General features: G+C 59.8%; 2 protein-coding genes across 6 annotated transcripts; one reads left to right on the plus strand and one right to left on the minus strand.

Moving 5' to 3' along the window:
- The first annotated feature begins 9,959 nt into the window (after window positions 1–9,959).
- On the plus strand, window positions 9,960–34,713 carry MESD (mesoderm development LRP chaperone). Of its 5 annotated transcripts, XR_007454181.1 has the most exons (6): window positions 9,960–10,232; window positions 16,079–16,311; window positions 29,564–29,729; window positions 32,931–32,976; window positions 33,193–33,489; window positions 33,617–33,703. XR_007454181.1 is itself a non-coding variant. In XM_049614350.1 (5 exons), the coding sequence occupies exons 1-5, from the start codon at window positions 10,038–10,040 to the stop codon at window positions 33,294–33,296; spliced, it is 744 nt and encodes a 247-aa protein (XP_049470307.1). In that variant the 5' UTR covers window positions 9,960–10,037; the 3' UTR covers window positions 33,297–33,582. The 5 variants fall into 5 exon arrangements, 4 of the variants coding, with proteins under 4 accessions (XP_049470307.1, XP_049470309.1, XP_049470308.1 ...); XM_049614350.1 differs by lacking the exon at window positions 33,617–33,703 and having other exon boundaries at window positions 33,193–33,582; XM_049614352.1 differs by lacking the exon at window positions 33,193–33,489 and having other exon boundaries at window positions 9,961–10,232; window positions 33,617–34,713.
- A 957-nt stretch (window positions 34,714–35,670) lies between these two features.
- On the minus strand, window positions 35,671–88,332 carry CEMIP (cell migration inducing hyaluronidase 1). Its single transcript, XM_049614181.1, has 28 exons — window positions 88,254–88,332; window positions 84,344–84,490; window positions 83,711–83,849; window positions 82,815–83,051; window positions 80,207–80,386; window positions 77,723–77,793; window positions 76,568–76,663; window positions 76,054–76,175; window positions 73,942–74,074; window positions 73,010–73,201; window positions 66,399–66,574; window positions 64,607–64,816; window positions 56,475–56,680; window positions 55,813–55,882; window positions 54,907–55,035; window positions 52,474–52,559; window positions 51,445–51,576; window positions 50,480–50,515; window positions 50,243–50,398; window positions 47,204–47,384; window positions 45,957–46,172; window positions 43,637–43,848; window positions 42,809–42,994; window positions 40,671–40,875; window positions 40,416–40,502; window positions 39,670–39,827; window positions 37,399–37,499; window positions 35,671–35,798 (listed from the first exon to the last, which is right to left on the minus strand). Exons 1-28 carry the CDS (start codon window positions 88,330–88,332, stop codon window positions 35,671–35,673), a joined length of 4,071 nt encoding a protein of 1,356 aa, XP_049470138.1.
- Window positions 88,333–119,077: the final 30,745 nt, after the last annotated feature.

Raw genomic sequence — 119,077 nt, forward strand, 5'->3', positions numbered from 1 at the left:
GCGGGGGTGGGTCGTCCGGGCGCACGGCCCGGGCGGGGACGCGGGGCGCGGCCGCCGGCGGCCTGACGGGCGCCCTGGGCCGGCCCCGGGGCTGCACGCTTCCCGCCCGCCGAGTGGGCGAGTCTCGAAGGGGACTGTTTGGGCGCCGCAGGGAGGAGGGCGTCCCCTGGAGACGCGCCGGGGGCCTGGCTGCGCGCTCCGCGGGACCCGGGCCGGCTGGGCCAGACGTCGCCCTGCCCTTTGTTGTGCCGAGGGCGCCGGCCGGGGAGTCGGAGAGGAGCCGGGGTGGGGGTGGGGGGTTGGCTGTGTGGTTGGATCGCGGTCTTTGCGCCGGACTTCCTACGGGGCACTCTCTCTCGGGCCGTGTAGGAGTTGTGTGACCCAGTGCGAGCTCTCCCCGCAAGTGGCCGTGGTCTCGTCTCGAGATCAGATGGCGTGCACCGACTGCTGGAGGGCCTGGCTCGCCAGCCGTAGAGGCTAGACCCTCTCCTAACGAGGACGCCTTCCGCTCCGTGATGGGGTCGTAGTGGCCCCTGTGAAGGAAGACGAACAGCCTTTCGGGGGGAACGTTGCCGTCCCGTTTTACAGATAAGGAACCGATGGTCTGATGGCTCAAGAGCCTCCCTAAGGACAGGAGGACAGCCAGTGGCCGGGCGAGGAGCCCACCCCAACCTGTTTTCATCTTACCCAGACCTGGCTGGTCAGGAAGCGGTTCAGGCACCTGGGCTCCCTCCCAGCCCAGGGCCCCCCAGATGCCCAGCCCCTCGCAAGCTGGGTGTGTCCGCCAACGGAAATGTTTGTTCCTCTGTCCCTTCCTGGGACCTCGGGGTCACCTTTTTTTTTTTTTTTTTCAGCCAGCCAGTTAAGGTTACTTATAACTAAGATGACCTTGCAACTTATCCAAACTGAGGCTTCTCTGAGAGTGAATTGTGAAATACATTACTTTAAAAATTAACCAAGAACAACGGATACGAACCTGAATGGGTATAGTCACCCTACTTATAACACAAAGTGTCCTTAGATATCTTCTAGAATCTAGCCAGACCCACTTGTTTTGCAAACCAAGGCCAACGAAACTGGTGATTTTCTAAACGCGGGGCAAATCTATAGGGTTAAAATCCCTTTTGTTTTTCTCTGAGCAAAAACCAGTTGGACGAATCGAGCTCTTTCCCTGGCAATCCAGGAAAGTACCCTGTTCTTCCGTAGCTCTGGAAACTTACTAGAAGTCAAACCCTTCCCGCCATTCCTGGTTTATTCGTGAAACTTGCTCTAGGATCGGGCTTTTCTCCCAAAGCTCCTTGGCTCTTCGGGGTGATGTTTTCCTTCTACGTATGCACTCTCTTGGTTTTGCTGGAAGCCTGCTGCCTCTTCCATGAGCTCTCTTACACATAGAATGTCCCGCCATATTTGCTCTAGCTTTAAAAGCAGATCGGATTATCTTCTTGGCCTTCCTGCTTCATTTCTCAGGTACGGCAGCTCCTACACTGACCCTTCCCCATGCTATCTGCGCCTGCCTTTTGGGTCACCTTACCCTCTGCCATCATTCATTCACCCCACGAACACTGGACACCCAGCACGTGCCAGGACCCATGCCGGGCACGAAAGTCACATAATAAGTAACGGAAGGGCTCCACCTTCGGAGGAGCAGAGCCCAGAGAGGGCAACAAAGTGACACAAGGGAGTCGTCATCGGAATGGTGACAGCACGGAGGACAGAGAGTATCAGGGATACTGCTGCTCACCGGCGTTCAGTTGCAATTAGGCGGGGACGTGAGCAGGACAGACACCAGTGTCAAGCCCGGTGCTGTAGCCTATTGTAGCCTAACTTGAACCGTAGAAGGCGGGCTGTATGTGCCCCTCGGAGTCACTGGAGTAAGGACTTTCTCTTGAGAAAACTCCACTCATTGGGGCGCCTGGCGGACCCCGACTTCGGTTCAGGTCACGATCTCACAGTTTGTGAGTTTGAGGCCCACACTGGGCTCACTGCTATCTGCGCAGAGCCCGCTTCGGGTTCTCTGTCCCCTTCTCTCTGCCCAGCTTGCGCTCTCCCAACGTAAATAAATATTAAAAAAAAAAAAAAAAAACACCTCCGCTCATCATCCCTTCGAATCCTCTCTTGAAATATAATAATGAACCAAAGGCACTATGCAAAGCATTTTCCACTAAAATGGAAATTGGGTCAGAGAAGAAAGCTGCAAATACACGGGCCGAAGGGTTGGCCGGGGGAAGGTGAGTGGAGCCCTCAAGGGGAAGCTGGGGCCGGGTGGAAAATAGCACGGCCCCTGGAGAACGTGTTGTCAGTGCCTGGCTCAAGGCCGACACTTCGTGGGCATTTAATAAATACATGAATGAGCAAGATGCGAGTAGAGAGCTGCCTGAGGGTTTGGGGAGGCGAGGTGGAGCTGATTGGGATCGGACCAGGCAGGACTGGGGAGACGTGCTTTCTCTCCTTCCTCGCCTATTCTAGAAGGGGTGTCGGCCACCTGGACTTTGGGCAGGGATGACACCTTCGACAGTATGAACACTCTGTTTGGGTTGATTTTGATGTTTTTTTCTTTTTGAGAGAGCGTGGAGGAGGGCCAGAGAGAGAGAGAGAGAATCCCAAATAGACTCCCCTCGGTCAGCACAGAGCCCGACGCGGGGCTCGAACTCACCCACCGTGACATCACGACCTGAGCTGAAATCAAGAGTGGGAGGCTTAACCGACTGAGCCACCCAGGTGCCCCGGGTTTTTTGGGTTCTTTTCAATTGTAGCCAAACATTCACAACATAAAACTTTCCGTGTAGCCGTTTCTGTGAACTTGGCCGCAGTTCAGTGGCGTTACGCACGTTCGCGGTGTGGTGCAACTGCCAGCACCACCTGCCTTCGGATACCTCTCGTCTTCCCAAACGGAAGTTCTGTTCCACTCACCGTTCACGCCTCAGGTCCCTCCCCCCAGCCCCTGCCACCCACTGTTCCGTTTTCTGCCTCTATAGATTTGTCTGCTCTGCGTTCCTTATGTAAGTGGAACCACACATACCCTAGTTTTCCTTCTGTGTCTGGCTTATTTCACCTAGAATATCGTCTCCGTGGGTCACGGGTATTGTAGCAGGTGTCCGAATTTCCTTCCCTTTGAAGACTGAATAACATTCCATTGCAGGGGTCTAGGCTGGGTTTTGATGCCCAAGGGTCAGGCGCTCTCCGGGGCTTGAAGACCGACAACCGAGCTGTGTCTGGTCTGCTATGCCACCTGGTGGTCAGTGAGGGGCGTTCTCTGCCCTGATGCATCTTTCCCTTGAAGCAGCTCTCCCTTGGTCTTGTTTTGGCTCCCAGATGAGCCCCTTCCGACTCAGGCGGTCTTTTCTTACATGTAGCCAAACACCACTCTGCATCATCTTCCTTTTCGATCCTCCTCTACAGGACGGGAATTTATATCTGGAAACTTACCCCTACCCCCTCCTTTTCCCTGATTCACTCAGCCCCACTGGTGATGAACGAGTGTGTGACAGCCCTAGGGCTGTGGTTCATCAGGGACAGAATCACGTTGTGACAGGTCCACCCCCCCCACCCCCCCCAGCATGCCGTCTTGCGCTCTGGTGTATCTTGTTCCCAGCTCTTGAGAACTCCTGGGGAGGATCACATGCATTACTCCCACATCCTCCCCATCCTCCCTCCCGCCCCCCCCCCGCCTCCTCCCTCCCTCTGTGCCCTCTCTCTGTTCATCTGAAGCTGAACGGGGGAGGGAGGCGGTGTGCAGGGCCGGTTTTACCACGGCAGGCACACGTGAGCACTCAGGTCCCAAGAGCTGGGAGATCTGGAATTCTCTCCAGTCTGGTTTCCAGAAAGCCCTGCATAGAGGTGAAGATTGCTTTCACGGGTAAATTCTCTACCCCATTTCCCGACTGGTGAATCATCTTGGGGGTTATTTTCCATTTTCCAGAACTCTGTAGGGGAGGAAAGATAAATGCCAAGATCCAGGTTCCCTGAATTCCCAACACCAGTCCTGCCGAACCATTTTTGATATCTCTCATGGTGCCTAGCACATAATAAGTCAGTAACCGCAGACTGACTAGCTTTATGGCCTTCAGGTGGAGCCTCTCCGACCCCCCTCCACAGACCAGGGCATCTCTGCCCCCCGAGCATCCATTGTGCACAGCTACAATGCGGCCGTGAGCACAGTGTATTTGTAGCTGTTGGGGACAACCCTGTCACGTCTTTAAGCGCAAGGACTTGATGTGTTCCTCTCTTCCCCCACACCTATTTGCAATTCTCTGCAAGGAAGGCGTCCTTTCACTGAGCCAAAATCCTGCTGGCCACAGCTCTTACTTAGCCGTGAAAGTCCTGGACATTCACAAACCCACAGCAGGGGCATGGCCTATGTGTGGTCATGACGTATGGCTCCTGGCTCCGGGGTTGAAGCAGAGGCCAGAGGCCTATTTGCTTAGCAAGAGCGTGCACCCCATTTTTTCTTACAGCTTCTTGTAGACAGTCCAGGGGGGCGATTCTTTGGAATCAGAGACTGTGGGTTCACTAGACGTATCCGTGCTGCAGAGCACAGCTGATGTTTCAGGCGACACCGATAAAAGTCGTCCCTTCTCCTCTTAGAAGATTCAGATCTGATCCTCGAATTTTCAAGGCAGTTGCAGTACCATGGATAATTCGGATTAAGTGTATTATTCTGGGAATTTCAGTCAAAATTAGACTTTTTTCCCTTATATGCTGGTAGAGAGAACAGTATTAATCAATATTTTAGGGGCATCAGTGTGTTTATGTGTGTCTCACCCCTTTTAGAATACAACTGACTTGACATCCCACTGCTCAGAGATAACCATTATCCACAGATTTATAGCTATTTTCCTATGCATTCATAGATACATATGATTTTAATACCACTTTATAACATTTTATTTAATAAATAAGATGACCGGTTTTAATATCAACAAATATACATCTAGGAATCATACGTGATGATTGTAATGTTCCCCATTGGACAAGTGGACGACAGTTTTGCCTCCCCCGCTGATGCTCTGTCTCTCTCTGTCTCTCAAAAAAGAAACGTTAAAAAATTAAAAAAAAAAAAAGAAAAGAGTTACATAGCATTATTACAACAGGTACATGAAGAAATACACGTAAAGCACTCGAGAGAATTGCTGCCATATGGTAAGTGCTCTGTGTTATGATCACCTCTAGTGTTTTCATTGTCTGTTTCCTCGGAGTCGGTTCTTGGAAGCAGAATTGCTAAGCAGAGATCACGTACATTTTTGTAGGGTTTTGATAGCTTTCGCCTAATTTTCTTGTAGAAAAACTGCCCCCCCCCCCCGTAAGCAAATGAGACTGCTTATGTCATAAGCATTGTCAACAGGGTACACAATAGTTTTATCCTGGCCCATAGGATAGGTAAAAAATCATATCTTGTATGTATCCTGGTGAGATTCAGCACTTTTTGTGCGTGTATAAATTGGCCATTTATTGATTCTGAGTAGAGAACAGCATTGCTCATGTCCTTTCCCATTTTTCAGTTGGGGTGTTCGTCTTTTTTCTTACTGAGTTGGAAGATATTTTTGTCCATGCTGTGTTGGAGTCTAATTTACTTTTTGCCTTTGAACTTATTTTCCTGGGGCTTGGCAAACACACGTTATAACTGTTCTACTTAGATGGGAGTCCCCCTCTCCTGTTCACCCAGAGTGGTGGTGGCCAGGAATGAACTCTCACCCTAGCCTGGGCCAATCACGTTCTCCTCTGGAAATCTGGGAGTGCTACCAAAAGAGAATCAAGTAGTTGCTGTCTGTGAATAAATTTAGGGGCAGGTAAAGCCCGTGAGAGATGTTTTGCCTTTTCTTGCATTGGGCTAGGAAGTGGCAAAAGCAAGGAATGGTAAATAACCATCGTTCCCCATCTCCAACTTAGCCCCACCCCCAGGACCCTCTTCCCTTACCTCCCCATGATTCAGTCTTTAAAGGGTTAACGTTTGGCACACCAGAGCCTCCCAAACCACCCAAGCCACAGGTACCTTTCAGGTTACAGGCCTCAGTTCTGTTAGTCAGTATTCTATTTCAGTTTTTCAACATTCTGAACATCACTAACCCCTTCCCCCTGCCCGGATGCCCGCCCCGATTCCCAACACTGCCAGAAACTCTTGTCGCAGCCTCCGGTTGAGGCATCCCTCCTCTGCTGTTGAGGACACAAGCCAGGATAAACCCAGATGAGGACACCGGTTAGATCTGAGACTCGATTGTACAATCTGCAGTCACTGAACCGCTGAAAGGAGAGGTGGGTATGAAACCCGAAAGCGACGAGAAGTTCGTGGCTTCACTTAGCCCCTAACCATGCAAATCTCTTTCACTTCTGTTCCCTCCTCTCCTGCCCCACGGCACTGCTTCAGACCTGGTCAGACTCCTATCTCACCCCATCTGAGCATTCCTGCCTCCAGACTCCTCTTCAGTGGCTCTTACCCATGGCTCCCCGTTTAACTATGTGAGCGTCTCAGTGATTAACCCAGTTGGTGCTACCTGGAAGGCAGACACACCCTGTCACTCAATACACCTGTGACCTCAGACAAATTATGTAAGTCCAAAATCATATCATCCCTTTGGGCCGTGACCCCCGGTAATGTGCATTATACTGACTGTGTATTGTTTATCTCCTCTGCTAGATGGCCAACTCTTTAGCGCAGGGATCTTGCCATCAATGCCTCATCTGGTTTTTGGTTGACAGTAGGCCCTTAGAAAATAAATGCTCGCAGAGTTGAACTGACTCAAGTTCCAAACACCAAAACGGTGACAGCAGTCAATCCAGATGTTTTCACAAAAGCCAGTGGATTATAAACTGAATTGATTTGTGCCTTCGATGAAAGTCAGTAGCCCTGGAATTTTTCACACAATCCCACTACTATCTGTGAAACAGTAAATGACTTTTTTTTTTTTTCTTCCTGTATAACCAGACACCGTGGACCAGGAATCTCAGCACTTTCGCACCTTAGCTTGGCAGCTGGCAAAATAAATTAGCAGGGTGACCCCTCCCAGCGGAGCACATGATCGACCACAGCTGTTCATGTTTTTTAGCATGACTGCACCGGGACAGGGCTGTGAGCCACTGGGTGGAGCCCTGGGGAGAAAGCTTATGACATTTCCCCTATGATTTCAGAGAAGAAAAGGAAAAAAACCCTCTTTTTCTTGTGAGTTTCTGCTCCATGTCAACGGAAAATGTCATAGACCGTATACACATGGATGCACGCATGCGTGCCTCTGCTGGGGGAGAGAATTTACACAACAACGGTCCTGGGAGAGAAGGTGCTGCCTGCATTGTTAGGTAGCTGTCTACTCAGCAGCCACTTCCTCTCGTCCCTTGATAACAGAATCCCGCTTTTATTTGGGGTGACAACGTATACGGCTAGAAGACAGTCTCCCAGCGTCCTTCGGGGGGCTAGGTTCCAGCCAATGAGATGTGAGCAGACACGTGTGGCTATCCACGCAGGCTGCTTAAAGGAAGCTAGCTCCCTAGAAAAGTGTGCCCCTTTGACCCTCCTTCCTTCCCCCGTCCCCTGGATGAAAGTCATCCTAACGCGGGTGCTCCAGGGGCCATCCCAGCACTTGCCGTGAACTTGAGGGTAGAAACCAGCAGCCAGTATGACGGAGCAGGGTAAGAAAGAGGCTGGGTGCCCGATGACCGAGGTACACCACCAGCCCTAGACGCTTACGTTTCTAACCGCTTCTGCGAAAGAAAAATGAAACAGTTAACAACAAAGCCCTCTGTCTTGTTTCAGCCACTTTACGAGAAACTCAGTTTTCTGTTGTATGCAGCCTACCACGGATCCAATCCTATCCAAGTGGGATATGCTAGTTTGCCAGGGCCGCTGTACCAGAGTAGAGCGGATCGGGTGGTTTAAACAACAGGACTTTATTTTCTCACTGCTCTGGAGGCCAGAAGTCCCCGGTGGAGGTGTTGGCAGGATTGGTTTCTTCTGAGACCTCTCTCCTTGGCTTGTAGAGCGCCACCCTCTTCCTGTGTCTTCACATGATCTCTACCCCGTAGGATTATGATCAAATTTCCTTTCTTTTTTTTCCAATTTTTTTAATGTTTGTTTATTTTTGAGAAAAAGAAACACAGAGTGTGAGTAGGGGAGGAGAGAGAGGGAGACAGAATCTGAAGCAGGCTCCAGGCTCTGAACTCTCAGCACAGAGCCCCACAAGGGGATCACGAGATCACGGACCACGAGATCATGACCTGGGCCGAAGGGAGACACTTAACCGACTGAGCCACCCAGACGACCCCCAAATTTCCTCTTCTTAAAAAAGACGGCATACTGGGACCAATCTTTGCAACCTCTTGTTAACTTAATTACCTCGGTAGCACCCCTATCTCCAAATACAGTCACATTTTGAGGTACTGGGATTAGGATTTCAACATCTGAAATCTGGGGGAGATACAATTCAGCCCATAACATAAGGCATGAATAAAGAGGTTTATTGTGGCTATTTTTTTTCTTTTGGTAATAGAAAAATTGGTAAGAAGTGTCCATCAGTAGGGTAATAGAGAAATAAACTCGCAAATATGCTATGCCGAAGCATAAAGAAAGTTCGTGTTATATTGCTAAGTGAAAACACTTAAGGAGCCAAAATGTTTACCAATATGTACACTCTGTTGCCACAGACATACATATAACAAGATTTATATGAAACACATTTCAAGAGACATTTTCGTTTAAAAATGTACAGAAAAATGTATACAATATGTGACAAACGGCTTGATTGGAGTACAGTTGTGGGGTGGAGCAGAATGTTTGGAACGTTGTATGACGTGTGACTATCTTACAAGTACAGTGTCTTTTTTCATGTTTTTACATAATTAACAATTTAAAAGAAACATCAGCAGGTCGGGCCATTTAAAACTCGTGTGATTCGAAAGCATCTCTGTCCACGCTCTTTTTAAGTAAGAAACAAACAAACAAAAAGATCCAGCTTTAAAATGCATTAGTCAGAGCCTACAGTATTAGGTTAAAATCAGACAAAATACTGAAGCTGTCTTAAAAATGAAAAGCGATGCGTTTAAGTCTTATTCGCGTTCCAGAGATGACAGGGATCCTGAAAGCTGGTGGCGCTGAATCCTCTGTGCCCAAGAGCAGAGCAGCGGGGCCCGTCCATCCGTGACCTGAAAAGGCAGAGCCACCTGCCACTCACTACTTGGTAAGCGGCTGCAGGAAGGGAGAAGAAGTGCCCGACAGGCTACGACAGTTTTCCCGGAGCCCAGGCAGCTCCCAGAACTTCCCCTCCAGTTCCTTTCGCAGGCCAGAAACGGAGGCCCCTCGAGGAGCTGTCTGGGGGCTCCTGGAGGCCCTGAGGGGACTTGTGGACGAGGCTTCCCGCCAGCAAACCAGCGGGCGCGGCGGCGGCGACGGCGACCAGGCCAGGGGGGCCGAGAGCCTTATCTGGACCGCGGGAGGGGGCGGGGCGGAGCCAAGATGGCGCAGGGGCGGGGCCTCTGGAGGAGAGTACGAGGTGGGGCCTGGTAGGCCGGCGCGGGCCAGGAGGCGGACCCAGGGGCGGGGCCTGTGGCGGAGCCGACGCGGGCCGGGAGGCGGATACGAGGCGGGACCTGGTAGGTCGGCGCGGGGCAGGAGCGGGGCCGAAAGGAGAGCCCGGGGGCGGGGCGTGGTAAACTGGCGCGGGTCGGGAGGCGGGCCAAGGGGTGTGGCCTATGGCCGGGCCGACGCGAGCCCGGAAGCGGGTACGAGGCGGGGACTGGTAGGTCTGCGTGACGCGGGGGCGGGGCAGGGGGGGGGGGGGGCCGAACGATAGCCCGGGGGCGGGGCGTGGTAAGGCCGTGAGGGCGGCGGGGGCGGGCCCAGGGGCGGGGTCTACTGTGGGGCTGACGCGAGCCCGGAGGCGGGCACGAGGCGGGGCGTGGCGGGCCGGCGCGGTCCAGGAGGCGGGGCCGGGGGGGGTTGGGGCTGGAGCGGGGCGTGGTAGGTCGGCGCGGGCCGGGAGGCGGGGTCGGAAGGAGAACCCGGGGGCGGGGTCCGCGGCGCGCGCAAGCGTGATCTCCGCGGTGGCGCGGCGAAGATGGCGGCCTCCGGTTGGGTGCGCGCGGCCCTGGTCCTTCTCTGCGCCTCTGACCTGCTGCTGCCGCCGAGGGCCTGCGCTGCCGAGGGCGCGGCCGGGACGTCCGGGGAGGCCAGCCCGCCTCCGCGGAAGAAGAAGAAGGATATTCGCGACTACAACGATGCGGACATGGCGCGTCTGCTGGAGCAGTGGGAGGTCCGCGCGCGCGCACCCGCCGGCTGCTCTCGGTCCCGGGCCCCGGGCCCGCTGACCTCCGGCCCCTCTGCACGGGCGCCCTCCACACCCCTTCTCGGTGTCGCCCTCTCTGCCAAGGCCGGGCGGCCTTGCTGCCCCGCCCCAGCCTCACCCCAGTGCCCCGTTGCGCCCTTCCGGGGCCTCGCCCTACTTTCTCGGCGCCCCGGTGGTCAGTGAGCCCGGCGCGTGGGGAGGGGGACCTTTTGCACGCTGCTCCTCGAGGCTGGGCTGAGCGGGCGGGTGAGGGGTACACAGCGAGGGTCGTCTCCCCTTTACTGGTTCTCCCGTCTTCTGGACCAGAAGCGTCCAGACTCCTCGTTCCAGTATATTTCTTGCTGAGGGTTTTGTAATTTGGGGAGTGGGGGTGGGGGAGGTCAAAAGCTGGTGCTCACATTTCGTTTAAAGGAGCAAAGACTTGTTTTTGTGAGAGTAGGTTTTTTGGTTTGTTACCTGAGTGCTCTGGAGTGTGTGATAAGGTTTTTAGATGAGGTTCACTGGAGGAAAACTCGTGCCTTTTTTCCCTTGCAAAAGTGGTTGAATGGTCCTGGCTCATTTGCAGAGCTGGTGGAGTGGAGTCCGAAACTTGGGTTCTTTTTTAAAGTTTATGTATTTTGAGAGAGAGAAAAGAGAGCATGAGTGGGTTAGGAGCAGAAAGAGGGGGAGAGAGAATTCCCAGCAGTGCAGAGCGTGAGGCGGGGCTGGAACTCAAGGAGCCCTGAGATGGTGACCTCAGCGGAGTTCAAGAGTCAGCCGCTTAACCGACTAAGCCACCCAGGCGCCCCGAGAAACTTGGGTTCTGCTGGCTGTGTAACCTTGGGCAATTCCCGTTTCCGCTCTGGGCTTGAGGTTCCTTATCTGCAAAATGAGGTTTTACCCGATGATGCCTTCCCAGGCTGATGTCTTCTTACTTTGTGGTTATCTCCGTGTGCATGCCTCATTTGATAGAGACTTTCAGACGTGAGTTTAAAAAATACCATCTGATGAATTTGACTAGGAGAAAGCAGACTTGTACTTCCATGCGTATCCGCAGCTGATGGCAAGATGGGGGTAGCTATGAGTGTGCACGGGGTAGATATGAGTGTGCACACTGCTAACGAAGAGGGAACGTCTCGCAGCAGCTCCTTCCCTGTTTACTGTCTCCCTTGTAATCGCCCATCTGTTTATGGTCTAGCTACTGAAGTGTCTGATTCCCTAAAGTAAGAGCGCTGTCTCTTGAGGAAATAATACCTTGAAGTACTAAGTTAGACAGAAACGGAGATGAACAAGGGATCCGACCATCAGGAACAGCAGTGACGGTACAAACAACCATAAAACAAAGTAGGAATTGTGGAGTACTGTGGGAATAAGGTGCGGTGGGACTTTCAGAGGGTTCCAGGGAGCACAGGGCATCTGGCTAGAGGCAGGGGCGATGTGGAGAAGGGCAGCGGGAGCTGGGTCGGGGGGTGGGGGGTGTGCAGATAATAGAGGCCAGGCTTGGCAGCTGGACTGGCTGGGTTCACACCACTTGTGACTTTGATGGTGAAAGTCTCCTCACCCACAAAACAGAGGCGTTCGCAATGCCCACCTCAGAGGAGTTTGAGGATTAGCCAAGGAAACCTGGGAAGAACCTGGGCTAGCGCCACTCTGATGGCCAGCCGTGCTGGTAGGAATAGTTCGGTTAGCTGGAGAAGGCTGCGTTTGAAGCAAGGTAGTGAGCGGTCCGGGTGGAAAGGCCGGTGCGAACCAGGCTGCGCTGGGCCTCCAGTGTTCCGGGGTCTTCGCTTAATTTAGAAGACAATACACGGGCCCTGATGAGTTTGAAAAGCGGTGTGACCCAAATACTGCCATAATGGAACGCTTCTGTGTGATCGTTCGTACCTTGGGACTGACACGCGTGTTCCCTCGCTCGTGTCCCCTCCGCATGCAGATGGTTTTTACAGCTCAGAGCCTGGCATCGGGGTCATTTCCCGCTGTTGGTTTTCTCATTAGACATATTAAGCATTTCCCCGGGTTACTGCACGGCCTTCATAACGCTTTGAGAGGGTTCAGAGTGTGCCCCGGAGTGAGGTTCCAGCGGTGGCGGGGGTTCTTGAATCGTGGGCTCTCATGATTAGAAAAATTGGTCAGCAAAGTTTAGGATGGGTGGGCAGAGACTCCGAAGGCAGAAACAACTTCATAGTTAATACTTACTGAGTTTTTGTTAGCTAACAGGACTGCCCTGGGCATGCGCACTCCTTTAATGCGCTCACCCTGCTTTCTAGATGATGACTTTTGAAGCCCAGAGAGGTTGAGTAACTTGCCCCACGTCCTACAGCATATAAGCTGAATTCCGAATTTCGTCGTTTGACTCTCAAGCCTATTCTTTTCACCATTTTACTGCCTGGCCGCGCACCCTGGTGAGCCGAAGTACAAGTGCAAGGTGATGGGAGGGCCTGCATGAGCTGGAGTCTCCTGGATCAGAGTGGAGGGGGGAATGTGAGAGAGTGTGCTCAACTTGGTAGCTGGCGGTTGTGTGACCAGGCAGGAGACAGCATGATGTGCTGAAGGCACAGGGGTTTTGAACCCGGCCTTACTGCTTGTAAGTGTGACCCTCATTTTCCTTAACCGTGAAGCCGGACAACCTTCCCCTTGGCAGGGTGCCGTGCAGACCAGGTGAGCTAACTTTTGCACACCGTCCACAAATGTGAGTGCCCTTCCCCGGTAGCAGAGATTTTTCTGTGGGAGAGCTTTTGTGAGAAACAGTACTTCCTCCCCCAGGGGGCGATCCCTAAATCCCCCCGCCCTACCTCCTTCCCACTGGTGTGAGAATCATTCTTCCATTGAGATGCCTGCCTCCCGGGTCAAGTGGGGCAGAACGGGAACCCTTTCCTCTGTGTTAGGTTTAATGCTGAGTCCCAGGTGGTGTAGGAAAACCGAAGGCAGTTCTTTCATTCTACAGCAAGGGGCAGGTGGGGGGGCGGATCCCAGAGCCAGAAATGTGGGTTCGCTCTCCAGTGTCGGTGTCCCCCCTGCTAGCATGTGACCTCGAGTAAGTTATTTTCTTCTCCGAGGCTCGTCCCCCTCATCATTTCAGTGGGGGCCTCGCAGGGCTGTCCTGAAGGTTGGGCGCATGGCAGCCAGTGTTAGCATCAAGGAGCAAGGGAGGGAGGAAGAAAAGGGTCTGCAGAAAGTGGACTTCAGCTTTGTAACTATTGAATGTGACCAGCAGCAGAGGAGAAGCAGGGAAGAAGCAGGGAAGCCGGTTGAAAATGCCTGGAGGCAGGGTCGGGCTGTGTCTGGGGAATGCCTGACCTGTGACAGTCCCACCCCTGCCCAGGGTTAGAGGCTTGATTGCTGCAGGAGTAGAGAAAATGATAAGAACATATCAGATGGCCCAGCGGAGAAGCCGAGGGGCATGGGAGGAAGTAAGTAGAACCCGACAGTCAGCCACATGGGGTACTGTTCCTCCCCCTCCCCTCCCCCCTTTTTGGTAACTGATACACACACAAAAACCTAGAAGGTGGAATTCAAGTTGTTGGAAACAATCCTTACCCTTGCTGTTTGCACTCGACTTCTGATCAATTATGTTTTCATTGAAAAGAGATGCTATGTGTGACGTACGGAGTTAACTTCGTGACCATTAGTGAAGTCAGTGTGAAAAATACAAATATTCTAGGTTACTGAGCCAACTCGAAGTCTGAAGGTGTTTTAAGAAGCGATAGCACATGTTAGGGAGGAATAAAACGGAGATGGAGACAGCCTGTGAATTCGGCCACCGGGAGGTCCTACGTCATCTCCACAGCTGGTTGCGGGTCTGATCATTGGGTGTTTATGGCCTGCCTTTATGTCACTGAACCCCCCAAACCCTAGGAGGGAGATGCTGTCCCCCCCCCCAACCCCGTTATAGGTGGTTTTCCAACCTGCCCAAGACCCTCTGACTGCACAGCACGTGCCTCTGTGTGCCGGTCGCCACGGACTCTTAAAGAAAAACGAGGAAGAAACGGAGCGGTAGAGAGAGTGGCGGAGATGAGAAGCTCTATGCATCGTGTGTAGTCACTGTTGGGGCCGTGGGGCCAGCTGGTTCTGCTTTTCTGTTTAAAGATGAGGAAACAGGCCCAGGGGAGGAGGGAGTCCCGGCCGCGGTCGGCCGGCTAGTTAGGTGGGGCTCACGCGAGGTCCCAGGTCTGATGCAAACGTGGGGCACCTTCAGGCACCGCCGTACGAGTTCCTGTGCTCGCCTTTCATTAGGGGCATTTTAACAGACTGTCGACGTCCTCGCCAGTTTGTCAAGAGGACCGAGTAAGAGAGAGATACGGGCTCTTCGTGTCATTTTAGGTTAGTCGTTTATCGGGTGTTCGATACCCGCTTTATTGAGAGAATTCACACGCCCGACAGTTCACCCATTCAGAGTGTACGTTTCCGTGGTGTTTTCAGAGGGGCGTGCCGCCGTCACCACTATCAATTTTAGAACATGTTCGTCACCCCAGAAAGAGACTCTCGTCTCGGTCGCCCTCCCCCACTTCCCCTGACCCTCCAGCCTGTGGCCGGCAGCCACGAATCTCTGTTCTGTTCTGGACGCTTCATGCCAGCCGTCTCGCACAGCGTGGTCTTCTGCGTGCGGCTTCTTTCACTTAGCATAGTGTCTCCAAGGACCACCCGTTTGGTGACTTCTTTCGGTACGTCGTTTCCTTTTGTGGCTGGAATTATTAGGCTTTTCTCCGAGGAACTCTGATGCTTAAATATTTTTATTTATCGCTCTGTCTGCCTGCCTACCTATGAAGAATCACGTGGTCCTTCGGCCACCACAGGGCGTCGTCTTCCTCCTGTAGTTCTGCCCCTAAGTGAAGAACCGGGTGTCATTGTCCCTAACGTATTTCCTCCTTGGCTCCAGCCTGGAAGTTACAGATGGTAGCGTCAGAATTGCTTGTTCACACGACTGCAGAAAACGAAGCCTGCTAACTAGAGTTGAGTGAGTAGAGTAGTTCAGGGTTTTTTATTAAAAATTATTTTTAATGTCTATTTTTGAGAGAGCGAGAGAGACCGAGCACGGGCAGGGGAGGAGCAGAGAGAGAGGGAGACACAGAATCCAAAGCAGGCTCCAGTCTCAGCCGTCGGCACAGGGCCCGACGCGGGGCCCGAACCCACGAGCCGTGAGATCCTGACCCGAGCTGAAGCCGGAGGCTTAACCGACTGAGCCACCTGGGCGCCCCAGACAGTTCTTATTTTTTAGTTGACGTTGATACACATGAAATGCAGATTTTAAGTATAGTGTGCAGGAGTTTGACCGGTGAGTATCTGTGTTGTCCTGTCAAAGTAGAGACCATTTCTGTCATCTCAGAAGTTCCCTTGGGCCCCGTCCTAGTCAAACCCACCTCATCCCCCACCCAGAGGCCACCGCTGTTCCTAATTTCTTAATTGTGTCTCATCTCGAACTTAAATAAGTTTATAGTGTTTCTGATTTTGTGCCTGGCTTCTGTCACTCACTATTGTCCTTTTGAGGTTTGGGGCACACCATCAGTGTTTTTTTCTTCTTCGTTGCTGTGTTGTGGTTCATTGTGGGACCAAACCAGAATGTGGTCATATTTACAGGCCACCGTATCGGGTAGATTCTTTGAAGCCATCACACAGGGGCCTCAGGTATCGGTGACCCGGAATGACGACGGGTGGGAAGTCCTGCCTGAGACTCGGGCTTCACCTGAAGGTCAGGTAGAGGAGGACAGCTCCCGGGTCTCCTTTTCCTGTGCTAACGTGGGTCACCGCTCCTGCGGGCACGCGCCGCCCTTCTCGCCTGCCCCGCTTGACAAGCACATTTCTGATGATGCGTGACGCTGTGTTTTGTGTCCTAATAGAAGGATGACGACATCGAAGAGGGGGACCTCCCGGAGCACAAAAGACCCTCGGCCCCTATCGACTTCTCCCAGATAGACCCGGGCAGGCCCGAGAGCATCCTGAAGATGACGAGGAAGGGGAAGACGCTCATGATGTTCGTCACTGTGTCCGGAAACCCCACTGAGAAGGAGACGGAGGAGATCACCAGCCTCTGGCAGGGCAGCCTTTTCAACGCCAACTACGACGTGCAGAGGTGAGGCGGCGGGCCGCTGAGAAAACCGTAGGCGGTGCGGGGACTTTTCCCCAGTCTGGAGCGGGCGCCCTTTCTGGCGGTGCCTCCCTCGGGCCCAGGACCTTTCCTGCCTCGGGTTTCCTCTTTGACGCTTCTGTTTATCCCTGCCTTTGTTTTCTTTTTAAAGAAAAAACGTTTATTATTGGTCAAGGCCCGTAAGTTTTTTTGCCTTTTTTTTTTTTTACTATCTCATTTGATCGTAAAATTTTATATATCTTTATACCTTCAGCTGTTTTTTTTCTGAGTGCAGCTGACAAACGGTCTATTAGTTTTGGGCGAACAACGTAGGGTTTGTCAGCTCCGTGTGCCCTGCTCCTTACACCTGTCACCCCCCCCCCACCCCCCTGTCCCCACACAACACTAGTACAGTGTCAGTGACCTTATCTCCTGTGCCGGGCTGCATAACTTCTGTTTCATCTGAGGAAGACTGGACAGGTGGTTGGCCTCTGGGGGCAGACTAGTCACAGCAGGACAGGGTGCCCCCCCCCCCCCCCCGCCCAGAGGGTTCTCACGCCGGAGATCCTTCCGTGTGTGGCCGTGTTCACACACGCTCGGACCAGACTGCTGACAGGTAACTGATCCGAGGTCGGGGGTCCGGTTTTCATAGCTCAGTACGATCCTGAGATGCAGTTTTCGGGAAGTTTCTTGTTCCTCCTCAATTCAGGGTCTTCACGCGTCTTAGTTTAGGAAATAGCAGTGACAGACAGACACGAAGGGGTACCGAGCACGACGCTCGGTGCTGTCGTGGGCCTGCGCACACGCCGAGGGGACCGGTCCGTGTGCCCCTGACTCCCCGTCCAGAGCCACCGCCCCTCTCTGCGGGGTGGGCTGGGCGCGGCCCCCCAGGAGCGGAAGCTCCGTGCCCGCCGGCCACGCCGGTGCTCCAGCCCGGGGCTCATCCCCTGCTTTGCCCCTTGGGGCCTGTTGAGTGTTGACACGCTGAGGCGGATCCAGATCGTTCCCCGGGGCTCTGCCTCCGAGACTGGAGCCGAGGGGTTGCGTGGTTCGCTCAGCTCAGCTCGGGTCGTGCTCGTCACCGTCAGCTACCGGGGGCCTCGAGGAGCGTAGCGTTTTGTTGTGTCGAGGTTGAGAGGAGTCGCTCCTCTTGGCCACGTGGCACAGGGCGGCTGTGCCCGTTAGCGCTTCACCGCGTGTCCTGACCGCGTGTTTCTGTCGAGGTTCATCGTGGGGTCCGACCGTGCCATCTTCATGCTTCGGGACGGAAGCTACGCCTGGGAGATCAAGGACTTCTTGGTCAGTCAGGACAGGTGCGCCGATGTGACGCTGGAGGGGCAGGTGTACCCCGGCCGGGGAGGCGGCGGGGAGAAGAATAAAACGAAGCGGGACAAGGGCAAGACGAAGAAGGAGGGGGAGCCCAAATCTCGGGCCGCCGAGGCCGCGAAGGAAGACAACCGCGCCGGGAGTAAGAGGGCGGAGCTGTAAGGGGGCCTCCCCGGCCGCCTCGGGGCGCCCCGGGCTCGGGCAGGGGCGGGAGCCACTCCCCGGAGAATCCTGCGCCCGCGACCGGTTGGCCGTCCACACCAGAGTTACCGTTTAAGAGGCTTCGAGCGAGAAGACGGCGGCCTCGGCGTTAACGTTGGACTCGGACGCGTTCGAGGTTCCTGTAAAATCACTGTAAATGGAAACGGTGGCCCTTCGTGTCCGGGGGCGGCACTGGCTCCTGAGGCGCCCCTCCCCCTCACTGCCCTGGCTCTGCCCCCCCTCGTTTCCGCCAACCGGACGGCTGCCAGGTCCCAGCCAGCCGGACAGACGCCGTCCGTGGGACCGGGCCCCCCGCGGGCCGCAGACCCCGCCTCCGTGGCCGCGAACTCCCGCCCTGGCGCGGGGCTCGGTGCTCGTCCGCGCCGCACGGTCAGGACGCGGGATGCGGAACCCCGCACGTGCGCGGTCACGTGGACACGCAAAGTCCCGACTTTGAATTTGACTGGAGCCCCCGCCGCCAGTCGGGGACACCTCCCGGCGGCCGTCGGGTTTCGCGTGGTCCGTAAAGGCCAGGAGTTGTGCCTGTGTCCTGCTCGGGGCGGCCGTGCGGGCGGCGAGGGCTCAAACGTGCCATTTAATGTGACGACCGTCGGGGTGTGAATCGGGAGCCGGCGGCGTGTGACAGAAGACTCCGTAACCTCATCGTTTCTAAACGGTTTTTTTTGACAAAGTGCCTAAATCTGTGGTGTTTTGTATGGTACTAACCGCCCTGCAATGTTCGTGCGTCAGACCTCCCCTGCGTACGAGTTACAGAATTTATATGCAGGTGTCATTTTTAAGGACTCACATTGTTTGTACAGAACTTCCCTCACAATTTTAACAGATTGAAAAGGGCACACGGACGTGGTTAGGAAACGTCACCGCTGCAGGAGGGTCCAGAGTGAAAAGTGTGTGCCTACCCCTGCCACGGCCTTGTCTCGGTGCAACCTCCTGTTAATTTGTTTCCAAAAAAAAAAAGTTCACTTCCCGGCCTGCAGCCGTGTGTTTGTTGTGGCCTCACCCCGTCCACGAAGTGCACCCCCTCCTGTGTGGCTGGAGCTTAGCCCCTGCCCTGTCCCGGGGAGGGCCGTCTGAGCCCCGTCTGAGCCCCTGCCCTGTCCCGGGGAGGGCCGTCTACACCCTTGCACGCAGCCACGGTGGGGCAAGCGCTGTCCCTTGGCACTCTCAGCGTGTCCCTTGAGCATGTCGGCTCTCTGTCCTCTCTAGTCAGGATGGAGCAGGTGTCCTGATGGGACGGGCATGGCGCCCTTCACATGGTCCCGGGCCTTGTGTTTCCAGTTAGCAGCCTTCCGCGTGGGGAAGTCCTAATCCCACCGCTTCCTGCGCAGGGTGCAGCCACGTCCCCCAGTGCTCGGAGCGTCTCTTACATGCGAGGCATTGCTGGGAGCCGGGGACGGCCCGGACCTGGGCCCAGGCGTCCTGAAACTTCGGGACCTGGTGGGAGAAGACAAATACGCATCATGCACAAAGTGGCAACTGTTGGAAGACCTACACGGGCCTCGAGGTGGGGTGGAGGTGGGGGGAGCCTGGGGATGTCGGCGAGGCCGTCTCTGGGGCAGGAGCAGAGGAACGGTCTGTGTCGGGGCCCTGTGGTTAGAAGGAGCAGAGGGGGGCTGGGGGCACAGTGCAGCACCCGCCTGAAGAGGGAAGGAGGTGCGTGGGGTCTTGCGGGAATTTGGGGTGCCCTGAGGGATTTTAAGCTGTGGTGGTCTGAGTGTGGGACACGATCCAGTTTGGACCAGGCTGCGCTGAAAAACTGATGGCGAGGGTTCCCCAGTGGGTGCGCGGGGCCGGCTGGGAGGGTGTTTTGGTCGCGGGCCACGGCTGCGGGTGGCCCAGATTAGCAGGGTGGGGGTGACCTCCGCCCCGCAGCTGACCCGCGCCGTGCCTCCCGGTAGACCCTTGAGTTTGCAGTTTTCGGCGTTTCGTTCCGACATACGGCTGCCCAGATATTTTGGTCAACTTTTGTTTATATCTGAAGGGCAGGTTCCCGGCAGTGGACTCGCCAGAACAAACGCAAGGTGACGTCTTGGTACATATTGCCGACCTGCTGTCCCAGGTGGTTCCGTTACCTTGTCCCTCTGCCAACAGTAGATCTCAGATCCTCGCTGGTACCGGGCGTTGCGTTTGGCCGGTTCACTAGATGCAAAAGCCGGTAGCTTTGTCGGCTACCCCGAGGCCACCGCGCCGGAGAGGCCCCGTGGAGACAGAGATGCCGGTGGCGGGTGGGGTCCGCACCTGCCCAGCCCCCGCCGTGTCCAGCCCACGTGCACGTGTGTGAGCTTGGGCGCCTTCAAATGCTTCCCGCCGCAGCCTCCAAGGCCTCCTGGAGACGGCTGTCACCACCTGGCCCGCCAGCCTGCAGATTCACGAGCAAGAGAAGTGTGTTTAAGGGATGTGGGGGGAGTGTATCCACACACACCCACCTACGTACGCAAGTTTACCTGTGCTCGTTCACGTCGCTTTTAATGTCCTGATCCAGTACATCCGCGTGGTAGCTTTAACGATCAGCTACGAAACACCAGCACGTCATTAGGGGGACATCCTTGCCCCCTTGGTCCTCATGCCCTCTGGTTTTTGACGGTCACGCTGTTTTTAGTGCTGCTGGTGGTTTCCTTTATATACAGTGGTAACCCTCTTTCTTATTTTTCTTGTTTTGTTTTGAGAGAGAGAATTCAAAGCAGGCTCCGTGCTGCCGTCGCAGAGCCCGCCTCGGGGCTTGAACACACGAACCTCGAGATCATGCCCTGAGCCGAGATCGAGTTGCGTAACCGACTGAGCCGCCCAGGCGCCCCTGTTTTTTTAATTAAACCACCTTCACCAGCATGCGTTAACCCATAACCAAGGCGGGGAATTCACAGACTTTCTCCTCTCTCCCTGATTCTCATCAGTGTCTTACTTCTAGTGGTCCAAGGCCAACTGTCTTTCTCCTTAATAATGATTTTTTTTTAATGATTTCTTTTTTTTTTTAATTTTTTTAACGTTTTATTTATTTTTGAGACAGCGAGAGACAGCATGAACAGGGGAGAGGCAGAAAGAGAGGGAGACACAGAATTGGAAGCAGGCTCCAGGCTCCGAGCCATCAGCCCAGAGCCCGACGCGGGGCTCGGACTCACAGACCACGAGATGGTGACCTGAGCTGAAGTCAGACACTTAACCGACTGAGTCACCCAGGTGCCCCAATAATGATTTTTTTCTATCAGATTCCTGGAGATCCTTCCTGCTAATGTTCAGTAATTTTGCTAAGAAGTTTTATGGATTTTCCTTCCTTCCTCTTTCTTTCTTTCTTTCTTTCTTTCTTTCTTTCTTTTTTTAATTCTAATAGAACATGGTGTGTTATTTTCAGTTGCAGATTCAGGGATTTTTTTTTTTTTTCTTACCATTTTGGAAACATTTACCTTTGTGTTGGGTTTTGGGCACCCAGTTTTTTTCTTAGTTCTGAAATGAGATTTTTTTCTTTAAAATCATTCTGGTTTTAATCTCAGTGAGTTGGTTTTATTAAAATTCAAGGTTTTATTAAATTTTATGAACTCAGAAAGTCCAAATGGAGAATCCCCACCTTGGGTTCTTTTTTTTTTTCCCCCCCAGAATAGAATATTTATCTGTATTTGTAAGTATATTTTTCTGTTGTTTTTTTATTGCAAAATGTTTGGCTGCCACATCGTTGTTTTTCCCCTCCTGTTCATGCTCAGCAGACAGCTTTTCCCAGGCCTTGGCCTACAGCATCTATTTTAGGTGCATTCTGAGTTTCCTCCATCCTTGTCTGAGCATTGTTTTATCCGTTGGAGCTGGGACCCAGGGGCCGGCTGTCCCCCAGCTTTCCTATAGCTGAGCAGGGAGGCCAGGGGCCCGGGCAGGGCCGTGCGGTCTGGCTCGACAGGCGGGATCTGCCCCGCTGTGGGTTTACCCGTGCCCTGGACCGGGGCTCTCCTCGCACGGTGGCAGCGGGAGGGGTCACCACTGCTCCTGGGAGGCCACTTGTCAGGTCTCCGGAGAGTTTCTCAAATTAGCCGTGGACCTTGGGCTGTTGGCTCCTCTCAGAGAGGGAGGGTCAGGCTGGGGCGTCCTTTTCTGCTCCACTCTGAAAACCATGTTGCCTCCCGTGTCCGCAGGAGGAGGAAGGGCCACAGGGAAGCTGCTGTTGGCCAGGGCGGGCCTAGGGCACCGGGGGAGTTGGGGGGGGGGGGGGCTTGTTGCAAGCACATGAGGTACAGGTGTCACAAGGCGCAGCAACCAATGCAAATACTGTTTTCACACTGTATTTAAGAAATTAAGTAAATGCGAAAAAGCTGACAAAAGTTGACAGCGTTAAAGGCAGAATCGGAGAGTGGGGATCAGAGTGAACAGTGAGGCCACGCCACACCAGCGCGGGGTCTGGCAGACGTCCGTCAGCACGTCCTCTGTTTTAAAAGGTCATATTTTCCCTGACTTCCTGGGTTCTTGCTCCCAGACCAAGAACTGAAATCCTTGTTTTTACTGAGGTGATATGACGGCGACGTTAAGAGATCCCTATAAAAGGAAGAACTGAGCTACCCACACGCCACCCAGCTCTTGAAGCTATTTTCATTCGACCACGCTTCCTTCCAGAACATTATCTGTGCACTTTGTGTTCACACGGCTGTCGTCACAGCGGGAAGAGAATTTTGTTTTCAGCCTTTCCCACTTGGCGTCATACTGTAATAAAGTTTCCGTGGTGGCTCACTGACTCCGTGTTTGACATTTAGTGGCTGCGCGACGTCCCATGCTTCTGCTGTGCCTTAAGCCGACTTTACAGACTGCCGGCGTGGAGCGAGTCGGGCCAGACCGTGGTGCTTTGTCTCACTGTCCGCATCCCCTTCGGGGACCGTCTGCTTCTACCCAAGCCCACCGTGCTCGCACGAGTGACCCTACCCTGTTCCCACCCCGGCGTGGCCACGGCCATCCGCGCCAGAGGTGGGCCCCACGCGCCAGGGTGGCGAGTCGGATCCTCTCTCAGCTGGACGCTGAACGATTTGGTAGCGGTATTCATCAATGCATTTATTTGTTCAAAAAATACTCAACTGATGACCTACATGCCAGCCAGAGTTCAACAGAGAGAAAACAGTAATTTAATTTGTATGCCTCTGATTACTAAGGAGTTTTTGTGTTCTCTGCACTTACTAAAAGTCACTCCCTCCTGTGAAAATGTTTAAAAAAATTTTTTTTAATGTTTGTTTATTTTTGAGAGAGAGAGAGACCGAGTGCAAGCGAGGGAGGGGCAGAGAGAGAGGGAGACGCAGAATCCGAAGCAGGCTTCAGGCTCTGAGCTGTCAGCACAGAGCCCAACACGGGGCTCGAGCTCATGGGGCTCGAACTCATGGACCGTGAGATCACGACCTGAGCCGAAGTCGGATGCTCAACTGACTGAGCCAGGGGCCCCCAAAATGATTTTTTTTTTTAAAATAGGGATTACTTTATTTTTAGTTTGAGAGAGGGGTGGGGGGGGAATCCCAAGCAGGCTGTACTCAGCACAGAGCCCGATGCCGGGCTCGATCCCATGACACTGGGATCGTGACCTGAGCCGAAATCAAGAGCCGGTGCTCAACTGCCTGAGCCCCCCCCGCCCCGCCCCAGGCACCCCAGAATTGATTTGTTATCTTTCACCTCTTCATCTACTGGTGGATTCTGTTAAAAGTCATGTGCTGACCGGGGCTGAGTGAGGGGTTGCTGGATGGGAAAAATTGGAGAGGAGCCTGATGGGGGACCGGGTGTTCTTCCTAAACTGGATTCTGGCCGAAGGCAGGCCCAGTGGACTCGGATGTCAGGGCTCCCAAGAAGCTGCTGGACCCGCTTAGCTGGGTCCTCCGCTAACACTGGGCGCCGAGGGCCCGTTTGAGATGAAGCCTCTGGAGGAGTCTGGCTCCAGGGAGGTCAAGGACAGGGGTCTGCCGTCTCTGACGTGGGTAATGTGTGTGTCCTTTGCTGAAGGTGGCAGTAACCCTTTGGCCTCGAAACCCGGTGAAGGAGTGTCTGCCCGTGGTGAGGCCAGCGCCCGGCGCCCTGGGGCCTCTGGGGTGGGCACAGGTCAGGCTTTTCCCGGGGTGGGGGGGGGGGGGCGGGGACTGCGGGTCTGCAGGGAGAGGCCCCGAAGAGGGCAGTCGCTGAGTGGGACGCTCAAGTTCATTCGGGGCCTGGGGGCCGAGGAGGAGGGTGATGACGGCGACCGGAACTACGGCTGGGACTTCCCTTCCCCGCCTCCGGGGAGCCTCGCCCCTGCCTTGCCCTGGAGCCCGCTGTGGCAGGGCCAGCGGAGAGGGGCGCCGCTGCCTTCACAGGACCCCGTCGGTGAGGTGGGACGGCTGCACCCCGCGCCCCTAGAGCCAGGACCCCGCTCCTGCAGTCACGTGGCCGGGCCGCCTAAAGCCACGAGGGCCTTTAACAGTTAGGGGCGTGTCCACTAGGGGGCGGCAGAGACCGGCGTCCGCCCGCGCTCTGACCCCGCCCCTCCGGTTCTAAAGAGCGGCTCCCGGCGTCCGCACCTGCCGAGCCGGGCCCCGCAGCGCCTGAACGCGCCTCCGCCCCGACTGGCTCCCGGACCCCGACGGGCTCCCCGCCGTGCCGTGGAACGTGCACGAGCGCACTTCGTCCCCACGGCGACCCCGGGCGGCCGGGGCTGTGTTACCGCCCCCGTTTTACACGCAAGGAAACCGAGGCCCAGAGATGGTAAGTATTTCTCCCAAGGGCACACCGCGAGGGGTTGCCAGAGACGGGAAGAGGTGCTCGGCGGGGTCCCCCGCTTTCGGAGACCCCGCCGCAGGCGGGCTCTTCGCGCCCTCGATCTCACTCGTGCCCCAGCGCCCCGTGCTCGGTTCGCTCGCGGGGCCCGCGGGGCCCGTAGCGCCGCCTTCTGCACGTGCAAACCATTCCCACCGCCGAAGCACGATGGCCTTGCCCCCGGGGCCTCCCCTGGACGCCGGGCTCCTTTCCGCTGTAGCACAGCCCCCCTGTGGGGAAGGGGGGGATGGGAGACCGCCTGGGCCACAGAAACTGTTTTGGAAGGAGTGCAGACATCCGCCCAGCACGCTGCACCCAGGAGCGCAGCGGTCTGCGTCCGTTTTGGCTTTCCCGCGGCGGGAGCGGCCACTCTCCCGCCAACTTGGTGTAGCGCTCCCAGATCTTCGTGGGGCCCCGGGGCCTCCGGCAGGGGCCCCACCCTGAAAAGGGGGACGGACCCGGGCCACAGCTGCCTGGGTCCTGGGTGGGCCGCAGATCCAGGGTTTGCTGGACCAGGGGACTTCCCGTGGGCCGATTTCGGGAGGTCCAACCAAGTGTCACAGGCCTTCTCCACTTGGTCCAGCGTCTGGGGACCCGTGAGCTGCAGCCAAGGCCACTTGGTGAGCTCCCCGCAGGCGTCGTTGAACTGACCCCTGTCCACGCGCAAGCCTGCCGCTCTGGACCTGAGCAGCCAGCCTGCACCGGGTTCCAGTCTTGGAGCGCCGTGCCCGGCCAACCCAGGCCAACTATTTTTCCTCCAGAGAGGTCGGCCGGAGTCTCCAAGATGCAGCGTCCGAGCCCACGAGTCCAGAGTCCAGAGCACTCCGGGCCAGGAGGGCTGCCGTCCGGAATGTCGGGAATTTCAGGGGACGTCTGCTCGGCTGTGCACCTGCTTTTCCCGGCCAGCCGGCAGGCACTCCTCCTCTGGGGGGGCGGCTTCGGTGCGGGCTTGGAGACACGGGGCCTCTTTGGTCCCTGCCTCCCGCCTCAGCCCCGACGTGGTGGCCCTGAGTGCCCCCGTATCTGACGTCCCTCACACTCACCCCTTCTCTAGACAGAGGTGAGGACTTCGGCCTGGCCTCAGATTTACATCCCAGGGTCTGGAGAAAGCAGGACAAGAGGGACTCATTTCCAGTGCAAAGCAAGTCCCTAGACCCCTAAGGCAGAACCTTTCTCACATACTCCTGAGGCCTTCGCTCCTCCATTGGAACCTCTTGAGGGGGAGGGTGGTGTTTTCTGCCTTTGGGCGCCCACTTCTAATTTTTAATCAGTGCATGTGGTGGGCCAGAAGGTACCCGTCACTTCTCTGCAGCACACTTGGGCCAGAACAGCCCCCTGGGGAGGAGTTTGCCTTTTTGTTTTTGGGCTTTGCCAGATTGTTCTTTGGCCTTTTGAGATGCAGAACCAGGAGGGAGGGAAGAGGTAAGGGAGGAGGATATGCAAAGGCCCAGGGGCATGAGGGGGCAGGGCCAGGATGGAGACAGAGGCTGTGGCTGTGGGAGTGTGGCCCCGGGTAAGGGGGGGAGGAGATCCAGAGGGCGCACGTGCATGTGCGTGTGTGTGCATGTGTATGTGACTACATGTGTGTGTGAGCGTGTGTGCAAGAGAGGGTGTGTGCGCGCACACGTGTGAATGTGTGTGTGTGTGTGAGTGCGTGTGTGCATCTGTGCATGTGTGTCTGTGCGTGAGTGTGTGAGTGTGTGCGTGGGTATGTGTGCCTGCGTGTGCATGTGAGTGTGAACACGTCAAATGTGGGGAAAGTCGGCCAGTTGAGCTCTCAGCTCTTCGGCCTGTAATACTGCGTGACTTCCAGAACCCACGGGGATTCTGCAGCTGACTCTGCCGGTGAGCGGGGTGTCCTCACACACTATGGAAGTAGTTTCTCCACGAGGACTAGTAGTTCATCATGAGGCTGTAATGGGTGTAGCCATTCCCAGCCGAACGTTGAGGCTCTGACCCTGTCGGGTGACTAGACTACAAAGAATGCCGTAATTAACGTCATTACACTGAAACTCTGTTGGCTTAGGGTAAGTTCCCCACAAGTAATTAGTGGGTCACAGACAAGGACTGTTTCTAAGGGTCTTGATGCACGATGCTAAATACTTCCTAAACCCGTTACTTCTTAAAAAAAAAAAAAAAGTGTTTTTAGCGTTTATTTATTTTTGAGAGAGAGCGTGAGCAGGGGAGGGGCAGAGAGAGAGGGAGACGCAGAATCCGAAGCAGGCTCCAGGCTCCCAGCTGTCGGCACAGAGCCCGACGCGGGGCTCGAACCCACGCACCGTGAGCTCATGACCTGAGCCGAAGTCCGATGCTTAACTGACTGAGCCCCCCCCCCAGTGCCCCCTTCAACAGTCACTTTTAATCTTTGCTTTGGGAAAGGGAACCTCAGTTTAGCCAATTTCTGATTACTGACTCTATAATTGTTTCAGAGTTTCTTTATTATTGTGCAAAACGCGGCAGCGAATGTCCTTGTCACAGATCCTCGTGCACCCCAGTAGCCCTTTCTTAGGATAGAGTTTTGGAGCCCAACTTTGCACACATCGTCAGACCACCTTTACATAACGGTAAATTATGTCACCATCGAAGAGTGTCCATTTCTTCTGGCCCTTTTTTCATATTTTCAGTTTGATGGGTGATTAGTAGCATCTCACTGTTGTTTGAGTTTGCATCTTACAATTGCCAGTGAGGTTGAATTTTTAAATGTGTTCGTGCGCCATGTGTCTGTTTTCCTTTGGGAGTGGCCCCTTCCTGTTTTTCTCCTGGTATTTTCCTTTTCTCCCCACTTAGACTTCGGAAGGGCATCTCGTATATAAAGTTATCAGTGGAGTCCAGCGGGAAGCCTTAGTAAGGGTCACTTCACGAAGGGGCCACTTGCAAGTCACGTGAATAAAGTTTAGGGCCCCAGCAAGGAGCGGGTCAGCAGCCCTGGGCCTGGGGGTGCCGGGAGGGAGGAAGGCGGTTACTGGGCTTCAGCCAGACGGTGGTAAAGTGTGCTGACCCAAGCCCCGTGTTCCTTAGGAGGATAGCACCCGCCCGCAGGGCCCCGGCAGAGAGGGAAGCAGTGACATTAATTCCCGAGCCTCCCTCCCATCTCCTGAGGGTGCCTCCAGCCGGCCCAACCCGCTGGAAGTCAGCGGGGCAGGAGATGACCTGGTACCTTCCGGGGGAGTCTAATCCTTGTCTTCCGCCTTCCTCTCTGTGATTGATGTGCTGAAGGGCCCGGACTGGCGGGGACTTTCCTGTTTCTCTCCGCGCTGCCTTCAAGGCGCCCTGCCGACTCGGCCTTCTGCCTCGGTGAGCCGAGCCAGCTAGTATCGGCTTGTGAGAACCAGTGCTCAGGCCGGCGGGGACCCGGGGATCCGCAGCTTGGCATCGGCCACGTTGGCCGCGTCGGGACATTCACACCATGGGCTTCAGCAAATGCTACAAACCGGGGATTTCTCCTCTTGCCCCCAGAGCCAGGCCACCTGCACCCCGCCGCTGTCCCCCGCCTCCGCCTTCTCTTTGAGCCCCTGCAGGAGGGAATGGGGGCCATCGGCTCTCCCTCTTGTCTCCCTGCTCCGCGTCCTGAGCCCTCCCCGTCCCCGCTGGCTCCTGCAGGGTGGGGCCCAGAGTGGGGGGTCGGAGGAGGGGGGGCCACAAGGCTTCCCCACCCTGTGTCATTGCACACTGTCCTTGGGCGCCCTCCCTCACGGTCTTTGGCTTGAGACGTGTTCCGGATTATTCCCAGATACTGTCCTCTCGACTTTGATCTGAGCAGTGCATTTTCCAGTCGAATACTGGTGAGACCACTTTCTCCTTCAGCTCCCGCCTCCGGGGGCGGCCCATCACCTCTTCCTGGAAAGATCCCGCCATCTGAGCAGGTGGCCCTTTGGGCCGGGGTCCCTTCGAGCTAGCTCACGACGCTGCGGGTAACGTCCGTGGCGTGTGCGTGGCTCACGGGAAGCCTCGTGCGTCCTTCCCGGCTCAGAGGTAGAAGTGAATGCGTGTATCCAGAGGCAGCCCTCTGTTCCCCCCGGGAACGGCGGCCTCACTGCGTCCACCTCCAGATACCCCAGTGAGGGGACAGGCATCTTCAGCCTCTGCCTTCCCGAGTGATGGGGAACCAGGACAGCCGTCCAGAGGACACTCTTCTCGCTCCGCCCCAGCCGGGTGGCCGGTCAGCTTGGGGCTCAGCGAGCGTGCAGCTGAGAAGGGAAATGCCGGTCTTGTCTTTCCCGCAAATATCCCCGCCTCCCCACGAGGGGTTCTCTTGGCACCCCTCCCCTGGCTCGGGGGGTGCACCCCTTGAGAGAGGAGAAAGTGCCCAGCACCGTCCACTCTCGGGATATCCACCAGGGAACCCCGCCCCGGCAGCGTCTCTTGCCTTCTGTCCCCCGGTCTGGAGGGAGGTGACGGGGCCTCTCTCGCGCGAGCCCTTCTGCAGAGCGTGGGTAACTGTCTGTCACCTGTTTCCCCCGACAGGCCCCGCCCCGCAGACTGGTCCTCGGAAGAGACCCCTGTGCCTACCATTCCGTCATGATGACTCATTTTCTATTTTAGATGGCTGCTCTGCCATATTCCCAAGCCCTCAGCAAAATTCTGCTACAAGTGACCTCCCTGTGCCCATGTAATTTGGGGAGATCCAGAAAGAAAGAGGCCGTGTTCCCCACTGAGGTCATCGCATAGTGGAGAAAGGGGACGGCTCTGTCAGGGGAGACAGGGAGGTCCAAAGCGGAGGCCAGCCGGGCACGGGAGCAGTGGAGGCTCGTGGGTGTGTGTGCGCAGGACTTGGCAGTGAGGGGCGTCACTGAGTTTCTCCCAATGAGGGGACCTTCAGCAGGTTCATGTAACTACTAAGAGAAGAGGTGACCCCCAAACACTGAGGACACCTGGGCCGCCGACGTTAATGATGTAAACCCGTGGTCCGCAAATTATTTTATTTTGTTTTCTTTAATTTCTAAAACTTTTTTTTATGGTTTATTTATTTTTGAGAAAGACAGAACGTGAGCAGAGGAGGAACAGAGGGAGAAGGAGACACAGAACCCGAAGCAGGCTCCAGGGTCCGAGCCGTCAGCACAGAGCCCGACGCGGGGCCCGAACCCACGAACCGCGAGATCGTGACCTGGGCCGAAGTCGGACGCTCAACCTACGGAAGCACCCAGGTGACCCTAATTTCATTTTTTTTTTTTCCCTAATTTCATTTTCTTAATGGGCCCTGGAGGTCTTCGATTCTTAGCACTGTTACCGGCCCGTTTTGTCGCACTTCAGAGATACTGCACATTTTCACAAACGGAAGGTTTGCGGTGACCCGGGGTTGAGCAAGTCCGTGGCTCCACTGTCTCAACAGCCGTGGCTCACGTCGTGCGTCTGCGTCACGTGTGGGTGGTTGTCGCAATATTTCAGACTGGCTCACCATTACTGTCCGTGTTGTGGTGATCTGTGATCGGTGCTTACGACTCCCTGAAACCCTGAACGATCGCCAGCATTTTTTAGCTGTAAAGTAGTTTAAAGTTAGGGTGTGTGCAGTTGACCTTTTTAGACACAATGCTATTGCGTGATAATAGACTACGGTCCGGTATAAATATAACATTAGTCTGCGCTGGAAATCAAAGCTCATTTGATGCGCCCTGCTGACGTCCTCTGTGTGGGTGGCCGCACATCTCTGAGGCGAGCCCCTGTGCTTGCCCTTCCCGGGGGGTCGTCCTCCCCCCTCACTTCCCACTCCTTTCCTGCCCCTGGGGCAGGGGAGCTCAGAGCGGGGTCGGAGGGCAGCTGGGTCCTGGCCCCCTGGACAGAGGGAGGAGAGGGGTCTGCCCGTGCCATCATTCGACCTTCAATGATGCGGTTATAAAACATTTTTTTTGGTTAAAGGTTATTTATTTTTGAGAGAGAGAAAGAGAGAGCGAGCGAGCAGGGGAGGGGCAGAGAGAGAGGGAGAGAGAATCCCAAGCGGGCTCCATGCTGTCAGCCCAGAGCCCGACGTGGGGCTAGAATTCATGAACCGGGAGATCGCGACCTGAGCCGAAAGCAAGAGTCGGATGCTCAACCGACTGAGCCACTCAGGCGCCCCTAATTTTTTTTTTTTTTTTTTTTTTTTTTTTTTTGAGAGAGCAAGAGTGTGAGCAGGGGAGGGGGGTGGACAGAGAGAATCACAGGCAGGTTCCATACTCCGTGCAGGGCCCCACCTGGGGCTCGATCTCACAAATGTGAGATCATGACCTGAGCCAAAACCAAGAGTCAGATGCTCAACCAACTGAGCCCCCAGGCGCCCCTCGATGAAACGTTTATAGAGCACAACTCTGCCCCACGTGGGAAGTCAGATGGCCCGCCCTGAGGGAGGCTGGCAGAAGGGGCGAGTGGCCTCGGGTGGCAGGGTGTGGGCTGTGGTGGCTCGGGGCCCTGGGTCCCGGGGGAGGAAGGAGGAAGGTCCACGGGGCCAGGGGTGGGTCAGAGACGCCTTCGCGTGGAACTCAGCCTTGGAGAGAGTAGGGCAGGCACACGGCGAGTGGAGGAGGAGGAGGGAAGGGTGTGTGCCTGGTACAGGGAACGGGTCACATGTCACACTGCGGGGACACTAAGTGCTTTGGGTGGGCGAGACGTGATGAGATTCCTGTGTGCCTGGGGCCCGGGAAGCAGCAGTGGGTGACGGGGACCCCGGGTGGGGGTCAGCCTGCACACCCAGCCGCGTCTGTCACGTGGATACAGGGACTGTTGCTTCAGACTCCACGCCCCTGCCTTTGGAGCAGATGCTATGAACTCTGACCCGTCGAGGCCGCCACTGGGTATCTCTGCGTGGACACCCGTCCCTTCTTCCCTCCAGTCTGTGGAACGGCCCGCCCCCACCACTTCCTACGGTGTCTCCTCTGCCCGGCCCCGCAAGCACTGTTCCCTCATCAGGACCGCCCTCCTGCCCTTCCGCGTTACTTCCCGCTCCTTCCGCAGAAGCCCCTCCCGCCTCTCCCCTCCAGGCTGGCCTGTCAGCAGGCACGGGGCTTGGGGCCCAAGCTCTCTTATGGGGACTTCCCTGTGGGCATCAGTGACTGTTGAGGGGTCCCCGAGTCCTTACTCCCGCTCCTTAGCCGCCCGGGGTCTCCGTCCCAGCCCTCCCCCTGGGGCCGTTCCCGCGTCGCCGAAGCAGCATGTGTGCGGGCGTCTGAGTGGTGAACCGGCTGCCCGACGTTGCCCCCCACACGCTGTTCCATTCTGAAGCCCGCACCTCTGCTCACTTCCCTTGTGCCGGGCCGTGCCTCGCCCGCCCCTGACTTCCGGGCGCCTCCAGCCCCTACTGATCCCCGACCGCCGCAGGTGAGGACGGTTCGTCCCTGTCCCCGGAGCCCTGACACCTGTCCTCCATGGGGGTCTTTTGTGTCCCCTGTGTGCCGTGCCTGGCACCCAGCAGGTGCTCAGACATTTACTGGATGAATGTTCAAATGTGATGCCTCCAGGCGATGTCCCTCCAGGGTGGGGTGTCAGATTTGTCCCTGGCCCACCGACACGGGTGTCCGAGCCGGTCCGCCGGACTTGTTCCTTGGCACCTCGATACCACAGCCTGATGCCAACCCCTTTCGGTGGACTGAGCACGCACGCACAGGCACGCACACGCACACACTGAGCCCTGGGAGCCCTCTAGAAACCACCAAGAGAAGAGTTCTCTGTGGTGATGGAAATGTTTTATTTATTTTTTACGTTTTAATTTATTTTGAGAGACACAGAGGACAAATGGGGAGGGGCAGAGAGGGGGAGAGAGGATCCCAAGCAGGCTCCATGCTGTATCGCGGAGTTCAACGCGGGGCTCGAACCCGCGACCCGTGAGATCGTGACCTGAGCTGAAATCACGAGTCAAGAGTCGGGCGCTCACCGCCTGAGCCGCCAGGCGCCCGCTGATGGGAGCGTGTGCTAGACCTGCCCCATCCGGGACGGCCACCACTAGCCACGTGGGCTGGAGGAACTGAACTTTTGATTGTATTTAACTTGTAATTAACTCAAATTTAGCCACGCGTGGCTAGCGGCTGCCAGCCGGGCAGTGCAGTTCTAGAACACTCCCCGTTCTAGGCTCTGCGTCTCACCTTCTCCCCCCCTGATCCTGTGGGCCCCTCCCAGTGTGGCCGAGGGGACCGCTCTGGCCTGCCTCTGCCACTCTTGCCTGACAGCTTGGTTTGGACCTACCTCCCCACCCCCACTCCTACGCTGTTCTCAGACACTGTGCGTGGCCTCCAGAAGGAGACAGTCCTGCTTCCAGCCAAGGCCCTGTTGGCCCGTCCTGGCTTTCCCCCGGGGGACAGTGCTGCCCTGAGGGCTTACTGATGGCTTGGGAGTGAGGGGGGCAGGGCGAGTCACATGAACGAATGCCTCTTCTCCCACAGGACCAGCTGCACCAGCTCTTGTGGGCGCCCCGGAGAGCGGGACAAGGTAGGACATTAACATATGAATAATTCTTGGAAGTGACAGAGAGGCAGACTGGGGGGGCGGTGGGATTTCATCGGTCTCATTTTTGCTTAGATATCTGGCTTAAAATGAGGCCCCCTTTAATGGAAAACAAAAGCAGCAGGCGGGAGGTTGAGATCCTTTGTATGTTTACTATGGTACAAGGTTTTCCAAACCACAGCCAGTGCCCTCTGCCACCAGCAGAAGGTTCCGGGTACGTGGTCCAAAGGACATCCCCGAACGTGACATTTAGGACGATCCATTTCTCCAACGACGACTTCCCCAAGTGCATACATAATAAATAAATAGAAAACACATCTTTGTTCGTGGCAACACCTATGAGAAATGTTTACGAACAAAACATCTAATTCCCGAAAAAGGACCAGCCGTTTCGGCAACAGGAAAGAGACCAGCATTTCAGGGGAGGGTGGCTCGCCCCAGAGGGCCTAACTCATTTGGATGCCGACAGACAGAACCGTGGGAGCGATTTTCCAGGCGGTGAGAAAACATGTGCCACCAAGAGCACGCCGGGCCCCTGGCTCTTGCTGGCCGGCGTCGGAGGGAGAGTGCGCGCACGGACCCTGAGCTGCTGGGCGTGTGTATAACTCTGAGCATTTTCAAACAGATACACTCTCTGAAACCAACCGAACCAAAGACTGTCCACACTCCCGGCCACCGGAAGCGACCCCACCCTAGCTGGTTCACAGTGTGAGACCCTCGCGTCGACAGAGTTTGAAAAACTCAACAGAACTGCAGACGGGGACATGAGGTCACGACTCCCCTCCCCACCCATCGCCGGGAATCTGCGTGGAAGAGGTTTCTCCCGGGAGCACGGCCCCTGCCGTGTCCCACCTTCGCCTCCCAGCAGCTGGACGGACCGTGCTCCGGGAAACCGCTCTGGCAGTCGGCTCAGCCTGGGGAGGGGACCCCTCCCGAGGGCCGCGGCTGCAGAGGGGGCAGAGAAGGCAGAGGTGCCAAGAGTGTGTGGTTGGCACAGGAAAGGGGGACATGCAGCTCGGCGTGACCCTGGGGCCCCCCGGGAGAGTGTGAACCCCAGAAGGGGTCCCCTCCCTCAGGAGCTCTCTGAGCTCCCTGCAGGGCGGAGGGTGGGCGAGGCAGACAGCTCAGAGGGGTCAGCGGTAGCTGTGAGCCCCCGACCCCGGCAGCCGAGCCGCCTCACCCAAAGCGTTGACGCAAGCCCGCTACTGTGCCCTGGGCCGCACCTGTGCACCTGCACTCGGGTAGCACCAGCGGGACGGCCGTGGCCACCAGGACAAGCGGGGGCCGCAGGGCCGCCCCAACCTGCGGGGCGGGCAGTGGGCCTGGAGGGAAACAGCCATCCGCCAATTCTCTCTATTCTTATGACTTTTTCAGGGGACTCGTCCCCGTTCGGGGAGCTCCGGTGGGAGCGCCAGGGGCCGGTTGTTGAGGCAATGTGGTGTGGCGGCAGGTGCTGGGCGGGGGCCTCTCGGCCCGGCCCCGGCCTGGCCGCGTGGTTCTTCCCCATCTCGGGGTCTCACACGCCCCCTCTGTGAAAGGAGGGTCTTGGACTGGACGTACCCTAAGGTCCTCTCCGACTCTGAAACCTCGGGCTCCTGAGGTGAGAGCACGCTCCCAGGTCTCGGGATAAAGAACAAATGAGGCCCCAGGTAGGAGCTCACTTCCCTCGACTTGGTCCAGCCCGCCCTGGGGCCAGGAGGTGCTCAGTGCTCTGGGCACCTCGGCTCGGCCCGGCCCGGCCCCCCCGCCCCGGCACATGCGGCCTCGCTGGGTGGGCCAGCAAGCTGCAGGCACAGGGTGACCCAGCGGTCAGCAGCTTCAGCAGGTGGGAGCACCTCCGAGCTACTGGGGGGGGGGGGGCTGCCCGAGCCCGCCCTGCAAGGTACCCACCCCCTTCCTCCTCCTGCAGGCCGAGTCCTGACCCACCCGAGCACGCGGGATCCTGGCCCTGTCTTCTTCTGACCCCGCCCATCCTGTAGCCTGGGAGCCCGGACCCCAGGCCGGACCTCCCGCAGCTCTGCCCTCGCGGCCCAGGGCGCCCAGCCACACGGCACCCTCGCGTCTGCCGCTGGCTTCCGCCTGCAGTGTGGTCTCAGAACGCAGAGGGCCTCTAAAAGTCACCTCGTCCCCCCCCCCCCCCCCCCCCCCCCCCCCCCCCCCCCCATTCCAGGACCCGAGGCCTCCTGAACGGTCGGGTGAACCCTCCAGAGGCAGGGCTCGCCCGTCCCCCGAGGGGAGCTGGTCCCGTCCTGGCCGGCTCCATCTACACACCGGCTCCTGACCCCTCGAAGGTTGGTGTCTGCTCACGGCTCCCTCTCCCCCGAATCGACCAGCCTGCTGTGCGCGCCGGAGAGCGCGGGGTCTGTGAACGGCTGGGTCGGGGCTCCTGCCGCCAGTGCAGCTCGGGTCTCCTTGCGTGGCCCCCGCGCCCCCCCCACTGAAGAGGCACGGGTAGGAGAGAAGCACCCAAGAGGCTGCAGGAAGGAAGGTTTCCAGCACGGTCGGCTGCCCCCCCGGGGGCCTTCGGGAGACGCTGCAGTGGGGGCGGGTGGCCGCGCCAGGGTCTCTGACACCCTGCCCCCCGGCCCTTCCCAGGGGGAGCCAGCCGTCCCGCCTGGCCCGCGGCCAAGAGTCCACCGTCCGAGTCCACTGTGGAGCGACACGAGGTGGCTGGCGTCCTCACAGTTTCTTCTTCCTCACCACGGGGATGGGCACCACTTGGAAGATTTTGGCACCGTGGTCCTCAGTGTCCAGAGTCACCCAGGTGGGCCGGAAGCTCCCCTTGAAGCCAACGAACGCCATTTTCTCTGGAAAGCAGGGGTGAGTCACATGAACAGAAATCCCAAGAGAGTGGCTCCCGCCAGGGCTCCCATCGCCCTTCCCTGCAGGCATTTCCAGGCGCCCTCTCCCAGCCGCCCCGGGCTCTGCCCCCCCGGGAGCAGCTTTGCGCCCGATGACGTCATTTGCGAGGGGCACACAGGGTCTCACCCGAGCCTCCGGTCGGCCGTGCGGGGTGGTGGCCCTGCTTTGCACAGGAGGCCCCCCCGGGGCCCCGGCCGCCTTCGGGCTGAGCCTCTGATCACCAGCGAGTCCCTGCGCCTCTCTGAAGCCCAGTGTCCCCCGTCAGCCAGCGAGTCCCTGCGCCTCTCTGAAGCCCAGCGTCCCCTGTCAGCCAGCCAGTCACACGAGGGATGACGCTCAGCTACAGGACCTCTCCCAGCTCCAACATGCCGTGGCTTTGGAAGGACTCCGTCCGAGGGTTCAGAGTAAGTGGTGCAGCCAGACTAGACGTCTAGGCCCCCGGCCCCACGCAGCGAGCCCTGCCTTGCATTCGGAGCTTAACCGAGGGAGGGGCGTGAGGCTCTCTGTCCACACTCGGGATCGGCCCGGCCTGGCGGGCGGCACACACGTGCCACCTCGGGGAAGACGCCACTTAGATCACCTCACCTACGTCAGCTTTTGGCAACAGGGTCTTAGTTAAAAAGGCAGAGGCCCCAAGATGAGTCCAGGATTGAGCCCGAGAAGATACTTCTCTGTTCTTGGGGCTCTCTTTTGGCTCGAGGGAAGGGCCTTCAGGGCCTCCGGGCTTTCCCGTGGGAGCTGCCAGGAACTGACGTCCCACGTGACGGGCCACGAGCTTTGATGCTCCTCACAGGATGGCGTGGCAGCTGAGCTCCGGGTTAGAAGCGTTCGGATCCAAATTCTAATCTTGGGCAAGTTACTTAAGCGTCTGGTTCCACCCCAGACGGAAGCAACGGCACCGTGACCCGTGAACGCGCGGCAATCGCAGCGAGCTCAGCAGGTGCACAGCCAAGCACCACGCGTGGACCCCAGCGGACGTTAGCGTCTGCGGGCTTGTTCCGCCTCCCTCCCAGCCTCCCCTGGGCTCCGCGGTGACGGTGACGAGGGTCTTGCTGGGCGGGCTTCCCTGTGGGGTCTGCGCTGGGCTTCACCGCAAAAGCACCGAGGGACCTCGGACAAGCCGCAGCGATGCCTCGGGCTTTCGTTTCTCCATCCCTCCCTACCTGGGCGTACGAGTGTCCAGCCCACCAGAACATGGAGGACAAGGCAGAGCCCCGCCTGTCCCTGTAGCGGGAGCCGGGACGGGGGCAGATCAAGCCACTTTCCTGCTGATGCTTTGGTTTAACAAGGGGAGGGGGCCCGTGCTGAGCGGACGGGTGAACAACTCAGGAAGTGGCTTCCCGTGTCTGGTCACACGTTGGGAGGAGGCTGCTGGCGTGTAGGGATGGTGAACGGGCGGCATCCGGCCTGCACATTCCGGAAGGCCACCTAGTGTCGAGGACCCTGGGGTCTGGTGGGGAGCACTGTGGTCTCGGCAAGAGGTAGCAGCAGCCTGCACACCAGGCATCTGGACTTACGTGTAGACCCCTGGTATGGATCGCTTACCTTTCAACCTGAGGTTCTTATCTGCGCCGAGCTTTTCTAACACTCGGGTCCACAGGCCCCTGGAAGTGTATCGTCCCTTCGACACCACGAGCACGATGGAGCTGTACAAGAGGAGGTGTCAGAGGCCAGGAGGGGAGAGCAGGTAAGGTGGGGGCAGTCAGCAGCGCCCAGAGGCCCGGCTGCGGGTTTGGGGAAAGGCCACCTGTCCCTCGTGCCGAGCGGACCAGCTCTTTCCGTGCTTGACCCACATCCCGGCCTCCCTCCCACACATCTGGCCGCAGTCGGCACCCGGGGACCTCCCCACACCTGCTCTCAGCTCGCTCGCTGCCTGCACATGTGTCTGTCCCCGGAGAGGACGGGGTAGGTGCACAGAGGAGGGACCTCGGCTTGCGTTTATTAACGCGAATGCGCTCAGCCCATTGGGTTGGGACCAGATAGAAACATGGCGGGAGAACAAGCCAGAAGCTGGGGTCACCGCGTGCTTGGGGAGCGTTAACCTCCACGTTCACGTCACTTTCTGCTCGGTTTGCACATGGGAGATTGGGGCGAGTTTACTAGGCCCAAAGGGAGTCGTGCTCGGAGGCGGGGGGCAGGGGCCTGGAGCGAGGCGTGTGCCCAGCCGGACGGGCCCCGACTTGCAGAAGCCCAGCTTGGGGGCCCGGCGAGACTCTCTGCTCCCGGCCTTGGTCGTGTTCAGGCCCACATGTTGGGAACACAGCCTCACGGTGGCAGACTCCGCGGGGCCGGGACAGACAGGCGAGGTGAGCACCTCCCCCCCAGGAATAGCAGCCCAACGGGCTCCCGGCTCACATCTCACAGGAATCCCATAACCACAGACCACAGTCCAGACGCGGGAAAACCAGACAGGGTTCTGGAAGCCGCAGTCACCCCCGTTTGTGTCCCTTCGGGAGCAGAAGGAACACCCTTCAGATGCACCGGGCTCATCAGCCCTAGGGACAGGGAGGGGAGCTGGGGCTGCCTGGGGACGAGGCCCCAGGGGACGGCAAGGTGAAGCCAGCAGAGAGAGGGAGCATCGCACACTTGTTCTCGGCACTGGGCTCGGGCGCCGTTCCCAGGAGGCCATTTCGTCATCGTTCCAGTTCGGAGGAAAAGCTCACGTCCCTTTGGCACAGCTAGGCCTCGCCGCTCGGGAGAACCCAGACAAAGGTCGTGCCCTCTAGACTGGGCTCTGGGTTAGCTCCCAGGAGCGGGACGCAGACGGGGCTCCTCGTGCGTCACAGCATCCTGATGGGGCCAGAAGCCTGCACGCTCAGAGGTGTCCCTGTCTGCCCCGTATGGGACTGTCACGGCCTGTGAATGCCTACACTCGTCAGCACAGGGTATGGTGGCAGGGCAGAGGCCGCTCCGACAAGCCACCCGGAATTCCCACCGTGCCAGGTCGTGGCCCCTGAGAGCGAGTTGTACCCCCCGTTTAGCGAGAAACGCAAAACCGAGTTAGACGTGGCCCCGACGCGAGGAAGCGCGGGCCCTCGCCCGGGAGCGGCCGCGTCCCCGGGGCTGCTGAGACTCGTGTGTTAGTAGAGGCAGAACTTTGTGGTTGCGTTGGAAGAGACCTCACCAAAGAGGTGCGCGTTAGATTGGGAAGGTGCCGGGAGTTACCAGGGATTTCTAGGAAAGGGCACAGGAGGTGCTGGGGGGAATTCAAGCCAGCAGCTGGCAGGGAGGCCGGGTCAGGCTGGGGCGGCAGAGGCCTGGCCCGTCAGGAGGTTGAGCCGGAGGGCCTGCTTCGCAGCCACAGACGGGCCGGGCCGGAGGGTGAGCGGGCAGGTGGGGGTCCGGGACCCGGTCAGAGGAGGAAGGAATAGGGGAGTCACGCAGGAAGCCCAGACCGTGGTCCAGCCGTCTGCAAGGTTCAGGCCCACGAACCGAAACACGGTGAACGGGAGGAGGGGCCGGGCTGGGAGGCGACAGCCAAGGGCGAGGTTGGGTTCCACGGGAGACTTGTAGCCCGTCAGACGTGGCCGTGCCGGGAGAGGTGTGGGCCGGAGAACTTAAGAGCCACCGGCACTTGGATCGCATCGAAAGCGTGGGCGGGGTGAGGTCATGCTGGGAAAGCGTGTCGTGGCCGGGGAACGAGGCCAGGGCCAGGCTTCCCACTTGTAAGCGGGCAGCCCGGCCGCCTCGGCCTGACCTACATTCGCCGCCCCGCGCCCGTTAGGTCGTCAGAGGCGCGGGCAGACCTCGAACGTGCCCTCGGCGCCCCCAGACCGGACGCGATGGGGTGGGGGGGGGGGACACGCGCAGACTCACTTGTCGGGGATGGCCGCCACGTGACTGAACAGCTGCCACGGGACGCCCTGCAGCATGGTGCTGCCGAAGCTCGTGTGGCTCACCACGTGCCCGCGGCTGCCGTCGATCGCCACCATCTGGATGCCGTCCTCGGAGCTGGGGTACCTCGTCCCGTCCACCTGCAGGCCCAAAGCAGCACAGCTGGGAGCGGGCTCGGGGCGCCCACGTGGACCCTGAAGCCGGGCGGTCCGTGCAGCCGCTCAGAGCACAAAACCCTCTCCGAGCGGCTCTCCGGGGCCCTCTGTGTGGGTGGGCGCTGGGAAAGGGACCTTACTTGGCTGCAAGGTCTGCGCGGATGCGATTAAGTTAAGGATCTTGAGATGAGGTCATCCTGGATTTAGGGCCCGTCCTAAATCCGGCGATGGGTGTCCTCGTAGGAGGAAGGAAGGGGCGGTGTGGGGCCCAGACACCCAGGGTGAAGGCCGTGCGAGGACAGAGGCCGATGCTGGGGGCGGGGGGGGGGGGGCACGTCCACAACCCGGGGGACGTCAGCAGAGGCCTCGGGCAGACGGTCTCAGAGCCTCCGGGGGGACCCGGCCCTGCCGAGCCCCCGCTTTGAGGCTTCCGTCCTCCAGGATGGCCAGAGAACAAGTTTCTTTTGTGGCGGGCAACCCTGGCTTGTGGTCGTCGGTGACAACAGCCCCGGGACATAACACCGCCTCCCCCTGCGGCCAAGCAGCGCCCCTGCAGGGGCCGGAACCACTCACCTCAATGTAAGCCGCGTCGCTCAGGAGGTGGAAGAAACGCTCCCTGGAACTCTGCATCTTCACCTCCAGGAAGCGGTCCTTTGTCTTCTGGAAAGCAAGTAAGACCGGCTGCCCTGGCTGGGTTGGGGGTGCCACGGGCACGGCCTGACGGGGGCAGCCGCCCCCCTCGCCTCCCCGCACCCCTGGCCACCCCGGGACCGGACGGGGGGGGCCGAGCGGGTGTCCAGAAGGGGCCCTAACGTGACGGCCGCTCACCAGCTGGGCGCCACGGAGCTTCCTGGGCATCGGCACGTCCACCACCGCTCTCTCGGCGAACCTGGGGTAGGCGGTGGCCGTGCAGTCGCTGATGCCCGCGTTCTTGGGGATCAGGGCCTTGATCCTGATTCGCTCGCAGCCTTTCACGGAGCAGAAGGCGAACCTCTCCCTCTCGTTCTGGGCTCTCAGCTTCAGGAACAACAGCCTGCATGCGGGGACCGCGGCCGGGCTCGCTCATGCGTTCGCCACCCTCCTCCCCCTCTGTCTTCACGTCACCTCCCAAGCCCCACGCTGGCCCCCGCGGTGAGACCCACGGGCCTTATGAGATGGCCACCAGGCCGTGTCTGCCACGGGGTCACGTGTGGTCCGAGAGAGAAACGAGCACCCAGGCGTCAAAGCTCGCAACGCCAACGGGGACCGTTTTCTGGGCACGTGCCCTATGCCACGCTCCGCGCAGGCCGTGAGTGGACACACCATCTCGCTTAACCCTCAGACGGTCCCGTCCAGTAGGTGCCGTCACCGCCCCGCTTTCTCAGATTCCGAGCGGCTGACTGACTCGGGACCACACAGGAGGACGGTCACAGAGCTGGGCCACCCCGTCACTGTGCCTGGTGAGGCGAGCCTTCCTCACTATACTTTTCTCGAAACTGCATCTTTTCCCTGATTGTTGGACAGGACTAGACGCCGCGGGGGTGGTGCAGGGGGTCGGCCGACGAGGAAACCGAGGCACTAACTTAGGACTTGTCACCATTCCTCTTGCTGAGAAACGACCTTCCAGGCTGACTCCCATGCCTGCAGCATTCGAAAGGCTGTTCCCGTGCCGACCCCTCTCTGGGAGCCACCTGCGCCCGGACGGCCCGGCGAGCTGGGTTCCCGCCATGATGCCATGACCTCCACCCACCGTCGCACAGCCGGTCGTGCCAGGGAAGCACCTGGACGCGCAGAGGGGCCGATCGAGACTTCAGACGGGCCCCAGGTATCGGGAAAGCCCAGTGCTTTGGGTCCTGTAACCCGGCTCGCAGCCCCCAAGGGTGTCACCGAATTAAAGCACAGCCTAATCACCACCAGGCACTGACGGTGGGTGTGGAGGTTGGCCTGCAGAGGCTGGGCTCCCCGGTCCGCCCCTCCATACCCTGAGTCTTGGGGGGGGGGGCTGGGGGGCGTCCGCGATTACGCGGTGCCTCCTGGGGCCGGCAGGCACACCTGGGGACTTTGTCGGTTGGCGCTGTCCTCCAACGGTTCCATCAGCCTAAGTCTCTGTTCCCTCTTCACCTGTGGCCTTGTCTGCCCCACGAGTGGTTTAGAATTTATGTGAAAATCGGGTGCTATTTATTTCCCCCCCAAACCTAGCATTTTACTAATGCCTCTGATTTTCAAATTCTAATTTTTCTCTCATCAAATTGATAAAACCATGTCTGAGAGAGAGAGAGAGAGTGCTCCTGCTAGGTATTTCCTTATCGCTGATTGCAATCAAGAGAGGGAACACGGCCATCAAGGGATCCTTTACGGCCACTCCCTAGGGGGATGGCTGTAAGCGGCCTCACCGCTCGGACATTGTTGGCATTCCGGAGGCGTTGGACTTACTCTCTTTTTCAGGGAGGGGACCGGACAGCTCCCTATTCTCCACAGACACTCCATCCCTGTCATCCCTCCACTGAGCAGCGCCTAGTGCCATCCAGCAAAGGGTGAGTGACGGCTTTGGGGACAGGTGGACCCGGGTTCGAAACGAACCGTGCCAAGGTTGTGCCGTGGCCTCTGGGCAGGACCCTGCTATTTCCTCTGTCCCTTCTTTGTCCCCTTCTGGACGAGGGATGATGTCATCTGCTCCCCCTGGCTTGGGAGGACCCGAGGGAACGGACCGTGTCTCCTCCGTTTAAGGAAAAGCTGCTTTTGCTTTTTGCCTGAAATGGGCCTATTTCCTCCCATCCCCGTGTACATTCACGAATATTTACCCCCAGCTTAGCAGCTTGGAAAATGTCACTGGCGGATGGAACCTGAGTTCGGCCCCTGAGTCGAAGCCCCTGGGAAAGCGTTCTCCGTCAACGGCAGGTAACCCGGTGGGGGTTGGCCTGCTGGGAGGGCCAGGGACGCGGCCCGGGGCCGAGCCGCCCTCCCGCGGCCACGGCGGGGGTCCTCACCCTGAGTCCTCGTCCCAGTAGTAGTGGCCTCTGCCCGTAAAGCTCTGTTCCACCTTGTCCATCTGGAGGGTCCGCACGAAGGTGCCCGTCTTGGATGTCTGCTTCAGCAGGCGGTTGTGGACGTCGGACAGAATGGAGAAGGACGTGCCGCGGGGGTAGCAGAACCCCACTCGGATCCAGTCGCCCCTAGAGGCGGGGGGAGGGGTCAGGCCACAAGCAAGGGCGTCCGGGCCACAGAGAGTCTGGGGCCCGCCTGGAGAGAGACCAGAGAATTCTCCCCCAGACGGCACCTCCGTTTCTGCTGGGGGGGGGGGGGGGGGGGGGTAACCATCCGGCTGCCAAGTGTTGGGGGCGGGGAGCGTGGCTGGCGGGGCGAGGGGCTCCCTGGGCGCCGCCCGGGCCTAGGCTGGGGTGCTGCCCTGCAGCTCAGCCCCTCCTGGTCCAGCTTGGTCTCAGGGCTCATTTCATCTCTTTCGGTGTCATTTTCTACATCTGCTTGGCGTCCGTGTCCCAGGAGCACGTGACAAGTGACAGGCACAGACAGCGCCCGAACATTGACGCCGGAGGCCAGATCCGGGCGGGAATGCTGTCGTGCTGCACCTCGAGGGGACGCTGGCCCCCGCTCCCACGTGGGGCGTAGGGAGGCCCGCGGAGCCAGGCTTTCTGCCTGAGCCCGGCCGCGCCCGGGGCAGGGGGGCTCCGCCCCGGGGCTCAGATTCTGGACTACTGGGTGCCCTCGGCCCCTCTGCAGGGGTGACGTGGGCCGGCCTGCGGTCCCGAGGCGTCACCGCTGCCTGGGGCTCCGTCGGAGCGGCTGCGCCCACTTACTTGTTGAAGTTGATGAGCCAGATGGCCAGCTCGGCGGGCGCCGGCTGGTCCCAGTGCACGGTGTAACCCTTCTGCAGGGCGACCACCGGCTGGTACTGCTGGTAATGGGTGCTCCGGGCCAGGGCCCCCTCCAGGTGGAGGGGGCGGCTGGGGAAGTCGTTCTTGATGATCTTCATCCGTAGGTTGCTGGTCTTGTAGGCCTGAATGTACATCTTTTAGGACCCGAAAAGGAAACACGACAGGACAGTTACAAGGGATTATTCCAGAGCGTCTGGTTAACATCTGACAACGGGCCCCGCTTTCAAAGGAACGTTCTCGAGGAGCCCTTTTAAGGATGCGTGAATGGACGGCTGGGGGTGCGGCCATCGCCGTTCTGCGCGATCCCGTGGACACCTTCTCAACAAAGGGCTCCGTCTGGGACACAGCGGTGGAAACACGGGAGGAGTCTCCTTAACAGTCAGATGGCAGACTCCGGGGAAGGGAAGGGAGGGGACGCTCGGGGGAGGAGAGCGAACTGGCTAATCCTGTGCGCGCAGCCCCCTCGCCCCCGCTGCTGTCCTGCCTGCGTCTGGGAGGCAGCTTTGGGCACGCTCCTTCTCTGTCTGCCTCCCGAGGTCTGGCCCCCATGGCCAGGCCCCGTGTCACTACGCCCTGCACGAAGGAGTGCCGTCTTGCTTCAGAGAAGTCCCTGAAAGCAAGACTACGAGCTCTCGGGTCCCAGGGACCCAAGAGCTGCGTTGTTTTGGGCCCGCCTCGGTGGAAATCTTGGCGTCCTGCCCTGTGGCACGGCCCCTGTGCAGGTGACACCACCGTGGCCGTGGCCAGCACAGTAGCACAAAACTGGGCACGTGGGAGGGAGGGGTGGTCTCCCCAGTACTGCCTACGGGATGGAAAGAGGAGCTTCGGCTGCCCGTGGCACGTGGCCGTCCCGAGAACCAAAGCTTTAAGGGTATGTTACAGCACGGCGAAAGCTGTAAAGGGAAGGGGGGGAGATTATGAGTAATAATGAAGCAGTAGCTGGTCAGGAGAACTGGGCAGGTGCTGACAAAGCTTTTGCACAGAAGACAAGCCCCGTGTGGGAGAGACAGGGTGCGGGGGAAGATCCAGGCCTGGTTTCGCCAGCACCCTCGCCTCCCTGTGCCCACCTGGCCCTGTGGCCCCTTCCCCTCTCTGGCACCAGCTCTCTCTCCCGCCTCTCCCGGACCCCAGGCCACCTTCCGGCTCCTTTCTCACCCACCCTCCAGTCCTGACGTCCACAGTGTCCGCCTGTATGGTGGTCTTGAGGACAGCTTCTTCATACACGTCCCCTGCCGGCCCCGGGACTCCCCTCCTACTTTAATGCTGCCGTTTTCCTGGCTATCTTCCCTCTTGCTCGTTTATTCACCATCAGCCAAATAATAGCTAATGCCAGCATCGTAATAGCTAGCTGGTATTTTCGGCTCTGTCGTGTCCCAGGTGCTGTTCCCCACGACGGCCATTGGCCACATGTGGCCCCCGAGCCCCGGAAACGTGACCGGTGTGGCTGAGGACCCACCTGGGTTTTAAATTTTGATTCATTTAAACCCCAAACCCAAAGCAGTGTAAGAGATTTTCCCACTGCACGTGACTTTATCCTTTTGGGGAGGTAGGACTAGCTTTCACTTCGTCGAAAATCTGCATCCAAACTGAGCGGGCTCGAAGTGGAAACCGTGTCGTGGATTTCAAAGACTTAGAGGAGGAAAAATTACATCCAGGAAAAGTACCTCACTAACGATTTTTATAAATCGATTGTGTGTTGAGATGATAGGATTTTGAGTACACTAAGTTAAAATATATCATTACGATTAATTTCCCCTGTTTCTTTTTCCTTTTTCACAGGGCCTCTGGAAAATTTAGGACCACGGGGCTGGTTTGCGTTACATTTCCGGCGGGTGGGGCCGGCGAGGCACTTTGCATCCGTCATATGAACCTTAGGCCCGCAATCTCAGAAGGAGGTTCGACTATTATCCTGATTTCACAGATGAGGACACTGAGGCTCCAACAGTCACCCACGGGTCTGGTTCCACATGTGTCCGCGTCTTTGCACTGACTCCAGGCACTGGGGCCTGACTTGAATCCGAGCGACCTCCCAGAGCCCTCCTCCTAGGCATTCTGCTTTCTGCCTGCAACGTGGTTTTCACTTTGATTTTTTGAAAATGCTACCGGGTGGGGAGGAGAAAGAAAAAGGAAAAGAGGAGGAGGAAACCTGACTCTCTCTCTGATCGGCATGGAGCCGGGCATACGGCAGGCGCTCGCTCCTGCTGAGGGGCTGGTGACACCAGGGGTGCCCTTGCTTCCCCACCTGTGCGTAGCGCCCGCTGCAGATGGCCCCTCTCCAGTCGGGGACGTTGATGCAGTCCGGGTGCCGGACCAGCCAGTTGTCGTCCTTGGTGAGGTAGGACCCCGGGTACTCGGACACAGAGCCGTCGACATCATGGAACACGGACGTCTTATCCCCATCCATGTCCAGCTGGTTGAACCAGGGCCCCGGCTCTCCGAAGAACACTCTGGAAGTAATCTAAACAGAGCGCCGGGAAGCGAGGCTGGGCCAGAGGCGAAGGGAGACTGCAGCCCGCTCACCGGCCTCCACTCCAGACCCAACGCATTCATTTGGCCTCTGCTCACACGAGGCCTGGCTGCTGTGGGTGACCCTGGAGAGTGCTCTGAGGCGCGGGCTCAAAGCCTGCAGAGAGGAGGGGGCACAGGAGTGTGTGTGTGCGCGCGCATGCACAAGTGTGAGAGGGGGAGAGAGGTGTGTGCATGAGAAAGCACACACACGTGGGGCAACGTGTGAGAGAGGACCGTGTGCTGCGTGTCTAAGAGGGGGGTGTGTGCACCTGTTTGAGGAGGACAGTCTGTCGACACTAGCCCGTGGCGGGCTCTGTGACTGACCTCCCCCAGGCCTCGGTGGCCCGAGTAAAGAAATGAAGTCACAAGTTCTCACGCCTTTCCCTTCAGCCCCCCGGCGCGAGGCAGACGGGCAAAGGGCAAGACCAGAGGGGAGGAGAAGGAAGAAAGTTCTGGGGGATCCAGAGCCCAGACAAAGCAGCCCAGGTCCCTCCCAGCCTCAAAGTGCCACCCTCTGTCCCGCCCTCCTCACCCCCAGCTCTTCATTGGCACCTGTCTGTGCCCAGGAAGACCCCGTTTGTGGTGCCCTCTCAGAGAGACACGAGCGCCTTGGACACCCTGGGATTGGAGATTAATGGACCAACCCAGGTGGCCCTGTCAGAAGACTCCATGTTCAAAACCGAGGCCTGTGGAGAAACAGCCCCAGGACCTTGCGTCTGGAGGGAGGCTGTGCTGAGGCTCGGGGGGGTTCGGGGCAGGGTGAGGGCAAGTGGGACGCAGCCAGACCCGACCTGTAGGGCAACCTACACTTGTACTTTTCCAGCTTGGATGCAGACGGGCTGGGGCGCGGCCCAGCCTGCTTGGAGGAAGTCGTTCGCTCCCTGCGGTGGTGGCAACGGCTCAAACTCCAGCCCCGGGGGACTTGTGAATCACCACCCGAAGTCTGGATTTGCCCAGAGCCTGCCCCAGCACCTCACTCACCGGGACATCCTCAAAGGCAATGTTGGTCACATTGTTATGGGGGCAGCTCTGCCAGGCGTTGTTCAGCCGGAAGGCCAGGGCACTGGTGTGCCGGCCCTCCAGGGCCACAAACTTGCGGAAGGTGCAGTTCTGGATGTTGATGGGGCCGTCATAGAACTGAATTCCTCGGATCGGAAAATTCCTACAGAGTTAAGGAAGTGAGAGGTCAGCCTGTTGGCCACGTTACGCCACCGAGTTGTTTGCACCCTTCAAGGCGATGGAAACAGAGACTTTCTGGGTAAACCGTCCTGATCCCCACCTCCTGCCACTCCTCGCTGCAGGGCATTATTGATTCATTCATCAGTTCATGAGAAAGTATTTATAGACACGGTAAATGTCAATAAATGCTAGATGACTTGATGGATGGAAGGAAGGTTGGATGGATGGATGGATGGAAGGAAGGTTGGATGGATGGGTAGATGGATGAAAGGAAGGAAAGAAGGAAGAATGGATGGGTGGGTGGATGGATGGATGGAAGGAAGGAAGGGTGGGTGGATGGATGGATGGATAGATGAAAGGAAAGAGAAGGAAGGATGGATGGGTGGATGGATGGAAGGAAGGAAAGAAAAGGAAGGAAAGAAGGAAGAATGGATGGGTGGGTGGGTGGATGGTAGGAAGGAAGGAAGGGTGGGTGGGTGGATGGATGGAAGGATAGATGGAGGAATGGATGGATGGATGGAAATGTGTTTAGTTGCTGGCTTGGGGGTTGGGGAATCGTCCTCTATTCAAACACTTGCCCCAGTTTTTCCATCCTGTTAAGAGTCATTGGGTAAATACCATAAATACTCTGTAGAATGCCAGTATTGTGTCCCTTGGGAGACTAGAGCCATTAGTCATTATTTAGTCTCAGTTGCCATAACCATTTAATCAGATTAAGACCCAAATGGGTTTCCTCTGAGTAAGCCTTTCAATTGTGAATCTGTTGGGTCTGGAAAACAGGCGAGGGGGAAGACCGAACGGAAGGGGATGATGCTGTAGCGAGATAACGCGCGTGACCTTTCAGAGCATGTAACCCTACAGGAGCGGCAGGCCCCACTGGGAAGGCAAGACTGTGGGCTGTCAAAGGACCCCAAGAAGGCTCCGATCTCCAGGAGTCAGGGAGAGGATGGGAGGCGGAGGTAGAAAGGACCGGAGAACGGGCAACTTGGCTCAGCAGAGGGCGGGGACTCAGAGACTCCTCTCCTCTGCCCTCGGACTCCTGCACGGGGCCTGGCAAGGGCCAGCTGGGCTTCTTGGTGACCCTGAATCTAGGCCGGTTTGTTCTGGAAGCCCAATGTGCATGGTTCTGCTGGTATCTGTGCCTCTGGGCCAGGTCCCCTCCTTCCACAGCTGGCATGAAGGAGGGAGGGCAGAAAGAGGGAAAGAAGCATAGAGAAGGGTCTGTCCCTGGGAGGATACACCGCAGCCCCCCGTCTTCTACCTGGGGCTCCCCTCCCCACATGCAGGTCCCCCGGGAAAGCCCGGATCACACCAGCCTTGGTGTGTGCCTTCAGTCGACACCAAGGACTTCCCGCGTTTCTGCATCTTTAAAAGCAGTCGATTCGCGTTGGTGCCTTGAATCCTGGTTCTCAGGGGGTGCTTCCGGGCACTGTTCAAGTTAAGGCATCTTGGGAACCAGCCACTCTTACTGGCTGTGTATGCAAAGCGTATGCTTACTTTTCATCTAAGCCCAACCCAGGACCATTGCGGACGAATCCCTCGTGACCAGGAGGACACGGTCCCTGCTCACAATCGCCGCGTGAGGGACTTGCCTGGTTCAGCAGAACTGTCGGGCCTCCATAAACAAACTCAGCCCTGAAAGTCATCAGAACATTCCGGCCCCGGAGGGCTGGTAACTCTCAGCAAAAAAAGGCCCAAGTACGCAGATCCAGAGTTACTCATAAACACCATCCAAAGGGGCTGGTCTATCGCTGCGACCAGAGACCAGGGCTCCCAGACCACTTGCGCCAAAGGAGGCCGTGGTTCTGTCCGCAGAATCTTTGCAAAGGCGCACGTCCACTGGGGTGGGAGCTCCGGGCCCGTGTCCTGCCCACAGAGGCAGGGATTATATTTCCCCGGAGAAAGGCTGGGGGGAAGCTCTGGGGGCAGGAGGGCTCTCGGCTCTCGGGGAGCAGACCCCCGTGCGTCTGCCCGGCTCAGAGCCTGGCCGTCGGGTTTGGGTTCACGTCTGAGCAGAATCACCATCAGACGGGGGACAGACGTCTCAGACGGGGGACAGACGTCCTCACACCGACCCAGCTGAGGCTCCCTCGGGAACTGACCGAGCCCCTCTGCTCTGTGAACTGGTCAGCTCTCCCGGTCCCCCCTCCTCCAGCCGCCTGGCCAGCCTCCCCCCGCTTTGCCTGAAACACCTTCTGCAACAGAGAGCCCGGGACCCCTCAGGACAGCCCTACGGTTCTGCTGACGAACAGGCCTGGCCGTCAGACAGTTCTTCCCGCACTAAACTCCTTCTAACCGTGGGGCCCATGGGGAATGAGTTCCATCTTGTAAGCGTCTGGAAGCCCCGACCACGTGTGACGTCGCCTCCCGTGCTGGTCCCCCTCGTCTGACCCCTGAACTCCTGACCGGAGTTCCCAGTCTGCGTGTGACACGGCGCTGGGCTCTGTCACCTTCCTGGGTATCGTCCTCCAAGCGTGCTTTGGCCCATCTCTCTCTCCCCCGACCCCAGAAGTGGGTGCAATGCTCCGAGTAGGGTGCTATCAGAGGAACCCCCGGCCACGGACCCCAGACACCGTAGCCTTAGAACCACCCCGTGCATCTGGACCATCAGGTCCCCCTGCCGACTGCCATTCGACACTGAACGCTTGATTTCTCTCTCCCGCTCTAGACCTCAGCCCACCGCCGGCCAACCTCCCTCGTTTCAGTGACTCCTCTGACTGGTAACTGACAGGGGGGTTCACAGTCGACAGGCGGAGGTCTCCCATGAGCATCATTCCGTCTGTGGCTGCCACTCGGCTTAAGGCACGCAGGACGAGGAAGCCTCCGCAGCTGCAAACCTACTGGCCTATAGGGAGGGTCCTCCCGCTGTGGTCCAGGCCGCCGGGGCCCCAGATCCTGTTGTCCATCATCTCTGTCCCCACGTTGCCACTCTCGCCGACGAACAGGCTGTTCTTGATCTCCTGCTTGGAGCCATCATCATACGGGAAGGTCCCGCCGCTGTGGGGAGGAGGCGTCTGGAATGAGCCGTCCGCAGCCGGCTTCCCGCACAGGGCTCGGCACGAGGACAGCTGCTCTTACCTGGCCAGAGTCAGGCCGATGCCGTTATCAGCGAACCTGGGGACGAGAGCGGACGGTCAGAGCCTGCCCTCGCGCCACGGCCAGGGACGTGGCCGAGGGCGGGACGCCTCCCTGTCCCTGGCGTCACATGTGGATACCGTGTGGGGAAGGGGCTGCGGGCTCTCCCACCCTGCGCGGCAAGCTCGCCTCCTGCTCGACGTCCGCTCGCGGACAGTGGCCTCCAGCATTGCCCCCACGCTGCTGACTCCAGGGCTCGTGGGAGGTTGGATCAGGGGGACGTGAAGGACCTCGCCACTCTCGGGGCCGGCCCCGGGTGACGGCGGGGTACGTGCGGGCGGGTTGCACTCCCCTTAGCCACGCCCACTCCCATTTCAGCCACAGCGGGAAGGACAGACGGACGGCTGGTGCCACGTCTCCCGGGGAGGCAGGTAGGCGCCGGCCCCGGGGCCCCCGGGGGCCCGGGAAGGGCGGGACCCGGTGTCACAATTGCGCTGTGGCCCTGCTTTGGCGTCCCAGGAGTTGAAATTTCAAGCCCCGGTCCAACCGCTTCCTAGTTGTGTGACCTCCCGGGAAAGTCACTGAGCTCAGCCTCAGTTGACCATCTCTAAAAATGGAGATAATTTGCATCTTTGAGAAGCACAGTGAGGAAGGAAGGCAAATGAGGATGCTGCACGCAGCAGGTGCCCGGGACATGCTGGCCTTCTCTTCCTTCCCTCCTTCCGACGACTGGCTCCGTGGCCCGAGAGAGCCTCACCCCGTGGCAGGCACGACCCCCAGTACCCGGCATGTGCTGTTTTCAGGGGTCTCGGGGGTGGGGGCGGGTCGCTGCCTCTGCCTGGCCGGGGACTGACCAGAAGGCCGACGTCCGTGTGCCTGTTTCCTCCCTGCCCCGCTCTCCCCTCCCCCATGCGGGGGAGGCACCCCCCACCCCGTCCTCGTGTCAGGACCCCGTGCCCGGTCCTCACCGGCAGCTGTCCAGCCACACGTCCCCGCCGCGCAGCCAGGCCCCGTGGTCCTGGTTCTTGTAGGCAGTGAAGTGTTTGATGATGGCCGGCTCCCGGGGCTTCAGCGGGTCGGCATCCTGATGAGGGCTGTACCTGGAGCACGCCACGGGGAGGGCACAGGTGGCCGTGTCGGGGGGACGCCTCAGCCGACCCCCCTCTGGGCCGAGAGCTTCTCTCCGCACACACAGAAGCGAGGAGTCCTTCCTCCAGGGCCCCAGCCCCACGCAGGCTACAGACAGGCCACTGCTCTCGTCCGTGGGCACCGAGGAGCCCCCACCCCACCCCGCCCGGGGGGGGGGGTGGTCAAGGCACAGCGCGAACTGGCGGGGCCCCACCCCGGCGTGCGGTATGGCCCCTGGAAGGAGAGTGAGCTGCCCAGCGGCCTGGTAACCTGGGGGGCCCTTGGCCTAAAGCCTCTTCCGGAATCCAGCTCGTTGGCTACAAAACGGGGCACGGAGCCCAGCTGCTCAGTGTGTCCGGACCAGCAAAAGCCACCCGTCGGCATTATCACGGACCCTAGTGCCACCCACTTCCGACGTAGACCGACGCCTCGGTCTCTAAAGGGCGCTGGTGTTTCTAATACCCTCGAGGTGTCGATGGCACCCGTGGAAAGCAGCCGCTGGCCTTCGGCTGAGCTCTGGATTGTTCTGGATTGCTTTGTGGGCACAACCCGCACGTCCCTTTAGACCTCGGCCCAACCCAGTCCTACCGACCGTGCAGGTACTGGCTTTGCTGAGGGATCCGGGAACCTCTAGAGATTTCTGTTTCCCTTCGGCTGCTGTAGCATAAACCCTAATTCAGTCTTTGCCCCGCTCGGGCTTTCCGCATCGGACCCCCAGCAGCTAGCTCACGGTCCAGGACGTAGAAAGTGCTCACCAGACACTGACGAGTGAGTGAGCGAACGAGCGGATGAACGAATGAATGAGTGGAGAGGACGGGGCTGGGTCAAGAGGTCAGCAGGGAGGGTGTGCGTCCCCACAGGTCATCTACCTGGCAGAGATGATGGACAGGAAGGGCCGCTTGTCCTTGGCAGAGGCCTCCGTAGTTTTGACCCCGTTGTCAATGATCATGCCCGCCTGCGGGGGAGGAGACGGTCAGGGACGCGGCCACGGCCACGGCAGGTGGCAGGCACCTCGTCACGCCACGCACACTCTTAAACGTTCCAGTAACGCCGGCTCTGCTCTCAGGACGCATTAGTGGAGGCAAGGGGTCTGCAGTGAGGGAGGGGAGGAGCCCACGCTTCTGCTCTGCTCAGGGCGAATCTGAGGTGTTCACGAAGGAACCAAGAGGTCTGGGGGCTAAGTGTCTTGTCCAGGGCCACGGAGCTAAGTCCGTGACCAGAAGTCACCTTGCTTTGGGCGGTTACAAGCCCAGGCCCAACGTCAGGGGCTACGGGAAGTGTGTCTGGTGATTTAAAGGAAACACTGCACTTGAGACCCCTCCCCTGGGGCAGGGGTCTCGGTTCCTCCCACTGGACTCTCGGCCTCCAGGGAAGGCCCGAAGGCAGGTTCCCAGGTTCCCTTCTTGAGTAGCTGAGGCCACTCTGGCTAGAACATTCTTCAAGGGACTGACAGTGAGGCAGTGGTGGCGTGAGTAGAACATGAGGGGCTGGATCCCCGCTGCTCGCTCATGGGCCGTGACCTTCACCCTGCAAGCCTCAGCTGTGGCCTCCACAAGCCGGGCTACGAACACCGATTTCAGAGAATATGGCGGGAGGCTCGGTGCTGGCCCCGGTGGACGCCCCATACCAGGACCCTCGCTCACTGGGCACAGGGTCAGGGCTCACTGGAGGGGCACCGAGACTGGGGGCCCTCGCCCACTGGTTACGGGGTCAGGCCTCACTCGGGGGGCACCAAGACTGGGGACCCTTGCCCGCCGGGTGCAGGGTCAGCGCTCACTGGAGGGGGCACTGTGCCCGGGGACCCTCGCCCACTGGGCACAAAGTCAGGGTTCACTGGAGGGGCACTGTGCCTGGGGACCCTCGCCCACTGGGCACAAAGTTAGGGTTCACTGGACAGGGCACTGTGCCTGGGGACCCTCGCCCACTGGGCACAAAGTCAGGGTTCACTGGAGGGGCACTGTGCCTGGGGACCCTCGCCCACTGGGCACAAAGTTAGGGCTCACTGGACAGGGCACTGTGCCCGGGGACCCTCGCCCACTGGGCACAAAGTCAGGGTTCACTGGACAGGGCACTGTGCCCGGGGACCCTCGCCTGCTGGGCACAAAGTCAGGGCTCACTGGGGGCGGGTACCTCACCCTGCCACCTTCCCCAAGGCCCGCCCCTCCTCCTGTGCCCCTGAGTCCTTGCCTACTTCCTTGTAGGAAACCACTGTCCCTCACAGACCTCCCTGCTCTGACCTCTCCAGGCCCACCGCCCAGCTCAGGGGACGGCTTCTGGAGGACGAGGTCCTGACAAACGGCCCACACGTGCTGTGTCCTCTCGGCTGCCCACACGGCACCCCTGGCCGCTCCTGCGTGGCCCACGACGGCCTCAGAAACGCCTGCTCTGTCAGGGGGACACCGATGACCGGCAACTTCCTTCTCAGCTCCCTGGGGTGTGCCCTCTGCCCGTGCCCCCCGCACCCCTACAGGCCCCTCTCTGGCCCCACCGCCCGTATAACCACAAGCCGAGTGTGAGAAGGTTTCTCTTCTCACAGTCTTCTCCCCGGTTAACCTTTTTTAAACCCTACCGTGTCTGTTCCCCGCCCCCCCCCCGGGGCCTCAGTTTCCTCATCTGCACTATCAGGGACTGGACAGAAGATCCGGACACGGGGCTCTGTCCACGCACCGTGCCAGCGCCCCCAGCACCACCTGTGTCCCCAGGGCGGCTCCCCGGTCCCAGCCTGGCTCCCCAGCTCCGCGTCCCACGGCTCTGGTGTCCGTGCCGTCCTGGGTGGGCGTCCTCCACACCCTCGGGGCCCCGGCCCCTTCCTTGCGCCTCACTCGGCAGCGTCTGGTTTCCCCCCCACCCCTCGCACCCCCCGGGCTCTGTGCGGAAGGACCAGCCCGCTTCCTGGAGCAAAAGCCAAGGGGACGGAGGAGAGGGGCCCGTGCCACGTCTCCGTTCCTTCAGAAGCGCGTCCTGACTGCGTCCGGCGCCCAGGCCGGGCCAGCCTGTCACAGCTGGCATCGCGCCCGGCCTCCAGGGGGGTGGCGGGCCTGCGCTCGGGTGTCCCCCCGCCGTCAGCCTGCAGGAAGGCGCATCCCGCCTCTCTTCCCGGCTCTGACCGGGGGCCGCGTCGTGTGGCAGGAGTGGCCACGGGACATTGTCGCTAAGAAGGCTGCTTTGTTTCCTTCCAGACCCGCGCCAGGAAGGCGGCTGGTGCCCGGCCGGAGCCCGGCAGCCGTCCGGCCCTGGCGATGTGCGGGCCGGGGGAGGGGGACCGGCGGGAGGCCGGGGGCGCGCGGTCTGGAAGGACTTACGCGGTAGTTGGAGTGTGCTCGGTTATTGTGGAACCTTCCCAGTGGGATGTGCTCGGAGTAACCTGGCGAGTACGTTCCCACCGACGGGCCCGTCGGAACGTGGTGAAAAATGAACCAGAATCCGGTTTCCTGTGGGAGGAGGGCACCGGGGGGGAGAGCCGCCGAAATCAGCCCAGCACACCCCTGGTCGGGGCCGCGGGCTGGCGCCAGCCCCCCACGGGCCCCCTGCCACCCTCCCCCAGACACATCTCCGGGAGACGGTCCAAACTCTGGCAGATGCGTTTCGTGGGGCCCACCCGGGCTGTGCCGACCCTTCACAGGGTCCCGCTCGATCGGCCGTGGGCTCCAAGCGGCTGGATTGCAGAGTCCCCGTGGGGAACGTCCCGTGATGTGCTTGGCCCCTCTCATCTGGCAGCTGGGGAAGCCGAGGCCCAGAGACGGCACCTGGCCCGCTCGGGGTCCCCCGGACGGCGAGCCGCAGGGAGGAATGGCCGTGTAGACGGAGTGCCGTGTTTGGGTCCCACGCACGCCCCTGGGCACGGCCACGCTCCCTGCCTCGGTTTCCCCACCCGCCACATGGAGGGTAGTGGCGCCGGCCTCGGAGGGCTGACGCGAGAATTAAACTACTTCGGCTTGGAGCGCTGGTGTGCCAGGCACCGCCCAGGCTGCACCCATTGGATCCCACGAGGAGTCATTTCGATAAAGGGCTTTGATCGCCAATATGACGCAGCGACGGAGCCATCCGTCAAAAGCAAGTCCGTCCGCCGCCAGTCTGGTTTTTACGTCTCCGCCCCAGCGGAGCCTGAGCTGGGGCCCCGAACCCACACTCCGGGCTCATCCCCGGCCGCCGCCGCCTCCCAGCCCCCCACCTTCCCTTCTGCCTGGCCCGGGACCCCTTGCGCTCACCTCGGAGCCCGCGGCCGCACAGTTGATGAGGTTGTTGTTGGGGTTGGCCATCCAGAAGGTGGACACTGCACTGCAGGGGTGGGGGGGAAACGGAGATCGCGTGGGGTCACGTGACTGGCGGCCAGCTCCTGCCCCCCTCGTCAGACACTCGAGGAATCCTTAATTTACGATGAGACTCGCTTTTCTCGTTCGAGTGCAGTACATCTAAGCGCCTCACGTGCTCAGAATTTCCAGGGGGCCATGGCCCCGTGGGGCGGAGGCAGATCAGAGGTCACGAGTGCCCGGGAGAGGGGCCGTTACTAAGGGGGAGACCCCGCACCGGCAGGCGGGTCACACGGGAACCCCCGTCTGCCGGTGCCCACGGCCACACGCCCTCTCACGGGAGCGCCGTGTGACGTCGGCAGAAGCTGGAGGACAAGAACAGAGGTTCTCTGATGGACGTGAGGCGAGCTGGGGAGGTACAGCACGCCCTGCCCTCTGCACCCGCTGACCCCTGCGCCCTCTGCACCCCCTGCGCCCTCTGGCCGCGAGGCTGAAGGCACCAGGTGGTGAAGGGCTGGCAGGTGCAAGCTTCCCAGAAGCCCCAGGGTGCAGAGGTCAGAGGCCACCTGGGGCGGGGTGGGAGGGGGGCGTGCGTGTGGCCTGGAGACGAAGCCACTCACTTGCAGTCCTGCCGGGGCTTGGGGACGTAGCCCGGGTACGAGTCTTCCGTGATCATCCTGCACATCTTGCTGTCCCGGTCGGAGGGGAGGAGGGTTCCAGACTTGACCAGGAGGCCCAGACAGTGGTCAAAGGTGTTGCGTTCCTCCGGCCCGTCCTCCGTGAAGAAGCAGTGGCCCAGGGAGTTATAGCCCACCACGTCCTTGACCTGCAGGGGCCAAGACAGGAGGGGACACGTCGCCCAGCGTCCAGCTGCTCATCAGGCACACGTGAGACGCCGCCAGCCGTATGGCCGGTCCCGCTGGGAGCAGGGGAGGCGTGGGGAGGGGGAGGGACGAACGGCGACTTCGAAGCCCCTTCCCGCTGGAGGTGCTGCGGCCGAGGCTCCGCGGGGCGGGAGGGGACAGGGTGTCAGAAGTGCGTCCAGGAGGAGGCAGGGACAGGTCACGTGAACCCGCCCTGGCGAGAACGCGGCGGGCCCCCGGCCCACAAGGACGGCAGGCGAGGTCCGGCACAGGAAGGTAGGGGGAGCGTCCCCGGGAGGCAGCCCGAGAGCCAGGCCAGGCCGTGCCCTCACCCGGAGGCCCGAGCCAGCCTCACAGCCCAGGAGGCACAGCCCGCGACATCTGCAGACTCGAGGGCCAAGAACCAGAAAAGCGTGCAAACCCCAGCTCGTCAGAACCCATCTTGGAATCCCGGAGTCAGCGGGGGGCGAGGGGCGCAGCGGGGAGGAGGAGCGGGAAGGCCGTTCTCAGGCCCCGAGAGAGCCGGGATGGTCCCAGGGCATCTGTCACACAGGCCCCCGGCCCCCGGTCCCCTTGCCCGCCGCAGATGAGCCATTCCAGCTCTGCCATCTCGGAGGCCCCTTCTGGGCCTGAACCCCGCTAACATATCAGTCTTGGAACCAAGAGATCCTCAGGTGGGCCTGAGCCCCAGCTCCCTGCCCGGCACCAGTCGCTCACAAGCATCTCTGGCAGACGGGCTCTGTGCTCCCCCTCGAATGCCCCAGAGACGGGACGCTCACCACCTCACGAGGCAGCCTGTCCACGGTGGGACCCCCAGGACGGCGAGAAGCACCTCGTTCTTCTTAACCGATACCTGCCGGCCTCACCCCCAACCCTGGGGCCTGACCGCCCAGTGGCGTCACCCGACGAGGACGCTCCTGCCTCCCTAGGACCGTTCCACTCACACCTGTTAAGTACCTACCGCCAGGCCCGGCCCGGAACATCCACACACCGTCCAGACACAGCTCCCCCCGCAGTACCGGGCACAGTTCGAGGGGCCGGCCCGTACTTGGTCGGATGTTTAGCGGCAACCCTGGCCTCCGCCCCCGATGCCGACAGCACCTCCTCAGAGTGACAACAGGGGCGCCTGGGCGGCCCGGTCGGTTGAGCCTCCGACTTCGGCTCGGGTCACAATCTCTCAGTCTGTGGGTTCGAGCCCCGCGTCGGGCTCTGTGCTGACAGCGCGGAGCCCGGAGCCTGCTTTGGATTCTGTGTCTCCCTCTCTCTCTGCCTCTCCCCTGCTCACACTCTGTCTCTGTCTCTCAAAAATAAATAAACATTAACAAAAAATTTTTTAAATGTCTCCAGGCTCATTGCCAATATTGCACTGGTGTGTGTGTGTGTGTGTGTGTGTGTGTGTGTGTGTGTGACAAAACTGGCCTGACTGGGATGCACAGATCGAGGGTAAATACCCCAACTCCCTCCCAAGTCGTTGACAAAGCCTGCCCATTCCCATTTTTAGGCAACCATGCTCTGGAAGCATCCGGAACGGGGACCCTTTGTGTCCTTTTAGTCTTGCTGAAACGTCGCACGATTCTATGATCACTGTTTTCGGTTCTTCGCTTTGTTGTGTTTTTAGAGGTAGGGAAAGTGAGGCTCTGGGAAGTCAAGTGATTTGCCCAAGGTCACAAGACCCACGTGCTCAAGGTCAGGGCTGGAACCCCAGTTTTCTAATTGTGTCCATTCACCCCAAAGGGGAGGATCCGCCCTGTTCCAGGCGAGCTCTGTTCCCTCAAGCGTCCGTCCCTAAACTCTGGCCACTGGCAAGGGCGTGATCTTGAATCCCATTCGGTCCCTCAATGAGCATTTTGTAAACACCAAAGTCATCCAGTGGGACTGCTTCCTCTCCTCCCAGTGAGCTCTGAAAGCGTGTTATAAATAGCCTGGAAAGACAAGGACGGGAGGAAGAGGCAAGGAGCTGGGAGGCATCTCAGAGCAAGTTCCGGGCGTCAACTTGGCAAGGAGGGCAAGATGCCCAGGGAAGGGGCGGGGGGGGGGGGCGGCGGCTCCCAGGGGCTCATGAACCTCGGGCTGGAGCCCCGCTTGGACACAGGCCCCCTGCCTCCCACCCGAGGCTCTTCCAAAATCGTAAGCCCCCGCCTGCCCCACCGTCTGATCACACCTTGCGTGGCCCTTCTCTGAAGGAAGTGAATGGTGGATCAGGGACATTCTAATCCTGACCAGTGCCCCAGGGAGAACTCCCTCCAAGCCCCTTGAGGTGCGCCACGGAGAGAAAAGTCCCCATCGAAAGGAGGAACAAGGACTATTTTTTGGGTGTCAGGTATCTTACAGACAGTATCTCACTTAATTCTTATGAGAACATCATTCTCTCTCACCCAATGACACTGAGGCAGAGAGTTGCCCAAAGCCACTTTCCCTTCAGGGACAGAACTGAGACCCGATTCTCCATCTGCCTGATCCTATAACCTGTGTGCTAATCGGCTGTCTGCACCCCAAGCAGAAAAAACCCCCCTCATCCCGTGTTGCGTTTCTTTCTCCTTATCGGGGTGGCAGGGGGAGGGCGGTGAGGGTGGCGTGGGTGGTCCAGGCGACAGCACGGGACGGGGGAAGCAGGTGCTGGGTGGGGAGTAGAAGGCACAAGTTTCCGCCACAGACTTGCTGCGCCCGGCCCGGGAGCCCCTGGTGTGACAGGTGCCTCCCGGAGCCTTCTGGCTCCTGGGTCTACGATCAGTCTGCCTTAGAGCATTTCCCAGGATTAGATATTTACACCGTGACATACACAGAACTGGAGACAGAAGACGGGCAGACAGGTAGAAAAATCGGGAGGCTGGAGCCGCACGTGCAAACACACGCGTTCAGATTTGCAGGAGGGCGCCACGTCCCTGCGCACGCTAATCCAATAACGTTTACGTATTTCTGAGACAGAGAGGGACAGAGCGTGAGTGGGGGGAGGGGCGGAGAGAGAGGAGACACAGAATCGGAAACAGGCTCCAGGCTCCGAGCCGTCAGCCCAGAGCCCGACGCGGGGCTCGAACTCACGAACCGCGAGATCGTGACCTGAGCCGGAGCCGGACGCTCAACCGACCGAGCCCCCCGGGCGCCCCCTTCCGCAGTATTCTCTTCTACCAACTACACCCATTCCTTCCTTCTCCTGGACATCACCCCTGTTGACGGTTGCCAGTCCTGAGAGGGATTCCTGAAAGCCCTTTTTAAAGTCTTCAACCATCGTTAGGTGGGGCTTCACCAAAATTTCTCAGCCCTCAGGGGCGGCTTCAGTAAAAATGACCATTTAATCTGCCGTCTGGCGTTACAGCAGAGGGAGGCGCCGGGAAGGAAGCTGGGAAAACGGGTACAAGGAGGCGCGTCCCCGGGCAAAGCCGCCTGCCTACAGCAAGAGAAAGAATCGGCCGTCGGAGACAAGGAGACGCGAGTGGAAACCGGCCCTGCTGATGCCGCCGTCCCGGGTACGTGTGACACAGTTCGTCGTAGTGAGAAACTTGCGGCAAATACGATCATATTAAAAGAAAGACCGGGATTCCCAGGCTTCCCCCGCTAATCGTGTGTGTTTTTGAGCCACCGGAGAAAAGAGGCCCGGTGTCGGCGGTAACTTGCTTCGCGGTGTCGTAAGGAGCGTCGGGACACGCGCACGAAGCCGGGAAGGAGGCAGGGCCCCGTCGCCCTCCGTCCGCCTCGCCAGGAAAGGACCGAGGCCCGGAGCGGGAGGCAAGGACAGCGGCCGTGGCCCGCTTCCGGTTGCTTCCTGCGCTGACCGGTGGGTGGGCGGCCCTCCCTCGTCCCCGGCCCGTCGGCAGAAGCCCCGGCCAGGAAACTCGTGGGGGAAGCAAGCAAGGCTTCCTCACGTGGGCTCAGGGGCAGAGCCAAGTTCAAGAAGCGACTGAGACTATGAACTCGAGAAACCGGGGAGAGGGGAAACCAGGAGACACGCACGCTCGCCCGCGAGTCCCAGAGCTGAGGTGGGGACACAGGGCAGGGGGCTCGTGCCAGGGGCGTCCAGGGGTGCCCCGGCCATCGGCAGAAGGACACGGGATGGCGTGTCCCTGAGGCTGGAGGGCTTGGGGGGGGCGGCACGGGGCACGGCCAGCAGACGCAAGCCGGGGGCGTCCCGGCTGCTCCCGGAGGCATTTACACCAACGACGACACATTGCCAGCAGGGGACGAGGTGGGGAAGGACAGATTTTCTTCCCCACCCCCACTCTTCGCCCCAAAAACAGGGGAGTCGGGGGGCGGTGGGGGGACGAACAGAATCCATATGGGCGTCTTTTCTACCTTCCTCAAAACTACTGGAAGACATTCATTGTTTCCACGAAGGAAAGGTGGGGGGGTCCCCCGTGTCCTGCCCCGGAGCTCAGAAACACACACGAGGACGCGGTGGGAGCCCCCCGCAGGCCCCCAGGTACCCCGCGTGCGGACACCTTGCAGGACGGCCTTCCCCTGAGCACCGGCCTCGCCCACACGGTAAACCGCTCACGCCGAGACGAAGCGAGCGAACGTCAAATGCCGACGGAGAGGGTCCGGCCCCCTTCCGGCGACGCAGTGCGGCTCCCAAACCCCAGCCCCCCTCGGGGGGAGGAACGGGAAGGGCTCAGGGAGTCAGAGGCCTGCGCTTCGTCCGGGTTTGAGCCACGGCGATTCGGTTTCACCGTGGAAGGGCCACACGGGTCCGTGGCTCCGGATGGCACCCGGGGGGCTGACGGCTGCTGCCTCCCAGTCTGGTGGCCGGCGTCCCCGGGTGGGCAGACGGAAGGACGGCCGCGGGGCAGGACCGCAGGGTCTCCTGCCTCCGAGGGGCTGTCCGCGGCTCTGGCTCCAGAAAGCCTTCTCTGCCGCGGGGGCAGCTCCCCGCCTGCATCCCTGCTCGGGCCGCTCGCCCCGCGGCTGCCTGCCGAGGCCTCCGCCCCCTCACCGCTGCTGGCCCTGCGTCCCCCACCACTGCCTGTGTCGGCCGAGACCCGGGCTCCGGGCTCTCGGAAGCCTACCGTGACCAAGATGGCCACATCCTCTCATACTTGTCGTCTTTTTAAAAAAACCGTATGTGTTTATGTATGTATTTTTTGAGAGAGAGAGAGAGAGATAGCGAGCAGGGGAGGGGCAGAGAGGGAGGGAGAGAGAGTCCCAAGCAGGCCCCGCGCTGTCAGCACAGAGCCTGAACTCATGAGCCGTGAGATCGTGACCTGAGCCAAAACCGAGAGTCCGACGCTTAACTGAGCCACCAGGCGCCCCCTTCGTTCTTATTTTCTAACTGAGAAACCACGAGAGGTGTTTGTCAGGCCCTGCACAGCCGCACGTCCACGCCACATGGCGCGTGCGTGTGTATGTGTGAAATGTCCACGCCACGCGTGTGCGTGTGACTGCCCCGAGCTTGAGAGCAGCTCCCACTCAGCCCAGATCTGTAGTTACAGGGCCTCTGGGAATCTTAGTACCTTTCTGCCCAGGAACAGGAAACAGGGGTGAATTTACGCCGAGTTTAAGGACGAAACTTCAGAACAAAAATGCTCCAGTCAAGCAAAGGGCCTCACACTCGGGCCTGTTCCCCTTCTCAACTAATTCCGCGCCGTCCCGGTTCCCACAGCTTCTGAGCTCAGTCACCACCCGCGAGGGACCGTCTCCGACTGGCCGCGTGGGGTCCGGTCGGCAAACCACGCGGGCGGACGGCACGGACCAGACGCTGCTCCGGGGCCCAGTGTGTGCCCCGCGCCCCGCGTCCTTGGCTCCCTCCTTACAACCACCGCGTGGGACGGGTCCTGCCCGCCTCCCCGTTTTCCAGGTAAGACGCCCCCCTTCCCTCTTCCTTGAGCCGGAAAAAAGTTCACGTCCAGCACAACCCCTCCCCTCCCGCCGGGGAGGATCAGCCCCGGCCCCCGGTCAGCTTCCACAGGAGACCCGGCCGGGGGGGGTCCCCTGTGGCACCCGTGCCTGTGTTTGCTGCAACTTCCCCACCCGGCTGAGGAGGGAACGGGGTGCCACGGCTCATACCCTGGGGACTAAGCCCTAGAACCCGAGGCTTCCAGACCGGGCCCCGCGGCCCATGCCGTCCCCCCGTTTCTCAGTGGGTTTTCAAATCCGAGCACCTGAGGCAGCAGGCACCGCTCAGAACATAGGAGCGCACCGAGCAGACTGGCAGCGGCTTCACCAGCAGCACGCGGACGGCCTCACCCCTCCCCTGCCCGGTGCGGAGGTCCATCACGTCGGGCTTCGAGCAGGGCTGCAAACTCGGGGGGCTTTGGGGGCCAACGGGCCATGGGTCGAGTGGCACCGGCCTGGGGCGTTTGCTGTGATGTGCTAGGGAGTGGGGGACACAGGGGAGCCCTCGGATGCAGGCCCGGCTCAGCTGTGGCCCTGCCCCAGGCCCTTGTGCCGTGCTGGAGTGTGGGTCCCACCTGCCTACCCAGACCACTTTTCTTCTTTTTTTTCTCTTTTCAAATGCAATTGCTTTTTGAAACTAAAAATTTTTGAATGTTTTATTTTTGGAGAGAGAAACAAAAGCATGCAGGGGAGGGGCAGAGAGAGAGACAGAGGGAGGGAGACACAGAATCCGAAGCAGGCTCCAGGCTCTGAGCCATCAGCACAGAGCCTGACGCGGGGCTCGAACCCACGAACTGCGAGACCACGACCCGAGCCGACGTCGGACGCTTAACCGACCCAGCCACGCAGGCGCCCCCCAAGACCACTTTTCAAGAGAAGCCAAGAATCCAGATTTCTCTGTGAAACCTCTTAATTTTTAAATGATGGAAACTAATCCCAATGTTTCTTTAAACACTATTTAAGCCAAACAAAACACAATCTGGATTCAGCTTGCAGAATGCCAGCTTGTAACGTCCAGGTCTTAGAATTTCTAGAGGATAAAAGTTGAGTTCTTTATCTTTTCTTTCTTTCTCTTTCTTTCTTTCTTTCTTTTCTTTTCTTTCTTCCTTCTCTTCCTTCCTTCCTTCCTTCCTTCTCTTCCTCTCTTCCTTTTTCTTTTCTTTTTTCTTTTTTTTCCTTCCTTCCTTCCTTCCTTCCTTCCTTCCTTCCTTCTTCTTTCTTCCTTCTCTTTCTTCCTTCCTTCCTTCCTTTCCTTCCTTCTCTTCCTCCCTCCCTTCCTTCCTTTTTCTCTTTTATTTTCTTTCTTTCTTTCTTTCTTTCTTTCTTTCTTTCTTTCTTTCTTTCTTTCGTTTTTTTGAGAAGCACAGAGAGGCAGAGGCAGAGAGAGAGAGAATCCCAAGCAGGCTCCACACTCAGCACAGAGCCTGACTGGGGGCTCGACCCCACAAACCATTAGAATGTGACTTGAGACAAAATGAAGAGTCCGATTTGACTGAGCCGAGCCTCCCCGGGCGCCCCCCAAGTGTAGTTCATTTAAAGAAGAACAACTTAGTGTAAAAATCGGCTGTGCGAATCGGGACAAGCCTGATGCACACTCTGCTCACGAAGCCGTGCCTCCCGGTGGAGCTCGCGCTGAAGGACGCCCGATGCCACAGGGGAAAGGTCTGTTGCGGCCGCCACGAGCGTGGGGGGCAGAGGCCACGGCGTGGAGTCTTGGCATGACCCCCTTGCCGGCCCTGGCAGACCCGTCATGCCGCGGAAAGGTCCCCGGATGGCCCGCTGCTCTAACGCGGCACCGAGGGGCCGGGATTCCCCGGGACCGCCGCCAACTCACACCCCTGCAGCCTGGCGCCCTTTGGCAAAGGCACAGCCCTGTTCCCTCTTTCCGTTTTGGCTGGAGACCTGCTCTCAACTGGCACCATGCTCAACTGTGAGGCAAGGATGGTTCAATCCCCAGGAGAAACGACCAGATCCGGACGTCCCTCCAGTGCCGACGGCCCGGGGGAAGGGGACTCGAGGGCGGGGAGGTGACGGAGCCTCCTCTTCCCCGGGAAGGAGGTACTTACCAGCAGGCCGTTGGAGCCGTGCACGGTGACGCAGCGCGAGAACGTGTGGTGGATGGAGAGCTCCCGGACGTAGGTGGGCGGGTCGTAGCCTCCCCGTCCGTCCACGTTGCCCGCCAGGTGGAAGTGAATGGGGTACTGCCCCACCAGCTGCTGTCCCATGTGCTTCAGCTCCACGCCCTCCAGGTGGGCCGCCTTGAAGCCCAGCGCGAACTGGAAGAGGGGAGCCGAGGGTCGGAACGGTCTGGGAGGCGCCCCCGGCTCCTCGCTGCCGCCACGTCCCGCACACGCAAAGGGCCGGGCCAAGCCCTGCCTCGGCCACGAAGCAAATCAAAGATCCGATCTGCAAACGGCCCTTCTCATCCCCCGGGGGGCCGAGGCTCCGCGAGGAACACAGGGATGTTACCAGGCAGTGAACTTCCCCGGGGGAAGGACCTAGGTCCCCCTAGGTCACTCCTAGGTCCCTGAGGGTCACGAGGAAGGGGGATCCCCGAGATAACCGGGGGCGGGGGGAGGCTGGCATGAGCCCTCCCCCCGCCAGGAGGATGGGAATCCGGGGTAGGGCGGGCTATGGGGCAGAAGGAGCCTGTGGCCTGGCCCACGGTCTCCAGGTGAGAGGAAGGGGACGCTGAGCCCAAGTCCCCATCAGCCCGTGACTCCGGGAGCGTGTGCGGGGCTCGGAGTGCCCCACGGGCTGGCTACACCGTGCACGTCCGCGAAAGCACGCTCCAGAAACGCCTCCCGTCAACAGTGGGGCTCAGCCCTCTGCCACTAGAGTAGGGTGACCTTCGGGACTCGCCAACCACTGTCCCCAAGGCAGGCGTCACCCGCAACGCGGCTCTGGTAGGGCCGCCCTGGAGGGCTCTGTTGGCAATGCCTCCGAGGTCTGGTTTGGGCCACGTGGCAGGGAGCTGGAAACAGTTCTCGGCTGAGGACGTTCCCGCAACCCCTGCCCCCTTCCTCCCCAGAACCCGACAGGGGCGTAGGTGCACCTGCTTCTGGAGGTTTACCGTGACCTCGCATTGAACGAGCAGGGCCCGGGGACGCTGGGAGCCCCTGGGGGAACACGTGGCTTCACAGCATGACGCTGCCACGTTGGAGCCGGTGGGGCTCCGGTGGGGAGGTCTGGAAGCTTCCCTCTGGCGCGCAGTGGGGTCACCGAAAAACCTTATCCTGATGACACGCGATCGTAGCTTCGCGAAGCTCTACGTCAGTGACCCTAAGTCACTGACAACAGCGGCCACACACGGAGCTTCTGGGTGTCCAACGGTACCCAAGGTGCCGGGTAAGGGCCCCGAACACAGGGATGCCGACGAACGTCCTCTTTGGGCTCAACGCCAGGCAAGCACGAGCTCCGAGAACCGACAGCCGTTTCGACTTATTGCCGGGGGAGGACTCGGCAGCCGGGATCTCCGTCTCTGCCCGGAATGCTCGCGGGCAAGCTTCGCGCCAGACCCTGCACTTCCCCCCCCACTCTTCCTGAACTTGCATGGATCTGTGGCAAGTGGGACTGTGTGAGTCAAATGCCCGTTCTTCCGGGGAGCCCTTGGGGTGGGGGGGACACCGAAGAAAGAGAACGAGCACAGTGGCTGAGGGTCGGAAGCCGTGAAGGCAGGGAGCGCGGTGTGCCGTGTGACTGGGGGGCGGACTCATCTGTCTTGTGGCCGAGTGTTGACGGCTGGGACAGCACAGCTCTGGTCTCTCCCCCGCCGGTCCTGCCTTCTGCTTCCCGGCCCGGCCAGGGTCCCGGCCAGGCTGGCATCGTGCGAATCCTCCCGGCCGCGAGGACCCTCACCTTGATGTGGCCCCCAAAGGTATCGAAGTCAAAGAAGCTGCAGATGTGGTTGCTGTAGGGGTAACACCTGTCCTCCATCTCCCCCATCACCACGATGTTCCGGCTCAGGAGCCCGACCTCCGCCCGCATGTCCACACCGTCGATCTCCTCCCCGATGTGCAGGTACAGGGGCTTCCCTAGGGTGGAGAGGGGGGCGGGGGATCAGAGGCCTGTGCTTCAGGCCCCACGGCTGCCGCTCGTGTATCACCGCGCCCCGTGTGCTCGGAGGTCCCCGTGGTCCCCCAACCCGGTCCCATTTTATGGAAGAACGAAGGCTATGCAGAGATGGCATTTGTCTCCCGGCATCGGTCCCTCCTGGGGTCTGTCGGTTGTAGCTCCCCATGTGCTCCCCGGGAGACCCACGTGTCCCAGCCTCCCTGAGGACGGCTGTCATACCAGCCCCGGCTCTGGCTCCGCCCCCAGCCCTGGAATGTGGGCGTGTCCTGGCCGCCCGAAGGAAGGAAGGAAGGAAGGAAGGAGGAAGGAAGGAAGGAAGGAAGGAAGGACACGTACTCTCTCCCCTGTATGCCAACCCCAGCCCCACCCTCCCACAGTCTCAAGGGCCTGGATTCCAGTAACTTCTTCTCTTGCCTAGTGTGGGTGCCTTAGGTTCTGTCTCCAAACTCATCCAGGCCTCCTACCCTTAAAAATACTATCAAAAGACCTTTCTGCACCACTCGGATGCCCCTGTAGCTAAGGTCGGTCCCCTCATGCCGCCGCGAGTCCCTGGGCGAGGGTGCCAGCTCCCAGCACCACTCCACTGGTCCAATCCGACTCACTTACTCCCCTCCAGCCTCCTCCTCCTCCTGCTCCCCCGGGGGTGGGGCAGGTGCACCCCAGGAAGGTGCGGAGCGACAGGACCCCGGAAGCTTGGAACTGTCTTCCGGCCCCAAATCTGCCCCCACCCAGTCCCAGATTCTTCCGTGGCATAAAGACATCTTGGCCTGCCTCTAAACGTGGCTCGTCACTGGGACGGCTGACCCGGCCAGCAGGTGTCTCCTCCATTCGGGGACACGGTTACGGGGCACAACCTCTCGTGGGGATTCCCGGCCCGCACCGCAGGGCACACGCCGTCCCTGCGGCCCCGGCTCGAGCGACGGGCACACATATCAGCCCACGACACGGCTGACCCCCGCGCGCAAAGGCTGGGGCTGTGATGGATCCGACTTCGGCTCGGGTCGTGACCTCACAGTTCGTGGGGTCGAGCCCCGTTTCGGGCTCTGTGCTGACTGGAAGCCTCTCCTTCGTCCCTGGCTGGTCCGGTCTCCTGCCGGTCGGCCCGTGACCTTCACAAGCATGCCAGGGGCGGGGCCTTCCGGGCAGGTGGCGGGGAAGAGTCTCCTGCGCAAAGAGCTTTGCGCGGGGTTCTGGGTGACCCGCCAGGGGCGCTGGGCAGGAAGCTGCTCCCGGCCAGCGAGGAAGGGGCCTCAGGTACCCGCCAGCTTTAAACGCCCGAAGGCCAGCAGCTGGTACAAGAATTGATGACAAGGCCCCTGGTCTGTCTGGCTCGTGTCTCTGAGCACGCTGGACGCGGACCTTCTTTTCTTTACCAGCGGCCACCCCCGTGGGCGGCTTCGCCAGCAGCCCCCGCAGAAGCTTCATGGGTCCCCTCCACCAAGCGAGGCTACACCTCGGCCTGTCCCCGGAGGACAGAAGGAAGGCTGGCCGGCCGGGGCACTGGAAGAGGCTCAGAGGCGCCCAGGAACCTGCCCACACGAGTGCCCGCCCGACGGGCTGGGTCCCGGGAGGCACGGCGTGGCACTCGCTTCCCGGGGCGGAACGCGTGACGGGAGAGGTCGAAGGGAGCGTGCAGGCTGGGTCCTGCCAGCCAGTCACGGGGGCTCTGTGCTTCCCGATCCCGCCCCGACGGCTCCTTCTCTGCCCAGCCCTCCCACCATCCCCCACACGCGCCTTCGCTCCCCGGGGTTCCCGCCATGCCGGCCGGGCCAGGACACCAGGCCTCCCCCTGCAGACACACATCCCCGGACGCCCAGCCACCCTCACAGCGTGTGCATCTGGGGGCCCAGTGTCCCCCTCAACTACGGGCGGGGACCAGTGGAACCCGTGTGTGCTGACCAGGGGCGTCCGCTCTGGTGGGGGGCTCAGAGGGCCTCCCCAGGGATCCGCCCTCCTCTCCAACACGGCTGGTGGCGATGCAGCCAGGCTGCCCGTGTCAGATGGGGACTCAGGTGATAGCTGTGAGTCCCCGAGCACAGCACTTTCGCTCCGGGGACCTCGGGCTCTCCTTCCAGAAGATACGAACCGCACGCGTCTCCAAGGTAACTGTGCTTGTTAACTGAGTTAATCCATGGAGTGAGCTCAACACAGTGCCTGGCACGTGGCAGGGGCTGGTGTGGCCCAAGTGGCACGTGTGGCTGTGGCCCGCATCATCCTCAGGGAAGACTGGAGTCTGGGGCTCCCGCCACTGCCTCACCTCCAGGTGGGGCATTTTTCTTTGTTCCATGGGGGGGATCGCAGGGTGAGGGAACGGCCTCGAGGGATGCGGAGGGCCTGTGTCTACCCAACACCTGCAGCGGGGGCCAGGGGGGCACAGGGCAGGGACGCTTCACTTCGGCTGCCCCTTCTGCACCGTGGGCCCTTTACAGGACCTGTCAGGACCTTTAAAGAATCCATCAGGACCTTTGCAGGACCTGTCAGGACCTTTACAGGACCCATCAGGACCTTTGTAGGACCTGTTAGGACCTTTACAGGACCCATCAGGACCTTTGTGGAACCTGTCAGGACCTTTACAGAGCCCATCAGGACCTTTACAGGACCTGTCAGGACCTTTATAGGACCCATCAGGACCTTTGTGGAACCTGTCAGGACCTTTACAGAGCCCATCAGGACCTTTACAGGACCTGTCAGGACCTTTACAGAGCCCATCAGGACCTTTACAAGACCTTTACAGGACCTGTCAGGACCTTTGTGGAACCTGTCAGGACCTTTACAGAGCCCATCAGGACCTTTACAGGAACTGTCAGGACCTTTACAGAGCCCATCAGGACCTTTACAGGACCCATCAGGACCTTTACAGAGCCCACCAGGACCTTTACAGGACCCGTCAGGACCTTTACAGAGCCCATCAGGACCTTTACAGGACCCGTCAGGACCTTTGTGGAACCTGTCAGGACCTTTACAGAGCCCATCAGGATCTTTACAGGAACTGTCAGGACCTTTACAGAGCCCATCAGGACCTTTACAGGACCCGTCAGGACCTTTACAGAGCCCATCAGGACCTTTACAGGACCCGTCAGGACCTTTACAGAGCCCATCAGGACCTTTACAGGACCCGTCAGGACCTTTACAGAGCCCATCAGGACCTTTACAGGACCCGTCAGGACCTTTGTGGAACCCATCAGGGCCTTTACAGAACCGCACAGTTTATCTGTCCTGCTGCTGTGTTCACAGGCCACTCCCAGGCCCTGCTTTCCCACCCACCCCCACCCCCCGTCCTGTCTGCAGACCCTCCCACCCAGCCTCACCCCTCCTTTGCTCCTCCCACCGCTGATGTGTGAGGGCCAACCAGAGAAAGCAGATATGGCTGAGCCAGATTGTCCCAAATAACCCAGGAGGGCCACGGGCACAGGTGAGGGGTGGGGGGGGGGGGCTCTGCAGGTGCCCTGGCTCCACAGCCCGAGCTCTCTCTGCAGGCTGGGCTCCCACCTGGACACTCGGGGGTCCAGAGAGGAAAGGCATCGAGGCCCTTCCAGTGGGAGAGACAGGCAGGTGCACTTGAGGCTCAGACCCAGCGGGGCCCGGTGCGTCTGGGGGAGGGGCTCGGGCTGGAGGAGATCTAAGCCACGGAGTCCCCAGGTCCCTCCTACGGGCCAGTCATCGAGTGGAGGCCCTGGGGACGGGGGCCTCCGAGGAGGGGGACGGAGTAGAACAGGGAGCCTTTGGAGCCAGAGAGCTCGGGGTTTGAGTCCCGGCTCCGGCCGCCCGCACAGACACCAGCTCGCCCGCTAGAGCCCCCCGAGGTGACGGACATGCTCCGTTGCACGCATCCAGTACGCCAGCCACCGGCCGCCCGCGGCTACTGGACAGGCGGGATCTGGCTGGGGTGACGGAGCGGTGCAATTTTCCACTTTAATTTTAATGAGATGCGAACAGCTTCGTGTGGCTGGTGCCTGCGATGGAAAGCAGGAGGCCGGCCGTTCGATTTCCCTGAACCTGAGTGTCCTCCTCTGTCCCGGAGAGACGGTGGCCGCCACCTTGTGGGGTCACCGTGAGGAGTGAACAAGATGGCTCTCGTCGCGTGCTCGGCAATCACGGGACACAAGAGGGGGCGACGCCAGCGGACAGAGGTACCGTTTAGAGGTGCGCGCGCGGGGTGGGGAGGGGGTGCAAGGAAAAGCCGGGGTGTGGGAACGGAGGTGGAGAAGGTCTCAGGTTTCCAGCCGCCGTGTCAGGAGGTGTGGGCATCCACGCGGCGGACGGCAGGACTGAAACAGCGTTTGCAGATGAGTCACAGTTTCGTGACTCTGTGATGCTCATCTGTTTCCTGTCAGAAAGCCCTTCGTGTGCACAGAAGCCTGTTTCCTGGAATCTGGGGGCAGCGAGGACAGAGGGCCCAGGAAGGCTGTGTCCCTCCCTGCAACCAGCCCTGGGGGGACCCTGAGACGTCACTGTTGGGGGCACGGTTTTGGAAAAGACGGGGCGGGTGGGCCTTTGCTTCATGCCAGTGGGGGACGGGGAGGCAGAGAACGGGCTCGGGGCTGAACGGGAGAAACGTGGGCCTCCACAAGACAGACAGACGGACAGACACGCCCCCTGCCCCCAACTACCTGGGGCTTTTCTGACGCTGCCCACCAGGGGGCGCTGTCCTCAGGTAAGCGCCCAATGCTCCTGAGCCAAGAGCAGGGTTCAAGGGAGCCTAATAACTTTAAGGGGGTGGGGGCTGGGAAGGGGGGGAGGGGTGGGGGCCTGGTGGAAATACAGGCAAGGCCGTGCTACGTCGAGGGAGTGAGGAGGGTCCCCAGGGGCTCCAGCCTCTTCTCCTGTCCTCCCTGGGTGCTCGGGGCCCAGGGCAGCCCCATCCCACTCTGTGTCCAGCCCTAAGGAGCCTCAGGAAGCAGCCGGGCCTGTTGGCCAAACGCTGCCCAGCGGGGCCGCTCTCCGGCACCCGTGCCCAAGCCGCACCGTCGGGCGAGGCCCGCGTGCCCTGACGTCGCGTGGCCCTCGGCTCTCTGGGCCTCTCGGCGCTCACAGCTCCCCCATCGGGACCTCTGCCCCCGAGCCTCGGGGTGCGCGACACAGGGGTGCAGACGTGGGCTGGTCTCTGCCGGGCGCTCCTCCGTCGACCTCCGTGCAGGCACGGGCGTCACGGGCTTTTCACCCTCTTAGAACCACAAGTGCCACCCCGGAGGCACACGTCACCGCACATTGAGCAGTTGACATCAGCTCAAACCGTCTCAGTGCCACTGTCACCGACAGTCCAGGAGGACACCTGACGTCCCAGGGGACCCGTGCACGTGTACTGGCCCTGGGGACACAGGAGTCGCCTGGCAAAGACCAGGGCCTAATGCTCAGGGGGGCCTTTCCTTCAGGGAGGGAGCCGCTCTCCATTCAGTAGTCCCAGAGGGGGGCCGGTGAGGGTGCACCACGGGGGGCGTGGGGGGGGGGGGTGGGGCACACAAGCCCCCAGCCCGTCTGCTCTCTCCCCGGAAGGTGGCCTGAGCACCGTGTCCAGGGACCGTGCACGGCGCTCTCGGACAGCGATGCCCCGAGGACGCTTCCCGCTCGCTCCCGCTACCCAGACCCCCGAAGCGGCCCCTGCCCCTCGTCCTTGTGCACCTGGGCTCTCCAGCTCCTCCCTCGCTTGTCGAAGCTCAACGGCCTCCCGGAAAATTCCTTTTTTGCTCGCGACAGTCAAGTTGGATTCCGTCGCTTGTGACCCAAGCACCCTCGTGGATGGATACGGAACTGTCTCCACTAATAACGATTGACCTGGACTGTCCCTTTAACGCCAACCGTCTGAGACTCCAGGAACCTCACATGATATACATTGCAGCACCACTAAATCTACGTTTAGGAGAAGAATAAGGAAGACCCAGAAGCTACAGACGGAAAGGATTTAAAACTGCGGTAGGTCGCATCATGGCCTAACAAGTATTCACCCCCTTCCCTCATCCTTGGCGGGAGACGCAGGCCGACCCGCCCTTCCGTGTTGAGCTTGACTGTGTTACTTGCTTTGTCCGGTGGCATGTGGCTGTGAGAACAGGCCAGTCCTGAGCCCAGGCCCTGAGTCCCCTTGTGTGTCTGTCCCCTCCCCAACGGGAAGACAGTGTCCTGGGAAGAGTGAGAGTCGCGGGTGACTCTCGGTCAGTCAGGTGAGAGCCGGCCTGAACCCCGCTGGCCCCCTGGAGCCACGCTCGGTCCAGGGAAGCTGGACCCTCGACAAGCTGCAGGTGCGGGAGTAAGAGATAAGCGCTCGCCACAGAGGTTCGGGTCTGTTTTGTTACGCGGCATTATCGTGGCGGTGGCTGACTGACACAGATTTCCCCTGCTTTCCGACAACTTTAAGCCTGATAGGCCCGCTCGGCCTGGGGAGGGGCTAGCGAGGGTCTTACCTGCCACCTTGACCTGGTTGGAGGCACAGGCTCTGCAGGGGAGCACCTGGAACTCTTCTGCCTGGTACATGGAGTAATCGGTGCTGGCGACGACCAGCGTGTCTCCGGGCTTCCACGACCGCACGTCGTCCTCCAGGTTCAGGATGGTGCTGTTCACGTTGGTGTCGATGGTGACGGTGAGTCTGGGTCTCACTGGAACCCCAAGCGGGAGGGACTGAGAAACGGCCCTCGGTCCTTGGCGAACTTTTGACCGCCCGCCTCCCCCCTTCCCCTCCCTAAATAAATGCTAGGTTTGCCTATCCAAACCCAAATCGCCAGGCTCAGCCCATCCCAGGCTTGGTACAGGTTTTTGAAGTCAACAAAACCTTACCAGAAAAGAGCCGCTCATTAGCCCTGCCGGGGGAATTTTCCACCGGCTCCTTCGCTAGAGTTAAATGCGGTCCCTCACCACACCCACTCTGCTCAAGCTGCACCACAAATATAGTTCCCTTCAACTAGTATTTACAGTAGCCGTAAGCCCTCCGCCCCACCCCCCGGGAGAACTCTCTCGTCCCTAACGACTGCCTTCTGGACGGGGCCAAGGACCGGCCGACCATTTCCAGGCCCTCCTAACAGGCACCTCGGGATCCGGGTTTAAAATAACAGCACCCAGAGGCCGCGAGCTCGCGCCTCTGCGGGGCGGGGGGGGGGGGTGTGCAGGGAGGTCGGCTCTGTCCCCCGAGCCCTGGCTTTCTTGGACCAGGCCCTTCCCCTTCCTGAAAGGCATTCGGGCAGGGCGGGGCTCTGCCGGCCGCTGCCAGCTCCCAGGACCGTCCCCCGGCTCCCGTGTCACAGACGCGCTCCCCACGGCGAGCTCGGCAGTGGCCCCCTGTCACCGCCACGCGCAGAGGCGGCCGACCCAGCCACACCCCGGTCCCCGGCAAGCTGCTCACCAGGCTTCCCGCAGAGGAACCGCACGCGGTAGCCGTGGCAGGGGCGGCCCCGGTCGTAGCACGCAAACCTGTAATCCTGGCCCTTTTTGTGGACAACCTCGGCGGTGAGGTTAGCGCCGTCCAGCGTAGTGGCCTGGAAACGGCACGGAAATTACAGGGCAAAATCATCTTTCTTTTCGTACAAAGGAGGGTGACGATTCATGCTATACACGTATTGCCCCAAGCCTCAGAGTGCCCCTGCTGCAGATGCTGTTTGCTGCGGCCCGAGACTTTTCTTCCAGGGACCGAGTGTCACTTCGGTGGCAAGAAAACGGTCTTGTGACAAGGAGAACGGCGCGAACTCGCAGGATGGACGGGCGCCCCGCCCGGGGTCCTCGGGTCCTCGGGGTCCAAACCACTGACGGCCCCGCCGGCCGCTGGCTGAGCCGTTACGGCCTCTCCACGGTGACACGGCACTTTTTCCGGAGCCCCTCACGACCCGCACGCCAGCCCTGCAGCTGTGCGCTCGGGAGGACGGGCTCTGTCCAAACTCCTGGCGCCCCACGTGGTTCCGCATCATGGAAGCGGGGGGGGGGCCCGGGAAAATCTGGCACGCACGACCTCCTTCCTCCTCCCGGGCAAGCCAGGAGGGCTCTGGCTTTACGGGCACCAAGGCGGACACCCAGAGAGGCTGTGTGACCTCCCCGGGGCGAGCCAAGCCAGCGCGCAGCAGAGCCGAAATTCGAACCCACACCGAGCCCGTGCTTCCCCCCACCTCCCGCTGCTGCCCTCGGGCGAGCCGCCCTGCGTGCCTTGCTCTGCGTCCGTCTCCTCCCGCTGGACCCCGGGCTCCGGGGAGGGCAAGGAGCCGGGCTCTGCCCGCCTCCCGGCCCAGGGCTTGGCACACAGTGGGGTCTCGGGGATGGGCACGGACGGGCGGGCGGCTTCAAGGCCGGGTGGAGGGTTCAGGGAGCGGGCTCAGAGGAGGTCGTGATCCCTGCCAGCTGGGGCTCGTCCCGGAGCCCGGGTGTGTCTGCATCAGGACTGTGGCCGTCATCAGGGGCAGGCAATTTAGAGCAAGGCCACAGCTGTTGTCCTCTTTGGCACAGAGACCAAAGGGACCAGGGCTGGGGAAACAGGGGAGGCGAAGTATAGTCAGCCTACTTAATAATAGGGTGGCAGGGGCGGGGGGGGGCTTTTCAGGAAACACTAGTTTGAACACAGCAGGTATCTGTCCTCCTTGGCTTCAAAGAGCCACGTAGCAGTGAGCTCAGGCGTCATTTAACTCAGCCCTTTCCTGCCAGTGACATACTCACGCCCATGATCTTGGGGGGCGGGGTGGGGGGGGCGTCCAGCTCCCCCACAGAAGCAGGAGTCGCAGACTTGCCTGCTCCTTGCAAAAAGCTAAGGCCGGTAATTAGCGATTGTAAAATAATTAACAGTATTACCACGATAATGAAATAAAATAATTGTGAAATAATACAATTTACGGGCACTTCACGTATCGTTGCATTAAATCGACAGAATGATCGCGCGGGGGAACGATGATCATCTGCACTGTTGCCTGGGAGGAAACGGGGGCCCTACGTCACTTGACGGGCACCTGCCGTGGGGAAGGAGCAGCTCAGGGTCCCCTCGGGGTGGAGGAACTCCAAGCGAAACTGCTGAGCAAACGCTGTCCGTTCTCCCATCGCGGGTTTGTATTCAGCTCAGTGGAGCCCAGGGCGCTGGGTGTGCTCTCCACCCGGGCTGGGTTCAGCCTGCACCCCAAATCCCACTGGATCCTGTGCACCCCAGGGCCCAAAGGAGGTCAACTCTGCGGGAAGACTGAAGGAGAGGCCCCAGCCCCACGCCGGGCGCTCTCAGCCACGGCTGCGGGCGCAGGCTCAGGAGGAGGCAAGGGAAGGGGAGACTAGAATCCAGGAGAGAATCCGGGGTGCTCGCGTGGGAGCTCCCCGGCCAGCCGGCCCGAAGCAGACAGGAGCCTCTCTAATGGGAACAGGGCTCTCTGGCTTACCAGTGTCCTGGGACAGCCCTGAGGATCCCCCCCCCTGCCCCCCGACTCAAATGACAAGAAAGTCTGTCAGCTGCAGGCTCCTCTTCAAAACCATCCCATCATTTTGAGCTCGGTACCTGTATATCGATGGGGCGGTTGCAGATTTTTCCCGGGTGAGCCGCCCGGAGGTCTGAAATTTTCTCCCCGCCTTTAGTCTGCGGCACTTTGTCGTGGTCGAACCACCCCGTCCATTCCACGTCTAGACAGAAAGCAAAGGGCAGGGTCGGGCAGGAAGGGCCGGCGAGGGCACGTCCCGCTCGGCGTGGCCCCAGGCGCCCTGAGGACGAAGACGGGCTCTGTCATCAGCCCACTACCTGGGGCACCGAGGGGTGCTCTCTGCACCCCTGTCCCGCCCCGGCTGTCTCCCGTCCAGTGCTACCGCTTGGCACAGAGAGAATTCAAGAGGGAGGGCGTCCCTCTGGGCTACCGGCCGCCCTGGACCGATTCATTAGTGACAGCTTTCCGTCCGTTGCAAATTTAATTTACGGCCATCCGGTGGCCTTGCGGCCGCAAGAGAAGCATGCTTGCTTTGCCAAGACAGGAAGTCCTGGCCACTGTTGGGTTTTGTCCTGGGGGCCCCAAAGTCCTCACCTTGAACCCACTCGCTGGATGAAGAAACGTTGAAATGCTCGCCGTGCTCCGTCCGGAATACTTTGAACACCCGGGCAGCAGCGGAGCCACGGTGCCCTGCGGGAGAGACCAGACCCCCCCTGGATTCTGAGCGCTGTGATTCCGAAGCAGAGAAAGCCCCCTACGCCCACGGATCCTGAGCTATTTCTTAAAAAAAAAAAAAAAAAAGTTTCAGGCCAGTGTTTCTACTTGGGAAGCAGACAGCGGATTATGTCTACTGTCCCTTCTCGTGATTCTGTTTTAAGAGTCGACTTTTGGAGGGGCGCCTGGGTGGCTCAGTCGGCCCAGGGTTTTCATCTCCAGGGGATGACCTCGCGGTTCGTGAGCTCGAGCCCCGCGTTAGGCTCTCTGCTGCCAGCGCTGAGCCTGTTTTGCGCGTGAGCTCTCGCTCACAAGTAAATAAGCATTAAAACAGATAAAAGCTTGGGGTGCCTGGGTGGCTCAGTCGGTTAAGCGTCCGACTTAGGCTCAGGTCATGATCTCACAGTTCGTGAGTTCGAGCCCCGCGTTGGGCTCTGTGCTGACGGCTCTGTGCTGACGGCTCTGTGCTGACGGCTCGGAGCCTGGAGCCTGTTTCAGATTCTGTGTCTTCCTTTCTCTCTGCCCCTCCCCTGCTCATGCTCTGTCTCTCTCTGTCTCAAAAATAAATAAACATTAAAAAAATTTTTTTTTTTAAATAAAAAAAAAAACAAATAAAAGCTTGATTCCAGTGTTCCGGCAAATCTGTATCTCGGAGGCTCGTAATTTCTCACGTGAATTCCCGTCTAAGATTAGAACAGTGCCTTCTGCAGACTTCTCCGGGCAGAGGAGGCCCCCCCTGGGTGGTAAAGGCCCATCCATAGACTCTTTTTAGCTCCAAAGACTATCTCTGCTGGATTGTCCCAGCTCCCGCCTGTCCCAGGTCACTCGTTTAGAATTAAGTCAGCGACCACCTCTTTGCAAATATGTTAAATATTATCTCCGTGATCGGCTTTTGCCGCTTTGGCGTGACACGTTCGGGACGATGGGTGTTGAAGGGGGCTCCGCGATGCTCGGAGGGAAGAGGGGGGTTTGGAAAGGGCCCCATGTTCAGGGGGACGCCGGCGGGGATGCGGCCTCTTGCCAACTATTTATTACCGTGATATTCAATGTGGTCTTCGACGGAAGAAGAGGGATTTCCTTTCACAGTTAGGAAACTCCAAGGGTGTCTGCAAAAACCAACAAGCAAAAGTCAAGTTCTTCGCACGTCTCAACCTGTAGCGGAGGCACAGCCCAGACAGACTGCCACCAGCGGGCAGCCCTCCCCGCCGTTCGGGGGCGATCGGCCCCCTGGCGGGGCTTCCCGGCTCCGGAGAACAGGGGCCGTTCTCTGCCAGCGCTGGGCTTCCTCGCCACCTGGCTCGCCCGCTGTTGGGCTCGCCCCGAGCGTCGTCAACCCTGCTCTGGCAGGAGCCCAGGTATGAATCACAAACAAACGAGCCCGCGGACCCACATGCCACCCGCCAGGCTCAGTTAGGTCCTGAAGCAAGCGCTCCGGTTCCATTGGGAAAACAAGGACACAGGTTCCAAGGGAGAAAGGTTCTTTCCAGGCTGCCCAGGAGGTCAGCACGAGGGAGACCCCGGAGGGCCTGTGCCCCGGCTGCCCCGGGAGCCGCACTGGCTTCGGGGAAGGAGGAGACGCGTCTGGCTCCCCATGGGGGACGGAGGAGGAAGAGATTTCCTCCCCCGAAGCGTGCTGTAAGGCAGGAAGGTTTTCTTACCCATTTCTGTCTCCCTCCCGCCCCGATGCCTGCTACAGCCTGAGATGCAGATAGATTACGGCACTCGAGAGCTTTTCTTATTTTTGTTTTGAGCTTTCATTTTGGGCAGGGAGCCTTCATTCACACCGGGGATTTGACTGGGTCACTCCCTTGCTTGAGATCCTTCAGTGGCTCCCCGTTGCCCTTTAGGTGAAATCCACACTCCTTGGCACAGCGCGAAAGCTCGTCCCCTGCCCACCTCCTCAGCCTCCCCTCTGTCCCCTCCCGCCCTAACCCTCTTCTGCCGCCTGTGCGCTCCCCCCGCCCCTGGCCTCTGCACCTGCAGTCTCTTGTGGGGAATCTGCTTGTCCTCACCCTCACCTGCAGCTCGGCCCAGCCTCTTGCTCACGCGTCCCTGCCACTTCCCTCTCCACGCCTGCCTTCCCGCGAGAGCTCAGCACACTTCGTCAGGCCCAGAGCCTCGGGCCGGCATCTGCATGATAACTGCAGCCCCAGGTCCCAGTTCTACTGCTCTTAGAGGTTTTGAGTTTGCCCCTCACAGTGCGTCTGTGCAAACGAGGGGGGAGAACAGAATCCTGCCTGCCTGTGTCCCAGGCCCGGGGGATCGGCCGTGACAGAACGTGACCAAGCATCCCCCCCTTCCGGTGGCTTTGTTCATCAGGAGACACGTTATTTGAATCCTTATTCTGTGCCAGAGGCGATGGCAAATATTTCGTTCCTGTTGTCACATCTAATCCCTCCCAACGGTCCTTTGAGACGGCTCCCAACGTATCCCACTGTATGGAGGCAGGAACCGTGCAGAGAAAGAACGAGTCACTTCCTGCAGCCACACCTACCAGGAGGTGCAAATTCAGGCCAAATCAGAGGCCCGATGGTGGGCCCTCAGCTGTTACCTTCTTCTGCCGAGGCCCTAAGAGCCCAGTCCCCTGGTGGACAGCTCTCACGTGATAAATCAAGAAACTGGCCTTCTGGCTTATTAACAAGGGGATGGGAGCCCCCTCGGCTTCTGCTAACAAAGGAACCTCGAGAAACCAAGGTGTGCTCGTCATCTCGGACTACTTGAGCTCCTGTCCAGGCCCTTCTAGAAGAAACAGCCCCTGGGCTGTCAGGGAATCACCCCGGAGCCCAGAGCATCCCCCGAGCCCTCACCCCTGCCTTGCCTGTCTCTGTCCAGCCCATAAAACGGGGCTGGGGGTGGGGGTGGGGGGAAGTGCTCTGCTGTCCCCGATCCTGCTCCCGGATCTGCAGAGCTGAAGGGAGGGCCCCCCCCCCCCATCTTCCAGCAGCCACAGGATGGATAACCTCAACCCCAACGTCCCACCGCGCTGAGGTCGGATCCAACGTGATAAAAAGGTGTGGCTACTGTGGGGCAAACGGCTTCCTCTCGGGGCCAATGCGTGTGCCCCAACGTCAGGCATGAAGCTTATAACCCGAGACAAAGCAGAGCACGTTGGAGCACAACCCAGGGGCCCTCCTCCCCGGGTGCGCGGCCGGGCAGGGACACTTTATGTGGTCTCTACACAGATGTCTGCCAGTCCCCGAGGCACGCGATGACCCCTTGGCCAAAGAAAGGGAAGGCGCAGCGAGCTATGCGGACGTCCAGCTTGTATTTTGTAAGTGGCTGAGTGAAATGGACGAGCCCGTGCAAGGAAAGACCGCTGCGTTTTAAGAAGGGAAGAAGCTTTTGCAAGAAAACCTGGGCGCCCAGACTTGCCCGGTGCAGACGGGCGATTGCCCGCCACAACCCAGGCCGGCGCTGGGGGGGTGGCGTGCCGTGGGGAAGGGACAGAGGCTAAGGTAAGCTGCGGGGCGCCGGGCGGCTCTGGTGTCCTGGCGGAGGCGACGGCCCTGACCGCGGTACCTGAATCCAAGGTGTAGGAAGTGTTTGCTGCCCAGCTTCGTCATGGCCTTCCTGGCCGCATCATCCAGGTTCCGGGACCCCTCGTCGTTCACTGCCACCGAAAGGATCCTGCCCGCGGGCACCGCGTTCAAGTACTGGACCAGGCGTTCACTCTCCTTCTTGGATCTGTAGGTGTCAAACCTAAAAAGGTCGGAGGTGGGGGGTTAATAGTCCTGACAGCAGCCCCTGCAAAGAGATGTCCGAGCTCACGGTTGTGTTACAACCACCCACACGCCATCCAGAACCCCCCGCGGGCTGTGAGCTTTCAAGAAAGTTGCTTCTGTGCCAGCAAACGCCAATCTTCCCGACCTTGACAAAGGTCACCCGGTCCCGCACAGAAAATACCCACGAAGTATGACTTCAAACAAACATCTGTACCACTGGGGGTGCGCATTTACGGGGAAAAGACACAACTTTGCAACGACCCCCATGGAACTCTAAAGATTTGGTGCAATGACAACAGAAATGCCCAAAGAATGCGTCTTGGGAATTAACAGGCGAAACTGCTCTAAAGCGGATCTAGGGGCGCCTGGGGGGCTCAGTTGGTTGAGCGTCTGACTTCGGCTCAGGTCATGATCTCGCGGTTCGTGGGATCGAGCCCCGCGTCGGGCTCTGCGCTGACAGCTCGGAGCCTGGAGCCTGTTTCGGATTCTGGGTCTCCCTCTCTCTCTGCCCCTCCCCGGCCCATGCTCTCTCTCTCTCAAAAATAAATAAAAACATAAAAAAAGGTGTTTTTTTTAACGGATCTAGAAAAAATGAACTGGCACGAAGACCAAGATTTGGGGAAAGAAAAATGGTGGTGGTCACGGGGGTGGGGCCGGCTGGCTAGGTGCTCCTGAGCCCTCAGACTGGAGAGCAAGTGTCTATGCAGCTGGCGGGTCCGGGCCGGGGCCGCTCATTCTGCGCCCCCCGCCCCCCTGGCTTCGAGCCGGGCCAACCTCAGTGCCACAACCACACCGCACGTCTTCACACGCCCTTCCCCACCTCCCCCTGCCTGATCACACGCTTACTGCCTGTCAAGGGCTGACCTACATTCTTCTCCCTCCCGGAACCTTCTCAGATGGCAGCTAGTAGCTCGTGTGTGCGGGCGTGTGTCGTGTTGGCGACCCTCTTCACTCACACACCTCCGGCCGCCGGGTTCTCGAAGCCACACACACACATACTTTAACCAAAGGAGATTCGGCCGAGCAGCCGTTCCGTCTTGGGAACCTGAACCCCAGCTGCCAGGGTGGCTTCCCACGGACCGCCCAGCCCCGGGGCACCCGCGGAAGTCGCCCAGGGTCAAGGGTCTGGGCAGATCCGGGTTTGAATCCCGGCTCCGACACTCGCTGGCCTTGTGACGCAGCACACGGAGCCCACGGGGCCTCGGTGTTTCCGTCTGTACGACGTGGATAATCACAGAACCTACTCGGGGGGTTGATGATACAGATGGCCGGTCAACGCGGTTAACTCGTCGTTTTGCACAAAGCCCAATGAACGTCACTGGTGTTCACCGCAGGGCAAGGGGGGTCGTGCCGCATATTCCTGCCCAACGTGCCCTGTGTCCCCGCGGCCCCCTGCTCCCTGTGTCCCCGTGACCCCTGCTCCCGGCTCCCTGCTCCTCGCGCCCTGGTTCTTGCGGAGCCCGCGCCCCCCGCATCCAGCAGCAGCAGGACGGCTCGGGGTCTGCCCGCCTGCCCCAGCCGAGTCCTTCCTGGGGGGTCCTCCCCTCCGAGTGCCCTGGGACAGCCTCTGCTCACACCCGAGCGGGGAAGGGGTGGGGCGGAGGGAGCGGAGACTTGCCCTCCCTGCCTCTTAGGCATCTCTCGAGTGCTTCCATTTGCACTGCTGTAGCTTCTGCCCGAGTCCCGGCCGGCGCCCCCTCTCAGGCCAGGCAGAAGCCTCCCGGCCACCTCTGCTCTCTTTCCTTCTGTCTCCACCATCCATCCATTCTCTACTCGGCAGCCAGAACGTTCTTTTCATCAGATCAGACCCTTCTTAAAACCCTCCAGGGGCTTCACGTCCCACTTAGAATAAAACCCGACTCCTTGCGGTGCCCCGCGAGGTCCCGCACCTGCCCCTGCCCCAAACCCAGACATTACTGTGTCCCAGTGCCATTGCTCTGCAACCCCCTGCCTCTCTGCTGGCCCTTCCAGGTTTCCATCACGACCCCCTCACCACTGGCCCTTTGCACTTGCCGCCGTTCTCGAACACTCTCTCCCCGACTCATGTTCACCCTGCAGTTCTCCGCTCAAATGTTGCTCCTTGAGGCTGGCCTTCCCTGGCTGACGCCACGTGGGCTTCCCCGGTCACTTTCTGCCTCTTCACTGTGTCTTTTCTCCCTAATCACCAATGATCGCGATCTGGAATGATGTCGTGTGTACGTGCGTGTGCGTCTGCCTGTTCCCGCTAATTCTCTTCTGTAGGCAAATGCCCGGGGAGGGAGGGACGAAACTCCTGGAGGTGAGGGCTTCTGGCTGGCCGGCTCCCTGCTGTATCTCAGCGCCTGGACCAGCATCTGGCTACGGCCCAGGCTCGGTGAACGTCTGTGGAACGAAGGGCTGTGTGTTCACGTGAAGGCAGACCTTACCGGTCGGAGTGGATGACAGTCGCCGATTTGGGGTCGATGATATGCACAATGACTCCACGGTGACCCCAGCTCCTTTCGAAAAAGTAGCCCCCCTCCTGCATGCCGCCTGGGTGAAGGGTCTTGTTCAGAAACGTCCAGGAGAGTTTCTTCTGTCCGTGTAGCTCAAGGACACCTCCTCTGCCGACCCCGATGTACTTGAGGCCAAAGTAGGGGTCCGGCTGGATGCCTTCGTCGGCCCTGCGAGAGAAAACAGCTGCCCAAAGTCAGCCGACACTCCACGGGACGCGGAACCCAGAGGGGACCTCGCCGCTCCCTCCCTGACCGCCGGAGAACCGGTCACACGCGGGGACTTGGGAGGCCGGCAGCAAGGGCGTCACCGACCAGATCTTCCTAAGCCAGACGGAAATGAGGCCAAAAGGCCAAGCCAAAGCCCTTATCATGAGTTTGTACGTTGCTGCTTCTTTCCGGGCCTGACTGTGCTACGCTCCGGTCCACGTCAGAGGCCCTGCACGGTGCACACGGACCTCTGTATATTTCTGGCCACCACTTCTGAGAACTCTCAGTTGGCCAGAGGCTGGCACCGTGTGGAAATTTGCTTTATCGTGTCCATCCTGACCCGTTGAATAAACACCCCCAGAGGCCCCCTGAGCCTCGACGTGAAGGAAAGGCAGCCGGAAGTCTGGCAGGGACGTGCGTCCCCTCGGCGTGGACCCACAAGAAACACAACACCGCCTCCAGCTCGCCCCAGCGGCCCACGTCTGTGTTGCTCGTGGTTCCGCCCGGCGGGCTGCGACCATGGTCCCCGTCCCGCCATCCCGCCTCCCTCCCGCCTTTGGAAGGCCTCCTTCCCGTCAGATCCAAGAGGAGCATTTGACCCGCGGAAGCTGACCGCCCACCTGCCGTACAGAACGATGCTGAAGTTGCCCTGGTAAGGGCAGAGGGCGCTCCCCGCGTGCAGCTCCCCTCCGTTGTCAACCAGGATGTGCCGGGTACGCAGGACGATCGCCTCGTCTTGGTCCTTAATGACCAGCTTTCCTGAGGAGGCGGGCAGGGGTGGGGTTGACGAAGACGCATGTTAGCGGGGAGGCCGTCGGGGGAGCCGCGGGCGGACCCACGAAGCCCCCGCCTCGGCCAGACGGGCAAGAAGGCGGGTCTGTCCCGGGACTCCTGCCCTTCCCGCGCTCACTACCGGCTTCTCCTCTCTCCTCTCACCCTGCGATGCGGGGACACCGCCTGCCGGCTTGCACCCGCCGCCGTGCACGCCGTGCTCAACGGGCGAGCGTCTGGCGGCGCGACCGGCCGGCACGCTCCGAGCACCAGCGAGAGCCTCCCTCTACGCTTCCTTCGCCAAGACTTGGACCGCTGACGGGCTGCTCCTAAGCGCCCAGAGCGGATGGCGTCACGACCCACCAGACGCTCTGACCCGAACCCGGGGCCCGTGACCGTCATTCTGCCCGTCCGGACCCCCGGCCGCCTGCTGGGCTCCGAGGCCGCGGCCGGGAGGGAGGTCGGGGGGGAGGCCGGCTCACCTCCCTCTGAGACGTGGATGGAGTTCACCGTGGCAGAAGACGTGAGCAGCAGTGTCCTGCCCCGGCCGATGCGCACGCGGTGGCCCGGGTCGTGGCCAGGGCTCCAGGGCTGCAGCTCAGGGCTCTGGTCGGGGCACTCGGCCGCCACTGCTAAGGACAGAGGGGAGTCACTGCTTCCACCCACCCCCCTCACCAAGCAAAGGCTCTGCCACGCGGGAGCCTCCCCCACCTTCACGGCTCCCGTGGCCCGAGCCGCGTAGGCGCAGGAGCCCTGGGGTCCGGCCCCACGTCTTTACTACAGTCCGTCCCATCTGTCCACAGGTCACTTCCTTTCTCCGGGGTCAGTCTCTCCGTTTACAAAACGGAGGGCGTGGCAGATGATTCTTTAAAACATTCCCAGACCCGAAGCTAGGTGACGATCTGCCCAGAGTTCTTGCAATCCCAGAGAGTCCTCCCTCTGGAAAGCGGCGCTCTGAGAGTTAAGGAAGCCCCCTCCCTTTCCGCCCGAGACTCTGACTTTAGTCAATTTTCTAGCTCTGCTCCCCTGGAAACCCAAGAGGGGATGGTGTTATATCGTAAACCGGGTCACCAAGCAACGTTGCTTCGAACAAAAGCGACCCCTTATCAGTGAGCGGCATCTAAATGGGTCAGAACTGTGCATAATTTGTTCTCTCTCCCTGGCGGAGTCTTCTCCCTGCAGGGTCCCCCCCTGGGCGCGGTGACTCCTGGAGCCCAGCACGTCTCCTGCGGGGACCCAGCAAGTCACGTCTATGCAGTTGTCGTGACGGATCGCCACGGTCCTTTTGAAAAGAGAGTAATTTGGAAAAAAAGGTGCCAATATTTAACAACACGTTGTTTACATACTAGTATGTTCTGTGGAACAGATGTTATTGGCAGAGTTGAGAGAGAGAGAGAGAGAGAGAGAGAGAGCGGCTCTGCGGGCCTGAGGCCCCCAGCCAGGGCAGCTCCCACACCTGGCCCCAGCTGCCACCTGGGGAACCACACAGGGTGGCTTCTGGAAAGCCACGTGGCACGCAGCCAGGACGTCCCCGGGCAAGAGAAACACACGCCTCGCGCCCGCGCCAACGGCGGCCTGTGTTTCCACCCTGCACCCTCCTCAGGGACCTGACCCCGAGCGTGGCCTGTGGCGGCCTCGGGGTCGGCATGTTTAGCTGAACGAGGGCCCCGTGGGGGGCGCTGGGGAGGCGCGTGTCCCCCACCCCAGCGGGAGCACCGGGAGCAGTCCCCTGGCCATCTGGAAGAATCTCCCCGCAGCGAGGAAAAATCCAGAAGGAAACTGGTAGGAAGACCAAACGAGAAGGGCTTGCGTCCGAGAAAAAGCCCCGATGCCTTCCTCTACGTACGAGGGTTGGGGGATGTGGGGGCTGGAGAGGCAGGAGGGCGGGGTGCAGGTGCCAGGAGGAGGTCGGAAGGGACGGACGGGAGCTCCCGGCTCAGGCTTCGAGGAGGACGGTTGTGTCTCTTGAGCAAAGCGCGTGCAGGGAACGAAGTCCACGACGGGGGGCCGTGACCCCAGGAGGGATTCAGTAGGATCCCCAGCACGTCGGTTCAAAGTGTCGCTTTACTTCCGTCCCGTTATCTCTGGGATGAGAGTGTCTGCCCCGCATTTACGCGTCCCCAGAGAGCTGGGAGGGGGGTGCCGGATACGGACCCCCGAACCCACACCACCTCCTCCTCTTTGTGCATCTGAAGGCAGTAACCGGCCCTCTGTCCTCTGCCAGGCAGCCCGATGCGGGCTGGCCGAGCCGTGTCCCCACCCGCCCGGCCCCGGCCCGCCAGCACCCCCCTTCTGCCCGCCATCCACTCCGTCGTCAGAGCGAATCCAGTCTCCGGATCTCCTCCGCCGAGCACAGAATTCCACGCTGTTTGGAAAGCACCTCTCCCAGCTGCTGGAAACCCCCACGGGCTCCAGCAGTGGTGACAAACCGAACACTAGGACGCTTGCTCATCGCTGGACTTCCCGGAGCCTCCAGCAGGCACTGCTCTGCCTCAGCATTTAGCAGCCGAGGGTCCCGGGGGCCCAGACGAGAGCCCCCGTGGGTCGGTGCTCACGCCTGGGCTTGTCTTTGACTGGGTCACGTGCCTGGCTGGCTTCCAGCAGAGGCCAGAGGCCCCGGGCTGCCCTCCACCCAGTTCCCGACCCGGAGTATCCGTTTCCAAGGAGGCGTCCCCGCAGCGTGCGGAGGACACGTGTGGCCCGTGGCGAGCCGCGCGGTGGAGGCCTGGCACCAAGAGCTTGCTGAGGAGGAGTCCCTTCGACCGCACGGGACACAGCCTCAGGGCCTCGCCTCCCGCATCTCCCAGGACGAGCCCGACGGCCCCTTTACTCCCCAGGCACACGAGTGGCACCAGAGGTCACGTCTGGATCTGGAAGTGGTCAGCCTGAGCCCACGGGCCCTCAGGGGAGTGCAGGTCCCAGGGCACCCGCGGCTCCGGCCCCACCGCAGAAGCTCGGCGGTCACCAGACGGGCTCTTTCCTTACAGCTGGATGCTTGCACCCGGGGACGGCCCGTCTCGGTGGGTTTTCGTCTGTGTGAGCTCACCAGTGGCTGGAAACGGTCGGCGCCTTGGCTGGACTGTCTCCGCAGCAAGCACCCTCCCCGGGAGGGGCCGCGGGAGCAGGAAGGAGGGCGGAGGGTGGAGGGACGTGAACGCAAGGCCCACCCGCTCGGGGCACGAACGGCAAGACGTCAGGGAGAAGGAGAAGCGTGGACCAGGGGCAACCAGAGGCACGGCCGCCTGTCCGGGGGTTTAGACCCACACCCAGAGTGAGGAGGAGAGGAGACACCCAGGGTGCGGGAGGACAGCACCCCGTAGGGCCGCCCCAGGGCCCCGAGGCGGGCCCTCCTACGAGCGAACCGGAACCCCCTTCCCGGCCTGGAGCTGCTGCCCCTCGGTGTTTATGAGGGGCGAACACGACGGAAGAAGGAAGGAACGATATTCCAGCAATGCTGACAACTGTTTCGTCGAGAGCGAAAACGTCCGAAAGGCTGCGCGAGGGGCCGCGTGGAAGGAATGTCACTCGTGATGGATACAGAGGCCCTCCTTCCCTCCGCGGGTTGAGGAAAACAAACATAACCTAAGTTCCTTTATTCTTCTCGTAGGAAAGCATCCGGCTATTAGCGACAGCAGCATTTTAAAAACCAGAGTGGCTGACGGTTGGCGTTACGACCGCCAGCCCCAGGCTCGACCTTGTCTCCCATCTTCTGCCTCCTTCGACCCCGAGTCCGGCTCACGCGGCGGCTGCTTCCTGCCGGCCCTGCAAACTGGCCTGGAGCTTCGGGTGGTTCTTAGAAAATCATCCAAACAGCAAGGTGACATCGAGATCGGAGCAGCCACCCTGCGTAGAGCGGCGCAAGGTGCCCGAAGCTTCCCCGAGCCTGGGATGGCGAAGGGAGAAGGGGACGAAGAGCTCAGGTGAGGGGTGGCGAGCTGGCTCCCAGAGGTGTGGCCTTCCTCCGGCCCCCGAGTTGCTTTGCCAAGTTTGAATTAGTCGTCGACGCTTGACACGAAGAATTTTACGGAAAAATCTATGCTTCTGGCTTCTCTGAGCAACCCGCGAGCTCCCGCCTTCATGCGTGACAGCAGATTGGCCAGATCTGAGACGCCGGGGTCCCTCTCGAGGAGTGTGAACGGCCCAGGCGGCCACGGTGCCCACGCGGCCCCCCACACTGCTCCGCGTCTCGTCCTTGGCTCCCGCAGATGCTGGGTTTGGAGCCCCTGGGGCCGATTCAGCCCCTTGATTGTGTGGACGACAAAACCGGGGCCCGGGATGAGACTCGCCTGGGAAGGGGCGGGTCAGCAGGGACGGGCCGGAGCCCAACCACCCCGCCCCCCGCCTGCCTCCCACCGAGGCGCGCGGCAGTCCCACGGCTTTGTGGCGACTCACCTGCGGACGCGGCCAGGGTGAGCCAGCTGAGTGTCAGCATCGCCTGGAAGGTGCCGTCCTGCCTGCTGGCGGCTCCCATCCTGGCCGCGCGCTCCCTGAAACTGAAGCGAGCGAATGAGACCCGGGAGCTGGGCGGGCCGGAGTCAGAGAGGCGGCAGATGCGCGCGCGCACACACACACACACACACACACACACGGGGCCACCTGCACACACAGCACAGCGCCCCAGCCAGCGCACAGGCCTCAGCCGCCCCGACTCGGGGCCGGGCAGACCAGGGCACGCGAGCCCTGTCACTGTCCCGCCCGTGTCCTGCAGCTCAGAGACCCGGTGATGGATGGAATTTCATCCTCGGAGCTCGAGCTCCCTCTCCTCCAGAATGAAGCTTTTTTTTCTTAAGTTCAGAAGCAGAGAAAACAAAAAATACCCCCCACCCCCACCACCACGGAATGTGAGCTGGGAATCAGGTGCCATGAACGTGCTGTGCGATCTCAGTGTTTTTGATTGACCTCTCTGGGCCTCAGATTCCTAACCTGGAAAATGAGGGTGTGGGCTGGCCGATTTCTAAGCTTCGCTCCTTTTTTTATCAGTCCGTGCTTCTAAAGCAAGTCTTGGTGATATTGAAACCCTGACTATGATGCCTGTGCGTTATAAACCCTCTGTATGGTACCTGCCCGAAGGAAGGTGAGGCAGACAGAGACAACCGTCCCCTGGCGGTTCCCTCCTTACCTGGTAAACAAACCCCTGACTTTGACCTGGGCGTATGGCCAGCTAGTCTAAAGGCTACCTCTTCCAGACTCTCTTACATTTAGTCGTGGCCTTGGAATGGAGTTATGGCCAACATAGCCCCAGTGCGGTATGCGAATTCCAGGAAATGCCCTTGAGGGAAGATAAGAGGACCTTCCTCCCGCCTCCCTCCTTCCTTCCTGCTAAGTGGAAGGTGGATATGATGGCTGGACCTTCCGGCTACATAGTGCCAGCCATGCGGAAGGTGGCAAAGCAAATCCAGAGGAACATCTAGGCCCTGCCCCTGTGGAGGCCTCGACAGCCCTAGACCATGGGTTTATTTTTATGGGAGAGAGAATTACATTTCTATGTTGTTAAACTTCCGTTTCATTAAAGCTGCTTCATTTTTTTCCTTTTTACTCATACGGACGGTGAATATGGGACTCTGTCCAGAAAAGCCTCAAGATAGGAACTTTAAAAAGAAGATGCCAGATTCCCCCTGCAGACTACAATGCACCTGTTAGAGGATGCTTGCTTGTCCTCAGGCCCCATGCGGCCCACACCGAGGGCTCACACTGGGCCTGGGGGGCGACCAGCGCCGGCTTCCCTGCCCGGGGCCCCAGGTCCTGTCCTGAGCGAGACGGAGGCTGTGCCCAGGCACTCACTGACGGAGGGGCCCGAATCTCGCTCACCCAACACAGGCTCCTCCCCTTGAACTCGCTCAGGGACAAGTCTGACCGACCCTGGCCTGTGGGCTCCAGGTAAAGCGCTTTGGGGGAGCTCGGGGAGTCGGGCAGGCAGGAGGGTCCGAGGCGGAGCCCCCTGCCCTCTGCCTGGCCGTCCCTCGCAGGCGTGTGGGGAGCTGAGGTGGGGGGAGGAGAAACCGATACTCTGAGATTCAATGCCCGCGATTTCCTCCCGGCCCGGCCCAGGCCTGGTCTTCGAGAACAACGGGCTCATTCTAGTGCCTCAGCCGGCTGCTGGAGGGACGCATCTCGGCATCTGGGAATGGCGCCTTTCCCATGGTCCCAGAGGAGGAGTGTCTGCGCTAGAAAGGAGGGGGCCCCGGGGACGGGAGGGCTGCATGGCCCTCAGGGGACGGCCACAGCCCCGTTCCAACTCTTCATCGGTTTAGAAAACCCAGAGGAAGCGTGCCGTCTGTTGCTGAGAAGGCCCAGGTCGTCGTGGGCTCCTCTGAAGGGGCCTGGACTTTGGGGCCATCAGCCGGGTGAAGGGAGGGGACAGGCACCAAGGCTGGTGGTGACGGGTATGGGAGGCAGTCTGGGTGCGGGTACCCCTTCTGGCCCACTGCCAGGGGCCCCTCAGGAAAGCATCTCCTTCGGTGGCCTCAGATTTCCCGTGGGCAGAGTGCAAGTTTGCGTCCAGCTGTAGCTCTGAGGTCTTCTGATCGCATCATAGTTCATTTCAAAGACCAAAGAAACAAAACAGAATCGCTTTCTGGATGGACGTGAAAACAATTCCACTTGGCAGTGGGGGCGGGAATCGCGCTCAAAACCTCTTTTCCCCAACATTAAGGAGACCTGTGCCGTGTCTCTGTCTGACCCCCGGAGGCACAGACTTCGTGCCCGGAGAGGGGAACCCCACATTGCTGGGGTCTGAGGGGCCTCTGCACTTCCTCTCTCCGCAGTGGCCGTGAACAGAGACCCCGAGAAGCATTCTGTTGAAGCAAAGCCCCAGACTTTCTCTGATCTCACTGGGGAATTCATCAAGGGGGACAGCTTTCTCCGTGGGCCACTAGAAGCTTTCTGGCGACGAGAGCTGAGATTCGGCCTCTCCGGCTGGCCAGACTCAGTCTCGACCCGGCTCCCAGCTGCCAAAGACCCGGGGAGAGCGTGTTGGCCGATGGCGCTGGGGGTTTCCACAGGAGGCCGCTGGCCAGAGCTGGCCGACCGCTGCCCGACGGCCCCGAGCCGGCGACATCCTACTCCGTTTTCCAGAACAGGAGCGTTTCTGCCATCCTGCCGTTGCCCAGGCCTCTCGGGGTCGAGAAGAAGCGGCACCTAACCGGGAACGAGAGACGTGGCCTCCGTCCGCCTGGCCTCGCTGCCTCACGCACCGGCGGCCTGCGATTTGGCTCCTCCTCCGGGAGGCCTGGGCCTCAGCGGCCCCGGGGCCCAGCGCTTGTCACCTGCAGAGACAGGGGGCAGAGTGTTGTTCGAGTGTCCAGAGAAGCCCCCGGACAGTTGCTCAGCCCTCCCCAGAAGAGCCCGGCCCCACGGGCCGAGAGACCCACTGCCCTGTGGGGCTGCGCAGGCCGGAATTCTCCAAGAGTACCGGATGCGGGCCGGGAGGAGGGGGAGAGGATCACTTGAAGCTCTGCGGCAGGGGTGAGATGGGACCTGCCAGGCTCAGCCGTCTCCCCCTGTCAAACCCACACGAACCCAGACAAGGCTCGGCCCAGCAACCAGCAGGACAGCGTGGTCCGGAGTCCTCGGTCCCGGCCACGCAGCTGACCTCGGGGGAAGCATCTGACCGCCTGGGGCTCCCTTTTTTTTTTGAATTTTGAATTTTTGTCTGTAAAACCTGAAATGACGCATCCCAAATGCCAAGGTCACTGTGGGATCGAGACGCTGCCAGGCCCGAGCTCCTAGCCCTGTGCCTGCCTGACCCGCGGCCAGCCCCGCCCCCCTCCCCGGTTGTGCGAGCCCCAGGCATCAGGACACGCGGTTGCACAGGTGCTAGAACCAGGGAAAAGGGTCTGAGAACCTGCCACCGGCTGTGTGGCCCCAGACCAGCCACTCAACCTCTCTGTGCCTTACTCTTCCCGATTGTCGAACAGGCTCCTGCTACCCACGAGCAGGAGTTATTTCCGTGAGGGTCAGCGGGACAGGCTGGCTCTAAAGGTGGCGGCTTACCACCGTGAGCGCCGGGGTCTTCCGCACAAAGGGAGGTAAGGAGACGGCCCCGGGGTCCAGAAGAACACGGCACTCCCTCTTGGCCTCGCTTCGCAGAGTTCAGGGCAAATAGGTGACGTGGGCCCCGTGGGTCTGGACACTTCCCTTACAGTGACACACGTGTAGACAGGCCACTCTAGTCCCTGCTGAGGCGGGGCGGGGGTTCTCTGGAACCAGCCCCACCCTCTGGATTCTCGTGGGTGCTTTGACTTCCTCTTTACGCCCCACAGTGTTCGCGAGTCTCAGCTGGGCTGAGCTGTGCCCCCCCGAGAGTCCTGTGGTGACGTCTTACCCCTCCGGACCTCGGAACGCGACCGCATTTGGAGAGGGAGCCTTTCAAGAGGGGATTAAGGTACAATGAGGTCCCCAGGGTGGGTCCTGAGTCGGCATGACTGGTGTCCGTGTAAGAAGAGGGTGTTAGGATCACAGACACGCACGGAGGGGAGAGCAGGTGCGGACACGGGAGGAAGACGGCTGTCGACACACTAAAGAGAGTGGCCTCGGAGGACAGCAACCGTGCTGACCTACAGCCCCCGGAACCGTGAACAGTGAAGCCGCCCCGTCTGTGGCCCCTGCAAACGACGCCGTGTCCCCGAGCGAGCTCATCTTCCCAGGCCTTCGGCCTCCCGTCCGCAGCGATGACACCAAGAGTCCCGGCAAACGCCAGCGTAGCTTTTGCGAGGCTCCGGGCACCGCTTTAGGCCCCGGCCACACGTCGACCGATCTGCTCTTCTGTAGCTGGGGGGCACGGTCAGCCCTCGACACGGATGGGGAAACTGAGGTACAGAGCACGCAACTTGCCCGAGGCACGCAGCCAGCAGGTAGCAAAGCCCAAAGCCTGCTCCCTCCTCCAGAAAGGGCGTTTCTAGTTCCCAAAGATTAAACGGTTTGCGGTCTCGTCTCAAACTGCGAGAACGTAGAAGCCGGAGGGAAAGTCAGCGCTTCTCAAACTCCGTGCACACATGAACCCCCCCGGGGAGCTGACTCAAAGGCAGACCCCGACTCGTTGGAGCAGGGCGGGGTGGGGGGGGTCCTCTGAGGGCTACAGAGGCAGCAGGCGGTGACACAGTCAGGTCTGAACCTGGCAGGTCTGGCCCCAAGGACATGCCCTGTAACGCAGGACCGCACCCCTGTCCCCCAGCCGGGCCTCCCACGAACAGCAAAGGTCGGATTCAAGCCACCTCTCTGCCTCTCGCTATGCGTCAGCGATCCGGAAATCACAGCGCCCAACGCCCCCCGCCCCCAAGGGAGAAGGAAGGGGCAGGGGACAGGGCAGCCCACGCACCTTCCGGACCACAGGTGAACACGGGAGGAGCCCCCGCCCCTGCCCCCGCCCCGGCAGCCCGGGCCCTTTCTCGAATGCTGTGTGAAGGACCCCGGGGACAGGGAGCCCCGCCTGGCCGCCTCAGAGAGAGGCGCTCACAAGACCCCTCGCTCCTGCACACCAGTGTCTCCCGGGGCTGCTTCGAGGACCAGCCCCTCCCCCAGGAAGCACACCCGCCCAGACGGTTCTCACCGCCGCAAAGACCGAAAACATTCCAAGGAGACCCACGACCTCATAAAGCCCGGCCTCCTCTCCGGAAACCGGGCTCCCGCGTCCTTCCGACCGGCCACGTCGCGTCGGGCTCGCACCACGTAGGAGCAGACACGGCACGAGACCCGCTCCGGCCGGCCCGTGCGTGCGCGTGTGAGTCACGGGGGACTTGTTAAAACACGGGTTCTGACCCGGCAGGTCTGGGGTGGGGCGTGAGTCTGCGCTTCCGAGCGGCTCCCAGGGGAGCCTGGACCGCCGAGCTGGGCCGCGCCCTGAGCCTCCAGGATCTCCTCATTCACAGATGGGCAAACCGAGGCCCGTCGAGCCAGAGACGGTTGCCCGCGTTGCTCAGGAGAAGCGAATGGAAATCTGAACCAGCATCTGAGAGGGGAATTTCTGCCCGACTCTAACTCATGGGACGCCTGCCTGTCCCTTCCTTGGCCGGGCAGGGTGGGGGGGGGGGGGGACACAGAAGGGAGGGGGGCCCATCCGGTCCTGCCCCTGTTCCAACCCGGCATCACTTTATGTCACAGTTTGGGGAGTAGACACGTGCCTTTTCCGACGCCCTTGACACGCCCACAGACTCTTAAATGATCTTCCCCAGACAAAACACCTCCTTTGATGCGGGAAATCCCCTCTGGGGAGCCAAGCAGGAGAGATGGGGGGGTTCCATGGATCAGAGAGATTCGCACCAAGGCTCCCCCAGCCCCGAGCGCTCGGGGTCCTGCCGTGCCACCGAACCCAAGTCCCTCATCGCGCCGCCGAAGCAGCGCCCGTGATCCCCGGTCCCACCACATGTGCCACAGGCACCGAAATCGGAACCAGGAGCATGGCCCTCGCAGCAAACCAGACGCAGACACGACGTTTCCTAACGAAGAAGTGGCTCCTAACGACTTGCGGCAGCTTAACCCCTGGAGTGAACCATTAGCTACAAGGATAGATCTACCTCTCCTCTTCGTTTCCAGCTCCTCTGCCCGACTCCCGGCCGCTAGGCACATGTGGCTATGCAAACCTGCATTTAAAATCAGGTAGGGCCGCCTGGGTGGCCCAGTCGGTCAGGCATCCGACTCTCGGTTTCGGCTCAGGTCACGATCTCGCGGTTCGTGAGTTCGAGCCCCGCGTCGGGCTCTGTGCTGACCGCGCAGAGCCTGCTTGGGATTCTCTCTCTCTCTCCCTCCCTCTGCGCCCCCCCCCCCCCCCCGGCTCACACTGCCTCTCTCTCAAAATAAACTTAAAAAAATTTTTTTTAGTAAGAAAAATAATTTAGAAAACCAGGCAAAACGAAACCCGCACATCCTCGGCCCTCCCAGGCACACGTGAAGTGCCCGGAAGCCCCTGGCTGCCAGTGGGAGCGCAGAGCGGAACCCTCCCGTCACCGCCGAACCCCGTCAGTCAGCCCTGGTTCAGAGCCCCAGGATTCGCAGACCATCTGAGTGAGCCGGGTTCCCCGACCAGGAGCGTCGGCCCCCCCATCTGGGGATCGCGGCAGCCTCGCCCTCCCCACCCCCACCCCCACCCGCCGCCCGCCCCGAATCAGAAGCTCCGGGTGGCCCAGCCATCTGTGTGTGAGCCCTCCCAGCGGGGCTCATGTGTGCTCACGTCTGACCCCCGTGAACCTCGTGAGTGTTTGACAGTGTGTTGGCTGAGCGCTAACCGTTCGGCCTGTGTCACCAGACGGATCCAAATTCGGGTCTCAGGTCGGCTGCTTAAGAGCCGGGCTTGGCCGTTCACTTAAGGGTCTAAGCCTCAGCCCCATGGCTGTGAGGTCAGGGAAGCCACCGGAGGGGGTGGAGTGACGCACCCCACGGTGACTGAGCCACGATGGTCCGCCACTGGGAGTCTGTCCCCACCCTCGGGGCCCGGCCCCCGCCGGCTGCGTGGGGCTGCCTCACGTACCAAGTGGGGCCCTTAGGGGCCTCTTCTACTGGTTAATGGGCCGCACTGGGTCATCCGTTCAGAGGCACCACTACACCAGAGACTTTCTCAAAAGCTTGATGTGGGGGACCGCACAGGGAAGTCCCCCCCGCCCCACTCAGCGGTGGTTACGGTGGGGGAGGGAACACACGTGACACGACACAGGGGGGCCCCACGCTGGGCCCCGGGCAGAGGTCGTGCCTGGACGGGGCCCCGGACCAGTAGGCTGTCTCAGCGGGAGGCGCAGGCGGTGGGTGGGGGTCCCGTCGGCCCCGGGGGCCCCGGGGCAGGCGGAGGAGGTGCTCTGGCAACAGCTCGGCTCCTGCTTTGCTCCGGGAGGCCCGGCGGCCCTCACACTGGGGCCGAGCGCAGCGCCCGGGAGAGGACAGGAGCCAGACGAAAGGATGAGCCGAGACAGGGCTTAACCACACCACCCGGGATTCACTTACGCTTCTAGCAGCTTCCACGCGGGGCCGGGGAGGGGGGATGCCAGGAGGCCCGTGCTCGGGGAGCGGGTCCCGTCTCCGTCCCCAGCCGGCTTCCCGCTAACTCCCTCCCGGGCCCCCGCGGGCTTGCACACGTTCTGCCACCTTGACTCCAAGGCCGTCTCTCCCCCTCCTCCCCTGACCTCAAGTCCTTATCAGCTGCTTCTTCCTCGGCACCCTCACCTTACTGACCCAGCCTTTCTTTAATTTTTTTTTTAAACGTTTATTTATTTTTGAGACAGAGAGAGACAGAGCATGAACAGGGGAGGGGCAGAGAGGGAGGGAGACACAGAATCCGAAACGGGCTCCAGGCTCTGAGCAGTCAGCACAGAGCCCGACGCGGGGCTCGAACTCACGGACCGTGAGATCATGACCTGAGTCGAAGTTGGACGCCCAACCCACTGAGCCACCGAGGCACCCCTGACCCAGCCTTTCTTTAAATTTCTCTCACCCCGTGCTTGGGACTGACTGAACGGTTCCCACTGTTAACTCGGGCTGCGGGCTCCTTGAGGGTAAGCCCATTTTTCTTTTCCCACAGAGCGCAGCTGGGCACACAGCGGCCGCCCGGCGACCCCTGGGCGGCGGGTGCCTGTGTGTGCTGCGTGGCTGCCGAAGGAGCAAACGACTTGGCTATCTAACTGCGCGGCATCGTTAGACTCTTTGTCCAGTGCTCTCGAGAACACCGCGTGGGAGTCCGAAAGCAGCAACCGGAGACGTTTACACAAGCTACCACTTTTCAAAATTATAACTCTCTTTTGAAGTCTCTTAAGTCATACCCTCAGTGGAGGAAAGGAGATGATCTTCCCTCTTGAGGATGTTTCTCTCCCCCCGGGGTCTTGAAGGAAGAGGGGACGTCATGTCCCTGCTGCAGGTGCCTTCTCCCCAGACTCAGAGTCCAAGGCCGGCGTGCCTCTGCTACGGTCAGAGCAGCGCTGGCTGTGGTGAGCGTCCTGGCCCGTCCTCTCCTGCTAAGCCCAGCACTTGCGGGGACGGAGGGATTGCACGCTCTAAAAGGGGACCTCCAGAGGCGCCTGGGTGGCTCAGTCGGTAGAGTGTCCGACTTTGGCTCAGGTCATGATCTCACGGTTCGTGGGTTCGACCCCCACATCGGGCTCTGTGCTGACAGCTCGGAGCCTGGAGCCTGTTTCGGATTCTGTGTCTCCCTCTCCCTCTGCCCCTCCCCCACTCATGCTCTGTCTGTCTGTTTCTCTTTCTTTCAAAAAATAAACAAAACATTAAAGCAATGAAAGGTGACCCAAGTGTCCCCGGGTCCCTACCTCCAGTCCCCAGGCACCAGGTGCCCAGCACCTCCCAGCTCACTTACTCACGTGGGAAGTCTGGCCCCTTGCACGGCTCCTCTCTCCCTCCGGGTCTGTCTGGGACTCCTCGAGGGCACCTGCACGCGTCCACGAGCCAGCCCTGTCGCTGTCCATGCAGCCAGTGCCCTGGGACGTCACGGCTACAACCCCGGGTCAGCCCTGCTGAGCTCCAAGTCTGCCCTCGCAGGCTGGGCCTTCCCCCGGGAGAAGAGCCTGTCACTGTGCCTCGGTGGCTGGCACACGGGGGTCCCCAGCACAGAGAACCGCCCGGCTGAGATGGAGGGCCCGCGCTCTGTCACACGCGCCCAGCCGGGTGATGGCTTCTCCCACTGTGGGGCTCCTCTCCCAGCACCTCCTTGCTCCCCCCCCCCATCGGAGCGTCTGTCTGGTCTGCAAAGCTCATCACGTGGCTCTACCCACCCCCACCCCCGGGGCCGGGCGAGCCTGAGCGGGGGGTGGCGGGAAGGCTCCCGTACCCGGCGTGCCCCCACTAGACGTCAGAGCCCCTCGCCCCTCCAGGCGGGCGGCTGAAAGGTCAGACGATGCCCAGAACAGCCTGATCGCAAAGCACAGTGACCTCAGAGGGAAGCTTCTCCCAGGGCTCTGAGTCAGAAGCCGGAGCTTTCCAACTCAGACCACCAAGCTGCACACCTTCCCGGCTGGCTGAGTGGCTAGGGCAATAAACACTTCATCAATTGTGTTTTTTAACCGAAAGTTCTAGCATCAGCAGCTGGCTGGGCATTTCTCCTGGCCTCGGGTCATATCATGTGTGCCTACTTATTTCTGGGGCTCCAGAAAGATCTTTGCAAAACGGCCCCTACCTTCTCATCACGTCCCACTCCTCCCTCGGCCCGGCCGGGTCGGGGTCAGAAGACAACGCCTGATTCTGGTTCAGGTTTGGGCCAGAGCCCTCCTTTGAGCGGAGGGGCTGGTCTTCTCCTGGGTTATTTATTTGCAGAAACCACTGTGGCTCCCTACTGCTTCAAACACACCTCCAGGAAGCGACTCGAGGTGGGGTCCCAGCCGAGGCCGGGCGGACGGCCCCACGGGGCCTGCCATCAGGTACCCGTGGTCCCGCAGGCAGGTGTGATTCGCAGCCTTGGGCTCTAAACACAAGTCTGCGGTCTTTGGAAGCAAACGGGCTCTGGTAAACCCACTGGGCAGGAGCACCTAGAAACCCGGGGTCCTGGGAGACCCTGGGCCACGGTCGTCTGGCCTCTGCTTTCTCACTGGGAGGGGAGACCCAGGGCAATGGTACTTTGGTGCTTACTCAGAACTAGGTCCCCCACAGGGGCTGGGACACAGGTGGCTGAGACACCCCACGGGGGCTGGGACACAGGTGGCAGTTACTGCTTGGAGAAGCTCACCCACCAGCCCTGAGCTCTGGGGACCCTGCTTCAGCACTAGGGGGCCCCAGGGCTCCACACAGTTGTTTCTCCACCACCCTCCCCCCACACCCCCAATAACCTTTTCCCAGCAAAATTTTCACACATTAGACCAAGGTGAAAGAGTTTCACGGTGACCAACCTACTCATGACCTAGAGGCTACCAGTAACATTTCACTACATTTGCTTTCTCACGTTGCTATGCATCCATCCATCCATCAGCCATCCATCCATCCACCAGCCATCCATCCATCCATCAGCCATCCATCCATCCATCAGGCATCCATCCATCCATCAGCCATCCAGCCATCCATCAGCCATCCAGCCATCCATCCATCAGCCATCCATCCATCCATCAGCCATCCATCCATCTATCAGCCATCCATCCATCCATCAGCCATCCATCCATCCATCCACCCACCCACCCATCCATCCACCCACCCACCCATCCATCCACCCACCCACCCATCCATCCAGAAAGCAGCCTTATTTTTTGGATGCATTTCAAAGTAAATTGCAAGCAGCAATATACTCCCCCCCCCACCCCAAATACTTCAGTATTAACTAGAGTTCAATATTCATTTAAATTTTTAAAACTCTTTGTAGGTAAAATCTACGTGTCGTGAAACGCACAAAACCTAACTGTGCATTTTCTGAGTTTTGAGAAATGTCTCTACCTGAGCGATCCGGCACAGAACGTTATCATCATCCAGAAGGGTCCCCTCATGCCCCTCCCCACCAACTCCCCTCTTGTGAGACACAACCAGGTTCTCTCAGAACCAGGTCACCCGTTCTGGAACTCTGGAGAAATGGAATTGCCCGGAGTGCAGTCTTTTGCGCGAGGCTTCTCTCACTCAGCACTTCGGGTTTTTTTTTTTATGTTTACTTATTTTTGAGAGACAGAGAGAGACAGCGCGGTTGCAGGGGAGGGGCAGGGAGAGAGGGAGACACAGAATCCGAAGCGGGCTCCAGGCTGTGAGCCATCAGCACAGAGCCCGACGGGGGGTTCGAACCCACGAACCGCGAGATCATGACCTGAGCCGAAGTGGACGTTTAACTGACTGAGCCCCCAGGCGCCCCTCCGTCAGCATGTTTTTGAGGTTCATGCACGTGATTGTGCACGTCAGCAGTGCACTTCTTACAACGGCGGGGCGGTACCCCCAATCGCACGAACGTGCCGTCCTACACACTTGCTTTCGTGTTGTGCTCTGGGGAGCCACACAGGACGGAGTTTAGGGGACAGAAGAGGCCCAACTTTGATACCAGAACACAGCCAGACAAAGCCGTGTGCGCCGCTGTCCTCGAACCCAACTGCGCTCGGGGTGCAGGTTCCCTGGGGTCGAAGGCCAGCCCTGCCACTCAGCCCTCACGTGACACGGGGAGAATCCGGGTAGCTTTCCGTTCTCCAGCTTCCCCGGCCTTCCTCAAGCGGCTGCCGTGAGCAGTGACGTAATCAGATGTGCAAAGTGACTGGCCGAGCAGCGGGCCCCGTCAGTAGGTGCCCTAAATGTTCCCATACGTTGTGAGGGCAGGCTTTGACTTTAGAAGAGGTGAACTTGAACCTCACACGTGCCACTAAGCGACCCTGCGATTCTGGGACATTTCCGTAGGTTATTAGAATATGAGCGGCTACGGGGCCCCTGGGTGACTCAACTGAGGATGCGTCCGACTCTTGATTCCGGTTCAGGTCATGAGCTGACCATGATCTGTTCGTGGGTTCGAGCCCCGCATCGGGCTCTGCGCTGACAGCTCAGAGCCTGGAGCCTGTTCCTGATTCTGTGTCTCCCTCTCTCTCTGCCCCTCCCCCGCTCCTGCTGTCTCTGTCTCTTAAAAATAAATAAACGTGAAAAAGAATAAAAACAAAAATATCTCTCTGCCCTGCTTGCTCTCTCTCTCTCAAAACAAATAAGTAACCTTTTTTTAAAAAATCAAATAAAATAGGAGTGGCTTCATCATATTTATGATATTATCTCGTGGATTTATTTTCCCTCTTCCAATTCTTTCCTCTTTCCACTCAACTTTGTAGACTGACCCCCTTCAACATTCCAGGCAAAGACTTCTCTCCAGCACATAAGGCTGTTCCTTTCTTCTGCCTGATGAGATCATTTTAAAAGATGATGTACACAAAGTGCTTCGGAAGGCAGCAGTATGCAGTAGGCGCTCTATAAAAGTGACCTCCTACCACCAGCAGAACAGCGACTAAATCCTAGGTGCTGGCGACAGCGCATGCTCAAGGAATGGCCCCGAAGCGTTGTTGCCCTGAGAAGTCAGGAGCCTTGGGCCCCCACCTGCAGAAGGTACCGGAAGGGGGATCCCAGAGGAGACCCTGCAGGGGCCTGAAGTGTCCCTGGGGTCCTCAGCCGGTGCCCGGGGCTGCGGCCCTTGTGTGGGTCACGGCCAGGGGAGTTGCCCGCCGCACACAGAGCCCCCGCCTCGGGCTCTGGCCTCCTTTGCCGAGCTGAACTGCAGCCCGGGACGCTGGCCCACATTCAGCCGAACTTGGCCGTGTTGCCTGAGATCTTCCAGAAGCTTCAGCTGGAAAAAGTTAGTCCTTGCTTTTCCCCATAAAATGGGAGAGAGCGGCCATGGGTAAGGGAGGAGGTGGGACTGTCAGCTCGGGGCAGGTCCCGCGGGCATCCCGAGGGTCTGCAGGGGCCGTGACGGTGCCTGGCTGAGACCAGATTCCAGCACTACCTGAATCCAGCCTCTTCCGGCCCCTGATGGTGAGTTTGCTCCTAGTGTTGTATTTCCAGCACCTTGCAGCAAGGATGGGCCTTGAGGACCACTGAGTCCATGGCTTGGCCAGGGTCATATTGAAGATCCAAAGCTGGGTCCCAGTTCAACTCAACATACATGTATCATGTATTGGGTTGAAAATATGAAACTGTCAATATTGAGCCATTTTCATCTACAAAAAAAATGGCAGGTTCATGTCATTCAATCTACCCAGGCCCTCTTAGGTGTACGTTGTTCGTCATCCTGGAGTCTGGGCAAGTGGGGTGGGGGGCACAGAGGCCAGGGATCCGTGCTTGACCTTACAGTTATCCTGGGGTATATAATCCATGTTCCATGTGGCAATCTCTTCCTAAATAGCCCTACATCTTTTATTTTTTGAGACAGAGGGAGAACAAGTTGAGGAAGAACAGAGGGAGAAAGAGAGAGAGAGAGAGAGAGAGAGAGAGAGAGAGAGAATCTCAAGCAGGCTCCACACCCACCACTGAGCCCAACTCAGGGCTCGATCCCATGACACTGGGATCATGACCTGAGCCGAAATCAAGAGTCGGACGCTCAACCGACTGAGCCACCCAGGTGCCCCAATAGTCCTACCTCTTGCTATGAGATCCACACCACTTGACGTGGTCAATTACTTTCTCAGGGCTTCAGAGACGCCCCTCTTCTGAGGTTTTCCAAAGGTCTGCTATGAGCCAAGGCTTGAGTCTGTGCTCCAGACCGTCTGTGACCTGCCCTTTCTCAGGACGGGTCTTCTTGGGCCATCGTTGTTCAGTAGGACTTGGGACTCCCAGGCCAACTGACTGGACCGGTGGGTACAACTGGCCAAAGCTAAGCTGGTTCTTTCTCTGCTGGTTCCAGCCCTTTCTTACGGCCGGGCTTTATACCTGTCTTTGATTCTAGGAGACACTCCCTGGGTCCTTATAACAAATCCAACCCCATGCTCTTTTTATCCACTTTTTTTAAATCTCGCTAAGTTTAAGTCAACTTGGTTTCTATTATTTGCAACCAAAGGAGTCTTGGTTTTTCAGCCCATAAAGGAGTAACCAAGCCTTTCTCTCTGAAGGTCCTAAATGGGCCTAAATGGGTTCAGAGACAATGCATTTCCTGTGTGGCTTTCTACCCTATCCTCAGTGACTCTCTCACGTGGCCACGATCCCATCTATCACAGCCACGACTCTGTAAGGACAGAGGATGTGATGCCCCCGACTCACCCCATATGCCAGGGCTGGACAGGAGTGAGCGGGGCGGGCTCATGAAGGGCTCGGAAACATGGCACCACGAGGGCGGGTCGTCGGGGGCATTTTGCCACTCGACTATTTAGGCACCCATTAGCAGCTGCTCTCGTGTGTCTACAATTCAATTCGTGTTGGAACAAAGACATGCCCGAGATCAAATAAACAGCTTCCAGACATTGAGCACTGCACGCACTCTGTCTTCCCCTTTGGTATTGACATTAAGACAAGCGCCACCTTGTCTGGCTGCTCTCCAGGGTCCTGGCATGGCGGGCTGAAAGGGAGGGGCGAGAGAACAGCCCTGAGTGGGTTGGGACATGACAGCAGAGGGGTAAAGCCTTCTTTGAATGGGGACAAAAGGGTTTGTGTTTTTTTTTTTAAACATGTTTCTGTATAAAGGAAGATTATATGCCAGAGGAAATGTTTGCAAACTGGGTCAGGACAGTTCCCAAGCCATAAAAACAGACTGCTGTCCTCAGGACCAAACTAACACCATTGCTACTCTTAGTTACCATTGAGACCTCTCCAATTTCCAAAAACAAAACAAAACAAAACAAAACAAAACAAAACAAAACCAAAGCATCGAAAGTAGCCATTGATTCCCAACAGGTTCTGATTCAAATGACACACATTGAGTGCCTTCTATGCGCCAGGCACTGGGTTATTCACTTACTACCCGGTTCGTCCTCACCTTATCCCAGAGGTTAAGTGATTTGTCCCGATTCACATACTTAGGAAGTGAGGCGTCTCTTCTAGGGTCCAAACTGTCAGACTCTGAAGCCACTGCATTTTTTTTTTCTAGCAGCTTTGCTATTCTCAGAAACTAACAGTCCCTCGGCTGGATCACAGTGAACTGTCAGACAAGTGTCCCCTCTTGCCCAGCACACTCGGTCCCCTCCCTCTCTTGCTCATGAACCCGTCCACCCACATGGAAGTTCTACCAGAAACGTCCACCTCCTCGTCCTCTCCCGGCTGTGGGCCCCAGCACAACCACTATACTGCCTTGCTGGACATTCACGGTGGCCTCCTGACCAGTCTTCTGTCCCCAGTCTCTCTCTCCTTCTGACTCGTCCCCTACACCGCTGCCGAAATAGGTTGGCTCTCATCTCTTGTGCTTTGCGCCCTTCCAAGACCCTTGAGGTCTTGTGAGGTCCTTTGCCAAGTGGCCCCCACCTGCCTACCCAACCTCACCTCTTGCCAATCTCCATCCTGACCCTACCTGCTGTGTTCAAGCCACCCCGGGCCACCAGAAGACCGCCCCCCCCCCAAGCCCCATACACCTCCTCTTCCTTGCACTGATCTTTCTGCCTAGAAGGTTCTTTTCCAGCATCACCGCCTCGAGAAACCCTACCACCCGTCCAGGACGACTTACAAGTTACCTCTTCCTGGACCCTGTATTAGATTCCCGAGAGGAATTAGTCACTGCTTTCCTTCTCATTTCCCTTCCCTGTTGAACACTTGTCCTTGTTCTTTATTATTATTACTGTCAAACAATTTGTTACATCTCTCCCATGCTAAAACACAAGCTACAAGAGGGCAGGGGACCTTACTTTTTTCACCTCTGTGCCCCTGGTCCAGGGACTGGCACAGAAGAGGGACTCAGGGAACGCTTGTTGCGTGAATAACAGAATCAAGGTGCCAAAGAGAGATTCATCAGTCCGCTGGTCACAAGCCCACCCCGCTGTCTCCTTGACCCTGCCCTGCTGTGGAGGGCCTCCTAATGGTCTGCCCACCTCCTCTCTTCTGAGACCCGGCCTTCCCACTCACACGCGGTCACTACGGGGCCTCCCACGTGGGTCAGCACCCCTCGGTGCGACCATGGAACACCTGCTCCAGCCACACCAGAGAGTCCCTCCCCCGGGCTTTCCGACTTGGGGCCAGAGATGGGGCTTGAGGACAGTAGGTGCTGTTCCAACAAGGCAGCAGTCCTGTCAGCTTCCCTGTCCCCCATCGGTCCACAAGATCCAATGCAGAGAGAGGAGCAGGGGAAACAGAGTCAGGGAAGGAGAGTCTTGACTACCTTTGAGTCTGGCTTCCAGTTGCCCTGAGGTCAGACCCCCCACTACTCATTTTACAATCTGGTCTTTCAAATCCAGTGAGCCGAGGGTTTGCGGAGCCCTCACCTTCTCCTTTTGGCTGAAGTTACTTTGGGTTGGGTTTCTGTCGCTCATAACCCCAGAACCCTGACATGCAGAGAAACCTGGACGAAAACCGGGCTGGTGCTGGCTGGGGTCCCGTGCTGTGGCTCCCCGCCCCTGCACCCTGCACAGACATGGTCCACAAAGTCCCTTACAACATGGTGGCCCCTCCTCACTCCACCCTCAGGACCTGTCTTCTGGGAGGAGTGAAAAGGGGACACCAATAAGGAAGCTGTCACCCACCCACTGTCTCCTTGAACCAGTCTCTTGGCCAACTCCCACCAAAGCTTCCCCTGCACTTTCAGCCCCGCCTGGCGGGCCCCCCGGCCCTCACACGGCTTTCCCTCTCCCACCCCCTGACTGGACGGCCTTACAGAGCTCACCCTCTCTCTCCGGCCCACCTTGCCAAAGGAATCTTCCTCGAACACATATCCACTGCATTCAGTCTTGCTCAGAAACATCTAGGCTGCCCTTTCCCCCCAACGGTGGCCCGTCCACTTTTGACAGCTCGGGACACTGTGGTCCCTCCATAACTCACCACACGTTGTGCTGGTCAACCTGCAGAGTCATGGGCCACACACGGTCTCCCAGGCGATCGCCGGAGGTTTCCGCCTCTGGGTCTTCCCTCACTCGGCGCCCCGCCCAGAAGCCTCTCGCACCTATTCATGTATTTTGCTTACTTCTCCATATTTCCATTCTGCCTTACTTCTGAGAACTTCCCCCAGTTACCCTAATCGACCCCCTTGCTTCTTGATAAGTTTTCTTGCTCTCTCCCTCTCCCCGTTGCCCACTCCACTCACCCCAACATGACTTTCAGATTAAGAGAAACTCTCTGTGTCCTTTGGAATCCTCCCCTCCACCCCATTCATGCGGCCCGTGTCTCAAGCCAGGACTGGCCCACGGTCTCCTAGGTCCTGGCAGAGCTGGGCGTATGACGGGGTGAGTAGGGAGGAGGCGGCCAGGATGACTCAGGGGTCTGTGGCCGGGGTGGAGGGGCCCCGGCGAAGGGAATGGTGAGCAGATTTCCCAGCTGGCTGACTTCCCGGCTACATCTGAGACGCTGTGGCAGCCACGGGTAGATGTGCAGTAGGCAGTCGTGTGGGTGGGTTGGAAGATGGGGAGAGAGATGTGGGTTGCAGACACGCTTCAAAGAGGCCCCGAGGCCGTGGGGGAGGGTGCGGACCCATCAGGGGCCCCAGCGGCCGGGCGGAGGCCGAGGCCAGAGCCCTGGGGGCACAGAACTGATACAGCTGGGGTGACCCTGCCAAGTCCACGTGGGCCCTTCTCGGGGGGCTGCCCCCCCCACCCCAGCAGTGTAGGGCTGGCCCCGCCTTCGAAGGCTTCTGGGCACAGCTTCCTTCCACCGAGGCTCTCCTTCCTGGCCATGAGCACCTGCCCCCTCCCAGCCAGCAAAGCTGCCGGGGCCTGTGGAGCCCCCGCCTGACATGTGTGGGGCTGCCGGCCAGGCCCCCACCTGCTGGGCCAGGCACCCCGCCTTTCTCTGCCTCCAGCGGGGGCCAGCGCGGCCTCTGCTCCCACAGGCTCCAGGCCGCTCGGGCTCTCGGAGCTTCTCCCTCCGGGGACACTTCCCGTCCTGCTGGTACTTGCCAGAAGATCACCCAACCCCTGGAGAGGTTCTCCACGAACAGGGCGCTGCGCCCCGAACTCCGTCTGTCTCCCCAGAAATGCCAGGCGCGGCCCGTGCGCGGGCCAAAGCCAACGGCCCCGCGGGCTCAGGTCTCGGCGGGACGAGGCTGTGCCTTCGCCACCAGCTGTTCCTGAGACAACAGGCCTGCAGATGCACTATGGGGAGCGGGCTGTGTGGGGCCAACGCCAGGCGTCAGGGCGGGAGGCAGGAGCCGCCGCGGGCGCTGTCCGCGGGACCCAAATCCCTCATCAGCCCTTTCCCAGACCATGGGCTGGCGGGGGCCAGAGTGAGAGGGTCTCCCTCGGCCTGCCCAGACCATGCAGCGTCCTGCACGGCTCTCTCTCAGGGTTCCTTTTCCTTTCTTTTCCTTTCTTTCCCTTTCTTTCCCTTCCCCTCCCCTCCCCTCCCCTCCCTTCCCTTCCCCTCCCCTCCCCTCCCTTCCCTTTCCTTTTCTGACTTTCCAGTAAATAATTCACTTTCTGTTTTGTCTGGGCCGTCCCCTTCCTTGTTCGAACGGCCATGTTTATGTGCAGATCCCTGTGGCCTCCAGGCTAAGGTCCCCCCTGTCCTATAGGAGGTATCGGTGCGGGGCGGGGGGTCGCACAGGCTCGACAGCCATGCATCACGGCATCACGGCCTCGCCGAAAACCACGGGGGAGTCCCTGGAAGCGCGTGCACGTTCCCAGCGCACTGTCCACACCTGCTGTCCCCGGCCCCCGTAGGCGAGGTGGGCAGGCCGGTCGGCATCCGGAACCAGGCGGGCCGTCGTCCGCCCCAGCACCGCATAGCTCTGATCAAGGCCACGGCTTCGCCAGGCTGGAAGAGGGGGCCTCGGAATGGGCCTCCGAGCACCTGGAGGGAGGACCTGTCTTCTTGGTGGCATCGCTTGCCACCGCCTCTGGTGACCGGGATCGTCCCACGGCCACAGATGGCAGCTGCCAGTCAAGGGCATCTTGCTGCCCAGGAGTGGGAAGACCTATCTGATGCCGAGGGTCCCGCACCCGGGGCGCACGGCCTGAAGGGCCTAATCGGCACCCCATGGTGACTGCTGGACACCCCTGCCAGCCTCCTGGTGGCTCACACTGGCTTTATCCATAGCCTCTCTTCCATGGAGCCTGAAGTTCACTAGCCACCAGCTCCACAAAGCCACCTAGGGACACCCAGGGCATTGAAATACACGAACTCTCAAGCCCTTCCCTGGAGATCTTGATTCCGTACGTCTGGCATGGGACCCGGGATTGCATCTTTGTAAAAATGCCCTTGGGGCTCCTGATCCACAGCCAGCAAAAGGGAGCTACCTGCAGCCCCCCAAGTCCGCTCCCAGAACCTCAAGGCTCACCAGGCTTTGATACTTGTGGCCGAGGGGCGCCTGGGGGGCTCAGTCGGTTGAGCGTCCGACTCTTGGTTTTGGCTCAGGTCATGATCTCATGGTTCGTGAGTTCAAGCCCCGTGCTGGGCTCCACGCTGAAGGTATGGGGCCGGCTTGGGATTCTCTTTCTCCCTCTCTCTCTGCCCCTCCCCCACTTGCACGCACGCACGCTCTCTCTGTCTCTCTCTCCCTCTCAAAAAGAACTGAGCTGATGGGTATTGAGGAGGGCACCTTTTGGGATGAGCACTGGGTGTTGTATGGAAACCAATTTGACAGTAAATTTCATATATTAAAAAATAAAAAATAAAAAAATAAAAAAATTAAAAAAAAAAAAAAAAAAAAAAAAAAAAAGAACTGAGCTGGTCTCCAGGCTGCTGCTTGTTACCAAGCAGTGACCCCACTCGGCGGTCTGCTCAAGTCCAGCCAGGCCAGCGTCAGGAAGCTCACTGCCTGGAGCATAGTAGGTGCTCACTAAATGTCACCTTGCCTGTTGGTTGTCGCCACGGTGCATGTGCCAACACCGCTGGTCTCAGAATCCATGCACACTGCCACTCCGAGAAGAGGAGTTTGCACATCGGTTCCATCGGCCCAGACGGCCAAGCACACGAACAGCAGCTCCAGAGGCCTGTGACCTACAACAGCGTCCCGGGTAGGGCGGGCTCTACACAGAGTCGCCTACCCCACAGTCAAGGCACAGCTAACCTGAAGTGAGGCGCTCCCTCACGCACTGCTGTTGGGAACGCGAAATGGCGCAGTGGCTTTGGGAAACCACAGAGTTACCATACGACCAAGCAATGCCACCCCCAGGGATGTGCGTGCCCAAGGGAAGCGAAAACATACCTCCGCAAACAGAAACCTACACGGGTGTTCACAGAAACACTATCCAGGACCGCCCAGAAGAGAAACGATCCAGAGGTGCATCCACAGAAGGGTGCATGAACAAAATGGCACACCCGTACCACGGAGTATTATTCAGCCATGAAAAAAGAAGAAAGCTTTGGCCCCCGCTACATCATGGACGAAGCTGGAAGACGTGACGCTCCGGGAAAGAAGCCAGACGCCAAAGGCGGCTTTTTGTACGATACGACATCGCACGGAATGCACAGGTCATGCAACAAGTCCATGCAGACACAAAGCAGATTGGTGGCTGTCGGGGCCCCGGGGGAGGGAGAGGGTGCCTGCCGACTGGGGTTGACGACATGATCTGAGAATACAGAGTAGGGGCGATGACGGTTGCGTTCTGTCAATACGCTAACGAGCACGTTAAAGAATAGGTTTCACGGTATGCAAATTAAAGCTCAAGCTGTTAGGAAAAAAAACCCAAAACCCTGAGCCCTGTCACTTGCTCCCCATGGGCCGTCGGACAAGTTACTCAGCCGATATAAAAGGTAAAACACCCTGAATCAGAGAGCGCCTATGAGTCACGTGGCACCTGCGAGCCCTCCATAAACCATCATTCCCATTATCATCGTCAGTTATCATTATCTCACGCGTAATGGTCCCGAGCCGGGATCTGTCAACAGCACAGCCTGGGGAAGGACCATGGTTCTGTTTACCGGCACAGAGGGAGGGGCCGGTCGGAAGGTATGCACACGGCCTCACACCTACGAAGTAGCTGGCTCAAGATTCAGAGGTTCTCGTCTCCCTCCAACGTCTAGCATGCGCTTACTCGTTCATTCATTCAACAGTCCAGCACTAAGCCAGGCGCTGGGAATATCGATAGTCAACAAATCAGCGGTGGTCCGCACCCTCTCGAAGTTGACCATCTACTGGGGCGTCAACGGGTACCAACTCGGGTCATAACCCAAGTGCGTGATTACAAGCGACATGACGAGTTATGTTACGTGAGAACGTGGGATGCCATGAGAGTGTGACAGGGGAAGTAAAGGCAGGCCGGACGGGGTGGGCAGGGAAAGCTTCAGGGTATCCAGATTGCTGCAAGACGCGAGTGACGTGTCCAGGGCAGGAGGGCAGAGAGCTCCTGGCTGGCGGAGTGACTGGGTGAGCGCGTGAGTGTGGGGCCCACGCCCACTGTGCGCGTGAGTGTACGAGCGTAGGGGAAGGTGTCCAGCCGGAAACTCCAGAAACTCGCCGGGACCGAAGCACACGGTTTGTATGGGGATACAGGCTGATGTGGGCGGGCAAGGAAGCACCTGTCCCTCGCCCCTCCAGGACAAATTTCGGGGCGGAGTGGGCGGGGGGGGGGGCACGCCCACGGAGGATGGAGTCACGCGGAGGTGCAACCTGACTGGGCGGGACAGGGTGTGTTGGCGAGCTCCCCCAGATCTGCATGGGGGAGGCAGGAGGGGGCGCGCCCTGGAACGCGTGCTGGGCTCCCCAGCTGTCGGCTGCCTCTGTGTGAGGGTCCGGGATCCCAGCCTGCCGCGTCCCAATTTCCCGGGCCTAATCCAGCCACCTGGTGACTTGATCTGCCTCAGACAGGACTTTCCAGCTCCGTCATGGGCCGCCTGCCCCGTCCCAGGCCACGGCCAGGGTCACCATGGCACGGCTGATGGCTGGAATGAGTCCTAGACCCACGAACCACAGCCCGTTCGTGGGAATGTCACACGCAAACACCTGTCTTTCCTGGACAGCGACCAGGGGACGAGGGAAGAGGAGGACACAGAAGACCAGAACAAAGGGGGGTGATGGTAAGAGTCCCCATTTTCCTTCTTATGAATCACTGTCTGGGTTTTTCTACACTGCCATGTAGCACAATATCTACCTGATGTTACCTCTTCAAACATTAGCTTCCTCCTCTCATACGTGATTATCAAATCACTGACCACTACCAAAAGTTGCTTAAGTTTATCCGTCTATTACTTCAAAGGCATTCCACAAATCGTATTTAGGGGCGCTCTAGACCAGCGGACTTGGAGGTTCTTCTGGCGCTTAAAGACGGACAAGTATCGGGCGTGTGGCCCGCCCCCCGGGGACAGCTGGGTCCGGGGCCACCTCTACTCCCGCCCAGACCTGCCCGGCCCCTCTTGGCTCGAGCTCCTCGCCCAGCCTCTCTGTGCTCCCGGACCATCTCCGTCATTCCAAGCTGCCCGCTGTCCCCAGGCACGCGTCCCGGGGGTGGTGGGCCCCGAAGTGGGTGGGGGCACAGGAAGTGAGGGACAGCCCCACGCAGGGAGCAGCTGGTCGGGTCCGACCGGCTTACGGGGCCAGGAGTGAAATGAGCAGACGTGCCTCAGCCCTGAGTCATCCAGGGGGAGGGGGGGTGGCTGTCGGGATCACGCCCCCAACCGCAGAGGCAGCGGCCACCCAGAAAGGCCAGAGAGGACGGGGAGGGCAGAGCGGTCACCTGGCTGGCTGTGCAGGAGGGTCCACAGCTGTTCCCGCCCCCTCCTGCCCCTCCGTCCTGGCATTCGGCTTATTTTGACAGCCCCTACTTCTGGCCGGAGCTTGGCCGGCTCTCTTCTCCGGGATACACGGAGCTGTCAGGGAAGGGGCGCAGGCAGCTGCGGGAAGGGGCAGACAGCGGTGGGGGCACCCGGCAGGAAGCCCACGCCTACTGACCAGCTGCTCCGGGGCTGGCCGTGAGCGCCAGGGAGGCCACTCCGGGCCACGGGGACCCACGTGAGTGGTTGGGGGCGGGGAGCCTGGGCGTCCTGCCTTCCTGCAAGGTGGGTGTGCGTGGCCAATCTCCCCAAGGGCACGCCCCGTGGAGAGTCAGCGACCTGGGACCGAGGAGAAGCCAGACAAACACCGGGCTGTGTTCTCGCCTGCTCTGTCCCCAGTTCACCGCGAAGCCTTGGGCAATGGCCCCTCGCTGCCTCAGTTTCCCCATCTGAAAAACTAAGGAGAGGTCTCCTACCTTCCCAGGTGCCGCACCACCATGACCCAGTTAACTCCTTAGTGAGTGGCCGCCTCGCTCCTGCCCCCAGGCCGCACCGCTGGCTGAGAGCGCACCCAAGGGGAGGGTTTCCACGGGGTCCGCCTGTACTCGCACCCAGAGCCGGCGTCCCACCCACCCAGCTGCCTCGAGCCAGGAGAGTGTGTGCGGTGGAACAGGACCCACGCGAGGGCGGATGCCCTCGACCGGTAAATCCGAAGTGCCAGCCACATCGGAGACGCCCGGTAAATGGCGTCTGAACGGGCCCACGCGCAAACGGGTGGGAAGCGGGCCCTGGGGTCGGACTGGCTCTGCTGGCTAGCTGCCTGTCCTGGGACCACTCAGTTACCCAACTCTTCTGACTTCTGACAGATTCACCTGCACAGTGGGGACGCTGCGGCCCCTACGCTCACAGGGCCGTCGTGACACTCAGTAAGGACGTTTCACGCGTGGCGGGCACACGGTAGGCTCGCGGTTCTCGCTCACGGGACAGCTCCACCTAATGCCCGGCCAACGTCTCCAAGGTCGTTTCGCGCAGTCTAACTTGCCTCTCGTCGCCAGCGAGGCTTCTCGGCGCTCACTCCCAGCTCGTGGCGTCCACCCCATCGCCCACACGGGACCTGGGGGCTCCTCCTGGCCCCTCCCAGTCCCGCATCCCTGACAGTTCTTCCCGCCCTCGCCCTGCAGTTCTCGTGGGTCCACGGGTTCCTGTCTCCACACCCCCGGCCTCTCTCAGGCCTCACCCCGGGCTCACCTGCCCCGCCCCCCCTGCACCACAGGCTTCCCTTCACCCCTACCCCTGGCCGCTATCTGCCACCCTCGCCGGCCGTCAGCACCTCGAGAGCGCAGAGCGAGCCTTGCTGCTCGGTAAATGTTTGCTGACTGATGAATCAGCGAACGCAGGAGACCAGAGTAAAGGTCCTGGTACCAAGAGGGAGGCCGAGTAGAAGGACAGGGCGTGAGAGGCCCATGGAATTCATCACCTGTGAATCCACCATGGTTTTGTTAAAAGGGAAACACAAATGCAACTTTAAAGCAGGTACGGATGGAGCCCAGCTCGCTTCTGTTCCAAGCGGGTGCTGCTAAGTTGGCTGTTGAGACCCTGGCATGACATCTTCTGTGAGAAATGCAAATCAAGAGGAGTCGGGGGGCACCTGGGGGGCTCAGTCGGCTGAGCGTCCGGCCTCAGCTCGGGTCGTGATCTCGCGGTCCGTGGGTCGGAGCCCCGCGTCGGGCTCTGGGCTGACAGCTCGGAGCCTGGAGCTGCTTCGGATTCTGTGTCTCCCTCTCTCTCTCTCTCTACCCCTCTTCGCTCAGGGTCTATCTCTTTCTCTCCAAAATAAATGAACATTAAAAAAAAAAAAAAAGTGAATCAGGGCTCAGAGAGAGCTATTGATTAGCTGTACTCTACACCAGGTACTGTGTCACTAGGCAGCCCAGGATTTAATCTCCTCCGGGAAGGAACGGCTGTCCCCGTTTTACAGATGAGGACAGTCTTGGGAAGACTGCCGAGCTGTCTCAAGGTCATGTAGCTCCTGAGGGAGGGAGCTGTGAGTTGAGCCAAGGTCTGTCTGATCCTAAGGCTTGTGTTTAATTCCCACCAATATGGTCAGCTGCTCTGATTGGCCAGCCACCAGCCTCCCTGCCCAACACTGGCCAGAACCTTCCAGAAAGAGGGCTCTGGTGATCCCCCAGGGCCTGTGAGGGAGCAAGCGGAGGATGGGGAAGGGAAGGGGCGGGGAAGGGCAGACCTCCCGAGCTCAGAGAGCAGAGTAAGGCCAGGCCAGGTGCAGGGGGACAGACGTGCCTGAGAGAGAAATGGGGTCCGGTTCTGGAAATCAGACCCGCTCCTCCTGCCGGTACATCCGTGCCAAGGTGGTAGATGAGAAGCAAGGGGACGAGAGGCGGTTCCTGCCCTTTTTGGGGAACAGGAGGAGGGTCATGCCCTTCTTGCCTGTGAACGTCGGGGCCCCTCCTGGAAACTTCTCTCCACCCCACTCCACCCCACCACTGGCACAGGGGCCCTTTGCTTGGGGGTCGCTCGGATTCTGAAGGCCGAGAGCAGAGGTTGCAAATCTGCAGCCTAGAAACCAGGTCTGGCCTAAAAAGCAGTTTTAAGTATTTCAAAAATTGAGAAATTTCCCACGAATATCTGGGATTCCAGCGTTGCTGGAAAATCGTCTACCCTCCCCCCCCCCCCCCCCCCCCCGGTCACCCTTCCCACATGGCCCCCGTCAGCTGAGACGCGGCCGCCCCTTGCGGGGGGCCCCGCCCCCCGGGGGGGGGGGAGGGGAGGGGGCTCTTTAATTTCCCCCCCCCCCCTTCCCTGGTCCCGGCCCCACGCTCTGGGAGAGCTGCCGGAATGTTTCCAGAAGCTGTCTTCCTCCCCTCGTGGCCGGCAAGGACAGAGAGCTGCTTTGTCAGCGTGGTGGCCACACAGCGGGGACCCGGGCGGACTCACGCCTGCCCGGCTCTTGACCACCAGACTCAGTCCCCTCCGGGAAGCCTGCTGCTGTTTCTGATGTAACATGAAACACCTCTGGCTTCCCGGCCTGGCCCCCCAGGGCTCCCTCTCCGGCCCCCACACCGCGGCCTGGCCCGGCCCGGGGCACCTGGGCAAACAGGGCCCGGCCGCCTCCTGCGCCCCCGCCGGCGCCCCCAACAATCCCAGCAGTGTGGCCCGCGCGGCTCCCCGATGCTGCGGCCTGTTCACCCCCCTCCCCCCGCCCCTGCCCAGGGCACGTTGCCGGAGGCAGGCCATGTCAGAACCACCTGGCAATCCTTCATTCCAGCTTCAATCCTTCATTCCAGCTTCTGGGAGCTTCCAGAAAACTCAAATATTTGAAACAGACTGCCCTGCCGCGGTCCCGGAGGCGGCCTGGGGAGGACGCGGACGTCGGGCCGGGCAGCGTCCGGCCCGGACCCCGGCGCCCCCAGCTCTGCAGCCCCTGCGAGGCACCCTCCCGACCCCCGACTCAGTGGAGCGTAAGCGGATGGGTCGTCTCCGCTCCTACGCGGCCGCCCTGCCCTCCCCTCGGTCACATTCCCAGAGCCCACGCGGGCGCCCTTCCGGGTCCCTCGGGAACGTCCGTCACTGAGGCCCTCTGGGAGCCGGCCTCTGAGCTTGGGATGCCCCTCTCCACCGTCCACCTTCTACCAGAATTGGGTGTTTACGATCTCCTCTTCCCCGATGGCCCGGGGGGGCCCCTGGAAGGAGGAGAGAGATTCACGACTCGGATGGACCCCACCCTTCCCGGCTGTGTGAACCCGGGCCCCGTCGCTTCCCTCCTTTTGCGGCTCTGTTTCCTGAGCCGTAGGATAGTGCTCACGGCGTGACCCCGGCAGGGTAACAGTGAGGACCCGGGAGGCAAAGGCACCAGGCCCAGGACCCACATCACCCAGCCGCTGCCTACGGCAGACCGTCTGGGGCGGGGCCAGCCGAGCAGAAAGCTGGGGCTGCCTCCGCACAGAGACTCGACTCGCTGGGCCAGCGGGAGGGGGCAGGGTGGCAGCCACGCCCGGATCCGGCTGGAGAGACCGCGGTCTGCACGGGGCAAGTGTTCTGGGTGCCAGGTGGACCCCGGGGCATTGGGTCCTGCCGACAGCCCTGCGTCTGGACCGCGAGCTCAGCTGGGGCGACTTCGCTCCCCCACGCCGGCATCTTGAGTGAAACGAACCGGACGCTGAAACGAGGTCCCAAAATAAATGCAAGAATGCTTGGTTTAGATGCTCTGAAATATCTAGGCATTTCCTCCCGGTGGAAGGCAGATGGGGAAGGAGAAAAACGTGATCGGAAAGTATCTGGCGCGAGAGTCGCGGGAAGCCAGTGGCGGGTGCAGCGGCCCCCACCGTGACAGGAGCGCTGGCCTGCGATCCGGGTTCTGGCTGCGTGACCCCCGGCAACGCTTAGCGTCCTTGGCTCCGGCCGCCTCCCAGGGGCACCGCGAGGCTGGTGTCCGCGAGGTGTTCCGTCCCAGGCTGCTGTGCTGTGGGTCTTGCCATTCTCAACGCCTCTTCCGCAGCCGCCCGGGGGACCCCCTGTTTACCTGATTCTGCACCGTACGACTCGCCGTCTACACCCCTCCCGCCCCTCTCCGTGCGTTCCATCTGCACATCCGTCCGTCTGCCTGTCGCGTTCGGAATCTGGTGAAGCCATACTCTCCCCCGGGCCACGGCATCCCGTTAGTCTGGCTTGTTATAAAAATACTACTTAGAACTTTCTACTGCCATGGTCATGGCAACAGCCCTTTGCTGAAAACCCTATTGGCTGGAAAATGAAAATCTGGGCATGGAAGCCGACACCAGACCGGATTTCTCTGCCTAACACGGCGGGGAGGCCTTTGGGTTTGACGGGGAGACGGGAAGGAGCGTGGCTGGGAGAATATCTGGGGGAGGGGGAAGGAAAGACAGAGGGTCTGGCAGGGCTGGCACACGGACACGTTTGAGGACGGTTTTTGCGCTATTTTTTTATGGACTGTGCCATCAAATCTCCCTTCATAAAGCTGCCAGAAAATTCTGCCACATTCGCTCATGCTCTTGGTGGACATGGACGAAAAAGGGACAGAATCTGCGAGATGGCGAGACGTGGACAAAAAAGGGACAGAATCTGCGAGATGGCGAGACGTGGACGAAAAAGGGACAGAATCTGCGAGATGGCGAGCGGTTGTCAGAGGCAACTGTTTTTGAAGTCGCTGCCTCAATTTCCCCCGGAGAAAGGCCTTTCCCTGCTCCCCACCTGGAACACGGAGCACAGCCTGGGCTCCCCACCACCGACACCAGCCCCCAAAATAGGCCCTTTCTCTCTCAGAGAAGCAGAAGTTGAAGCCGAGCAAAGCTCAGCGTATTTAACCCTTCGGTTTGGGAGACAGAAGCTGTCGGGCGCTGTGGGGCCAGGAAAATACACCGGCAGCGCAGAGAGCGGAGACATTTTCCAAGCTCTTTTTGGTTGAAAAAGAAAAATAGAGAAACGCTTAATACAAAAAATCACTTCCCCCCTCCCCTCTAAATATATCAAGCCTGAGCCTCTTTTTACGAGCAAACCAAGTTACACGTGACCTGTTTTGACGTTTCCCAAGCAACAAAGGGAGTTAACATTTTAAAAGGACACTTAAAAAAAATGTAGATATTTCCATTTTCGCCTAAATTTATTATTATTATTATTTATTTATGTATTTATCTTAAAACAGCTCCATAGTTCTAGATGGGGCAAGGCTCTGATCTGTCTAGACAAGCCGTGGCCAACAGGGAGGCAGAGAAGAAGAGACGGTGACACGAGAAAGATCGTGACGGGTGTAGCACACGCCTCAAGGTCCCTGAGGAAGGATGGGAGACCCTAAAGAGATCCAGGGTGTCCACAATCCTAGAGACACCGGTGAGCATACGCTTCATGGACGTCTCCAATCTATAAACAATAAAATAATATCATCTGTTCCCAGGCCGTGTAGACACCTTGCAGATTCAGACCACCCGAAGACAGGCTGGTGGATTTCACATGCTTGAGACAAACCGGACGCATCTAAGGGCCAGAGAAGCACGGACTGGCTGCCCCTGGAGGGTGAGGTGGCCGCGAAGGGCACTGACTATCACTCGGGCGCGGGACATTATGATGTCACAACTGAGCAAGTAGCGATCGAGCTCCCACCCCGTCTGTGTGTGGGCGAGGCTCCGGTGGAGGCAGCGACCCCCTTCTCTGCCTAGAAATTCCTGCCTGTTCTTCGAGACTCTGCACGGGTGCTCCACAAAGACTTCCCTGACGCTGCCCACCCCGGTCCAGCGGTCACTGTGCCTCTTCTGTGCCCACCGTATCACCAGGCGTGCCCCAGGGACTAGGGTCGTCTTTGTGTCTTTATGAGCCCTTGGAGGGCAGCGTGTCTGTAGTCCGGGAGCCCAGCACGGGGCTGGCATCTAGGAGGACCTCAGGATGGGACTGGTGAATGAATGAATGAATGAATGAATGGGTGAATGTTGGCCAACATGGACCCACCCCATGCTCTACTGGAGGGGGCCGGCTGGAACATTACCAGAAAAAAAAGGATGGATGGCGTGACAAGAACACGGAGGGACCCAGAGGAAAATGTGATGCGTCCCCCAAAAGCTGCAGGTGCTCAAGGAATTGCTTGGTCTGGGCCCTACTTATGGATAGAATTTTACTAGGGAGTCACCTGTGGCAGGGACATTCCAGGCAGAGGGACAGCAGGAGGGAAGGCATGGTGACTCGGGGTGACTTAGGGTAGCTTCACAAGAGCACAGGAAGAGACTTAGTTGGGGAAGGGAGGGCCGGGACAGGGGTGGAGCTGAATTGCTAACCCCACTGAATGCCTGGTCAGCAAAGCTTGCTACACCTGTCTCTCTCTCTCAGCCCCTCCTCTGCTCACAATCTCTCTCTCTCTCTCTTCCTCTCTCAGCCCCTCCCCTTCGGACGATCCCCCCCTCTCTCTCTCTCTCTCCAATAAAGATTAAAAACATTTTTTGGTCCAAGACATATAATCTTCGAAAATGGAAACAGATCCCTATTTTGAAAAATAACACTCCATGACCGTAAGAAGACACACACACACACACACCCCCCACACGGTTTATTTTAAACTGACGCTTCAGAAACCCGTAGGGTCTGACACGGTAACTTACGGGCAGCGTAGATCAAAGAGTGAATTACTCATGACCGCGACTATAATAATATAACTCCACGCCCGTGGAAATCGTTGCTAAAAACGGGAAGGGCAAGGTTTCTGAACCCGGTTTTGCAAAACAGAAGCAGGCCCCCTGGCCGAGCTCACGGCACACGGTATATGCCAGGCATGTGCACCCGCCTCGGCAAACACATTCCTGGCCTTCGGGCCAGAGCAGGTGACGCTCGAAACAGGAGCCGTGTGGACGGCCACGGATGGGAAGTGTTGGCGACAGGTTCTTTCTATCCCTGTCTGGCCCTCGCTGTCACCCCACTTCCAAATCCACCTTTCCGAGGGGCCGGGAGAGGCGGGGGAAGGAATGTGGCCCCCCCACGCTTCACAGAGCCCCGTGGCCACAGCTGCACCTGAGCCCCTCCGACAGGAGGGACGACGGGCCGCAACCCGGGGTCGGCCCGGGGCCACCCGGCCCCCACCGTCACGCGTTCCTGCCGCGAAGCCCTCTTGCGTCCAGAGCTGCGGGTCTCTGTAAAGAGACAGAGAACCAGGGGGCTCGGGGAGCCCAGATACCCCCCGCTGGGCTTCCGAGTCGCGGGTGTTCTCCACCCTGGTCTCCACCTGGGACCCCGGCTCAGAGAGGCCCGTCTCTGCCTCCCCGCTGCCTGCCGCTCGGCCCTGGAGGAGGCACACTCTGTCCGGGCCACCGCTGCCTCGCCCCCGAGATCCTGAGTCCACACACCCCACGGGCCTGCCACCCCCACCCCACCCCCCCAGCCAAGCCCGAACCCAGGCTCCCGTGCCTCGCAGGACACCGGGGGCTGGAGCGCTGGGAACTGGCACGGCCCGCCGGGCCCGCCACGCTTCATTCGGCGCCACCTGGGGACATTTCCCAAAGGGCGGCCTCGCAGGCTTTCTGTCCCCTCCTGCCCCCCGCTGCCCCCTGTTCTGTCCTCTCCTGCCCCCC

Source organism: Panthera uncia (genome assembly GCF_023721935.1).
Source record: "Panthera uncia isolate 11264 chromosome B3 unlocalized genomic scaffold, Puncia_PCG_1.0 HiC_scaffold_2, whole genome shotgun sequence".
Classification (NCBI taxonomy): Eukaryota; Metazoa; Chordata; class Mammalia; order Carnivora; family Felidae; genus Panthera; species Panthera uncia.

What these genes read in the sequence shown, in the direction of transcription:
- MESD (XM_049614350.1), top strand. Translation starts at nt 10,038, where the DNA reads ATGGCGGCCTCCGGTTGGGTGCGCGCGGCCCTGGTCCTTCTCTGCGCC. An exon ending in CAACCTACGGAAGCACCCAG is followed by an intron (nt 29,730 to 32,930) that starts GTGACCCTAATT and finishes CTTCTCCCACAG; the next exon opens with GACCAGCTGCACCAGCTCTT. An exon ending in GCCCCGGAGAGCGGGACAAG is followed by an intron (nt 32,977 to 33,192) that starts GTAGGACATTAA and finishes CTCTGCCACCAG; the next exon opens with CAGAAGGTTCCGGGTACGTG.
- CEMIP (XM_049614181.1), bottom strand. Translation starts at nt 88,332, where the DNA reads ATGGGAGCCGCCAGCAGGCAGGACGGCACCTTCCAGGCGATGCTGACA. An exon ending in CAACCAGGTCAAGGTGGCAG is followed by an intron (nt 66,575 to 73,009) that starts GTAAGACCCTCG and finishes TCTCCACCCTAG; the next exon opens with GGAAGCCCCTGTACCTGCAC. An exon ending in CTGTCCATCATCTCTGCCAG is followed by an intron (nt 51,577 to 52,473) that starts GTAGATGACCTG and finishes GGCGTGCTCCAG; the next exon opens with GTACAGCCCTCATCAGGATG.